Raw genomic sequence first — 144,179 nt, 5'->3', positions numbered from 1 at the left:
ACGCAGTGGTGGGATCCAAAATTTTTAGTAACAGGTTCCCATGGTGGTGGGATTCAAACAGTAAGGTAGCGCCAATGGGGCTGGGCGGGGCACGATGGGGATGTGGCCGAGAATTCCAGGGGTGGGGTATTAATAATTTCTCTGTTACTGTAAAAAACTCTTACTGTAAAAAAAAAAGTTCCTAATTTCCAACTGGTATCTTTCTGTCCATAATTTAAACTCATTATAGCAAGTCCTATCGTCTACTGCCAACAGAACAACTACTTCTCCTCTAATTGACTGCCTGTCAAATACTTAATACTTTCAAATACTTAATTTTGTTTCTAGAAATCAAAAGAAGAATACTTTCCTTAAACAAGGAATTTTACCATATTTCTAAAACATGTTTTTAAAACAGCCCAACAGGGAGAATTATCCCGTTTTCTACCTTCGCTAACCAGCCACATAGAAAACAACAGGACTTTATGATTTTTGGACCTAATGGAATTTCTAACGGAAAAGCAGACCCAATTAGTAACCCCCTCTCGGCACACACAAATAATTAGTAACCCACTCTCGGGAACTGGTGAGAACCTGCTGAATCCCACCTCTGAACTAACGGTTACAACATGTGTAAACGGTCTTTTTGTCTGTCCGCCCAAATGTTTGCCTTTCTCTTGTCAAGCATAGTGGTTATAGCCTCTTGCCAAATACAATATTGAAGACTGCTTTTTATTACTGAAAAAGTGAGGATCTTCCCAGACACAAGGAACCAACAAAGTCAACCTGTGTTGCATGCATGAGGAAGTCCAGTTTTATATGTCACATGCGTATGAGAGAGCCAGTGTGGTGAAATGGTTAGGAGCAGGTGGGCTCCAATCTGGCAAATGAGGTTTGTTTCCCTGTTCCTCCACATGAAGCCTGCTAGTTGACTTTGGGCTGGTCACAGTTCTCTCAGAACTCTCTCAGGGCCACCTATCTCCAAAAGTGTCCATTCTGGGAAGAGGAAGGAGTTTGTAAGCCGCTTTAAGACTCTTTGCGGTTGAGGAAAGTGAGGTATAAATCCAAACTCCTCCTCCTCCTCTTCTTCTTCGAAACTGTGCCAGGAAGTACCAGGGATTTTGCAGTGTGGTCATACTGTAATAGCCTTATTTTCTCAAGGTACAGATGCTCATTAGAACATCTGCACTGCCCTCTTTCTGGGCCAAACTACACTGCAGCCAGTTAGAAATGAGAGAGCTTCAGCTTTCGAAATGGTGGCTACATATTGAAAAAAAGATCTTTTCCTTGGCCTTCTCTTGGGAGGCCCTACAAATGCTCACCGCTCCGGAGATTTACCATCGCTTAAAGACTAGATTATTTGATCAAGAATATCAATTTCTCCTGAGTACAGCGCAAAGCTCTTGCTCTCCAATATTCTTTGGGATTATCCCTCAGAAATCTAGCCCTGCTATATACCTGGAACAACTTGTTAATTACAATTGCAGATGGGTCATGACTAGAGCAAGGTGTAACTCTTTTCCGTCAGTACATCTTCAAGGTTGCTTCTCTAGTATTCCACAAAATGAGCGTTGCTGTCGATTTTGTCCTGATACAACTGATACACTTTCTCACATTCTGCTTCATTGTTCAAAATACAACAACATCAGAACTGATTTGAGAACTGTATTACCAACAGGATTTATGCTCCTTTCTGATAAAATAAAAATGGCTAAGCTTCTAAATAACTCTAATGTTGAAATCTCTGAAGCTGTTGCTATATTTTTACTCTGTGTACTGCAAGTTGCGCAATAATGATCTTCTTATTGTATTTGAAATTCTTGACACACACCGGTTTTATGCCTAATAAAGTTTTTGGATTTGGATTTGGCCATAGCAGCTGCAGGGAATGGCTTCTCAAAAAACAGAACCCAAACGGGCTTGAAACATCACTGCAAGGGAGTAATGGCTCCTCCCATACCCTCCAGCCATTTTCCTGCGCCAAAAACAATGCTGGGGTAGGAGTTATTTCCCTGATTTTGCTACTTAGTATGGTGTATTCTGTGCACATGGAGAAGCAAAAATGGGGAACTAACTCATTTCCCGCTCTGTTTTGGTGCAGGACAATTTCTTGGGGGAAGGCAGAAGCCCTTCCTCCCTCTGTGGTAGCATTCCAAGACTTTTATTTTTTAAGATCCATTACCAACAGCTGCTGATATGGTTGCAAGCGACCTGGACCTACAATACCTGTACGAGCTGTTCGGCCCTCTGTGTATTCTTCACAGCTTCAGGCCCTGAATCCTAATACTGTAGCAATTTGTGTAATTTCTCTTGGCCTGCATCTTCTTTTTAACATGAGTTTTAAGAGGCCCAAGCACATAACAGAAATTTCCCCGGTTCTTTGGTTTCAAAGTTAACAACTGTCAGTGCCCTCCATATTCCTCATCCCCATCATCTGAAGGCTGAAATCAGCTTGAGTGTACATTAAAAAACACTGGGAATAGTACTTGTTTTAATTTAACCTACCTGTTTATCCTGTTTATGAGATCCTTAGTTGACAGAGCATCAGTGAGGTAGAAAATCTAGCCTAAGTGACTCTGTCTGTCCTGCAAAATGCCCAGATAGGAGATGCATAATGCCCATCCAGGTAGACGAGATGGCTCCTATTCATCTGTATTATAACATAAAACCATTTGATTAGTTGGCAAACGAAATTACCATTCCTTATCTGGATTTTCACATTCTGCAAAGGAGCTTTGAGACTTGACTTTAATCTTAAATAAAAACATGCTTGTGATTTCATAACCGTTAATGTTGGGCAGCCAAAATATTTTTTCCAGAGAAACATATGCTTCTTTTATGATTAATTTTTTAAACTACAAACTTCTATTTGAGAGAATAGTTAAAATCATGTAGCAAAAACAGGGAGACATCTTTATATACAAATATGCATTCATATGATAATGGTGCATATGGAAAAAAGGAAAGAAATACATATCTATAAAACACCCACAAAGTCTAAAGTCAGGATTAGCAATACAGTGAAACCTCAGTTTTTGTCGGTAATCCGTCTGAAAACAATTGGCAAAATCCGAAATTGATGAAAACCAAGGCAATGATTTCCATACATAAGAAATTAGCAGCGAGGTCATGTGGAATGGGCAATGAAAGTGGCGAAATCCGAGGAAATCCGAGGCAGCCAACGAAAACCAAGACATTTTCAAGCAAAAAATTGATGAAAACTGAAACCAACGATAACCAATGTCAATGAAAACTGAGGTTTCACTGTATTACATGGTCGATTTTTAGACATTCAGTTTCAGAGATGGCTATTTTAGAAGGTGTGCTTCATGGCATTATACCCTGCTGAGGTTTCACCTTCCCCGCTCAGGTTCAGCCCAGTGGTGGGAATTCAAATAATTGAACAACTGATTGTTTACAAGCACCATTTTAACAACCGGTTCTGCCGAAGTGGTGTGAACCTGCTGAATCCCACCACTGGTTCAGCCCCCAAAGTTTCCACGTATATTCCAGCCCAGAGCTGGCACTCCTATGTGACGTGTCTATATATAAGTTGCAGATGGCTTTAGTTTAAACAGATAATTTATTATGATGATTTGTCCATTATTTGCTTACTGCTTGGAAAACAGAAAACACAGAGCATCTCACAATTTGAGCAGCTTCATTGTGCTATGTTTCACACTTCAGCTGTGATACTGAATGAGAAACAAGGATTTAACTAACAGAGAGAGGGAGGGAGAGAGAGAGAAATATCCTGGGTACCTTGGAGTCCACTGGAGTTTTGCCAGCTGGAGTAATGAAGTTGAGGCAGCTCGCAGTGTTCCATCTATCCTCCAGAGACTTGTTCCTGATCAAATTTGTAGAGGGTTGCAGTTGCTGGGAAGCTAAGGGACAAAGGTTTCGGCTTGTGAAAAGCAACTTGTCTGGCTTTTCTGTGGTAAGAGTATCTGCAGCAGGTCGACATCTATAGCTGCTCTCCAAGCTCAGGAATAGGCAAAACAAGATGTGATGGGAGTTCCTGTGATTATTTTATGGGGTTTTTTATTGCACTTTCAGTTATACTGCTATGACTTTGACTATTGCATCATTAAACGTTACTATGTCTCTGTAGCAGCATGTCTTAGTTGCTAATAGATGAGTATGAGGGACCCTTCAGATGCTCAACAAAATCAATAGAATTTGTATGTCTGGTGTCCAGGATACTTGAGATAAGCTTTTATAACTATGAAATGTAAATACCACCGAATCTGGATTAATAGTGCTACACACGCTCTGTGGAATATATATGTATCTCTGAAACACTGCAGCTTCATCTGTCACTACTAATTAGAAGACATCTAACTAGTTTAAATCTAAACCTGTTTAATGAACAGAAATCTATTCAAATGTTATCACTTGAGAAAAGCACCCGAAGAATGTTTACCTTGTTGATGATTTGCTTAAAACTTCAGATTAATGTCCTAGCCTATCCCACTTTTTGTAGACGTTGATCTGCGTTAATACATAAATTTCACGTTTAGCGAAATGTGAGTCCTGAATTAGAGTTTATTTTCATCATCAAATGATCACTGGAAAAGACAACATCTATTGCTGGATTGCGACTGTTTGCTTGCTTAGTCTGCCTTTCTCACTAAGGCTCAAGATAGATTGCAGAATAAAAACAACATACTCATATAGCATAAAATAAGACATTGGCCTTTTCTGCATAAGTCAATGACAACAACTGCAAAAAGTTTTCAATCCCCCCCTGTTTGTTTACAACCGATATGATTCCTGGCCACCATTTTGTGCTTGTTCTAACTTTTTTTGTTGTTCTGTGGTGATCCAATGCTTTGGAATCTTTGAAGATATCACATCCCACACACCTCACACACCCAAATAAACCCTGAGAACCCCATCCCACCCCCCCCAAAAAAACAGGTGAGACAATGGAGCAAGCTCAGAAAACAGTGCCTAGGAGGAAATCCCAGGACTGCAGACAGGCATGGGAAATGTTTTAAAGAGATGACACACAGCAAGCCAAAACATTTTGAAAACATTTCAACAAAAGAATAGCTAGAAAATAGGATGCATTTAAAATGTTTTCAGGCTGGAAATAAAACATGTCAAGCTAAAAACACTGCGGAAGTCCTCGGAGGGCACATTTTATTTCCTGCCTCATAATGTGTTATTTTGGTTACGGATAAAAGGCCATTAAATGAACAATGCAGTCGGGCTAGGATTACAGGATTATAGATCCACGTGAAACTGCCAAAGGCAAGATATAAGCAAGCATATTCAAAGCCCAGTGCAGAATCTGGCTTTTGACAACGTACTGTAAACATTACTTTTCAACTATCCACGTGCCACAGTCTGAAATTTAGTGGCAGGAAGGTTGGGAAGCAAAATGGGTAGGCTTTCCAACACTTTCCCCTTCACTCTACAATCTGTCGACAGTCAAGGTGAGCAGGCATTGATGCCTGTGAACTTTTGTAATGAAAGATTGGGTTCTGCCTGGAGTGGAGCGGCTGCTGCCTTGGAGGGCCACCAGTTACCAGGAGCAAGCAGAGGGTTATACTGCAATGAATTAGCAGAGCAAATAATAGGGCAGAGATGCGCATGAGTTGTTTTGTAGAACTTTACCGGATAATAAATATATTTACACTAAATAGGAACAGCAAACTCTATCTATGCAATTGCTCAGTGTAGGTATTTTGTGCAGTCTATCTGAGCCTGCACATCTGCCTGTCCTCTTTTGCTGGAAGAAGCAGCGAGATCTTTCCAGAAGCTCATGTGATTCTAGGCACCTGACTCCAGTATTCTATCTACTTACTCAACAGTTAACTCTTACTTGACTAAGGCCCTTTCTGAACGGGCCCGCGTGAGAGGCAGGTTACATGAACTTGCCCTTGACCCAGGCCTTGCGAATGGGGCGCGCACCTTTGCACAAAGGTGCATGCCTGTTTTGGGTCCCTGCCTTCGCAGGGAGGCAGGACCACCGCCAGGGCCATATTATAGCCCGTTCCCCCTGCGTGGCTGCTCAGGTAGGAGGCAGGGACTGCGATTCTCTGGTTTGACCGTGGCCCCCGAATGCGGCTCATAGCTGCATATGTGAACCACGTTAAAATAAAAGAATCACTAAAAACGCAATTCTTAAAAAACCCGCCCTGCAGCCAACAGCGCAGGTGAGGGGTAGGTGAGACCCGCGTTAGGGGCGGGAACCATGTGAAGTTCCTGCCCAACATGGGTTTTATCCCGCCCTTCACCTGTGTTTATTGGCCCATGAGGAAAGAGCCTGAATGAAGCAGGCACTTGTAAAATCCTGAATGAAGCAGGCACTTGTAAAAACACAAGAGCCCAGCTTTTGTAGCATCGGTGCAGGAAGAGGCCCCAGCTGAGTCAGCATTCATTGTTGGTGTCACAGGCCAGGTCCGTCCATGCAGCAGAGGCCTGTGACATCACACGGGACAGACAGCATAGTTTTCTCATGGGCCATTTTTCTTTCCTACTCTGCTCAATGAAATTTCACTTCTTATTATATATTGCTTTGCGAGTTTCTGAGAAACAGACAGTTCAAATGGTGAGTGCAATGGGATGTTATTTACCAGGTAATGTTATTTATCGCCACACCATGATGAGCTTCAGTTGCCTGTTTCACATATTAAGCATCTATTACAGGGCCAAGTCATTTCTTTGCAAGCCTACCAGGGCAATCTTATGTGAAGATGAAGCCAAGCTAGCTAGCCTAAAATAATTTTTACGTTCCTTGTCAAGTCCTTCCAAAATGCAAAATGTTAGGAAAATTCTATCAGATCCTCCAAAACACATAACCTTTTAGAATTTTAACTGGCTCTTGGAAGATGCTAGGTGTCGCTTCCTATCCAATCTGAAATGCAAACTCAGAAAAGGTTTTCAAAATCAGGGAGGCCAATAGAAATATTGCCTCCAGCTGTAAGATCTAAACGTCCTTTTGTTTGCTATTCTTGTTTCCAAGTATAAAGTTTAAGTGTGGCAAGAGCTAAAGGACTATAAGGTTGCCAGTTCTGGGCTGGGAAAACAGCAATTTTTCTCCAGTGGAATGGATTTTGGTAGTCTGGAGATAAATTGTAATAGTGGAAGATCTCCAGGTGCCAACTGGAGGTTGGCAAACCTATTTTTGGTCCTTGGTTCTTAACTTGTGGCTTGCCAATGTGGCCTTGAATGAGCCTGCCCTTTAGATTTTGATGGGGGTTTTTTACTGTCATTGTAAGCTTTTTTAGATCCCATTGTTGGGGGGGGGGAGCAGTTTTTCAATGCTATTTCTATGCTGCCTCTTCAGAGTCCAGCGCAAGGCAACTTACAGTTATGACCGCAACATAATATTAAAAACAAGGCATTAAAAACAAGCCACAGGATATAAGCAGCTTAAAAACTGGCCCCTTCCGCACACGCAAAATAATGCGTTTTCAAACCACTTTCACAACTGTTTGCAAGTGGATTTTGCTATTCCGCAAAGCTTCAAAGAGCACTGAAAGCAGCTTGAAAGTGTATTATTCTGCATGTGCGGAATGAGCCCATCATAAAACAGAAAAGAACCACAATTAAACTGCTGATAAGATAAACTTGCAAATTAAAAGCCTGACTAAAAAGTTGTGTTTTGGTCTGGTACCTAAAAGAAAATAAAGCAGGCACCAGGTGAAGCTTAAGGCAAAGGATGGTCCAAAGGCGAGGTGCCACCACAGAAAATGCCTTGTCTTTACTCACCCGCCATCTTACTCCTGAAGGCAAAGACACATTTAAAGATCAGGGCTCATTTGGTGTGCCACTGTCCATCCCAGAGAGTGGCGCAATCCGGGCCCTGTCTTTTAAACCTGATTTACTAATAATTTTGTTTCTTCAGGGAACCATATGAAATGTAGTTTTATAAGGCCGATGTTGCAATATCCTCTCAGCACTCTGTCCAAACGGTAACTCCTAGGATCCTTTGAGGAAACCCAGGCTTATGAATCTAACATAAGTTTGTAACACCGATTTGCTCATTGTTTCATCACTAAATGTTGTTCTCCTCACAGAAAACCGAACCATGTTTTTCTTTTATTTAAAACCTCTCATTTATTTCCTGCCTGCCTGGGACTGAAAAGCAGCAGGTTGTCAAGTGCATGCCTCTAGGCTTTTTCCAACTGTGGGTCGAAACATAAGCAGGTCTGGCTGACAGAGCTAGCTAGATAGGTCTTATCTCTTGACTTAGGATCCTGTGGGTGCTAACACAGCCTAAGAGCCATCGTCATGGGATGGATGCTGTGGGAGGCGTATCACACAGCTGCACAGTTTACTCAGGAGCTGTGTTGCCACGGCAACTGGGATGGTTGAGAAGCAGTGCCGAAGCCTTATGGCCTGGGCCCCATTCACAATGGGCCGCAGAAAGGGGAGTAAGCCGCCTCTGCTTATAAAATGCTTTTGGAAGCACAACTGTTTTGGGCGCTTCCCTTGTGCCGGTGCAGCTCTGCCCTCCTGCAGTCTGGGAATTAAAAGCCCAATCTGGTCCAGTGTATAGACCCACAGAATGGGGGAAGGGCCCCTGGGGATAGATAAATAATGGACTCCAAACTCTCCTCAGGCCCCTTTCTATCTACTATTCAGTTTACTGAGAGGAGGTGTTGAAAGGGCTCTGTTCTTATTCAGATATCTGCTTTTGTCTTGTTGTTCTAATTTAGGGTGGGCCCAGTGAAACACTTCAACGCTCTTGCAGCCCTATGCTTTGCCTAGGATGAGCTCAGTTCACAGGCAAGAAGAAAAAAAAGTTTCTTTTGTGTTGAGAAAAACACCACCTCCTGAATTTTATCACATACCTGACAGCTCTGAAAACTTTTATGGACCATCTATCAGGCTGATTTACACAAACTCTGTTCCCTTTGCATAAATTAACACGTATCAGCTTCACCAGCCCCTGGCACAATTCTTTAAGAAGTACATCATCATCATAAATATAATACAAATATCAAGGAACAAATAGCATTAAAATTATATCAATTTAGTAAAATATTCAGCAGGACATCTTTTAACAGAAGTCATTAAGTCATAATAATAGGATTTGTTGTGACAATGTTCTAATTATCAAAGCATTTTAATCATTGTAGAAAATAATAGGAAAACCAAGTTGTACTGGTCTATTTATTATTCATATGATGCTAATATTGGCAAGGCAACTAGACTCTGAAACTCATTAGCAATTTGTATTCTAGCAGAAAATCCTTAAAAAATTAAATTAAACATTCCTCTGATCTCCAGTAGTTATTTTTGCAGTGATCTGCCCCGCAGTGAGCATATGTTCTTGATTGTGCCCATGCTTCCCACCTTCCCAAACAAACCCACTACAGATCAGAGAAGCCCTGTGGTTTTTGAAAATGGGAAAAATGTGAATCTCCCCCTTTGCAGGGAAAGCGAAGGGTATTAGCATGTATTTTGATTTCTTTGGGTTTCCTTGCTTCTCCTGGTTTTCCCTGCCCACACAACAGCAGTTCCTCCCTGTGTAGATACACCAAGGAAGTGGAGAGCAGGCAAAGGGATGAATCGGCCTTGTTGTGTTCATTTTGCAGCGGGAGAAACCATTGAAACAGAAAACCATGGGAAAAACCCACTGTGAAGCCCACGACCATGGGACTCTGCATACATAAATAGCCACTGACACCTTCCGCACAGTCTAGCTCTGGAAGCAAGCCAAGCTGTGGAGAAAAGTGTTTGAAACAGCAAAGTTTAGAAGAGGAGGTGATAGGTGTCTCTTCTACGTACTCTCATTTTTTATTCTAAAAAGTAGATCTCACTCACAATATATGTGAATGAGACAGGAACATGGATGAACAAATATGTCTAGTTACCAGCACATGTAGTTTGTTATTGAGGCAGTATAAGAAATCACTTCACATATATGCAGTGATTGGTTTTTGGTTATGAACAAGGGTTATGAACAAGATACTCCTCCATAACAGTAAGTTACTGGTATTTTCATAAAGAATTATTCAATGCTCTCTTTTACAGAGGTGAAACAACTCCAGCTGAATATATCAACAAATGAATGTTTCATTCCTAAGGTCTATGAAGAATGCAAACCCGCTGGTTGTTTTCCTGCTTTTATATATTAATGACAGCAGAAAAACCACGTGCCCTTTGAAGTAAATCCTTTCAAAGCAGCACACTCATAGAACTTCATAAATAAGGAGGAAGAGAAGGAGGAGAAAGGGGGCCTATAACATCAGTGATCATGCCCTGGCTCATGAAGTATGATACCTTTCATCTAGCCTATTCTTAAGCCTGCACGCATGATACCTTTGTGCATTGACCAGATATGCAAAAAGAGAGTAGGTATGAGCCCACTACTGGCCCCACCTCTTCTTTCACACGATTGCCAGCTCATGAGCAAGGCTTTTACACACAGAGGAAGAACCTGCACATACACTCATTGGGAAAGCTGTGTCTTTGATCATGGGGAAGGAGTGTATGTGCAGACACTTCCTCTGGGCATTTGCACCATGTAACAAATGTAACAAAACAAAACAAAACAAAACAGCAATTGCATGGAGGCAAACGGTGGCGGTCAGCAAGTGTGTGCCTGCTGCCCCTCCCTGGAAATTCGGTCAGTATATGGAGAAGTTGTATATAGAGGACTACAATGTAAACAAACAAGAAATCAGATAAAAATGGAAAAGGCTTCAATGCATATATTCTCATATTAAACCTGGTGTTTGATACAAAACTGTAGATACTGGATTTACTAAGAGCACTTCCATACAGTCATGAATATTTCAAGTCCATGTTGCACCACTGGTCCATTTTGTCAGTGTCCTTCATATTCCCCAGCAGGCCCCCAAGATCTATGCTTTTTCATACATGAAAGCATTTGGTTTGGACACGTATCATGTTGAAAGCCAGGGGTGTACTGCCCAAAGGGACATATGGGGTCAAATGTCCCTGGGCTGCAGCCATTTAGTCATGCAGGGGGCGGAAAATCATCCCCCAAATTCCTCCTCTTTCTCCCTGGGTCTATACACTGACATCAAGACCTGGTGCAAAAAAAGTTGTTTGATCATGGTGGGGGGACTATTCTTCCAACAACACATAGAAGAAGAAGAAGAAGAAGAAGAAGAAGAAGAAGAAGAAGAAGAAGAAGAAGAAGAAGAAGGAGGAGGAGGAGGAGGAGGAGGAGTTTGGATTTATATCCCCCCTTTCTCTCCTGCAGGAGACTCAAAGGGGCTGACAATCTCCTTGCCCTTCCCCCCTCACAACAAACACCCTGTGAGGTAGGTGGGGCTGAGAGAGCTCCGAGAAGCTGTGACTAGCCCAAGGTCACCCAGCTGGCGTGTGTGGGAGTGTACAGGCTAATCTGAATTCCCCAGATAAACCTCCACAGCTCAGGCGGCAGAGCTGGGAATCAAACCCGGTTCCTCCAGATTAGATACACGAGCTCTTAACCTCCTACACCACTGCTGCTCCCATAGAGTTGGTGTTGCAGTAGTGGGCCCACAGACACCCCCAGAGCCCTGGCAACTGTCCTGCCTTGCTGACGGCTGACGCCAGCCCTGGTTTGAGAAGCCCTGGTTTGAGAAACTGTACATGCTTTGTAAGCACAATGCTTAGCTGTTCTGTTTGATGCATGTAGCATGCTGTGTTCATGGTGCGTGGGCTGATCTCTTGAGAGAGATGGATATGTCTCGAGGGTCCCCCATTGCAAAACAGTACTTGTATATTGAACTTACAGTACTGTTACAGCAATAATCTATGTCTTGCCTCCAATTCCTTCTCTTCACTCCCAGGTAGATGGTGCTATGGTCATATTTATATCCTGTCAAAAACATATAACTTGCACATTTGCAATGAAACAGTCTTGTCAGTTTGTCAAATAAAACACAGGAAATTGAGGAAGAGACAAAATACATGGTAAACCTTGGCAGGCAATCAGTCTACAAATCCTTCCCAGCTAGGGTTGACAACTCTGGGTTGGGAAATTCCTGGAGACTGAGGGGTGGAGCTTGGGGAGGGTGGAGCTGGGGGAGGAGCTTCAGCAGGGGATAATGCCACAGGGCCCACCCTCCAACGCAGCTATTTCCCCCAAAGGAACTGATCTTCTGTGGTCTGAAGATGTGGACTAATTCCAGCAGATCTCCAGGAGGGTGGCAACACTATTCCTAACTACTAGGTAATCTACTGAAATCACAGAAGTGCAAAACTCAGTGCTTCTTGAGCATTGACTCCAGTTTATTGAAACAAGCATGTATGAAGGATGCCCACTTGAAGGTGAGGGAAGGCGGAATATGAGATTTGTTGGTAGAAGTTAGTGGTGCCACTGTGAATTTAATAAGTAATAAAAATATGTAATTTTTTACTAGTTTGGTGACAAAATGTGTGACTATCAGCTCAATGAAAGGATGCGTACTAGTTGTTGTGGGTTTTCCGGGCTGTGTGGCCGTGGTCTGGCAGATTCAGCCTGGAAAACCCACAATAACTAGTTGAATCCGGTTGTGAAAGCCTTTGACAATATGACGAATGGGTAGTTTCTGCTCTTAAAGACTGTCTGAAAACTGTAGCTGGTACAGAATGTGGTGGCCACAATGCTGCCTAGAGTGGGTGGTAGGGATCCAATCACTCCAGTCTTGTTCTATGTCAGGGATCTGCAACATGGACTACAGTTCCCATCAACCTCTGCCATCATGGCCAGTGCTGGCAGGGGCTGATGGGAACTGTAGTCCATGAACATCTGGAGAGCTGCAGGTTGCAGACCCCTGTTCTATGTACACCCCTGTTCTATGTACACTGTCTCCCAAACTGCTTACAAGCCCAACTGGAGGTGCTGGTACTGACCTTTTAAAGCCCTATATGGCTTGGGGCTAAAGACTGCCTGCTAAGCTTGCCAACTCTGGGTTAGGAAATACCTGGAAATTTGTGGGGTGGAAACTGGGGAGGGGAAGGACTTCAGTGGACTAAAAGCAGAGGTGGGATCCAACCAGTTCTCACCACCTCTAGAAGTGGTTACTAATTTTTTCTGAGTGCCGAGAAGGAGTTAATAAAGCAACCTCCCTGCCCAATAGGGACTGGAGGTGCGTGTTTGCGGTGCCGCCATTGTTTGAATCCCACCACCATCGGAACCTGTTATTAAAATTTTTGGATCCCACCACTGACTATAAGGTCATAGTCTACTCTCCAAAATAGCCATCTTCTCCAGTGCAACTGATCTCTGTAACCAGGAGACCATCTGTAATTCTGGGAGATCTCCAACAAACAGCTAGAGACTAGCCGCTGTACTGCCTGTTCCTTATCCATCCACTTCAGTCATCTGCAGAGACCTTGATTTGGGTGCCCCACCATCTGAGGTTAGACAGGTGATTACCCAAGAAAGGGCCTTCTTGGCACCAAAGTTGTGGGAATCTCTCCATCAATGTCTTCCCCCAGAGGGTGACGACTTTTTCGTTTTGTTTGGCATTCGCTAACTGTTATTAGGCTTCTTGCCTGATTGTGTTGTTGTGTGTTCATGTATACATTTTCTTGAATTATTTAAATTCTTTATATATATTCTAAAGGTCTCAAAGGGTGGAGGTGAGCAAATAGGGGTTGGAGTTAATTTTTATGATGTTTTGTCTTTTTATTGTTGCTGCTTTATTTATGATGTTTTTATTGGTAGGTTTTATTGATTAAATTTATTGTGAGCCACCTAGAGACCTCTGTATAAGGTGGAGTAAAATATTTATATAAATGAATGAATAAATAAATAAATAAATGTTGAAATGCTTTAATGTTATGATGTTCCCCATCCTGAGGATTTCTTTTGGTGGAAAGGCAATGCAAAAATGTTTTAAACAATTAAAAACAGTTCTGATGTGGAGGATGCAGTTAAGATGATATGACGGAGTAGAAGAACTGTGAAATCTGCAAGCAAAGTACTTTTTTTTCTTTAACAGCTGTGGGTCTGTCCACTGCAGGGATTTTAAAGGTTTCCTCATCTGATCCTTCAGACTCTTCATTTTGACGTGTATTCTACTCTCTCAGAAGTTCATTATTTGCCTTACCATTAAGGTCTGCCATAAAAGATTCTGCCACACACAAAAACGGGAAAGAAGGAATTTTTAAAACGTGATAGATCAGTTGTGGCATTTACAGAAAGTTTATTGCCTGAAGGCATCAAGGTAAGAACAAAAATATTTCCTTTCTGACAGTTAATCCTTTTGAAATGAATTAAAATAGTTGTTGTGAAGGAATACATTCAAGTCATTTTACCAGTTACGTCAAGAGCAGCTACTGTGCTGGGTACTTTGCCCTGCCAGTCATCCCAAGGCACTTTACAGTAACTGGAATGAAGAGATAATGTTTGCCCTGGAGAAGACACAACGAGCATGCTCCGTAGAACATCAGCAGTTGTCTTTTTGTGGAATATTTTATGGTGCCTTCCAGCGCTACTCCACAGCTTCTAATAACTTTATACCTATCCAGTTAGCCCAGATTATAATCCAAAAGAAGCTGTGGAGGCTCTCCTGAGAAGCTTTACATCCTTTTCTAATGTAAACAGCGTCGTCAGAGAGTCCAGCGGTCCCTCAGGAGTTCTACTGAGCTGTGATTGATGCGAAAAGGGATGGAACCGCTGTGATTCAGCATCACTCACAGCTCTCTTTTGGCTCCCAAGCTGACCCTGTTAGCACAGTCTGACTTGGATCATTTGTCTCAGAAGTACCGAGGGATTTTAAAACAGCTGTGGATTCAACCATTTCGAGAGGGAACATACTTCTTGTTTGTGATAAGAATAAACATACATTATAAGCTTCCAGAGTGCAGGGAGGGACTCTCTATTCCTGATTTGCTTCCCGTCTCTAACTTTCTCATTGTCCCATCCCCCTGCCACCGCCATTGCTTTCAACTTACACCCACCTTTTCCCCTACACATCTTTTTGTTCTTTCTGTTTATATTTCTCTATGCTGTATCGGCAGGTGGGTGAGAACAGGAGGCTCAGTGTCCAGGAATAATTTGTTGGGGGCTAGGTTCTAGCCTTTGATGCTTTCCGTATCTATTTTTTTTAATGAATCTTAAATGAATTTTAATGGTACATGTGCAGTTCTCTAACAATTACCAGCTCAGCAAACATAAGACCACACAAACAACCCAATTACATTTCCAGTAAGATAAAGTTAACCACTGGGAAACAGAAAAGGGTGATTGTTAAATGCCTTTGAGCTAATCTCTGCTCTGAATTTTTGAAGAAGAGGAGGAGGAGGAGGTGGAGGTGGAGGAGGAGGAGGAGGAAGAGGAGGAGGAGGAGGAGGAGGAGGAGAAGAAGAAGAAGAAAAAGAAGAAGAAGAAGAAGAAGAAGAAGAAGAAGAAGAAGAAGAAGAAGAAGAAGAAGAAGAAGAAGAAGAAGAAGAAGAAGAAGAAGAAGAAGAAGAAGAAGAAGAAGAAGAAGAAGAAGAAGAAGAAGAAGAAGAAGAAGAAGAAGAAATGAAACTAATACACATATTGTTTTGTCTCTTCCCCCTAGGAAGAGATGCTCAAATACCTACTGGTTCTGTTCAATGGTTGTAAAGGAGCCTTTTTTCATCTGTCAGTTTGTACATTTGTGAACAGTTAGAGCCTGTTTTATCAGGTTACTTTTTACAGTAGGGAACAATGCAGTTTGAAGCATTTAACACTCACGCATTCTGATGGGAGTACTACTTTCGCCACTCTGCCACAAAATTGTTGTCACTGCATGCTACTCAGCTGCCAATTGTGTAAATAAGCTGTGAGCATATCATTCAATCAGCCAGTCATTATAAAGAAATCTCTGTTTTTTAAAAAGTGTTTGGTGTTCAAGTCTTTGTTATTGCATTCATTTTGCCCAAGTACATATAGTTTCCCTGTGACATCATTTAATTATCTGACCTGACTATCAATGATCCTAGGTTGATCATCTCACCTACTGCACAGGTGTAAAGTCTGCCCACCTAAGGCAAGGGAACAAAAGTCCACCCTCACAGCTACCACACAGCTGCAAAGCTGCACAACAACTGCTCAAGGTACATGGTGGATAGGTAAAGTTATTGGAGGGTCTGGCTGGTGGGTGATCACAGCTGACAAACAGTGTGTTCCCCTATCAAACACAGTCACAGTGATGTTCACAGCATCCCAACCCATAGGCCAGGGGTAGGGAACCTGCGGCTCTCCAGATGTTCAGGAACTACAATTCCCATCAGCCCCTACCAGCATGGCCAATTGGCCATGCTGACAGAGGCTGATGGGAATTGTAGTTCCTGAACATCTGGAGAGCCGCAGGTTCCCTACCCCTGCCATAGGCCAATGCCATGGATTACTAACAAAATGGTGGATTCAATACATATGCATAAGTCTCCAAAGGGACCCTCCAAAGTAGAGTATGTGACTTGCCTCACTCACTTTTTTCACAGGACACAATGAAACCGAGTTTACATTAGTTTATTTGCAGGGAAAACTGATGCATTGACTATCAGAATTGTGGCAATTTATCAGGTATCTCTGTGTCAGGCTAGGAGCCGATATACTGGACCTTCATGGGTTTGAATGACTATGATTCTTAGGGTTTTGATATTCCTTGTACATCCTGCTCTACTGAAGGCAAAGTTACTGTTGAATTTTTACTCTCCTTTCTCATCTTCAGTCTCTTTATTTCCTCGGCAGTTTTGTTCCCTAGAGACATCTGTTACAAGGAGTGATAAGATGAGAAATAGAATAATTAATTATTGCTGCTTGTTCCATCTCAAACAACCTTGAGTGTTCTCATTTAAAATACTGGCATCAAAAGCCAAAACGATATCACAGACTTCCCAACTGCATCTGCACCACAGCTAATGTTTCTTTTTCCCATGAAGAAAACTGAGACTTTTGTTTACAGATGTTACCCAGCCAGTGCTAAATGAAGCCAATCTGGTTTCCATGATGTGATCATACTGTGCTAAATGGTTACAGCACTATGGTAGTTTCAACCCTGGAGAGAATCTATGGCCTAATGCAGTTATGGAGATACATGCAGTTATGGAGATACTGACCTGGGATTCAGTTTTCAAACATAGTGGCTAGGGTTTTTGTTTTTGTGTTCCTTTAAAAAAATGGCCTCGTACATTCGTGGTCTAAGGCTATGCAAGGGATGATCAGCGTGAGAGCCAGCATGGTGTAGTGGTTAAGAGCAGGTGGACTCTAATCTGTAGAAGCGGGTTTGATTCCCCACTCCAACACATGAGGACTCTTACCTGGGGAACCAGATTTGTTTCCCCACTCCTACATTCTAGCTGGGTGACCTTGGGGTAGTCACAGTTCTCTTTGGATTCTCTCAGCCCCACTTACCTCACAAGGTGTCTGTTGCTGGGAGAGGAAGGGAAAGGAGTTTGTAAGTCCCTTCGAGCCTCCTTACAGGAGAGAAAGGTGGGGTATAAATCCAAACTCTTCTTTGTCTTCATCAGTGGGCTTCTGACAAGAGGGAAAGAGCAGCTGCATTTTTCTTCCAAGCTGCAGCAGGGGATAGATATCTCAGAGCAAAAGAGAGTTTATGTGAGCTGTTTTCACAGTTCATTCACATAATGGATGTGGATGTCAAGACACCTTTGTTTGAAAACTGAATGCTCTGGAACAAAACAAAACAAAATTTTAGTGGAGGTGTCTGTTTTCAAGAAGGTACAAGTGAAGGTGGTAGGAACGTGGTGTGCCAGCACTTCACTTGCTCTGTCTCCTCTTGTTCCTCCAGGATAAAATATGACCATCCTCCTGTTGCCTGGCCATCCCACTCCCCAATGAGAAGACAGTTCCCTGGGTGTGTTTGGTGGTACATATTTTGTTTACTGCAAAATGTATTTTGAAAAAGAGGAGAACTTACCTGCTACTCAGAATGAATTTGAGAGTAGAAACCATGTTTGACGCAGTCTGAGCACATCAACATCATCAACATTTACGTAGACCTTCCTTTTAATGCTGAAGAGATCTCTGTAATCCTCACAACAGTGTGTGTAAAGTGCCACCAAGTTGCAGCCAGTAGGGTCTTCAAGGCAACAGACTTAACAGATGTGGTGTGCCGTTGCCTTCCTCTGCATAACAACCATTGTAATCCTTGGTGGTCTTGGCACACACACACACACACACACACACGGCGCACGCACACGCACACACACACACACACACACAATCACAGTCATGAATAGCCAGCAGCCAAAACCATCAGGCCATGGCCACACAGCCTGGAAAACCCACAACAACCAACTCATAAATCTTGTAACCAATTCCCATGGTCATGATAGATGCAATCAACTGTACAGGTTCAAAAAGCAGTCAGTGTATCAGCTGTAAATTGTTTAAACCATGCATCCGTCTAAGCAGGTGCAAAGAGGGGCAAATAACTTTGAGGGGCTGGGGACATGGAGGACAAACTCAAATGATGGCTGCAGTATATGGCAAGGTCATGCTGGAGCAAACCGCTATTCAGGTAGAAATACCTGCCCTTGCCTAAGTGGTCAATAGAATAGTGACCCTCTTCGTCTTCTACATGTGTGTGCAGAGAGGAAATCAGGTTACCTGGCATTATCCTGACTTGAAAGAAGGCAGTTTATTTTATTGGTAAGGTCTGCTACATGGTTCTACAGATCACCACATAAATATGAGAACTTTCCTTTTCTGTCTGGTTTGTATTTACAAGCTTTTAATCACAAAGTAGTTGTGCCACAGGATTTTCCTTTCCTTACCAAACACCTGGCAGGTCATTAAAGAAGGAGAAGGAGGAGAAGGAGAAGGAGGAGAAGAAGAAGGAGAAGAAGAAGAGGAGGAGTAGTAGTAGTAGTAGTTTGGATTTATATCCCCCCTTTCTGTCCTGTAGGAGACTCAAAGGAGCTTAAAATCTCCTTGCCCTTCCCCCCTCACAACAAACACCCTGTAAGGGGGGTGGGGCTAAGAGAGCTCTGAAAAGCTGTGACTAGCCCAAGGTCACCCAGCTGGCGTGTGTGGGAGTGACCAGGCTAATCTGAATTCCCCAGATAAGCCTCCACAGCTCAAGCAGCAGAGCGGAGAATTAAACCCGGTTCCTCCAGATTAGAATGCACCTCCAGATTAGAATGCTCTTAACCACTACGCCATGGAGAGTGTGGGCTCAGTTACTGAATAGCTGACTGGCTGGGCTTTACTTCTTACCTCTGCCTCATGCAGATTAAAATAGTATTCCACAATACATCTTATACATTCTTGAGATTGTGCATAAATAGAGAGAATCCCTCTTTCCTGCCCAATGTTTTAATTGCCATTTTTATGGGTTTTTAAAATGTGTTTTAGCTCTGGTTTTGTTTTAATGATTTAATTTTTGATGGATGTTAACATGTGATTTTATTATATATGTTTTAATTTTGGTAGCCACCTTAGTGGCCCTTATGAAGGCAGAAAAGTGAGGTATAAATTTTTATCAAATAAATAAAAATACATCTTGAGATCCTGGACAGCCACTTCTCATTACAGTAGACAATTCTGCGGCAGATGAACCCGTCTGACCCAGTGTAAGGCAGTTTCGTATGCTTCAGTGCCTCTTCCTTGCAAATATTCTAGCATCTAGCATCGCCTTTGTCAACAGAGCTTTTTGACCATCCTGTGAAATAGTTTCCTATTGTGCAGGTTTTTGTTTTATTTTATCAGAGATTTTTCTCCCTGATTTTCTGTAAAAATCTCACAACTGGTGCTCTGTGTTGTCTCCGCAAGCTTTATGGTTGAAAGGGGGTAGAGCAACATCACTTTGTTCCCTTTCCCCCCTTCTCTTTATTTCCCTGTGAATACTGATATAGTCAGCCTAGTATAGACTAAAGAGACTGGAGAATCTTGGGCATTTTGTCTATTCCACCTGCCTCTCCGGTGAATAATATTCCATTCTTGCCAGACTTCATGTCATGTCATAATTGATTGATCTATTGCCAGCTCCCATCCCCAGGATCTTGCAGGAGCTATAACAGTTCTCATTCATCATAGAGTAAAAATAATTGAAGCAATCCACCTGCTTCCTGTCGTATGTCATTGGTTACAAGTAACACTCCTGGATGTATATTGTGTTCCATTTTAACTGTTCATTAGAAGTCCCGCAGACAACATATTTCTCTAAATAGACAAGCCATTCTACATTTCATTTTACCTACAGCTTTTAAAGAAACCCTTTCGATTCATATCTGTTCCTTAAGTCATATCAGCTAATATAACTTAAGGCTGGGTCATGTATGTAAACAAAATGCTCATTTTATTTATTTATTTATTATATTTATATCCCGCCCTATTAGTTGCCTTTCTCCCTTACAGAGCTCAACGTGGCTAACAATATAGATAAAACACATAAAATACAAAATTAAGGTCCCTTCCGCACACGCAAAATAACGCGTTTTCAAACCACTTTCACAACTGTTTGCAAGTGGATTTTGCCATTCCGCACAGCTTCAAAGAGCACTGAAAACAGTTTGAAAGTGCACTATTCTGCATGTGCAGAATGAGCCTTAGAGTCACAGTTTAGGACTGCTAGTAACTTAGAAATCAAAAGTGATCCTAAATAGAACTATCTTCAACTGCCTCCTAAAGATCAAAAGTGAGTTACCCTTTCTAAATCTATGGGTTCAGAAGGGGGCAACTCTACTTGCGATTGCATTGAAGACATAGCACAAGTTTTAATAACAAATGTCACAAAACAGAATCCAGGTTTTTTTAATAGTTGAAAATGGAAACGGGGGGGGGGGGGGGGGGGGGGTGAACATCCCTAGTTTGTTTTTCAAATGCAGAACATAAATCCGGAATACCAAGTTTCATTTTTCCTGGCTTGCAGATCAAGGAAGATGGTCACCTTTTGGGCTTACCTCCCTGCTTTGAAAACAGGTGCAGTGACTGAGCTGCTGTTTGAACTTGAAAATGCAAAACTGTGTCCTGAACATGTGTACCAAATTCAACTGCAATACCCGAAAGTTCAGTGGAATTATTACATTACTTAGAAACATGCAAACTAAGACAAGCTGCCATGTCATATGTGTGCAGTAGCCATGCTGTCTATAAAGCACAGCTGCTGTGCAGTTTTGATGGCCCTTTAGAAGATCTCTGTGCAATCCTCAGTGACACATATGGATGCTGTATAGCAGCAGAGCTGGATGGATTCTGCCCAGTATCTGCAGCACAGCTGCGAAGGGTGGCTGTTTGAAGCCAGCTTATACATTGTTGTTATTGGCTCCACATCAAGAGCTTGCAAAGCAAAAATCCAGTCACTTAAGCACAGCCATATGCTTTTCTTGTCAGTGCACCATGATGTATAGCTTCAACGTGTCCTGTAACCTGTGCGTTTCTTTGTAGAGAAATATAATTAATTGTGAGCCACTGCTTCACACAGGGGCGGGGCGGGGGGGGAGAGGAAAGAAATGTTTAATTTGTTTATTCAAAACATTAACATTTTTAATTCCCCTTCTGCTTTTCAAGCAGCAAGGGCAACAAGGGTTAAGCAAAGCATCCCTGGTTCCTAGAACTTCAAAAGAAGGAAAACAAAGAGGGAAGGAACGACAAGAAAGAATCGCCCTCTCGCCCTTCTTGAAAGAACTAAGACGAGAAACAGAGAGCGTGTTATTTGAGCCAAAGATATCCACATCCAAGGTTCTGAGGATGTGAAATCTTTTACAGGGAGTTGGGATGGTGGGAAAGAACGAAAGATGTCTTCCAGCTTTCACAAGAACAAAAAAATGAAAATAAAATCTTTGAGAAAAGTATGGGAAGCAGCACCAGCGACAGAGACTGGGATTCTTCATTCCGCTTTGATGAACAGTTTTCACTACTGGTATGTTTCCCCATCCTTTGCTGTGAGGCAAGCTGAAGATGATTGTAACCATAAGGTTGCTGGCTTCTAGGTGGCACCTGGAAATTGCCTGGGATCACAAGTGACCTCCAGCAGATCAACACCCTTGGAGAACATGGCTGCTCTAGGAAGGTAGACTCTATGGCAGGATCCTGCTGAGGCCCCCCTCCAAACCATGCCTTTCCCAGGCTCCACCCACCGATTTCCAGGAATGACCCAATCCTGAATTGGCCACTTTACTATCAGTTATGAGAAAGGTGCAGCTTGCTGAATCTTTTTTGGGGCCACAGCAAGTGTATGGCCAAAGCTTTGAACACATTGTGGCCACAGTACTTTTCAGGCCACCCTGTGTAGTAGAACTGTGTAATATCAATATGTAGGAAAGCACGGAAGAAGATACTTATCCATTAATGATCAGCTTCGGTTGGCACATGTTACCAAGCTTTTGAAGTTGCCAGAGCTTTTTCCTCCTGGCACAAATGAGCAACGAAATGCAACTCTGAGCTCAGCTGGAAAGGAAGAAAATAAAGAGGGTTTCTGTTCTCAAACACCAAAGAGTGGTCCAATTAACACTGTCGCTTTTATTTTGTTTGTCTCTTAGTTTCTGCTGCCCAGATAACTGTAATCCTAAGCAGAGTCACAGCCTTCTAAGCCCACTGCCGTCAATTTTAACTCTGTTTAGGATTCCACTGCTGGTCTGAAAACATTAAGTGTATCTCCAAGAAAATAAGTTTTGAGTCCAGTACCACCTGAAAGATCAACAGGATTTCTAGGGTGTAAGATTTTGAGAGTCCAAGCTCCTATCTCACAAATCAAGGTCAGAGGCCGTTCACAGAGGACCCATCAGTTTAGTGCACACTTAAGATCATGAAGCACCAAATACAGAGAGGTATAGTAAAACCAAGCCCAAAAGCAAAGTCAAAACAGGAGCAACAGGAACACGAGCAGCAGCTTCCAGGTCAGAAGCTGGTATTGAGGGGTGCAGCAAAAGCAAGTCCGAAGTCCAAACCAAGGTCAAAGCAGGATTCAAGCAACAAGAACACAAGCAGTGGTTCCCAAGTCAAAACACAGTGTTGCTGCCACAACACAGCTTGGTTTCCAACCCCTTATATACTGAATACCCTACCCGCCAGGGTAAAACCCCATGCATTTGAGTCACTTCAGCCAGGCTCCTACAAAGACTTCTCATCAAGACCTATGCGGCCCAGAGCTGCTAGTCTGTAGCTGCATCTTCTCTCTTGTAAACTGGCACGCAGCTTCCTCAGTCATTGCTACCAGGACTCTGGAGACACAGGGAGAATAAGATGCTAGTGCCTCTCCAGAAATGGTGTGGGAAGGCTGGGGAGTTTTAGAGTTGTGGCTTCTCGATTGTAGGCTCTGTCTAGGCCCCTGGTCTTGGTCCTGCAGGCCCTACTGGAAGCTCAGGCTCGGGGTCTGCAGGCATTGGCTGGGACTCTGAGACCAAACCTGTGCACTCTCTCACATCTGAGCCCTCATCCAAGGAGTCCCCAGCCATGCTGGGCTGGGTCATAACGGTTCCCTTTGTCACATACATCGGGTCTGGAGACCAACTAATTGCTTCAGAATCAGAGTAGAATCATGTAAGTATCACAGGCTTTCTAGGTTTACCTCTTGCCACAGGTTTACTTCTAGGCCTAGATCAAAATCTGAGCTTGTGAGGCAGCCCTTGGGTGTTGGCTTGATTACGTTTGATCCACACAGGCAAAACAAGCCAATGTATTTGGGGAAGGAGCTACACAAACAATTCTATGAACTACTGGTTTGCGTGGGGGTGGGGGGGAGGTATAGGGATCCCCTGGAATTACAGCTCATCCCCAGACTACAGAGATCAGTGGTCCTGGAGATGATGGATGCTTTGGAGGGTGGACTGTATGGACTCTATGGAAGAGTGGAAGTCTATGGCCTTGTACCCCATTGAGGTCATCCTCTTCTGGCTACATTCCCAAATCTTTAGGACCTAGGTGTCAAACTCGCAGCCCTCCAGATGTTATGGACTACAGTTCCCATCATCCCCTGCCAGCATCATGCTGGCAGGGGATGATGGGAACTGTAGTCCATAACATCTGGAGGGCCGCGAGTTTGACACCTGTGCTCTAGGAGTTTCAAAACCTGGATCTAGCAATCCTAACCCCCATCCCCTACTGTAGACCCGGGGAGACTTGGCACCTGTGATGAGATGCGATGTCCGAAGATGGCTACAACCGTTTCTCAGTGTAAACATCTGCTACTTAGGGAGATCCAATAGATTCAAAAGGCACACCTGCAACCTGATGTGCTAATCAGATCACTCAATTGGAGGGCTTCCAGATGAGTAAGGACCACACAAGGGCAGAGGCCTGTATTAAAATTTTGTTCCAGTTCTTATGGAGAAGAGTGAAAGTTAACAAGCTTCAAGTGATGATCACCTAATTCTGGTGCACGCGTTACTTACTTCACCGCTCACAGTCCTCTGTCAGCTGAATGAGTGGAATGCCTTGGTACCAGTCCCAGTTCTGAAAAAGAGTTTTGCTCACTCAGCAGTTAACCACTGCTGAGGCAATGTTATCTCCTTTTGTTCAATCAGTTTCCAACCACAGATTAGTATCCAATAGGCCAAACAGCCCCGAAGACTCACTAAAAGACCTGTTCCTTCACTGCGAAGCCAAATCTCTGCTCTGCCAACATGTCCCAATGGAGAAAATTTGGGGAATATTCTGCAGAGATTTTTGTTCAGGTTCCCACTCGATGTTTAGCTACGCTGAGTTACCAGCTGTCATGTTCCCCCCGCCCCACCCCAGTAGGGTTCATATGAGGTATTTTGCATGTCACACGTGAACAAGTGTGGTCCTTCATTGTAGAGAAGAAACTTAGCAGAGAATGCCACAGCTTAGGAGCTGATGCATGCATCAAATACTTCCCCTGATTGTGCCTACTTGTTAAAATTCTTCTAAACATGCTCTTATTTTCTTTTCTAGGATACAGTCACTATGCAGTGGCTGGTTATGTCAAACTCATCTCTGAAGTCTCTTGCCCTGAAACCCCTCCAGAGATGCTTTAATTCAGCTGCAACTTGATGACACTTTAAATTCATACATATACATTTTTCATTAGTAAAATAAAGGCAAACAGTTACTCAAAACTCTTGATGCTCTCCAACCCAGCCACTTGAAAGTGCATTGCAGTGGGAAGAGCCACAACCGACATATGTCAACCTTGGACGAATTTCCAGGCAAGAGATGAACAGAGGTGCACTGTACAGTGCATTACTTTTTAAATAATTTATTGTTAGCCCCTGGGTTGGGAGACATGCTTTTAAGGACCCCGTGTCTTTCATCTTCTGGGCCCTTATGATGTCTGAGGCTTCAGGAGAGCCCAACACTTGATATTAAATAAAAAGGAATTAAGATCAGGCTACATGCAATGAAGATGTCAGTATGCTACAAGTTCCCATGGGGGATTGGATGGCTCTAGAAAATAGCTCTGTTCTCTGGTTGCCTGAGGAGTCTTCAAAATTTAGGCTACGATGAGCAATCAAAGCTTGAAGGAGAGAACCCAACCTTCTGGGAGAAGCCAAGATTCCAGCTCACAGTGCAAACTTGCTTGGAAATCTGATCAAGGGTATGGCCACAGTGGTCAGCCCATTTCCTGACCTTTTGTCAACAGGCACTTGTCAGACCTGTCACTCAAAAAATTCCATCATTCCATCAAGATCCATCTCTGCTTGCCTTTATCCTGTCTACTTTATCTTTTATCTACTAGTGTCTTGTACAAAGAGAAATTTGAATCTGACAACTGGCATTAGGATTCTAACTCCTCCCTCCAGAAAGAATAAGAATGTTAATATTTCTTCAAGAAGCACTTAAAGAAGAAAGAAATGCATATGGTTTGTGTATCCTCCAGAATCCTTGCTTACCAGGATGTAAAAGAAAAAGTGTGAAGCAGCTGCCCTTAGCCAAACATCAGTGTGAAATTTGGATTTACTCTTCTCTCATTCATGGATATATAACTTATCCCAGATTAGTTACGGTAATGATAGGCATGCCAGTCTCTATCCAGATGTGTCTCCTGAATAGTAGGAAAGTAGAAACTGTTGGATTTCTATCAAAAGATGTCCAGGTAACACATGTCCAGGTAACACTACGTTGTATTTTGTCGAACTGCTATTAGAAAACTCTGCTTAGCGTAGTGGCTAAGAGCAGTGGCTAAGAGCAGGTGCACTCTGATCTGGAAGAACCAGGTTTGATTCCCAGCTCTGCCGCTTGAGATGTGGAGGCTTCTCAGGGGAATTCAGATTAGCCTGTGCACTCCCACACACACCAGCTGGGTGACCTTGGGCTAGTCACAGCTTCTGGGAGCTCTCTCAGCCCCACCTACCTCACAGGGTGTTTGTTGTGAGGGGGGAAGAGCAAGGAGATTGGAAACCCCTTTGAGTCTCATACAGGAGAGAAAGGGGGGATATAAATCCAAACTCCTCCTCCTCCTCCTCTTCTTCTTCTCCTCCTCCTCCTGTCCTCCTCCTCCTCCTCCTCCTCCTCATGTGGCTTCAACCTTTAGTTACCTACATCAGGAAAGATGAATCCTGCCAGCACGTTGTGACAGACAGGAGGCTATCCTGCCACTGAAGGGAAAATCAGTCACTCAGATGAGTTCTGCCTCAGGGAGAAAGTGAGAGAGCTCAGGTCTGACTCAGGAAAAAGAGCAGATAAAATAAAGGGTAGCTCTTCCTGCAGGTGTGGCAGAGCGGTTAGTATTATCTCTCGGAGAGAAGAGACTGCTCAATTGTTAGACCTCTCTCTGGTGATGAACAGACCTTATCCAATATCTTGTTGACCTTGTATAATTTAGTCTAACTCTGGGGAAAGGGCAGGCTGGTGTGGGTGGAATCCTGTATGTGAGAGAAGTTCCAACCTGGTGACTAGCCAATAAAAGTCTGTTTGTGCCTGAAAAGATTGTAGATCAGTCTAACTACACTCTGAAGTCATGATCAGTTTAAATTTGTGTGCCTCAGTCAGGTTTTTACTTTGTCTACCTAGAGACCTGCACTTCTGGTTTGTTCCTTTAAAACAACCTATAGACAAATAAATCTCAGTTGTTTGTTGATACATTAATCCCATCTTCATGATCTCAATAATTTCCTTATGGATTGAAAAACTTACCTCACAACAGTGAACCCAAAGCTTACACCCTCACTACATGTGGAACACCTTGAAACCGAGGAGAAGGTTTATAGATAAAAACAACAACAACCACCACCTAGATCCCAAAAATCTTCGGATGTTATGTGCAGGGGGGGAAAAGCCACTCATCACAAACATCCTTCAATTTTCTGACAAGTGGAACTCAATTTATGATGCTTTCACAGCTGAGAGAAATACAATGTGGATTAGGTCTTGTTTTCCAAAAACCACTTTCCTGGGTTCAGGTATATTCACCCTTTCGCTCATAAGTGATCCACAGGGGTTTAGTACTACAAAAAGATGTCTATAACTTGATTTCCCCCCTCTCCCTAACATAAGAAAAAACACGGCACTTTTCTGATTGCAATTTAGCTGCAGGTAATGAATTAGCAGCATGTGGGAAGCCCACTTAGAGCCGATAGTAATTTGATTGTCGAGTCCTGGCACAAAGCATCTTCAAGAGTTGGTTTTATCTGGGCATAGTGCGCGTTTCCAAGTCCAGCTGCTTTCAATATCTCTCTTCCTTACAGATCGGCAAGGAAGAGCCATCTCATCTAATGATCGCACAGAGGGGAGGTTACGTAGACATTTAAGCTTATTAAATAATATTGTTCCCCTGATGCTAAACTGTACCGCACCAAAATATAAAGCTGGAGAAAAGAGAATGTCATCTTGTGCCAAAGGCCAAAGTTATGGAGTAATGAGTTATGCAGGTTGGCTAGCTTGCTTGAGCCACTCACTGCTTGTCTGTTGTGTAAAAAAAAACACGTCAGTTTTGCATGCTGCTTGTAGCATGCCTGGATCATGTTGGAGGCGTCTGAATCCCTCCCATTATATTTTTTTTCTAGCTCTGTTCAAGAAGCAGCAGTGGCGTAGTGGTTAAGCGCAGGTGCATTCTAATCTGGAGGAACTGGGTTTGATTCCCCGCACTGCTGCTTGAGCTGTGGAGGCTTATCTGGGAAATTCAGATCAGTCTGTGCACTCTGACACATGCCAGCTGGGTGACCTTGGGCTAGTCACAGTTCTTCAGAGCTCTCTCAGCCCCACCTACCTCACAGGGTGTTTGTTGTGAGGGGGGAAGGGCAAGGAGATTGTAAGCCCTGTTGAGTCTCCCTGCAGGAGAGAAAGGGGGGATATAAATCCAAACTCTTCTTCTTTTTCTTATATGATATATTTCCAAATACAGTAGCATGATAAGTAGTAATAGAGACAAGAGCAGAGAAAGAAGGGATGGAAGAAGGATGGCCTTTCATTATAATTATAATACTTAATTATAATGCATTAATTATAATACTTATTTTAAATAAGCAAACATTTATGTGCAAACCTTCCCAACAACTTTTATCAGCTGAAAGTCACTGCAGAATCCAAGGACAGCAAATAACCTTATACTTCAAAGACTTGAATTTTCCCATCCCTGGTTTGGCAGTATGAACAATAGAAGGGATTATTGCAATTTCAATAAGACAAGCAACCGGCGGGGGGGGGGGGGGTTTAAGGGGAAATCTTTTTTCATCATATGATAGCTGTCACCATTGCAGTGTGGCTAAGAAATCATAGCCAGTTGTCACAGATATAATTTAAAGCCAGTAAAAATCAATTGGAGAAAATAAAATGTAGGAGGAAAAGTGGAATCGAAGAAATGGGTAGAATTGTGAGGTAAGCTTCTCGGAAGAAAACTGGTCTGGGTTATTGGGCCATCAGTACACTTATAAAAGGAACCTACCTGAGTCACTAAAACCTTCCATGAGCATGCATTTCTGCGTAAGAAACATCCCTTTAAGCAGAGGTGGGATCCAACCAGTTCTCACCACTTCTCTAGAAGTGGTTAGTAATTTTTTCTGAGTGCCGAGAAGGGGTTACTAAAGCAACCTCCTTGCCCAATAGGGACTGGAGGTGCGTGTGTGCGGCAGCGCCACTGTTTGAATCCCACCACCACCGGAACCTGTTATTAAAATTTTTGGATCCCACCACTGCCTTTAAGTCATGACCATGCTTTCACTTATGTGCCATTCATACTGAAAGGCTGTTCATACTGGGCTATACAGCGGAACCTCAGTTTTCGGCAATAATCCGTCCGTGAAACCTCGGTGAAATCCGAAACCGACGAAAACCCAGGCGAACACTGGAAAGCAATGGAAATGCATGGGTCGCTGTTTGTTGTCACAAAGTTAGCTCATGTGCGCTGACAAAAACTGAAGCAAATGATGGAAACCGAGACAAAATTTTCAGGGAAAGGATCAGCGAAAACCGAAGACAATGAAAACCGAGGTTCCACTGTACTTAACGTTTCTATGGGCGCAAGAACTGTTACAGTTGTATTTTGAGGGGCATTTTTGGTTGCTGCAGGAATGGAAAGGGGGGGAAATCATACTCTGTAAACTGAAGTCCTTGCACCAGTGGAGACATCTAGTTAGTTGGGACCAAGTCACTATACAAGTCTCTAGCAGGGCAACTCCAAGCACAGTTACTTTCCTTTCATGAATTTGCATGTCATCCTCACTGAAGGCTATGCTAATCTTCTCTGTATCGTTCCAGTTTTAGTATATGTGTTAGGATTGCAATGTAAATACATCTCATGGTGATACGGGCTTTGTAATGGACACATGCATAAGGATGAGTTCTCCCAGTCGTGAAATGTTGAGTGACAGGAAGTTTGAAAAGAAAAAAAAACTTGTGAGAGTTCTGGAAGGGGTTACTGGAAATGTGGGGGAGGAGCTATTCCTGAATTTCCTGCATTGTGTAGCAGGTTAGACAAGATGACTCTAGAGAGGTCTCTTCCAATTCAGTATTTTTATGATTGTATATGTCTATAAGTGACAGTTGAGATAGAGACCATTAGAATCTGACCGTTGATAACTGATTGTGAAAGCTGACAGTTGAGGCTGGTAGCTGAAGTGAGAGGAACACACTTGTTTAGGATCAAGAAGGATCCTGTGAGGGAGGTGTGTGAAGTGATTTGAGTGAAACAACTCCTGAGGAGTAATCCCTGACCAGTTTTAAGGAAGAATACGAGGAAAAATTGTTTTGTTCCTATTCCACCAACAGTTGAAATATAGTTTCAAGAAACTAAATGATCTGATCCAGATTGGGGGGGGGGGGAAGGTCTGTGGAAGCAGTGGAGGACCACATAAATGTGTTTGCTCACTCCACTGGTATAGGGGGCTTCTATGCTGGCAAGAAAAGCAAAGGCAGAGAGGGAAAGACACCCAGAAGTAGCTGCTGCTTGGGAGCTAAGCTGGTGACGACCAAGCACACACCAGCACAGTGGGGGGCAGGCTGGGGTGTTACTGACTTTAGTCAGCTTCCACCTGCCTTCCAGCCTGGGAATGTCCCCCGTCCATGACTGCAGACTTTTGTAACTGGAAAGTGTGGTGTAAACTTGAGTAGCGTATCATGGGGCTACTTGGACGGCAGGAGGGTATTCCACTTTCCTTCCTTTCTGCTTAAGTTTTGGAGGCAATAGTTACAGCCTGTTGCCCACCACTGCAGACCACAGTCCCATCTTTTGAAATCCCTCATGGCTTCAGTGTAGAGGAGGGGCCTACCTCCAGCAAACATCCAACCTGCTTAGATTACACAGTTCATTTACAGGGTAGCTTTAGTTGAGCCAACCCTGTTGCAGTAGCAACTGGAGCTGTTCCAGGTGCTGCAGAAGTAGCTGCCCACCATGGTGACTCCTTGCTGCCTATTGTACTGTTGTGTCAAACCTCTTCTGCGGTTTGCCTCTGCTGCCTTGGTTCTGACAGCATTAAAAGACCCCAGGATTTAGTAGGTGGGGTTTTTCTGCTGTGCAATAGCCACACTCTGCTGTGGCTGTAGTAAAAGAGGGAAAAGAAGATTCTAGTGCAAGGATCTTTGCCCAGGAAGGAAGATAATGATGCTCTGAAAAAAAATGTTTTTGTGCTCTTATTCCTTTCTCGCTTGTTTAGACCTTCATTACATTGCACAGGCCTTCACGTAGGCAAGATGGCCACAGTTCCAATAAAATAGTCATTAAAGTATTTCCACGGTGAAAAGTGCAGCCACCCTGCAAAACATTCATGTTCAAGTTCCACTTCACCCAGGGGTTTCTATGCAGCTAGGAATCCATTGCAAGCTATGATGCCTCTCCTTTTATTTTAATGATCTTTCCCTCACCAACCACCACTATCACTTTTGAGACTCATGACTTGTCTCTTGCTGTTGTTATATTCTCTTTCCCACATTTAAGATGGCTGGGAGATCTACCAAAAACTCTGTCTATGTATGTAAATTAGAATGTAAGACACAAGAGGAACGTAATAAAATTAACTTAATGAAACTTAATGAAACTCAAAATGGTTTTAGTTCTCTCATTTGGAAATATGACAAACGTCAGGCTTGCTTTGAGGTTTCAGAAAATGAACTGGGCAGACTAACAAAACAACAACAGGAATGAGGAAACTTGGGATGTTAACCATCTCTTCTGACATGTCCCTCGATGAGTGTTGCACTCTGCAAATGAAAACCTGCTCCCACTCCTCTTCCCTTTGGCATTGGATTTGAAATTGTGTATTTGTTGCCATCAGATTTTAGATTCAGTTTTAAACACTGAGATATGTTGTGGTTTTCTTTAATGTACTGTGGAATGTCGGAAGCCAACCTGAGCCTGTGTTGGGAACAGCAGCATCTTAAACTATAAAACTAAAACTAAACTAATCTGAACCTCAGGATTCTATTCTTGGTTGGTTATCCTAAATAGGTTGGTGTCACTAGCAAATATAGCCACTTCACTGCTCACCCATATCTACATCTCTTATAAATGTTTTAAACAGGGCAGGCTTCAATGCAAATTTGCAGGGCAGAGCAGGCTTCAGTGCAAGGAAACTCACAAGCCCTATCCATTCTGGGTTCTGTAGCATAACCGGTTACTAATCCAGTAAAGGGTGTGCACCATTCCCCCCCCCCCCCCCAGCAGCATTTTTAAGGTTCAGATTTAATAGACCTGAATTTTTGTGAAAATATCAGAAAAAGCCAAATCATCTCAATATGGGGGTGTGGGGGATGGTTCAGTGTTTTTTTTCCAGACATTTGAAAATGTTGAGATCTATTATACCTAAACCTGAAAAATTCAAACTCCATGCGGGTCTTGGAGGTGGAAGGTGGCACAGAGTTGAAGACTGGGCTCAGCTGGGCGGAGTCTAGCATTCAGCTCTGTGTTGCCTGCCACCTCTGAGCCCACAGAGACTTGGGAGGCAGCAATGGTGCAGAGCTCTGCATTGCTTGTTGCCCCCAAGATCCACCCATCCAGCAGGTGAGGGCGGGAGGGGAGAAGGAGGGGGAAAGGGAGAGGGAATCTGCCAGGTTTTTTTTTTTTTTTAAATGGAAGTAAGGTCAAAGTGGCCCAAATAATGCCAAAAAATCATCATTATCCAGGATCTGCTTTTTGGCTCCCTTTTTCACAAAAAACCCTGAACATTTTTTTCAGGGTCCTTTCTAGGCTTTGCTTTGCTGAATGCACACTCCCATAATCCACCAGAAGACCTGTCCTCTTATCCTATGCTTCTAGTATGTGTATTCAGGAAGATTTTAGAAGGGCATTTATTGAAACCTTTTCAGATATTTATATTTGCAACATCTTACTCACATGCTTGTTAATGTTCTCAAAGATGCCTCAAAGTCTGGCGATGTTGGACGCCCTTTTGTATCATCATCATCATCATCATCATCATCATCATCATCATCATCATCATCATCATCATCATCATCATCATCATCATCATCATCATCATCATCATCATCATCATCATCATCATCACCACCACCACCACCACCACCACCATCAATAATAATAATAATAATAATAATAATAATAATAATAATAATAATAATAATAATAATAATAATAATAATAATAATAATAATAATAATAATAATAGTCTGTCAAATTCAGAAAGCAGCCCTGCTGGGATCCGCACGAATACTACGCCGATACATTACAACTTCCTAGGCCTCTGGGTGAGGCTCGAATTTTAATGAAGGCCAACAACCAGCTAAAGATCTGGCAGCTGTGAAATCTACAATAATAATAATAATAATAATAATAATAATGATGATGATGATGATGATGATGATGATGATGATGATGATGATGATGATGATGATGATAATAATAATAATAAATTTTGTATGCTGCCCTCCCCCGAAGGGCTCTGGTCATGCTGATTCTAGAGTCCATGCTGATCCTAGGCCTTGTTCTTCTATATTCTTTAAAAATCCGTATTGAATAATGTTTTCCATCAAATCACCAGATTAAGGATGAGTTAGCTGGTATAGATCACATGGACAACCCGTAAGGAAGCAACAGAGGAGATCTCCCTCATCTTCTCCTTCAAACTCCCACCTCCTAAGAGAAAGAGAGGGTACTGGTAAGATTTCAATTACTTTCACCCTTGGAACAGATATAAGGTTAGCAAGCTGTCTCCCATTTGTTATTTAAAAAAAGGAGAATGCTAAAAGAAATCACGTTCAATTCCACTATATTTCAAGGATGTTTTATTAATACAGACAGCATATGGCAATAATAGTGTTTCTAAAGCATCTCCATCCAAATACCTCAAAGTCTTTTGCATTATGAATTAATGATGCTGTTCTTCTCAGCCATCTTGGAGGCTGGCAAGAATCGTACTCTCTCCTTTCCTGATGGGAGAAATTGCGCGCACACACAGTGCTGTTATTATTTTTGCATTGCATTGCTTGGCCGTGGCGTGTGAAGATCACCTCCTCCTGACTCACCATTTCAAGAAAATGCCTGTATATTAAACATGATATCATTCCCATTTGGTTCATTACATCCACCGAGGCTGAAAAAGAGAGAACAGCTCAAGGAATGAAGTCATTTCCAGGCTCCTCGTTTGTCAACCAGCCCTACACAAGGAAAACGCACCAGTTCTTAGCAAAATGCTGCCTGATAATGAAGAAGTGTACCAAGGCAGTGCGCCGGAGAGATGAAAACAGTGGGAGACAGAATGCCTGGGCTGAGTCATTAGTAGTCTCTAATTATACCAACTTAATTTCATTTCACAGCCTAATGCCAAGGTGACTCAGAGTGTTCTGTAAATGTAAATGGTTTTCATTCCCTCTCTGTTAAATTCAGTCTACCGTCTATGATAGGAACTGAAATTTATCATCACTACTAGCAAGATGCCCATCCTCATGATGTGCAGGGAGTAAATGGAGGAACTGTCTCTGTGCTGCAGGAGTTCGTAAGAATGCCATGCCAGAAAACACGCTGCACTTCCCCACAGAGTCCTTGTCCTACAGAGACATACCACCTAATGTGAAGGTTTATTTATCTACAGCAGGGATCTGCAACCTGCGGCTCTCCAGGTGTTCATGGACTACAATTCCCATCAGCCCCTGCCAGCATGGCCAATTGATCATGCTGGCAGGGGCTGATGGGATTTGTAGTCCATGAACATCTGGAGAGCTGCAGGTTGCAGACCCCTGATCTACAGTATTCATATGCCCAGAGGTGGGATCCAGCAGGTTCTCACAGGTTCCCGAGAGTAGGTTACTCATTATTTGTGTGTGCCGAGAGGGGGTTACTAATTGGGGATTTTGCCACGTGATTTTTGCCTTAGTTACGCCCCTCCTCTCAGCAGTAGCGCTCAGAACTTGAAGCAGTCTAGCAGGAGGTGCACCGGCGTGCCAGCTCCGCGCCATGCATTCGCTTCCTCGGCCAATGACTAAAGTGCAGTGGCTTTCGGCTGCCCTTGCCACAGCCCTGCTCCAGGAATGCCCCATTTCCTCGAATGCCCGGCCATGTCGCCGGCTGTGTCTCACTTCAGCCCCATTGGCACTACGCCACAGTTTGAATCCCACCACCATGGGAACCTGTTACTAAAATTTTTGGATCCCACCACTGCATATGCCCACCTTTCTTCCAAGCAGTTTCAAAAGCCAAGGTGGGTAATAATAATATGAAAACAATTAGACAGAGCAATACAAAAAGAACATAAAAATAATCTAAAAACACCATGTACCTTAGGTACTCGCCTTTTCCCAGGATCAGGTTGCCCCCAAATTTCACAAAAAGCACTCTGTTTGAAGTCCTGAGTAAAACCAGAGGAGTAGAAAGTCTTCCAGAAGACCATTCCACAATCTGCAGCAGCAAACTAAGTTGGGGCTGTTTTGTGGCTGCAGTGATGGGGGCAGGTCCAAAAGGCAGGTTCGTTGTACCTGCAAGGCATCACACCAAAGAAGGACCACTGTTGTCTCCTGGGAGGCCCAGGAGCATCCAGGCACAGCCAATGGCTTGCTGCTTCATGGGCTTGTGAAGGGCATTGGCTGTTGTGGGTTTTCCAGGCTGAATGTGGCGTAGGAGGTTAAGAGCTCATGTATCTAATCTGGAGGAACCGGGTTTGATTCCCAGCTCTGCCGCCTGAGCTGTGGAGGCTTATCTGGGGAATTCAGGTTAGCCTGTACACTCCCACACACACCAGCTGGGTGACCTTGGGCTAGTCACAGCTTCTTGGAGCTCTCTCAGCCCCACCTACCTCACAGGGTGTTTGTTGTGAGGGGGGAAGGGCAAGGAGATTGTCAGCCCCTTTGAGTCTCCTTCAGGAGAGAAAGGGGGGATATAAATCTAAACTCTTCTTCTTCTTCTGAATGGCCCTATGGTCTGGTAGTTTTTGCTTCCAATTTTTCACACACATCTCTGGCTGGCATCTTTAGAGGCGTGCCATGGTAAGGTGTTTTTTTCTCCATGGCACATCTTACCATGACACGGCTCCGAAGATGCCAGCTATAGATGCTGGCAGAACATTATGAGCAAAAACTACCAGACCACGGCCACACAGACCGGAAAACCCACAACAGCCAGTTGATTTTGGCTGTGAAAGCCTTCAACCAAACACGGAGGAGGGCATTCCTATAAGACTATGAAATGACTAGCCTCAAGTCACCAAGTGAGCCTCCTGACCCCAAAGTGTTTTTGAACCTCGGCCTTCCACATTCAAACCCAACATTAGATTGAGATAACATGTAGTTGAGTTTCCTAATTGTACAGTGAATACCCATCCAACTCAGCTGAGATGCTATTCACAAAGAAAATAACTCATATCCAGGGTCATGGAAAACATCTGATGCAATGGTTATAAATCTACCACTGACGTATCAATATTGAAGGAGGTACATCTAAGCCATATCTCGCCCACAGTGAAAAAGACAAACTCAGGGTTGGGGATTGTTCAGAGAAGGAATGAAAATAAGCCAGCTAATATTGTAACACCCATGTATAGATCTATGGTGTGGCCCCACTGGGAGTATTGTGCACAGTTCTGGTTGCTGTATCTCAAAAAGAATATTACACAGCTGGGAAAAGTGTGCAAGAAGGCAAGCTTTAAAAAGGCAGGGACTTTATAGTTTAGAAATAGATGGCTAAGATGGAAGCATGATAGAAGTTTATAACATTGTGTTGGAATGGAGAAATTGAAGAGAGAACACTGTTTCTCCCCCTTCCATAATACTAGCATTCATGAGCATCCAATGAAGTTGTTCCAAATCCATTGTCCATCAACTTAATTTCACATCGATGAAATTTTCCCTCAGTGCATTAGGCCTTTCTTTCGGAGAAGAGGTGTGTTCCACCAGAGGGAGACTCCATGCAGTTGATGAGAATGATACCATTAGAAGAAGAAGAGTTTGGATTTATATCCCCCCTTTCTCTCCTGCAGGAGACTCAAAGGGGCTTACAATCTCCTTGCCCTTCCCCCCTCACAACAAACACCCTGTGAAGTGGGTGGGGCTGAGAGAGCTCCGAGAAGCTGTGACTAGCCCAAGGTCACCCAGCCCAACGTCACACAGGCTAATCTGAATTCCCCAGATAAACCTCCACAGTTCAGGCGGCAGAGCGGAGAATCAAACCTGGTTCCTCCAGATTAGATACACGAGCTCTTAACCTCCTATGCCACTGCTGCTCAACCATTCAACCATTAGTTGAACAAAACCTTTGAAACCGACCCATCATTCATTATAAGCTGCTTGAGTTTCTATGACAAAAGTAGGCACAAAATTTTAAATATTCCACACAAGGATGGGACAGGCAGGGCGGGGTGTGTGTGAATTGACTAATCACTGCAATGGCAGTATTACATCTTAAATGTGGGATTTTCAACAAAGCCACACCCTTGCAAATCTGGCTATGGCCCAGTTTATATAACCGGTCTGCAATAAGGTTGTCCATGTTTTGCAGCTCGGAGGAACTGCTATTTGCCTTTGACATCCTGGTATCACCCCGTTGTATGGAGATATTGTGGTGCTTAGTTTTAATCAGATTGATCAATTAGTTAAAAGCAAGACAGCTGAACTCAAGCAAAACCCCATAAATCAATTGATCCATAAAGTTGCTCCTGCATGTCAGATATTTTAGCTTTGCCTTCATCCATCATCAAGAGAGGATGTAAGTGACTTCGGGTACCCACTGGGGACAAGGAAAGAAAGAAAGAAAGAAAGAAAGAAAGAAAGAAAGAAAGAAAGAAAGAAAGAAAGAAAGAAAGAAAGAAAGAAAGAAAGAAAGAAAGAAAGAAAGAAAGAAAGAAAGAAAGAAAGAAAGAAAGAAAGAAAGAAAGAAAGAAAGAAAGAAAGAAAGAAAGAAAGAAAGAAAGAAAGAAAGAAAGGGAAAACCCAGTTCAAGACAACTTTCCTCTATTTGTGCAAAATAGCTTAACTGTCTCAGCCTGTTAATTTTGGAACTTATTAAAGATGACAGAAAAAGTATTTTAAAGGTATTTGAGGACTCCACTTTATCAACAGAGCAAAACAAATAATAATGCAAGTTAGAAGCTATTATTAATGTCTGAATGCATTATGAGATCCGACTGCACCAATTAACCCAGACTGTCTCCCAGTCAGTTACTGCAAATTGCTCCTTCAAATAATTACATATGCAACCTTCAGAGGACAGAGTCTGTGAAATTTTGTTTACCTACAGTGATACAATATTTTACAGCGTTAGCCTCTGAACATTTTAAAATCTCAAAACCAAGTGCTTTTCTACAGACTAAGAATGTGCAGATTCCAGTATTTTCTACAGTTAATTAAAATGAATTTTCTTTATGGTATGGTGGAGGTCGCAAATCTACCCTTGACATATAGATTTCCATTATTAGGAATAAGTAATGTATCTAACATGTCTATGTGATGCAGCACAGGAGACATGGGAACAGTCTTATTACTTCGATAAGACGGTCCCTGAAAGCCAGAGTAAAGCTGGATAAATATCATTTTGCCACGATAGGATTTTCTGCAGGAAAGAAGTGTTAAGTCATGCCCTCCAACATTTGACAAATGAAAATAGGTATACTTGCTTTATGATATATGAACAGAGGTTCATTATAGTGAGCAAGCTGAAAGAATGAACTAGTTCCATGAAGTCTGGTGGTCTGTTGCATCAAAGATGGCTTGAAATATTAACTTGAGAACATCTTTTCTCTACAGGCTTGGAAAAACTTCTTCTACATGTGGTTGGTGTTACTTCCATTGCTGTTGCCTTTATTGCCCTGCAACCAGAGGTGGGATCCAGCAGGTTCTCACAGGTTCCCGAGAGTAGGTTACTAATTATTTGTATGTGCCGAGAGGGGGTTACTCATTGGTGATTTTGCCACGTGATTTTTGCCTTAGTTACGCCCCTCCTCCGCTCCTCAGCAGTAGCGCGCAGAACTTGAAGCAGTCTAGCAGGAGGTGCACCGGAGTTTCCCGCCCAAGGACCGGCGCAGTGGCTGCGTCCTTGCCACAGCCCTGCCCAGCAATGCCCCGCCCCCGGAATGCCCAGCCATGCCCCCGTTGTGCCCCGCCCAGCTCCATTGGTGCTACGCCACTGTTTGAATCCCACCACCATGGGAACCTGTTACAAAAATTTTTGGATCCCACCACTGCGTGCAACATCTTCCCCAAAACATTTTAATAAATTTCTGCCATCGGTACAAAACCAGCTTAAAAGATAGAAGAAGCTGAGGAGCTTCAGGAGTTCACCCTTATAAGAAAGATGCTGTATTTGTCCAATGCTGTTTTGACAGGTTGCTAATTGAGGCTGAGAAAACCAGAGTTCAATAGGCCCGTTAAAACAGTGGTGGGATATTTGCAGAAGAGAGATTCTGTATATTAAGGAGTGGGACAGAAGTACCGTAGCAACAAATGTGACAGACCAATTATCTTATTAAACCACATCATGGTGTTAGCTGACAAATGTTGTTTTTAGACAGAGCTCTCTTTTTTTTGTTCACGGCAAGGGCTGCTAGAAAAACAGAACTGACGTCTGAAGAGGAAAAAATTAATAACAAATTCCTCGGGCCAAATTTCTAGCTTTTAAAGGTTCTATTTCTGTCTCTGAAATGGGAATATAGCACCTCTGCATGTTTTTTTAATCGCGGTGAGGAAAGTGTGGCACTGCTGGATTCGCGCTGGAATGATAAAAGGAGTGGAAACCAAGCGACTGCTCTATTCACGTGGAGTTTGGGTGTGGCTTGTGAACTGGGCAGCTGGACTGGAGCAACAAGAGTCCTGATCCAGGACAAGGGATACCGTTAGGTTCCTCAGTTTGACCAGGTGGAGCAGTATTTGGCCTTTGCCCAGGCAGCCACCCACACAGATTTTCCTTTTTAATGCCAGGAGTAGAGATTTGCCAGAACATGAATAATCCCAACAGGAGAGAATGCTCAGAGAATTACAGAAGGCACTTCATGCAACAGAACACAGTCTCAAATGTGCACAGAGACCTGTTGCATTAGTGTGTCCAAGCTTCGGGGGCTCCTCCAGATAGGTGCTATGGGACTATACCAGTTCCCATCATACACTGCCAGCATCAAGGGGATGATGGGGACTGTACTCAGTCCCCTCTGAAGGCCCCGAATGCTTAACAATCCAGCATTTTGGAGGACATATATATATGGGCAATGGGGCAGTTGTAATCTATAGTCCATCTCCCTCAGAATGTGTGATAACATCAACAGGATACATTCCTGGCCACAAATGCCACAGCACATTCCTTTCGACAGAAGCTCTAGCTACTATTAATCTTAGTTTATATTCTGCTCTCTCAGCGGACCCGCACTAGATTTGACCTGGCTGTACATTCATATTGGTAATAGGGGAATTAAATTTGGGATGAGGTAATTTTTGTGAACGTGGGAATTGTATTTTCCAGTGTAGCGGTTAAGAGCGATGGACTCTGACCTGGAGAACCGGGTTTGATTTCCCACTCCTCCGCATGAGTGGTGGACTCTTATCTGGTGAATTGGATTTGTTTCTTTGCTCCTCCACATGAAGCCCGCTGGGTGACATTGGGCTAGTCACAGTTCTCTCAGAACTCTCTCAGTTCCACCTACCTCGCAGGGTGTCTGTTCTGGGGAGAGGAAAGGAAGAAGTTTCTAAGCCTCTTTGAGACTCCTTAAAGGGGAAAAATGTGGGTTATACATCCGACTCTTCAGTTATTTCAAATGTAAGATAGACAGGCCAAGTCATCATGCAACTCTGGCACTGGGAAATTTTGAAGAAATACCAAAACAGCCATATTTCTTTCTATTATTTATTTATTTAGAAGAGTTGGTTCTGGTCTTTCTCTGTTGCTCATGATGATTTTCACCATCCAATACAATAAAACAATCAGTGAATGAAAGTGAAACCTACTAAAATAACAAAAAGATTACATTAAAACAAAACAGGTTACTTCTAAAACAGTGGTTCTGAACCTTCCTAATGCCTAATGTTCCTCATATTGTGGTGACCCCCAACACTAACATTTATCCATTTTACAGATGGCAAACACTGATGCAGAGAGTCTTAGGTGACCCCTGTGAAAGGGTTGTTCGACTCCCAAAGGGGTTGCAACCCACAGGTCGAGAACCACTGTTCTAAAATAACATGCGAGAACAACACCCTTCTAAATTAAATCTTCAATCTATATATTAAAAGCTCTGATCAGATGGCAAGCAGCAACCAATGGAACTGTCTGTGGGCAGGTGGGGTCAAATGTACAGAGGTGGGGATCCATATCATGTGGGGATCCAGATCATGAGGATATTTAAAAGACTGTATCGAAACCCTGAAATAAAACATACAACAGAATTGAGGAGAGTGGCTTGCTGTGAATGCCTCTCCTCCCTTGCTGCCATTAAAGAGGCATCATCTAGGTTGTATTGGGCTATTTTAAACCTTTGCCTGGGCACTTCACCAAATTCCAAGTCTGGCTATCTTTGGGAACACACTCTTGTCATGGGTTGTGGCTTTTTTTAGGCGTGGCCAAGATTTAGTAATTCAGAAGTGGATTCGGCAACACGGGTTTCCAAGCATTGAGTGACTGAAGCAAGAGCCATGCAGAGCACTGGCTAAAAACAGTGTCTGATGTCATGCCACAGAAACTGTAATTTCTTGGACATGTTTATAAAGAACAATGTGATAAAATTTTCAGAAATTTCCAGATTGGTGAGGGAAGAAGACGATTTAAAACAATAATGGATCCAATGATTTTATATTATGGACAGACTTTCTTTTCAATTAAAAGGTTTACCGATCGAGCAATATCAGCAAATATGGCAGCCTTGGACGGACTATGTTTCCAAAGTGTACAAAATACCCATCCAGCCAATAAGTAATTAATCATATTTTTCATTTTTCTGATCATATTGTTCCTGTTTTGTGGTTGATTGCATGGTTTTTATATATTCTTCTATCAGAGTAAGAGATAGAAAATATTAATGAAGACTATTTGTTGAAAAGGTCGAAGGAGGAAATAAGGGACAAAGTAAAATTATTATGTGTTTTAGTAAGGATTAAATAAGACATATTATTTCGATATGTAACTGATAGACTCAATTATAGAGGGGAAGTCAGAGAGAGGGAAGGGAAGGGGAGAAGGGGAATTAGAGGGTAGGGGGTTTTAATGATTACAAGAGTAGACAAATCTATATATTAGATATTAAAGTTTTTATGTACTATATGGAGTAGTGGACTTAACTGCTTTCATTTATGAACCATTATTTTTTTCCAAATCTGTAAAATGTGACATGTCTACTTTTGTCTTGTTTGAAATGCAATAAAAAATTTTTTAAAAAATAAAACAATAATGAGACCATGGATCAATGAATGAACCAAGCAGTACTTCAATTTGAAAAACCAGGTGGCTTAACCAAAAGAAGCTGGCATAAGATATCACATACTTCTCCATGACTCCACACTTACATTTAACCATCATTAATCTGGAACAGCTTATGTACTGAGGCGTAGCTGGGCCAGAGTGTGCCCGGTGCACACTCTGTGTTTTCTGCCCCCCCCCCCCCCCCCGTGAAACACCACCTGCCCCTACCTCATTTAGTGCAGGCTGGAGGGAAGCGACCTCAGTTCCCTTTGGGCTGAAAAGCAGCCTAGTGAGGGTGTTTTCCCATGAGACCCTGGGTTCACAAGGTTCACAAGTCTCCCTGGGAAGTGTAGTTCCCACTGACTCAGCCTGAAGGAATCAGGCTGCTTCTCCAGCCTGCAGGTGTGTGTGTGAAGGCAGGCCATGATTTTTCCGGGCTTCCCAAGCATCACCCCCCCCAAAGTGCAACGCCCAGTCTGCTTGCTTACACCCGATCCCCTGGTAGCTCTGCCTCTGCTTATGTAGCAATCTTTGTAAGGAGACCCAGAAACCATTACCCCTGCTTTAGGGTCAATGGACTGTAATGGCAAGCAATGGCAGGAGCATCACAGTTGCAAAGTTGTGCCACAATTTACACACATTTGAGGACATGTAAAGTTCCTAAGGGCATGCAAGTGTGTGAATGCAGCCAACTGTCTCCGTAAACAGGAAAGATTTTAGAAGACATTTTTTATATGTACATAAATATTTGCATAGTTTCTGACAAATATGTGAAAAGCACTGGATGCCACCACCCCATGTCCTACAAACATATGGAATGTATGGTCAATCATCCCCCCCAGTGTTTTGTGAAAGGTTCCAATATGGAAATAATGAACTGCTCTGGACCGTCCTAGATCAAGAACACCAAGTTCAATTGCCTGCTCAGCTCAGGATGGGCTAAGGAAAACAAGAGTGCACTTACCTGTTGTTAACTGAGTGGTCTTCTATGAAGGCACACCTGGGCCTGAGCATGCATAGTCACATGTGGGGCTTCACAGAGCCATGAAGATGAACATCACTGTTTCTCAGACTAATGGAGCACTCTGGCTTGTTGAGATGCCAGGCTACAATGAGCGAGCAACACAGCTGTACATGTCTGTCCTGGAGTTCCTTTACAGAAGAAAGGGCCATCGATTTAGAAACATTGCATTGAGTGTTTGTCAATTTGGCAATGCTCCCTGCAATGGGACTTTTCAGCAGAAGCTGGTATTTAGAAAGAACTTGCTGATTTTTTTCATTGAAGGAAATGCCAAATCAGAGCACACACACTTTTTTATTATATCTTTATTTCCTTTCAAACGCTCTGCAACCTGTTATCTTTCACTAGCAGCTGTTTAGAGAAACAACGCAAAATCAGGTCTTACCTGTCTTGCATCCATACTCTGCTGTTTGTCAGACTTATTTCCCCTGAAAGTGTTTTGCTACTTGCAGTTTAAAAAAACCCATAGTTCTAAAATGGCATTTAAGATATGTAACCTGCCCTTTCCGCTTGCGATGCTTCAAAGAACCCTTCGCATATTCAGCTGGCTTTCGCACTGGGCCTCGCATAAGTCTGTCACGGCAAACAGATGTCTAATCTTTCACTGGGATGTAATTTATGCACCTTTCACACCAAAAGCATTACAATGTTCAGTTCTAAGAAATTTCTCTCTGGTGATATTAAATGACGCAACAAGCTGAAGCAAAGAACTTCTTTGGACCCAGTCCTTGCCTTTATTTTGCCCTAGGGCAGGGGTAGGGAACCTGCGGCTCTCCAGATGTTCAGGAACTACAATTCCCATCAGCCCCTACCAGCATGGCCAATTGGGGCTGATGGGAATTGTAGTTCCTGAACATCTGGAGAGCCGCAGGTTCCCTACCCCTGCCCTAGGGGAAGCAGCTCGCAAGGATAATTTTTAGAAGAAAAAGGCCAGTAGGAAAAGGAGACTGAAGCCCACCCCCCATGCTGGGCTCCTACTTGGGGTTACGCTCCCACAGCTGTATTTGACAAAAGAGAAAGAGAAATTGAGAGACGGACTGGACGTGAGTGAACCTCATGCAAAGTCGGGCCTTCCTATCACACTGAATTGAATCAACCTTTCGGCCAACTTAATACTGTGGTTCTCGGTTTAGAAAGGGTTTACCCCTAAGTTTACTGTATTTTTCAGAAGCCACCCCATAGCTAATTGTACTTTTTTGCAGAGTCATCTACAAAGTAACTGTGCAACATAAATCACACAGGAGTCTCACACCAGGCAACAGTGAGTCGGTTTCAAATGTATTTTTCATGCTTTGTTTTTTTTACCCAGGCGGCATATTGCCTGGCGGGGAAATGGCCTTTTCACGCACATTGCAGAGGCAACACCAAACCTCCCCATTAAGAAGAAGAGTTTGAATTTATATCACATCTTTCTCTCCTGGGCTGACAACATATCTACAAGAGATTTGCCACCCCCTTTGCAGTCCTGACTCAGTCTGAGAACCAACGACAATGCAGTAGGTAAACCTTCCTTTGCTGTTTAAACAACAAGAAGAAAAGCAAGAAAGCTCGATCATTGGTTCATTTCTCTTTACCAGCTTAGTCAGACTGGTCTATGGAAGTCCTGAGCAGGTGCCAAGAAAAGGTAACGGAAAGCAAATAAACTGAAGTTCAACCTGGACAAGAGTGATGTGTTTTTGAAAAATTGTCCAGAAACTGCATTTGGTCCCAACTCTTATGGCTATGGTATGGGGGACTGGACACAGAGACCATACTACCTCTATGCTGGAAGTTCTACAATGTTTCTAGACACAGTTCAAAGCACCAGATCTTACATTTGAGCTTTAGGGCCAGGTATCTTGAAGGACCCCCTAATCCTGTACTGCCCATCTCTTCAGTTAAGATGTGCCACCCGTTATGTCCAGCTCTCTGTGCCCTGACTTCAGAGGTGAGGCAGGCAGCAACCAGAGGCAGGATATTTTCATTGGTGGTGCTGCATATTTTAGAATTCGGCACCTCCTTTGAGGGCTTACAACGCAGGGTCATGTAGTCCCCAGGCCAAAACATTCATTTTTTTTACCCAGGCTTTAAAGTAAGGGTCTTAAAAATCCTTTTTAGCACTTTTATAATCTGCTTCTGGACTGTTTTATGGATATTTTTAGGATGCTTAATGTTTGTTCTAAGTTTTGTTCATGACTTTTTAATATATTAATATACCACATCTTGTTTTATAGTGGTTTTGGTAAGCTGCTTTTAGTGGGACCTCTATAGAGGCAGTGTAACATTTATCAATGTTTTGTTTTATCATCATTTTGGCTGGCTTGTGCCAGCTTTCTACCCATTACGTTTTTCTTTGCCCAGGATTTTGAATGAAATGTTTCATCTTTTCTTTACCCAGGATTTTGAATGAAATGTTTCATCTTTTTATGCTGGTTCATTTCTACCCTGGGGACCAGGATGTGATTTTATTGAATCCATTTTTTCTTTTTGATCCATTTTGAGCAACTTGCGGAAAAAGACTGCTTATATATTTTCTAAATAAATAACAAAGGCTACCATCCTGAAGGCACTTACTCAAAGTACTGTGGAATTGTAAATAACTCTGGATTCCGGAGGCAAGATTAGCAACATTTAGTCCAGTTTAGTTTCTGTGAATTACAGCTCACTTCAACAGAAACATGAGGTGGACATTCATTTGCCAGATTTGGCTGCTCCCTTCGAGCATCTGATGTAGTGATCTCTGCTTTGTGAAAGTTTATGATGGAATGAATCTGAATAGTTTTCAAAGTGCCACAGAACTTCTGTTTTATGTTCCTACTGCAGGTTAACACATTTAATCAGCTGCAAATAACTATTTATTTGATAATAAAACTCTTATCAGTCCAGCCCCTCCCCTATTTTCCATAATTATCCAGGTATTGAGTCTTGGTAGAAACTGAATCGTCAGAGTTCCACTTCAGTGCATTTGATTTTACTTAAATAACACATGCAGGATAAGCACCATGGGTTTTATTCAGATTAATTATATATATTGATGTAGCAAAAAGGCACTATTTGCAGAAGTCACAATCGAACAGGTGCTAAAGCAAATGTATCTGGCTAAATACCATAAGAACATAAGAACTAGCCTGCTGGATCAGACCAGAGTCCATCTAGTCCAGCACTCTGCTACTCGAAGTGGCCCACCAGGTGCCTTTGGGAGCTCACGTGCAGGATGTGAAAGCAATGGCCTTCTGCTGCTGCTGCTGCTCCTGAGCACCTGGTCTGATAAGGCATTTGCAATCTGAGATCAAGGAGGATCAAGATTGGTAGCCATAGATCGACTTCTCCTCTATAAATCTGTCCAAGCCCTTTTTAAAGCTAAGTTTTAACATACAGCTATAAGCAAATTGTGGAATACATCTGAGACACACAGAACTTAATCTGCACTTTAAGTTTCACTTTGGATTCGTACAAAATGAACACACATATTCTATAGTTGCAAGATAGTCCAACGGCCATACACACAATCCAGATGAAGGGCATTTAAATCTCACAAAAATCAGTGGCCATTACATGTCATTACAAATTTTACTTCTACTGATTTCAATTTGTTTTAACATTTAGATTTACTTGAAGCTCCTAAGCATTAGTGAGCTAGTGTAGCATATTGCTTAGAGTGGCCAAATAGAAATATGGAAACTTTGTTCGTATCACTAATCAGTCATAAATCTTACTGGATGTCTTACAGCCAGAACCAGTCCCTGCCTTTTACCCTTTATCTGCAACAGACTGTGAAATCCCAGCAGGTGAAAGTACGAAGGTAAATGTAGGCAATATGTTGCAACCAACTTTACAGCGCTGAAGTTAAGAAATAAGAACATAAGAACATAAGAACTAGCCTGCTGGATCAGACCAGAGTCCATCTAGTCCAGCATTCTGCTACTCGCAGTGGCCCACCAGGTGCCTTTGGGAGCTCACATGCAGGATGTGAAAGCAATAGCCTTCTGCTGCTGCTGCTCCTGAGCACCTGGTCTGCTAAGACATTTGCAATCTGAGATCAAGGAGGATCAAGATTGGTAGCCATAGATTGACTTCTCCTCCATAAATCTGTCCAAGCCCTTTTTAAAGCTATCCAGGTTAGTGGCCATCACCACCTCCTGTGGCATATTCCAAACACCAATCACACGTTGCGTGAAGAAGCGTTTCCTTTTATTAGTCCTAATTCTTCCCCCCAGCATTTTCAATGAATGCCCCCTGGTTCTAAGGCTCACAAAAACTATAACCCTGTAGAATGGAAAGAAGGAAACATAAGAAGTGGTGACTCAGTTATATAGAATCTACTTTGCAAGCAGAATATTCCAGGTTCAAACCCAACCATCTGCAGCTCAAAGAATCATGTCATGGGTGATGTCAAAGACCTCAACCTGAGATACCGGAGACCCTTTTCCAGTAAGAGTAGACACCACTGACCTTAATAGACAAATGATCTCATTCGGTATAAGGTGACTTCATAAGTTCATGAATGTCTTATACCGCGGTGAGCTCCTTGTGGGAATAGTGGGATTAAAATGTAATATTGTTGTTCATAACTCTTCAAATTCTTATATTTACTTTGTATTTCCAAAGCAATTTCTTCATACAACTATGGCAAAATGTCCTTAAATTATGGGGCCATAATCTAATAAATGGAGACCCAATGGAAGAGACTCTAAGATGCTCAGTCAACATGGGAAATACAACAAAGTTTTAAAAGGTACACATTTACTTTTGTACTGAGGAAGCCTTAAGCCAGTGATTCTCAACTTTCCTAATGCCGCGACCCTTTAATAGTTTCTCATATTATGGTGACTCCCAACCCTAACGTTTATCCATTTTACAGATGGGAGAACTTACTGATGCAGAGAGTCTTAGGGTTAGGCTAATTACTGTGAAAATTCGTTGACCCCCCCAAAGGGGTCCCGACCCCCAGGTTAAGAACCACTGCCTTAAACTACTGATGTTATGATTGCAGTGTGTGTAAAGCCAGTTCATCGTTATTCTGTTTAAATACTAATCCCCAGTTTATCTCTAAATAAAAGTGCTTAGCTTTTCACTTCAGTTAAGTATCTTAGTTAAGTAGCCACTTATTCATATCACAAGGGGCGCACATATAATGTGTAATCATCAAAAGAAATTCTGTTATAAAGGAATAGCATGCTTTGTGTGTTTAATGGTAGGTAAAATGGTGTGAAATGAGATAGAATACAGTGGACATGACATTTATGTCAAAATGCTTTGAGTGGACAGATATAGTTGAACTATGCCACAAGGAAATATACTGGAACATTTTGCAGGTGTGATGGATAACCATTTTTAGGACGCTGTAGACCTCTTGTTTTTGTACACCAGAGAGATAATTCCCTTTCCAAAATCCAACAGCAACTGCATAATGACGCTAAAACAAGAAAGCAAATGAACAGAACTGCTTTTTTGTGGTATCTCAGCAAGATTTTATCTAGTTATTCTTATAAATCTAAATTCATCCTAGCAGATGTGTGGTTGCTACTTTAGCTGTTGACCTTGTAACACTCACTAAACCACTACATTAATCCACCGTCTGCATGCAACATATGCTTGGTTCTAACAGATTTGTCTCCCCACAAACCTGAACTGGGTAAGCCAGAGGCTATGCTTCAAGAGACTTGGAAGTACTGTAAAGATCTAGCTCCACTTGTAGAACATGCTCTTTTTATGCCCTACCGTGGCTTCTAGTCAAATCCGTTTTTGCAGGTTTTCCTACGGTCTCAAGTTATCTCAAGAAAACGTGAACAAGATGCCAGAAGCATGTTCAGTACTGCTGTTGTTGTTGTGAATGAATATACCTTTGGGGTGTATCTGTTCAAAGTATTTATTTGGTGATTGACAGTTGCTGCAGCAACATCTGCTGTGATCCAGTTTTCCATGAGACAAGAAGAGGCTGGTGATGGAAAGGGCTGTCATGTTGCAGCCAACTTACGTCAACCTCATAGGTGGTTACCCTTCGCTTGCCTCTGTGTGGCAATCCTGGACTCCCTTGGTAGCTTCCCAACCAAGGACAACCCTGCTTAGCTTCTGAGAGCTGACCATACTGGGCTAAGATGGCCAACCAAGTCAGGACTCCAGTTATGGAAAGAACCCTCCTGTGTCTCTACACAGCTTCAGTCTTTCTCCACAGAAGCAGTTCCCTTATATTATAACTCAATAATGACAGTAAATCAGGCTTGTTGACGCTTTTTATTGTGAGATGGGGAGTCTGGTAGAAAACTAGAAAATGACCAGGATGTAACAAGGAACTTAAAAAAAATTAAGTTTCAGATTTGTAACTCACATACATGAATACAGGAACAAATTGGCACAGAAATGTTAAACATTGTTCCCAACACTGTTTAGAAGATTATTCTAGCTTGGCTTACTAAGGAAATGAGTGTTTTATGGTTAGACTAGTCTCTTAATAAAACTGCAGAGCATCATGCTATTATTCAGACAGTGAATTTTAAAATTTAAGAGCTTTATATTAAAAACTGGGAAAAGGTAAAATGAACTGATTGCAATTGTAAAATTGATACATTCCCATTTTAATTCTTCTCTTCTACAGTCCAAGGCAAGTATAAATGTTAACGTAACACTGTTAAATCAAATCTCAATGCAAGAGAACCAATTGCATCTCTACTTTAAATCTTATCAACTTTCCAAATTTTCATACTAAAATATATTATTGTATTAATACAAACTACAGTATTATACACTACACTGTGTAATAAATAAAGAAATATAAAAATAAGACACATAAATATAAAAGTTTTCTAAAACTAAAAAGGTACATATGTCAGTAAGAAGGGTATTAATACTGCCAGGTTTGAAAACATACAGTACAAAATGTTGCACAGAGCTATAAACTAAAAGAAATAAAATAATACTGATAGGTTAAAATCAGCTAACATTGTCAATACATGGGGTCCAGAATAACTAACATTTGGAAACGTTTATGAGCCCAATAACTTATCATGTATGTGTCTGAAAATTATTGAAATCAAAAAAAGTAGACGAGAAATTTCCCTTCCTAATTACTGTAGAGAAATCCCCCCAAGTAATTAACAAATACTGAAGAATTACATTATGAAATGTACCAGTGCTTTTACTTATCCGATGGCTGAGTTTCCCGTTTCCCCGCCCCCCCATGATTTAGTTTACAGAAGTTTAATACAAATCAACAAATGCTAGTTATTGTAGGCCACACATTGGAGAAAGGCCGGTCAGAGCCTTTAAAATACTGAGAAATGGCACTTACAGCACAAAAGGTCTTGCATAAGGCCAAAGGAGATACAAAGCTTCATGTCAAATCCTTCATATTGTTTTTTTTTAAACTACATATTCCAGACACTATTACAAACACTGATTGTGACAACTTGGCTGTCCTTATCAGTATTAACACTGTTAGTCCCTGCAATCAGAACTCCACCACAAATCTTTTCAAACTACTTTTTTTTTTTCAACCACATGAGTAAGAAACTTCAGTTCTTCTATTAGCTGCTTCCTTAAGGCTAACCATACACTTTAAATGAGAACATGTTCTACTAACAACATCTAAATGTCATAAACTGCTACCTTCTCTAAGCTGAATTTACAAAGGTAGTCAAGCACTGTTTGGAACTGCATCATACCTTTCTGCTTGAGGGAATTCTGTAGTGCAGAAGTTCTCACATTTTAAAAAAAAATATAAGAAAAAATACTGAAGCGGAATTAGCAGAATTGTTTTCACTGATCATTTCTTTTAAAAAAAGAACATAAATCTCTCCCAATTGTACAGTTGAAAAAAAAACCCAACACAAATTAACCAACAAAAAGAATGAAAAAAAATTAATACTGATAAAAACGAACTGACGTCCAACATATACCAAATAAAACATGTTTCCTACAACATGTTAAACCTTTGCTTTCAGAGCCACCATATCTCTTCCAGTCTGTTTCATGTCAAACTTGTTCCTTAACTTTGAAAACTGTGTGAAAAATTACTACGTTTGAGGTTCAGGCACACCTGGATATATATATATTTATATTTTCTGTGTTTTTAGTTTCATTTTTCATACACAGTAGTGAACAGGAATCACAGTGCACAGGCTACTGTGGTTCCATGAAAAGCATGTAGAGCATAGAGCAACTTTTACTACCAGTTGAGATTTCTTTTTTCTTTTGTTATACAAAACCCCATATCAGTTTGTTAAGCTTTATTTGTCTCGTCATCTGACACCTGCTCTTCTTTCAATATAACTTCTTGTTTCATGCGGCTTTCTTTGCTTCCAACTTCTTCGCCTTTCCTGCTACTTTCAGTTTTGCCTTCCTCCTCCTCCTCCTCCTCTTCTTCCTCCTCCTCTTCCCGTAATTCTCCACCTTCTTTTTCTTCTTGCAGCTCCTCTGGCTCTTTATCTTCCTCTTCCTCCTCTTCTTTCTCACTGTCTTCCTCCTCCTCCCTTCCAATAATCTCTAACGTTAGAGTCGAGTGGTGAGGGAGAGGCCCGCCCTAAGTATGGTCATTGCCGAAATTGCTCCTCTTTGCCGCCCTCTTCCTGTTCCGTGCCATCCCGCTCTTCCGCTTCCCTTTTGCAATACGAGTAACGGTGGTTCATGTGCTGGGAGTAAGACCCCGAATGCGAAAAACGCTTGCCACATTTGTCACATTGGTAGGGCTTTTCTCCCGAGTGCAGCCGCATGTGTTCGATCAGATGATGTTTGTGTTTAAATGCCTTTTTGCAGATGCCGCACTCGTGAGGTCTTTTACCTGAAAAAGAAAACAGCGCAACTTCAGAACTTTAGCAGCCATGGAAAGCTGAATGTCTACAGCTGGGCTTAAACAGAGCATATCCGTGGATGGAATAATTTCCACCTGTGGCACATGGCTTCCGTTCCTCCCCACTCCTGCAGCAGCTCAAAATGCCCCTCTGAACCGCTGCTAGAATTTCAGAAGGCATTGTGGACTGCAGCGGGAAGAAGCGAGAACTATGCCCTGTGGGCGAATATTGCTCCCTCTGAGGAAATGCTTTATTGGATCCAAGCTCATGTTTGCACTAGTTGGACTGACATGGGTTCACTGAATTTACATGCAGAAGTCCTGAGGGGTTCACAAAGGAAGCCCTGCGGCACAATCCTGTCATTTCTTAACCTGTGTTGCTGCCTTGTTGTGTTTTTTTAAACAACAAGGGCAGATTGTTTCACCAGAGACTGAACAAACATAAACAGTCTAATATCCATTTAGACTGAACAGGTCACTATTATAGAAGAGAGCGCTTTGTAAGCAGTTTCTCTCTGTTGTTGCTTCTCACAGTGGTCAAAGTGAGAGCTAATGGGAGCTCTGCCTGCTAGATTTGCAGAACAAGGGATCCTCGCTGGTTTAGGCTTTGTAAAAGGTTCCGGCTAAGAGACCCATAGCAGCACTGAATCATATGACAACTCATACTTGCGTATTGGGAATGCCTGTTTGTGCTAATGATTGGGACATTTCTTTCTTTTTTTGGGCAATATTCTGTATATGAAAGGACCTATTCATGTACTTTTATGTATGTTGGGCTCAGAAAATTGACCCAGTACTGGAGACTGGACTACATGGTGAGATGATGCTCCACACCACATATGCACAATGTCTGCCACAGAAACAAAGACTAGGAGGAACAAATATTTCAAAGAGGAGGGAAAATTAAAGGCATCAACTGAGCACTGAAACTAAGTGTGAAAACATGAAACTATTGCCCAAGACCCAAAATGGCAGTGAGTGATTGATAATGTATGATTCTATTATTCCCTTCAGTGAAACCCCTAGATGTTGGCGAAACGGCAGGAGAAAATGCTACTGGAACACGGCCATACAGCCCAGAAACCTCACAACCCCCCGGTGATTCCAGTTGTGAAAGCCTTCGACAACACCTGTTCAGTTAAGCAATGACTCAGATGGACCAACTATTGTATGAATGGGGTGCTGTGTGGTTTCCGGGCTGTATGGCCGTGTTCTAGCAGCATTCTCTCCTGACGTTTCGCCTGCATCTGTGGCTGGCATCTTTAGAGGATCTGAAGATCCTCTGAAGATGCCAGTCACAGATGCAGGCGAAACGTCAGGAGAGAATGCTGCTAGAACATGGCCATACAGCCCGGAAACCACACAGCACCCCAGTGATTCCGGCCGTGAAAGCCTTCGAAAATACATTGTATGAATCCCAAGGAAAGATCACTTGTTGAAACTAATTCTAGAACAGGGGTCTGCAACCTGCGGCTCTCCAGATGTTCATGGACTACAAACCCCATCAGCCCCTGTCAACATGGCCAATTGGCTGCAGACCCCTGTTCTAGAACGAATAAATAAGGCTGATTAATCATAAATGCCGTGGCTAAATTAATCATGTGGGCAGCCAGGTTTGGTCTTCATGTACCTGTTCCGCTGAAGGACAAGAGATGGAATATTCATAACAGAAGGCGACAGGAGCTTCTCTGCCTTACTGTACTTGTTCTGGTATTTTAAATTCCCAGCTTCACTTTTTGTCTAAATGAGGAAGATACATGAAAAACAAATATGGCTGCTCTCTTCTAGTTCAGCCGTGACATTTATCATAGTTAAAATCAATGAATTAAACATACATATCTGTAACTCGATAAACATTTACGTCTTCCTGATGTGAAAATAACGTACGTGTGCTGCTTGACGGGCACTCACATCTGCATAATCTTGCGGCGAATGGTTCCTTTTGATGTGAATGGGGTATGCACATCCCCATCTGTGGCCAACAGTTGTGACAAATTTTTAGTTGCCTATAAATATAGGTCAGGGCCAAAGCAATACACTTCAGTTACTTATTTTGTTGCTCACATACCTGTGTGTTCGTATTTGTGTCTTAAGAGTGAGCTACTCTTCTGGAATATTTTATCACACAAATCACAAGCATACATTCCATTTTCTGTCTTTCTCATCTTCTTTTTCGGTGGTGTGGAATCAGAATCATTCTGATCTTCCACGTTTGATACCCCTTCTGAGCTAGTGTCTTGTCTTTCATCCTAAGAAATTAAAGAATGGTTAAAATGCAGCAAACACAACTGGGGAATTTGAACCGGTCACTGGCTAAGGCACCCACTATTTATGTAGCGATGTCTCGCTTTATGACCCTGCCATTCTAACTTTGCTAATAACTGGAACATCAGAAATATCTGCAACTCATAACAGCAACAGCAACTTAGGGCAGTGATGGTGAACCTAAGACATGTATGTCAAAGATGACATGCTACATATTGGGTGACACGATAGCATTCACTAACACCCAAAAATGATTCTCCCTGTTTAAATTTGAGCCATTTTTGTAATTATAATACATAGCACCAGACATTATTCAATTGTATTTTAAAAAATAATTGAATATGTAAAGAGCTGTTTCTCTTTTGTGTGGGTGTGTATGTATAACACAACAGCAAAGTCAAGTTAGATATTTTCCCAAATTTTAACATGCTGAGGCCAATAGGTTTGCCATTCCTGACTTAGGGGGTAAAACATGCCATTAAGTTAGACAAGAAAAGATATTCTAAAAGAAGAACCAGAAGAGATATTTCACAGGAAAACAAAGTATAGACTAAAAAGCTTTAACAAGACAGTTTGGGTCATGTAGCCATTAAGATCTTTTCATAGGTTTTTAGTAGTAAATGATTCATTATTTCACTACTTTGGCAAAAGAGAATATCAGAAAACAATAACTCAATTTTCCCAAGGCTCCGAAGTATTATAATTTTTGAGCATGTTTAAAAATGGCTTACCTTCTCTTTCATAGGCCTGCATGTATTTCTAACATATTTCTACTAAAGGCTAGTACATTTCACTAATAATATGATGAGCCATTGATAAACTTTTTTGTAGTAAAACCAGATTACTTAGATTCAGATCAGCAGTACAATAAGGTGATACAGAGAATATGAGAATACATTTGAGTGGGTGAAAGGAAATGAGTTATTTTCACATGAAGAGTCTGACCTTGAATCGATAATGAAATAAAGTCTAGGCACAATTGACACACTTCTACCCCCAGACATGGCAGGCAGAGGATCCACGTATGCGAAAGGGCCCTAGGTGTAGGATATCCGCCCACAGGCTACAGTGGGGTGGACGTGGCAATGCCACTCTCTTTTCCTGCCAGGTAGTTATCCTGCAGCTGGGATTGACAATTCTGCTCTGGTTATTCCTGTTTTAGTTGCCTGAATGATCCTTGATGGCAGCTGTCGCTTCCAGTGAGGCTCTGGCTATGCACTAGAGAGAAGCCTTTGCAGGCAGTTGTGTTGGCTAAGCCCTTTCTAGAAGGTCCCTTCATCAAGGGGTCGGAAACTAGGTCGCATTCCATCTGTTCTTTTGAGGATGCTCTTTTCGGTGCTGTTTTCCTCAAGCTTTACTCCCCATTTGCTCTTTGTTGATGAGGTCATCATGTCAGGCATCAAATGGTGACAGCATCGATGCCTACACGTGAAATCTCACAGGCCAGCTAAATGGATTAGATGGTCCTGCAGCCAGATGAGGGGAAAGACAGCAGAGGGCAAAGCAGGAGGAAGAAAATGGCACCCAGAAGGATTGACAGCAGGCAGGGGAGGGAAATGGCACCAAACCAACTGTTAATCAATGTGAACATTTGATAGATCAGTCTTGTTTTTGCTAATTTGTTCAGTTAGGGTTTATTACTTATAAGGGAAGTTTTGAAAGTAGAGCATATCTCACACAACCATAAACACCATCTCATACATGCCTGTCCTTTCCTTTAGTACTTTTGAGGAAAGCCCCCAAAGTGCAACAAAACCAGACAAGAAGAGTTTGGATTTATACCCCACCTTTCTCTAAGATGGCTTACAAGCTCCTTTCCCTTCCTCTCCCCACAACAGACACCTTGTGAGGTAGGTGGGGCTGAGAGAGTTCTGAGAGAGCTATGACTAGCCCAAGGTCACCCAGCAGGAATGGAGGAGTGCAGAAACACATGTGGTTCCCCAGAGAAGCCTCTGCCACTCAGGTGGAGTGGGGAATCAAACCCGGTTCTCCAGATTAGAATCCACTACACCACACTGGCTCTCATAGTTATGAAAGCTCCAAAGAACACAGGTAATGCACAGGAATCCATCAATCTAGACAAGTGAAACACTAGTCTCAACGTCTTGCTGTAATCTATGTATAGTCATGAGATTAGGTCACACAGAATATGGTAGCAGATTGAGTGACATGCCCACCCCTTGTTTATACTCAGTCTGAAGTATCTGTATATGAAAAAGAGGTTACAATACTTTTAATCATCCATGCACTGATGTTCAAAAGAATCTTATATTAGCAACAACGGAATACACCACATTTTCCCACTTCAGAGAAGTCTTAAATTTAACACCTGCCTCGTCACCTAACATCTTTGCATACGAATACATATTAGCCTTAGATACCTGACTTCCATTGGGCTGGACCTGCTGTTTTGGTGTTTCTGGAACAGTAGAGTTGACCACGGTGGAATAAGTATAAGCTACCTGTGGTATAAGAATGGTTTGCTTATTGGCAGCAAGAGCTCTTAAGCATGGAACACTGTTCTGGTCAGCAATGGCAACAATTGTAGGTAACTGGGCAGTAACTGTAGGTATAGCAATATTAATGGGATTGGCACTTGGTGGGATTACATTTACAACTGGTTCAGAGTCTGTAACACTGCTGTCCTTGTGTGGTTCTTTTTTTGCACAAGTCAAGTTCAAAGGTTCTTCTTGGACAGAATAAACACTGTTCTGGTAAACACTAGTTATGGTAGATCGTTCCAAGGACTCTCCATGTTGCTTTGGTAGTGAAAGATCAAGAGGTTCTATTTGTGGCTCTTCCTGGGCACCCTCATTAGGGTAGGCATAACCCTGTGAATTTCTAGACGAAGAGAGGTTAAGAGGTGATGGGGATGGTGGGTTACTCTGCGAATCGTTCTGAGCAGGTCCTGCTGACGCAGCCTGTGGTTTATCTGCGGTGGGGGGGCTCGGAGAATCCGGTATGACGTCCTGCTGTTCATTTGCAGCTGTAAGTCCCACGGGGTCTTCATTATCGACCAAATTTTTTAATTTGTCAGGCTCAGGGGAAGCTGGTTCAGATGAGGGCACAGAAATTTGACCAGCTTGCATTTTTTCAAACCACTTTTTAACAACATCCAATGGCAAATTTACTGAATCGGCGATTTTGGAGAGCTCTCCTGAGCTTGGCTGTGCATTTAATGCATAATAGGCTTTTAAGAGGGATAAAAGATTCTTTAAAGGAGGTTGACCGGGAGACAGGTTTGCCTCTGCAGCTTCTGATGAACCAGAGGATTCAGACTTTTCTGCTTCTGTGCCGCTGGGCTGAAGTGGCTGACTGACATTTTTCACATCATAGTGCTTTGATTCTTGAAGTGCATTAAGATCTCCTGGACAGTCATCACGAAGAAGGCAAGTGCTATCATTGGTCTCTCCTTCAAAGCTGTTTTCTTTCTCTGACTTCACTCTAAGATCTTCGGGTAACTTTTCAGTTTTGCAGCTATTTGCTGGCACAGAGTTTTCTTTTTTCAGGTTCTGGGGAACCACCTGAAGTTGGCTGGGTTGCTCCAGACTGTAGTTGATGATAATTTTGGTTGTCCCATCTTGATCAACCAAAGGAAGACTAATAGCTGAAATGAGGGAATGTCCAGCTTGTTGAATGGATGCAGTATTGATTGTTTCTTGTTCTTTGGATGTAAGACTGGCGTGACTGTTCTCCAATACCTGCCTTATAACATTGCCGTCCACTGCGACTTTGAGTACATTTTGAATGTCACTTAAATTGATACTTATTGGAGACACCAGACCGACGGTTGGCAAAACAACAGCTTGCACCACACCCTGAGGAGAACTGGTTGCCTGTAATTGGCTACCAGCACTAAAAACCCCATTTTGCAAAGGGGCTGAACAGTTGATTCCTGAAGCAACCACTATGGGCTTAAACTCAAAATCCACAGGTTCAGTTTTAATTTGGTTTACGGGGAGTTGTTCTTGTAAGGGCTTGTTTTCTATCTTTTGCCGTACTTGTGGTCTTGCTGGGCTACCCGGCGATGCAGAAAGGGACGGGGAAGAGCACTGAGATGTCTTGATCCCTGATCGTGCTCGGCCATTCACAGGCACCAAACCGATACATTTCTTACTGCTTATGTGGGAACTGTAGGAGCCAGAATGGGAGAAACGTTTCTTGCAGTTTGGGCACTCATATGGCTTCTCTCCTAGGTCAAGGAAAAGGTATAGCATTATAATGCAATCCATATAAATCAAAAATACCATCTATGGCCACTAAGTTTTTCAAGTGTGAAACGTTCGGATTCTGTGATATGCATTCCATTACATGCAAGAAGAAGAGTTGGGGTTTATACTCTGCTTTTCTCTAACTTTAAGGAGTCTCAAAGCAGCTTACAATCGCCTTCCCTTCCTCTCCCCACAATAAACACCTTGTGAGGTAGGTGCAGCTGAGAGTGTTCTGAGAGAACTGGAACTAGCCCAAGGTCACCCAGCAGGCTTCATGTGGAGGAGTGGGGAAATAAACCTGGTTCTCCAGATTAGAATCCACCACTCTTAACTACTGCACACACTGGGCTCCTGTTTTGGGAGGGCTTCAGGTAATGAGTTCCCAGACAGTGGTGTGATTCAGCCGCTTCGCATTGGTTTGGTAGAACCAGTAGCTATTTTTTTTGCCTAGTTCAGCAAACCTGATGTAATCCCACCACTGGTGGGGGGGAGGGGGGCACCACAGTGGCAGGCCGGCTCCTGGACTGGCCTGCCACCACAGCGCTTGCTTGAGCTCCATCCCGGCCCTTCAGCTGGAGAAGCCAGGTGTGGCCAGGCCGAGGGACAGTCTACGGCAGACTCCCCAGTTGCCTCTTGGCCAGGCCCCGTCAGGCTGCTCTGGCTGAAGGGATGGCCGAGAGATGGCCCGTGGCCCGGACCCGCCAGGCCAGGCCCACCGTGCTGCCCGAGACTGCGATTTTTAGAATCCCACCACTGTTTCCAGGGTTCCCCCTCTATCCTCTGCCCACCACCAGACCATCTGCTCATGCACCCCTTCCTGCCCGCTTGCTTGCCTTGTGTGTTCTTCCACTGTCTACTCACAAGCCTTTCCCCTGTTCGTGCTCAGTGCTGCCTGAAGCCCCTTTTCCAGTGCTACTGAGCAATGCTTGCAGCAGAGAGCATGAATAGCGGAGCACTAGTAAGGGAGTGTGCAGGGGGCATCAGAAACAGTGTGCCCTGCCAGAGGCTCCAGGCATCGGAGGCTGCCCTACCTCAGTGTATGCTGATGCAGGCCCTGCCATTATATCATCTGCCAGTGTGCCCTGCCATTATATCATCCTTGCATGCAATTCTACAATACAGGCCTCTGCAAAAAAACCAGTTTTTTTTTAAAAAAACAACCACAGGTCAAAGCAAGGGTACCAGTATAAAATGCCAAAATATGATAGAAATTTTTAAATTATAATGAAAAAAAGCAGTACTTTTCAGAAGCAACATTACATCGTTGATAAAAGAAATACTACACTTTCACCCCTCCAGTCGAGACAATATGACAACCAGGTCACTACAGAACTTCTTAGATTATGCATTAAAATGATCTATATGGAATTCCCTTGCTGCTTCTAATCATTGTCAGATAAAACATAATTTATAAATTAAGACATTTATTTATTTATTTATTTATTTTTGGGTTTTTTTATACCGCCCTACCCCCGAAGGGCTCTGGGCGGTGAACAACAGTTTAAAACATACAATCAAGTCGATTTAAAATAGATACAGCGTTTAAACATATAAAACATATAAAACAGCGTCAGCAACATGATTTATATGATTTACAGTACAGGATTATTGGCAGATACAGTTTTCAAACTACAAATAGTAGAAAAAAGTAAACAATATTCTGCACTAGCAAGTAAGAGGTGGAGTATTTACCACTGTGGATGCGTAAGTGTTCCTTTAAGTGATGTTTATATTTGAAAGCTTTTCCACATTCAGTGCACTTAAATTTTCTGTTACCACTTGATTGAGTCACATGTCTCTGTAAGAGGGAACATACAGACCATCAGAAAAAAGAAAACAGGCCTAATGAAGCACGAATAAACACATAAATCTCTTATTTGCAACAGAAGCTGGAAAATTCAAAGTCTTATAGAGTTAAAAGAAACATTAGATGATTGAAGAAACTGTTTGTGAACAATAAGCTAGTAACAAAAACAGGTGAACAGACAAGTTAGAAGCCACAAAAATCATTTTGCCCCCTATCAAAATCTCAGGTAAAGGTAGTATTGCCATTTTAGATGCCTAAGGAAGTCAGGAGAAGCATTCTATTATTTCTCTTTGTAAAAGACATCCAAAGGATCTGGGATAGAAGACACAGAAACATTGAAAGCCTATTTAAATTTTAATCATTTGACTTGATTTTTCCATTTACATGCTTCCAGCTCTTACTGTTGGCCTTGAATTCCTTTATGTAACGACATCACAGGACTGTTCTAGGGAAGATGGTCCAGCAACAAACATACTCAATCATAAGTTATTCTCCAAAAAAATACACAATCATATTTTTTAAAAAGTAGAGCCTGAAAATATGTAACTTGCAACTAATAATGAGCATTAATAAGATGTAATGAAGCCACAACTTGTATTAAAAATTGTCACCTCCTTTTTAAATGTCTGCAGCAGGATTTAACCTTTAGGATGTATACTTATTTCCAATAAAGTTTAATATAAATTACAGGATCTTGATCAAAAGGTTCCCTTTCATGAACAAAAGAACCTTCTTCTAGAGCAGGGGTGGCCAACCTATGGCGTTCCAGATGCTTATGGACTACAATTCCCATCAGCTTCTGCCAGCATGGCCAATTGGGAATTGTAGTCCATGAACATGCTCCATTAGTAGAACAGTACCTTTGGAACCAACTCAAGATATTTACAGGAAATGCTCTAAATAAAATAAAGTCATGCTTTTACCATCCTAAGGAATTATGTTTTGCTTCAACACTTTATTAAACACAGACCTAATTGGATTTAGCAAAGTTCATGGTTACGTAAGAGTTTAGATTCCAGAAATTCTTGCTCATCTTGAGAAACCTTCTGAAAAAGAAGTGCAGTCCATATGAGTCAATGAATTTAGTTTAGAGGCTTCCTAGTGTGCTTTTCCCGGTTCCATACATGGCTGGCCTGTGAATTATATGGATTTTTTTCAAGTGACAGAAATTGCAAGATGCCCGTCTCTTTTTTCATGCAGAAACATTCTGCACCTCTAGAAGTCTGTTCCCCTGAAATTATGACAGTGATGGAATACTACATAAGTAAGCCTGCCCAACTCTGATCTTATACTGAGTTTCAGAGTCAATCCAAGTGCCTCCAAAGCTCAGTGCAGTATCACAAACCAGTAGACCAGGGGTCCCCAAACTTTTAAAACAGGGGGCCAGTTCACTGTCCCTCAGACTGTTGGAGGGCCGGACTAAAAAAAACTATGAACAAATTCCTATGCACAAATGATTGTAAAATGTTTGATTTCACCTTTCAGCCTTTCTGTCATGGTCTATTTTTAGAACAGTGACCAAAGTATGTCAAGTACAGAGTGGGTTCCAAATATTGTTGGGGAGGCTGTGGAATACCTTCCCCTGTAAAAAAAAGCAGAACTTTCCCAATGAAGCATTCCATCTAAACCAGGATCAGGTATCTTCCTGGGTTCTTTCCTCCCTAGCAGCAAGCGAGTGAGGCGGAACAGAAAGCCTGAGAGCAACACATGGAGTAGCCGAGAGGGAAGGGCGGAGCAGGCGTTGCCACATGTAAGGTTTCCAACTCTGGGTCAGAAAATTCATGGAGATTTGGGGGTGCCATCATGTAACTGCAATCAACAGCCGTTGGGGCCGGTTCCTCCTCTCCCTCGAGCCCCCACTGCACATGAATGGAGCCATCGCCGCCATGCCTGGCGGGCCGGATAAATGCCTTCAGGGGGCCACATTTGGCCCCTGGGCCGTAGTTTGGGGACCCCTGCAGTAGACTATGTGCCTATGAAAATGATCTGGAAATTACAAATGACAAATTCTGATCCATGAAAACAGAGTTCTGTCTGGTCCTTTCCACACAGCAGAAATAAAATGCCATGCAGACTTTTTAAAAAAGATCCATTTTGGCTTTTTTAGTTCGTACGCAGCCCACCAAAAACAGCCAGCCAACACAGATCTTTTCTCCCGCTTGCTGCATGGAGCTCGTCAAATTTCACAGTTGCACCCCCCCCCCTTTTGTGTGCTGCTGCAGAGATTTGCTGTGCCTCTGGTGAAGGTTCCCCACAGACAGAAGCGTAGAGGGTCAAAATGGCGCCCAGGATAAAATGGTGCCCTCCTCCTCCCCCCCCCCCGCCCAATTACCTTAGTTTAAAAGCAGTCTGGTGGGAACTACACTTCCCAGGAGACCTTGCGAGCCCCGAATCCTGCAGGGAAGGGGGAGGGGTTGGGACAATTTTCTGCCTCCACCAGCACATGACCGGTGCACAACGCACCCCTCCCCCTTATAGCTACGCCTCTGCCCATGGAGGTTTTCTCCGCTTGCAGGTCATCTGCGCACAATTTCCATGTAAAAAGTATATGAATAAAGTTTGTTTTGCCAATGATCCCACACACTTGTTGTTTTTCCTTTTTTTTGTTTTCAGGGGGATGTTTGCGAAACTGCGATGACTCAGATATGCACATAATGCAGCTTCTCTAATCGTTATGTTGTAGCTTTGCAGACATCCCCCTGAAAACAAAAAAAGAGGAAAAACGACACGTGTGTGGGGTTGCTAACCAAAGCAAACTTTATTCATATACTTTTTACATGGAAATCGTGCAAGTGGAGGAAACCTCTGAGGGGAACCTTCAAAGAATCTCTGCTAAAGCACAAAATTGTGGGCACAATTGGTAAAAATCAAAGAAGTTTACTGTTCCCTTCTGGGAACCTCCACTGCAATCCTGCTCTTTTTGTAAAGAAGCCCCCCCCCCCCCCCCCCCCCCCCGAACCATTCCCTTATATTACAGTTTGGCCACCTTTATAAAAATGTCCACCTGAACAATTCTGCTGCAAAATGTTGGTTTGGGGTGGAGGCAGCCTCCAATTCAGCCAGTGTTTAATTGGAAGTTGCCCCTACCCCAAACCAGCCAGAGTCCCTGCACTTGAACATCCTGCTGAACTGGATCGTGATTCAAAGCTTTCTGAACACCTGTCAGCATTGCACTGAACTCTGCCTGTGAGAGAAGGAGGGGGCTGAGGAGCAAAGGGAGCATGTGAGCATGAGAACAAGCCACATTTGTGCCCACAAAGCTTCGGTTCCTCCTGGCATCGGAATCCAAGGCTATCAAAATGATTTCATGCGAGTGGAATATGGAAGCATGACCTGCACTGCTGCTCACATGGTATTACTTTCAGCCAGCGATTAAAGCCCAGGAATGTCCAGCACTTCCCCAGTGTGAGCATAAAAAATGCATTTGTTAAAAAAAAACAACCCTCCAAAGATAAAGTGACCTCATGTTTTGGAGATGCAATATTAGAATGTAAACAATCACTACTGTTGTTACAATTCAGTTACAAATCCTAAGAGCACTGAGAATGTACAGGAACAGACAACCAGAATGGCTTAAATGCTGCAATCTCGGAATCTCTAGTTTTGTCTGAGGATGGCAAACACCTGTGCATGAAGAGCCTCCGGGTATCAGAGAACTGTTTTACATCTCCAGATAGCTACACTGTTTGTTTACATTGCCTGTATGCGGAAGGCAACTTCTCATGGGATCTGCACGAGCACCTGCGGAATATGCCGGGGTTGCAACTGAGATCGTAGGTCTGCAGAACTCACATTGGGGGCCTGAGAATCAGAGGCTCTATATGGGTGAACATACATAAGAGAAGCTTCTCCCTGTCCACCCTCTCCATACCATGCATTATTTTATAGACCTTTATGAGGTCTCTCCTTCCCCACCTTTTCTCTAAGCTAAACAGCCTTAAGGGTTTTAACTGCTCCCCATAGGGGAGTGGCTCCAGCCCCCAATCATTTTGCCTGCTCTTTTCTGCACCTTTTCAAGCTCTGCTGTGCCCCCTTTTTAGGTGTGGTAACCAGAACTGTACATAGTGTTCTTTTTGTACTCTCATCATAGATTTGTATAAGGGCAGTATGATTTTAATGCCCATTCCTCCAGTTTGGAGAAATGAAGAAGAAGAGTTTGGATTTATAGCCCCCTTCCTCTCTTCTAAAGAGACTCCAAGGGGTTTACAAATGCCTTTCCCTTCCTCTCCCCACAACAGACACCTTGTGAGGTAGATGGGGCCAAGAGAGTTCTGAGTGAGCCCAAGGTCACCCAGCAAGCTTCATGTGTAGGAGCAGGGAAACAAATTCAGTTCACCAGATAAGAGTCTGCCACTCAGATGGAAGAGTGGGGAATCAAACCCGGTTGTGAAGTTTGCTTAGCAAACTTTTTGCTGTGGGGTTTTGTCAAAAGCCTTTTGGAAATCCAAATGCACCACGTCCACAGGCTCGTTCCCGTCCACATGCCTATTGAGAATTTGAAAAAAATTCTAAAAGGTTAATGAGACAGGACCGAGCTTTGCAGAAGCCATGCTGATTTTAGCTCAGCGGGGCTTGCCCTTCTATGTGATTGACAATTCTATCTGTAATAATGCTGCCCATCAGTTTATCTGGAACAGACGTTAAGCTAACTGACCTGTAATGTCCCCTGAAATCTTTTTTTAAAATAAATGAGTGTTACATTAGCGGCCATTCTCCAGTCCTCTTGGTACACAGGTTGATCTTAGGGACATGTTACATATCATCTTTAGAAGTTCAGCAATTTCCCTTTTGAGTTCTTGAAGGACTCTACTTTCCTCTTCTGCTGCTATTTCCATTTGCTCAAAACCAATGGCTTTCAACAAACCTTTGCACAAACTTATGTTTTAGAGGAAGAGGAAGCGTGGTTCATGGCAGAAACTGTCTGGCAAGAGCAGAATTGTTGTGAGGGCTGGTGTATCACAACGGTTAGAGTTAGAGTTTGGCCAGGTCCTGTGAATCCTGGGTGCAAATCCCTGTAGTGCCATGGAAACCACTGGGCGGCCTTGGGCTCATCACAGTCTCTTAGCCTATCATTGCAAGGTTGTTGTGAGGGTTAAGTGGAAGAGAGGAGAATACTGCGAAAAGCAACTTAGCAGAATTGCTCAATTGGTAGGAACTGGTCATAATAGCAAAAAAGTCTCAGTAAATTTACTATTCTTGGAATGCAACATCCTTTAAAAAGGGTTTCTTGGGATCTTTTGGTCAGACTAACTGAACTAGAAAAACATTCTGTAAAAAAATTCTAAAGGCAATGAAGACAGATCCAGAAGTAGCTTGGGAACAGTGACCACATTTATCAGATAAAACATAGCAAAAGAAATAACATTGCAAGTTTACTAAGCCATTGGTCTTCATGAAAATAAAACAATGTTCTAACCTATTTCAAATTTTTAAAAAAACAACCAAAAAACTAGCTACCAAACAAGAATTATGATTACTTGGAGCTATTTTCCAGTGAACCAACAGGAACAAATGACTCTTCCTTTGGGGTGCTGTGTGGTTTCCGGGCTGTATGGAAACCACACAGCACCCCAGTGATTTCGGCTGTGAAAGCCTTCGACATTGGCTCTTCCTTTATTTATCTTGTCCAGGATGTTACTGAAAATGTCCATATGGGCAAAAGTGTGTCACTGCCCTCCAAATAAAGCTGCAGGGAAAAAAATTCAACACACTTGCAACTGGAAAAAAATGATTTATTATTTTACTGGATTACTAATTGTATTTTTACCCCACCTTCAGCCAATATTGGTTTACAAAGAACTATTGGCTGTGAAGCCAATATAGTCCGGCATAGACAACTCATGGGCTCATTCCGCACATGCAGAATAATGCACTTTTAAACTGCTTTCAGTGCTCTTTGAAGCTGTGCGGAATGGCAAAATCCACTTGCAAACAGTTGTGAAAGTGGTTTGAAAACGCATTATTTTGAGTGTGCGGAAGGGGCCTTAGTCTCATGGTGGTTTCAGAAACCAGGGCTTTTTGCAGATATCCAACTAGTTACCACAGAGCCACAACTTTCATGGATCAGTGTCCCCTGTATCTTATATATATATACATACTAAATAGAAACGAGACAGGCCTCTTGTTATCCCTACCATTCTATGGCCTTTTGGCTTAACTACCATGGATCTGGTGAAGTCAATAAAAGTTGATGTCACAGTGAACTTGTTGATATATGTCACAGTGAACTTGATGTACCACAGGAGCAATATATAGGCTACCTCCATTGACTTGACTAAAAGCCTAGGAGTTATTCTGGATTCAGCATCACTGTGGGAGAAACAAGTGAATTCAGCACCTGAAAAGTCTTCTTCCATTTTCCTTTTATCTAGAGTGTCCCTTTTATCTTCCATATATTTGCACACTAAATAGAAACATGACAGGCCTATTGTTGTTCCTTTGGCTTCCATGTAATTTACAATACCCTGGATTTACAAAAACCATGTAATTTACAATACCATGGATTTGATGAGGTCAGCAAAAGCTGATATGTATTGTACCACAAGATCAGTGTATATGGTACTCCCACTGACTTGACTGAGGATCTAGAGGTTATACTAGATACAGCATAACTTCTGGAAAAACAAGGGAATTCAGTGACAAAAAAGTCTTCTGTCTTTCTTTTCTGGGGAATGTCTCCTTATCCTGGCCTGTTCAGTCTTGCCATATGGATCCATTCCATGGTAGCCGTGAGGCTAGACTTCTGTAGCAGACTGTACTTGGGTCTTCCCTTAAAGACAACTCAGAAGTTCTAGAATGCTGTAGCTCAATTAGCATGGGGAGGTAAGTGAAGTAGGTGTATTACACCAATTCTCTGTTGTGGCTTGTAGCTAGTACAATGGCCTGCCTCATAAAGTTAAGAATGCATTGTTCTCCAGTTTTGCAATCTTGTACTGCATTGCTTTTGAATGTGTTAAACTGTCATTTTTGTATTCCCTAATTTTGCAATCCAATTTAATTAAAGTATTATACAGTTTTATTCCATTTTTAAATTATGTAATTCACTTTGCATCTGATTAAGAAAGATAAAATATGAATTCAGTAAATAAATAAATACATTTGTGGTTGTTTTGCTACAATAAACTAATGGGGCTAATCCTCTGGAATTATTTCCATGATTTTTAATCCCCTATACTCATGCTGCCCCAACTTAAATAGCCAAGGCTAGCCTGATCTCATCAGATCTTGGAAGCTAAGAAGGGGCCAGTCCTGGTTACTGGATGGGAGACCTGGTTCCCTGGATGGGCAATCTCCCAGGAACACAAAGGCTGGGACACAGATTCAGGAAACAGCAAACCATCTCTGAAAATCTCTTGTCTTGAAAACACCAACATGGAATGGGGTCAACAATACATCAGCCATCACTTGACAGCAATAAATAAATAAAATACTTCTGCAATTATAGTAACAAACTATAATATAAATGTACTATCTATGGTGTCTACAGATTATATGCTGGTTTTGGAATTGAGAATATCTGGACTCCATTGAGGCATGGACTTTTTGGGTGCAGTCCATAGAACAGACACACTTCACTTATATGCTCATCTCACTGATTTCTTCTGTACTGCACCCTCCAAACAGAGTTGGCAAGTTTTTATGTTCTAGCCACAGTTGCCAGGATGTCAGACGTAAAAAACAAGAGATTAGAACATCATATGGTGAAAATTGGCAAGTTCATGATTAAAAAGTAGACGCCGTACTGTGTTTTATAAGGAATTAAAGACAAACCCGACACAAAGTTTGAGATATGTAGTCCCATGTCATTCTTGCACATTTTCCATTGCAGACCTAAACTATTACCCTTTATGAGTAGAAATATTAAAATACAACACAGCATACTTTTGTGTCAGCTGTAGATTGATGTCCAACCAATGCACATGATCTGTTTCACACTGTGTATCGCTTGCTCACTGGCTGCATGCCAGAGGACCTCTGAGGTGTGGTATCTGCTCAGCCACCTGAAATCACTGCATCAGTGATTCTTTATTTTAGAGGTAGAGGGTACTTTATAATCCTTCTTCACACTTAATATTATTGCACAGCTATGGTAGTGGAGGCCAGCTACTCTTTAATGATAGTCCTGCTGCTCTTTAATCCATGTACTTCTTTTCCAATTAAAATAGTCTAACAAAAGTTACAAAAAAAGCTATTTTCTCTTTCACATTCTTTGCGATAAGGATAGGAACAACTATTTTTACAAAGTTCACAATCGCTACCTACAATTCAATAGATTTTTGTATGAAATGAGGAACAGAATGTGAATAAGACCCTGGTTTAATTTGTATTAATGGACTCTGGCCAAACCAGCTAACCACAGCCAATACAAAAGGTCTTTGCGTAACCACAAATTGCTAATAAAGGTTATTGTATCAGTATGGCTGAGAAAAAACTATCTCACTGCCAAAGCATGGGAAAAGTTTAGCTTCCATTTTGTTGGTGCCTGTTAGTTGCTCTGCTGGCAAACTTGGGCTGCTTTCACACAGAGGATTTCCCCCCTTTTAGTTACCTAGCTCATCTATTTTCTTCTTTTAAATTTCCATGTAGCATTGTCCTGCATGCATACCCCCAACTGTAGCTGTTGGGCTTTTTTCTTTAAAAAAAAAGAGGGGGAAAAGAGGTTTCCTTTGCCATGCTGCTGTTGGTGCCATCTGTTTAAGAGGTCCACAAGAGAATGCCCCCTTTACTCCCCTCTCCACCGCATTGTCATATGAACTCCTTTTTTTTGTTTTTGAGTGCTGAATAACATCACAATTTTGTTGTGATGTGTCTTCCAATGATTGTCAGATGTATTTCGCCATTTTGGGGAGGGATAGCTATCATATTAATTCGGAAGCAATCTAAGTATACAGCTTGCATTATTGAGATAGGAGGACTGGCTGGGTCAGGGACTCTGGGCTTATTTCCATCAGTACAATCAAAGAAAATGCCTACACTCACCACTATGCTTGAACTAACTATCCAACCAGAAATGCAAAGAGGTTTTTCGAAACCAGAGGAGGAGAGATTTGTTTGCTGGAAGGGGAGGGCATTGGCCCTATCACCTTGCTCAACTTAGCAAGAAATTAATTCCTTCGGGGGTAGGGACAGAGAGGCCCCATCTTAGAATGCAACTATTCTTTGTCATAGCAGGAGAGAAGAATTTGGTTACCTAGAACTGTAGCCTGCAGCTGTAACCTATCAAAGAACTAATTCATTGGGGGAGGGGATGTATTGGCCCCATTGCTTTGTCCAACTTGGAGAGGAAATAATTCATTCATCGATCAGAAGCGGAGTGGGATTCCCCTAATCAGAAGGGGAGTGGGATTCCCACCCTGCCTTTCTTGTGGTTTTGATTCTGCCCAAACATAGGGTGGAATTAATTCATTGCAGGTAGGAATGGAGAGTGTGGCAGAAAAAGTCAAGTACTGCCTTATTCTTTAGCTGCACTCTTCAAACACAGAGGCCATTTATGCACTTGTGGTCTTTTTGCATTGAGTGTACATTTTCTTTAGGTTGGATTCTCTGTTTTTCCCTCTCCCAAACTCACCATGCCTCAGATCAGAGAATCTCAGTGGTTACTGAAAAATCTGAAAGAACGACTTTTCATCTTGATTTACAGGGAAAGTGAAGGTAGACAGCATGTGTTTGGCTTGCATCGGGTTCTCCTGCTCTTCCCTGCCTTCCCCTGCCCAAACAACAGCAATTCCTCCCACTCAATTCAGCAATTCAGAGTGATCAGAAAAGTTTTCTTTTTAATATTTTTATTTTAACACTGCCTCTCTATTGCTGGAGAAACAGTGAAATCTACATAAAATTTACTAGACCCAAGATGGCATGCGTGCGCGTGCGCATGCGCGCGCGCACACACACACACAATCTCTCTCTCTCTCTCTCTCTCTCTCTCTCACACACACACACACACACACACACACACAAAGGCAGGAGAGAACAACCTCTTTGAGGTTGAATGAAGAGAACGGGTAGGTAAAATTGCAGATCGGTTTGGCTGGGGACACTTTGCAGCAGTGGAATCCTGTTTAAACAAAAAAAAAGTGAAGCTGACAGTCACCAGGTAAGCACTGCATGCACAAAGGGCCAGAGGGTTTGTTTTTTAAAAAAAGAATTTCACTTTGAGCTATTCCCAAGCAGCAGGATGCATCTACCCCAAAATAAAAAGAGATTAAAAGGTGGGTGGAGAATCATAACAGTGGCCTGACCTGGGGCAGGTGGCAGTCCAGTGTGTCTGGTGAGAAAGGGAAAATAAGGCAAACAATGGTATGAAAATGGATTACTATCCTGCATCTGGAATCTCTGTTGCATGTGCAAATTTACAGACAACACCACCACTGAAGACCCACCCCCCCATGAAAGCAGCTATGGTCATCTGACAGCATGTCATAGAGAAGAAATATGAAATATTTTGTATCTTTGCTGAAAAGATTGCACCACTATTTTATTTTATTATTGATTAATTAAAATATGCCTCACCTTTTGATTTACAAAGTCTCTTAAGTAGACAGCAACAGTTACAAGTTGGCAAAACAATAAATATCTTGGTACAAAGACCTCATTAAAAGCAATTATTGCAGAAAGATATTTTAGACAATGATACTGTATGAAATTATGTTCAAAATGGATACACAAAAAAGCAACTAGTAAGTTTTGAACAGTTCAATAGATTTGCATGTTATCACTTACTTGATCTCTTCCTGATTTATGTGATGTCATATGGCGTTCCAGCTGCGTTCTATATGCAAACGTGTAACTGCATAATGAGCAACTAAAGTTATCTTCATTTTTTTCATGGCGATATTTAATGTGTTCTTTCAGAGAGGTAAAGCGTTTGTACCCTCTATCACAATAAGGACATGTAAGCAGCTGGGAAAATGCATCTGGTGTGCCTGAATAAGAATGAGAAAAGATTTTCTTCTTCATCTAATTATTAAAGCGCATGGTATAAGCAAGTACATCAATACAGCAAGGATATAAGTTGACTCTTGGGTGTGCAGTGAACTTGTGTAAGGGTTCCAGAGTTCTGAATTTGTTAGGATGCTCATATTGTCAGAAAATTTGAACCAGTCACGGGTACTGCTGGATACTGGCCTATAGTTAGAGGCCCAAATCTCCTCTGTGGAATGTAGTGCCTTTTATCAGCTTTGAAAAGTATGAACTGGTCGCAGAGATCCATGCTCCAATTGCATCCAGTTTAGATTAATGTAATGCACTTTCAGCAGGAAACTTCAATGCATTCAAAATGCAGCAGCCAGGCTACTCTCTGGAGCAGGATCCAGGTATCGTATCACCCCAGTGCTGAAAGATGTGCACCAGCTTCTTATTTCTTTTGCGCACAATTCAAAGTAACTGTTCTTATATTTTAAGCCCTAAATGGCTTGAGGCCAGGATACTTCAAGGACCACCTCTTCCTATAGTGTCCAGCCTGCCAGTTAAGATCTGTCTCACAAGCCCTGCTCTCTGTAACCCACACCTTCACAAGTAAGGAGGGTGGCAACTACAGACTGTGCTTTTTCAATTATGCCACCTCGCAGGTGGAATGCACTTACTGCCCTTTGAGGCTCACCTGGTACCCATCTTGTATTCTTTCAGGAACCAGGCAAAAACGTTGTTACCCACTGAGGGGTTGCTTTTTTAAAAATAATATTTTAACCCGGAGACTTATTTTAAGCTGCCTGTGATCTGTTTTTATGGTCTACATTTTTATGCTGGGCTGTTTTTTTAATTCTTCCTAATTCTCAATTTTAATTAAAACCATTAATGTTTGGTTTTAATAATTGGTTTTGTAAGCCACCTTAGACAGGTTCCTTAAGAGGCAGGATGAGTATTTCCTAAATAAATAAAATACTAAAATAAAACTGCAAAGGAAAGATTTTTCACCCTACATGATTCTGTACTATCAAGGGTAAATTAGAGATGATCAATATGCTAATGAATATGATGTTCAAGATTTCCTCCACAGTTTCCTCCCCCAGAGTTTAGCTAACTAGCAAGACTGTTAAGTTAGAAACTTATTTCTGCAGATGAACCGATTACATTTAAGAAAACGCTATGACAAAGAGTATGGACACGTTTAAAGTCACATCTAAGCAATAAACATATCCTTGAACCTGGCTGGGAAAGGTTTGGAAAGGTTGAATACCATAATTCTAAAACAGTTGGCTACACAACCTGACCATAGTTGCTCCGACATTAGAAAGGATGGAATGGAAGTCAGTCAAGGTTCAACTACTTTTGAAGATTTATTTGTGAGATATTCAAAATGTTACTTAAAATATGGGATTGTTCAGACGAAATAACTTTTTTCACTTTAATTCCTATGTATTACTCAGAGGTTTGAAGTAAAGTAAGCAGAAGGCAGATTTGTGCAGAATGAATAGCAAGTTTTAAGAATATACAAGTTTAGAAAACAAAGATCTTACACTTGAAAGCCAAGATGGCTCCGTGTTCAAATTTAATAATTTTTAAAGCAGAGGACAAAATCTGTTTTCGATCAATAGTGCTACAAATTAAAGATAACTGAAATAATAGTTACCATTTTCATCTTGACCGCTGGCCTCTGGTGTACCTTGTCTCTGGTCCTCCTCAGGTGCTTCAGGATAGATAACTGCTGTATCTTCTTGCCGCAGAAACTCTTCAACATTAGGGTCATGATTTTGTTCATTTTCTGCATCAGAATCACATTCATCTTCTTTTTCTGGAAGTAAAAGACAATTTGTAAATGGTTAACATTTTTGATTAAAAAATGTTTGATTTGCAAATGCATATCCAGGACGGCGTGCATTCCATGTGTCTTTGATACCTGTGTGAAATTTGCAACGAACTGGCTGTTGTGGGTTTTCTGGGCTGGGTGGCTGTAGTCTGTTTTTGCTCCGAACATTTTATACGCATCTATGGCTGGCATCTTCAGAGGCATGTCACGGTAAGATGTGGTTCTCTCCATGGCACAGATGCCAGCCATAGATGCAGGTAAAATGTTTGAAGCAAAAACCTACAATAGCCAGTTGATTCTGGCCATGAAAGCCTTTGACAATACACTGAAAGCAACAAATCTCAAATGAATTTGTCTTTTATTTTTAAGGGGAACAAAGCCAAGATTCTCATCTACAGAAAAGCTGGAAAACATGAGGCAGACTCAGAAGCCCCAAGAGTGCTCAAGCTGTTTGCAGAGATCCTTGTCAATTCTACGTGGCTGTTTTACTGGGTCCCAAATACACATACAGCCTGAATACATATCATTATTTTCTTCCTCCGTTATCTTATCTTTACTGTAGTTCTGCAGCCAGAATAAATGATGTAAAATACTAAAATATGTGTGTGAAGTTTCTCCAACCCAAATTAATTTCCTCCACAGAAAATATAGTGTTTGCTAGTATTCTATTGCTGACACAGTCACCCAGAGTAGTTTGAATTATGAACCAGGCAAAAATTTGGTAGGGAATAATTATCAGTATTCTGGATTATTCAAGTTTCTACTTTCAGTTCAGTAACTGGATTGAATGGTGAAGTGGGGGAGGATCCCAATATTATTCAGGTCCGTTATTATCTATGGGCAACTTTTCCAGGGGACTGGAGTGGCGATTTGTTGAACAAATGACAGCAAAATTTCAATGCAGCTGGTGCTGCCTGCTCACCTGCTCCTTAATTTTCAAGTGAATTGGACACTTGGACCTTTGAACAAGGTACATCCAGCCTCCTAATGGAAACAGGACCAAGAAACCTACCAAAACCAACATCAAACCAGAGAATCCCAGCAGACCCAAAGGCTGACATGGCAAGCCCAACACATTCAATGACAAAACAGAGAATTCCAGCCAAACCAACAGAAGGCAGGGAGGAGACACTATTTCCAGCCCAACACCACCAATATTCCTGGATATTAGCAGAATTATTCAGGACTGGGTCACTGGTATTGCTGAATATCAAGCCAGACCCCAAATACGTCTGAAAAATACTAATAAGGCATTTTCAAGTATATATTTGGATCAGATATGACCAAGTGCACTTCTGAATGTTTATAAATATTCCACATCAAACAGCTCAGCCCGTAGCTAGGGAAAGTTGCTGGTGACAGGGAGGTAATAAGTCTGTTTTTAGAACTGCTGATTAGCTGGCGTATCATCATCCTCAGGACAAACACATCCTAGTAAAGTTTCTTTGCTTCAAAAGTGCTGATGCTGCAACCAATCAAGAAGTAGCCAAAAAACTAACAGTCTGCAAATAAACCCTGCTGCCTCTCGAGACATAGATCAAGTTCCTTTTGTCTGCTCCCAAATATATGTGCAAGCAAAATATATGCAAGTAAACTTTCAGGATGGTCCTAATTTTACAGCTTCTACAACATTACCTGACCATCCAAAATGACTCTGAAGGTGTACATTAGAAGAAGAGTTGGATTTATATCCCCCCTTTCTCTTCTGTAAGGAGACTCAAAGGGGCTTACAAGCCCCCTTCCCCCCTCACAACAAACACCCAGTGAGGTAGGTGGGGCTGCAAGAAGGCCAAAGAACTGTGACTAGCCCAAGGTCACCCAGCTGGCATGTGTTGGAGTGCACAAGCAAATCTAGTTCCCCAGATAAGCCTCCACAGATCAAGTGGCAGGGCGGGGAATCAATCCCAATAAGTAAATATGTCGGTCATTATACAAGCTGGTATTAGATACACTGTTGAATATAAAATAAACTATTAAATTAGTCTAGCTAATATGGCTAACCTCAGTTTTATTCTATCGTAATACCCTGCTCTAAAATTTCAATAGGCCAAAAAGAAACAGTTCAATCATTACCTTGGACGAAAAAGTGGCTCAGAGGCTGAGGAGGCACGGCAGTCAGAGAAATGGAGTGCTGTGCAGGATTTATTAGCAACACCTCAAAACTGCTCTAACGGGAACCCAACCGTAGCATTTGCATAGCAAAGTCTCGAGTGCAGCACAGATACCAAAGCAGATCAAAAGGAAAAGATAAACAGGGAAAAGACTTAACAATTTCCTTCCTCAGCCATTGCTGTCCAAACTTCCTGACAATGCAAAGTATCACGAAAAACAAACTGAGGAATTTGATGACAAATACCTGCACATCCAGGTTCAACTGCTTGAGCTTCAGGCCCCAGGATTTCTTTTACTTCTTTACTAGCTAAATGGGATGACAGAGGAGAGAGGATTATTTTTTCATATATGCCAGCATCTCTCTCATTAACTCAAAGCAACACCTTTATCCGCTTGCTACTGAGGAAAATATTCCCTTAGAAAACAGCAACACTCTGCAAAAGCTCGTGACTATTAAAATGAGCCAAATTTCCCAGAAATTACATAAAGGGAGGAGGAAAACTACGTCTGGGGGCGATGGGGACTTGGTAACGTGTGAACTGGTCCCCAATAAGGTTTGGTTACAGTAAGGAAGGACTACAGACTATTGGTAAAGGCACACAGAACTGGCAGACACACGGAACCGGCTGTAAGATCAGCAGCCAGCCCCCGATAGTCCTTTACTGCATACAACAGTCCTTTACTGCATACAAGGGAAGGAATGATGAAGTCTCATTTGATGTCACATGTGTGCTCCGGAACCCATCCCTCTATTTGGAAGGCGAGTGCCAGTCACACATTAAACGTGAGACGGGTTGCGGGTCCCTCCTTTGTAATTTTGACACTGCGTGGTGGGCTCTGCTACAAAATGGCTGCTTGGGAGGTGCAGCCAGCCACAAAATGGTTGCCAGAGCTTACCTTCACTCATACAGTGAAGATCCTTGTGCAATGGTGGCAACTGCTGCCAAAGTGACATTTTTTCAGAAACAGCACAGCTGATCAAATCAGCAATGGCCAATCAGAAGCCTTGCTGGGCAAAAGCCCCACCTGGCCTTTTCCACTCTCCAAAAAACTTGGTAGCCACCAGAAAAGATGTTGATGGTTGCCATGGCACCCATGGACACCATATTGGGGACTCCTGGGTTAGTGTTTCCCCCAATGCAACTCATGTTTATTCCTTGAAGGTCTATCATTCAAATACTAGCCAGGGTTCGGACTGAGATTGTGTGACTGGCCTAAGGGTACCCAACAAGCTTTCATGGCCCAAGTGGAGATTTCAGCCTGGATTTCCCAGGTCCTAGTCCAACACCTAGCAATCGTATTGTAGAAGTCAGGTCTGTTTTCAGTGGCACATTGGGATTTTTTCAGAAGAAAATCTTCTAGCTAGCATCAACCTAAACTCTTGAGGGTCTCTCCATAGTCTTCCTTATAGTTCTTTATAATATCATCCTACTGACTGTATTAATTTGATCTATCTTAAGTCTCAGTGAAGGGGTTGGCCATTACCTGCCTCCACAACGCAGAACCAGGTATTATTAAAAAGTTATCACTCGAATAGGCTTGAGAGAGTCAGCATGGTGTAGTGGCCAGGAGTGGTGGATTCTAATCTGGAGGATCGGGTTCACTTCCCCACTCCTCTGTGTGATGCCTGCTGGGTCATTTTGGGCCTATCATAGAACTCTCTCAGTTCATGTGGAGGCAGGCAAGGGCAAACCATCTCTGAGCATCTCTTGCCCTGAAAACTCTATGGGGTCACTGTAGGTCAGCTGTGACTTGACAGCACCCCCTGCCCCAAACATTGGAGGTGGTGAAATTATCCTCTGCATGAATTCTGTCTTCACTGTTGAAAGATGATGCTGTCACCACGTTCATGGTTTTATTAACAAGCCATTATTTTCTAGTGTTTAAATGCGCCTTCTTCAGACAAACCCAAATCTGGAGAAGGCCACGTAAGCGATGTGACCATTCCTTGGTGAGAGATATAAGTAAATGAATTGCTTAGAAAGCAAATGTTTATAATATATATAATGCCCCCCACAAGTTCTTATGTTACATGAAGTTGTTATGTTACATGAAGTTGCCTTATACCAGGAGTGGTCAACCTATGGCACTCCAGATGTTCATGGACTACAATTCCCATCAGCCCCTGCCAGCATGGCCAATTGGCCATGATGGCAGGGGCTGGTAGGAGTTGTAGTCCATGAACATCTGGGGGGCCATAGGTTGGCCACTCCTGCCTTATACTATGTCAGACTATTAATCTATCAAGGATAGTATTGTCTACTTTGACTGGCAGCTGCTCAGGCAGCAACCTTTCACAAGCCCTACTTCCTTTCACAAGCCCTACAACTGGAGATGCCAGAGAGTGAATTTGAGAAGTTTGGTGTGCACCGCAGATGCTCTGCCGGTGAGCCACAGCCCCTCAACCTACTGTCTTGCAGGTACTTTCTAAAAACCAGATTGAAAAGTAGAAATCAGTGTCCAATAGAAAAGGCCACCCTTCAATCTAGGTGATATCTTGTTGAGCCTTAATGAGGTTGTCACACAGCTGTAAAACAGGCTGTGGATTTTTGTCTGGTCCCCGCTAATATTGTAAATTGAAGCAAGGTGCTTCAAACCTTCAAGTTACTGCAGCACCATTTTTCTAGCCTTTTAAGATGTGAAAAAATACATAACAAAGTGTTTTATGGAACCCAGACCGCACCACAACCTCCCCCGCCCCCACCTCGGGGGCTTAGAAGACACGACAGAGCAGCGGAGGCAAAAGTAAAGTCTCGTGCTCCAGGCAATACTTCACAAGAATATCAGAATTCTAGGAGGGCATTGCTTTTTTTAATGAATGTTGGAGCTGGCTATTAGATCATGCTGCAAGTCTCCCAGTTCAGCCAATAAGGGTGATAGAGTAGTTTAAACTGACAACATATGTCCTGGCTTGTCTCTTTGTATTATCATCACCAGAAACATTTGGCTTCATAATAAAGGGTTGGGAACGCTTCCTCTTGTTACAGCGAGAACACGAACGTAACTTAGAACTGCTTATCTCCTTCACTAGAGCAGGTGAGAGTATTAAGGCGAGGTGGCCGAAGGAATTTATGGGATTCAGTATTGATAGGATTGGATTTAATACTGCTGAAGCAAGTAGACCGAGAGCAGCTGAATCTTTTCTGTAGGCACACTATAAAACAGAGCTAAAGCATCTTACGGATAAGCTAACTTCCTCAGTAAAATTTTATACCAGGTAGTTTTAGGGGCTGGAGCATAGTTAGTCTTCATTATTCTTTTAGTGCTAACCAGCATCACATTCACTATGAAATAAAATAGCTCTTGACATCTAGGTAGAACCCAATTTCAGGTACATAGGGCACAAGTATGTTGCAGAATTGTAAGAGTTTAGATTCTCCAGGCACCGGTGTTTCCCCAGGGAAAACAGAAGGGTCTAGAAAAGCTCCTTTATAATGAATTCTTTTCAGGTTTTTTTTTTTAAAGGTAGCGCATTTCAATCTCTGAGTTACATCTACCAGATAAAAACAGATTGAATAGGTGGAGCAGAAAACAATGAGAGAGAATCAGGAAGCTACGCCAGCATAACGAATGCCAGTGTGCTGCCAGTATAGTTACCACTGGTATGAACAACACTTTTGCCAGCAGAATATTGTCATTGCATTGGACAGAACCAGGTAGCATTAAGGACATGATAGGGAACAGAGAGGGCTTTGTTAGAAACCTTCTATCGTAGCTGATTGGTCTCCGACATCCCACTCTCTGTGAGCAGAGAGCCACACTCACGAAGAGTCCATAAAGAGTAGCAGTCTATAAGTTAAGCATCTAGGTGAGATGCAGGTGAGTGTTAATCTTGATGTTTAATATAATATAGTTTACGTTAAAGGCTGTGCACTCTAGAAGGCAAAGGGTGGGAACAGAATCCTATAGAAACTCACATCTTATTAGCATAGCTGTAGTTTTTAAGGCAACACAGGAACACCTCAACAAAGCTGAATTTTAAGGGTTGTAAATCAACAGGGTTATCAGGGCAGAGTAGAACTCTGTGCCCTGCAGATGTGCCCACCACCCACCCACCTGTAACTAACATCCATTATTCAGGTAGGTGGATAAGTGATCCACCGTCAATCCTGCTTTAGCGGGTAGGCCCCATCAGGGTGACTGGCTAAAGCAGAAGGGAAGAGGGATAGGCAGAGCTATATGGGACTAGTTGTGAGCAGAGAGCCACAGTGACGACGAGTCCACAAAGAAAAGCAGCCTACCAAGTTGAACGTCTGTGCAAGTTTAGCAGCAGGGCAAGAAAGGCAGGGCACTAGGTTCTTATTCAACACAGGAGAAGCACGAGCATAGAGAGAAAGGCATTTATCCCTTTTCATCGCCAGGGTAAAAACACCAACAATATATAAGTAAAATAGTTATTAAGGTAGAAAGCCAGCAGGGGTCAGAGAGCCATCCAGTGTACTGCACGGAAGGTCATGTGTATGACTATTTGCCCACTGGACAGGAGTCTTGGGTGTCTGTTTGGGGCAAGGAGCTCCTGCCCCTGAAGGGGCGAGTTCATTTCCCCGAGATCAAGGTAGCTGAACTGGAGGAGCTGAGATAGGTAGAGAGGGTGGTGGGCAAGGATTCTGGGGATGCAACAGTCGCATCCCGGTCCCCAGATGATGGTTCCTTGCCAATCATGAACGATGGAGCCTTGGTGAAGGAGGCCATCTCTCTGAGGTAAGGCTATGCCAATGAAAGAACTGATGCAAACAAAAACAGGGCCCCGTACAAAGAAAGTTCGATTTCTTCATCTTTTAAATACAGCCTGTAAAGAGTAACATTAGTGTAACACAATATTTTAACAGGAATTAATAATTCACTTCCATACCTACTCATCTTCTTAGGTGGACACAGAGTTTATGACACATACCTTGATCTTCCCAGCAACTGTTTGCACTTCCTTCTCTTTCACTGCTTTCTGGTAATACTGTATGGTCTTTTGGCAAGTCATCATCTGGCACGCTGTCACCACAATCCGCTGCATCTGTTATGCTCTCCTCTTCAACAATGTGCAATCTGTCTTCATCATCGGAATCTGAGTTGGTTTCTACAACGTTGTTGTAATTGGTAACTGTACAGAAACAAAAAGAAAAGATCGGTGTAACAATGCTGTTCGGTAGCTGTCTATTTCTAACCCTACGAATGGTGCTGAAGTCTTGCCTACTGACCTAAAAGGCAACTCCTTAGCAAGAGGCACACGGCAGCTGGCAGTGGCTACTTGCTATATAAGACAGCCAAAATGGTAAAAGGTCTGGAATCCACACCTTATGAGGAGCTGGGTATGTTTAGTTTGGCGAAGAGAAGGTTAAGAGGTGACATGATAGCCATGTTTAGATATTTGAATGTTTAGTTAGTTTAGATAGTTTAGATGTCATGTTGGTGAGGGAGCAAGCTTGTTTTCTGCCGCTCCGGAGACTAGGACCAGGAGTAATGGGTTCAAATTGAAGAAAAAGAGATTCCACCAAAACATCAGGAAAAACTTCTTGACAGTAAGGGCTATTCGATAGTGGAATGCACTACCTCAGAGTGTGGTGGAGTCTCCTTCTTTGGAGGTTTTTAAAGAGAGGCTGGATGGCCATCTGACAGGAGTGCTTTGATTGTGTGTTCCTGCACTGCAGGGGGTTGGACTTGATGGCCCTTGGGGTCTCTCCCAACTCTATAATTCAATTCTATGAAAGATGTTTTGCCTATGAATCTCCTTTATTATTATTTCAGATAGTACCAGCCCTTGCTACATTTCTTAAATATGACCCTGGAACAGCTGCTGTGGTTTGCAATTGTACTGGAAGGAGCCTTTCTTGGTAAGTAGTGTATCTGCTAGAAGAGTTGGTCACTTCTCTTTGCAGCAGTGCTTCAGCAAGAATGTTACTTAGAACTGCAGGCTAGGAAGTGACCCCTAGGGGCTTTCCGCACTACAGAAGGGAGCTAAGGTCGACTCGGTTCCCTTCAGTGGGGGGCGATTCCAGGCTGTCCGGACAGCAACTTACTTGGCCCCCTGGAACCGAGCTAAGTGGGCGGGATCATCTTGGTGCCTGTTTCGCTCCTTGATCGTGATTGGAGCTTGCGTTACCATGGGAAACGGGAGCGTTCTTTTTTTTACAGTGTTTACAGTTTACAGTTACATGCCTGCCACGACTCTCCCGTTCTGCGCATGCCACAAAAACGGCTCCTGATTGGTTGAACGGATGAGGTGGCGTTTCGATGCGTCCGCACTTCGAAGCTTCGAAGCGGTATCGACCTTGTTCCGGCAGAAAGGTGCAGTTCATAACTGCGACAGGGATGTCGCAGTTCTGAGGGGGGGGGGGAACTGAGACAAAACAACGTTGAGCTCAGTTGCAGTGCGGATACACTGAGGTGAACCTAGATAGAAACCAGTACAACTCTGTCAGTGCGGAAAGCCCCCTAGTCAGCAATCCAGCCTGTCCCTTCAGCAAACTGAGCAAACTGAGAAGCCATGATCTTGCCACTTACTGAGGTTCCAACCTATCAGGGGAAGTAGTAGAGGCTCAAGCATTCATAACGATCTACTATTGAGAAAACACTGAAGTTTAATAGGCCCAGGACATCGATACACAAGTAATACCTGTGGGAAACAGGCATGCTGGTAGCACAGATGGGAACTAAAGACTGCCTCTAGTCAAGGCCTGATATTCAGGGTGTATTTTATTCTGCTGTTTTTTGTATGTTTGTTCTACTGGTCCATGACTGCAATGAATCGCTGACTGATTGAGGGTATTCAGCAGCCACTACAATTTCTTGTCTCAATATCATGCTGAGAACTTGATAGTACCTCCTGCCATAAACTTGCTTTATAATACACATGTAGAATTCATATGTGCAGAATTATCAGTCTGATTCTATGCTCCGTAGCTGGCAATGTGGCAGGAAAGCAGCAGTTATTAGTGACATGGATGGAATGTCTCTGTGTGGCAGGGGTCAGAGATCTATCCAGTGTACTGCACGGAAGGTCATGTGTATGACTATTTGCCCACTGGACAGGAGTCTTGGGTGTCTGTTTGGGGCAAGGAGCTCCTGACCCTGAAGGGGCAAGTTCATTTCCCTGAGATCAAGGTATCTGAACTGGAGGAGCTGAGATAGGTAGAGAGAGTGGTGGGCAAGGATTCTGGGAATGCAACAGTCGCATCCCAGTCCCCAGATGATGGTTCCTTGCCAATCATGTATGATGGAGCCTTGGTGAAGGAGGCCATCTCTCTGAGGTAAGGTTATGCCAATGAATGTGTGGCACAGAAACATTCCACAGTGTGGCTTCCTTCAAGGACTTTGGAAATTGACATATTTTCCCCCATCCCTATGCCAATAGCACATTTGCAATGACAAAGAAGGCTACAATAAGAACAAGCAATGAAGTTTTTGAAGCCAAATGGTACAGAACTAGAGGCCTCTTCATCTCACATCGACTGCAGCCTGTTCTAAAGTCTTCAAGGAATTGAGCTGCCTGTCGCATGTTAATAAAGTACCTTTTAAATTATTTGCAGCACATTTCTTTTCGCGTCTTTTGCCCCAGTACACATGGCATAAATAATAAGTATAGCATTCATTCTATTATTGCAATTTGATTTATGACAAAAGGGAGAGGTTTATGTTATAATGGTCTAACTGGTATAATGCCAGTTTTGATCCATCAAGTGAATACAGCTGTGGCTCTGTCACACAGTCACCTTTCTAAATATTTATCAAGGGTTTGTTAAAATAGCTAGAAAGTAAAACTGTGGGGGGTCTGGCATAATGGTTAGGTTGATGGATGGGTTATTGTTTGTCAAGCTGGAGGTGACGCTACATCAAACATTTTATAGGTTCTCTTTCGGTCCCTCTTTGCAATAGAACAGCAGCACTTTTGACGTGAGGGAAAATAACTTCTCCTTCAGCACATGATGCCAGAGCAGCCTATGAAGCCACTGTGCATATTTACTATTTAGACCTTTTATCAACCACCCTTCCCTCTATGTACTCCACCATATAAAGATGGGCAGTTCCATCCAAGAGCTGGGCGCCCAGCCATTTTTGGTGGCGTAAGTCAAGAGGCCTCATCTGCCGGCATCATGCAGTGAAAGGCTGGAGGGAAGCTAACTAACATTGGCTCCTCCCCCAGCCACACCTGCTATGCTGGTGGCAGCAGGGATGCTGGGGGCGCTGGTGTGGCATCCAACACTGTGTCCCAGTGCCAAGGAGAGCCGCCGTGGCTGCACACCAGCAGAATTGCCTCTCCGCCAGGGTAAAGAGTCCCAGGGAGGCAAATCTGCGGGTGCGGTTGTACATCACTACTGCAAGCGGATTCACTCCCCCCCCCCCAAGATGGGGTTCTAAGGCAAATACTTATCTAATGTTACAAAGGACAATCAGAACAAAGAAAGCAAAGAGACCAAATCAGATCTCATAGCAACAGATTAAAGCCCCGCAAGGGAGAATAGCAGTAGACACAACACAAAAACAGTATCAAAAAGGTGGAATACAAGATACAAAAAACCCCTCCTCCTAAAATGAGGCTGAAAATGGACCGAACTTACGCCCAGGCAACAACAGCAGAGTTCTGTCTGGTGCTGAAAACAACAACAGAGTAGCGCCACAGCAGACATTCCATACACAAAGAGACACCATCGAAAAGGCAGACATTCCATACACAAAGAGACACCACCGAAAAGGCCATGTTCATGGTTGGCACGAAGAATGTGCAAGCACACCAAACAAATCCTGAGAAGTATACCTTAACCTGATGGACACATCCATACGGGAGAAGGTGATTATTCTGGTCCTGTCATTTAGGGTGTTGGAATTAAGAAATGACATTTTGAATTATTTCCCCCAAAAAATTACAGCCAATACAGCTCTTTCAGAACTAGTATAATGTACTCTGTGTAATCTGAATCAATGAATAATATGGTACCTGCATTTTCTACTACATTAGAGCAATCTAACCTTGATGTGGTAAGAACATATTAACATAGTCAAATCTTCCTCCTCAAGGTAATGTTTCATGGTAAGGTAAAAGCAGTTTATGGATCTATAGCAACCCCCTCCCCCCGGCAATGACTTCAAAGCCTGACTGCTGTCCACTTTTCACAGTGCCATTTCAGATCTGACTCATCAAGAAAGCCGTCCAAAGTATACATTTTCTAACACACAGTTCTATACAAAACACGAAGTTCTAAGCCAGCTTTATGCAGGCCTAGTGAGAATTCGGTGTGATTGCTTGCTAGCAGTCCAATGAAGAAAGACAGGGAAAAAATATTTCATCCACAAAATGTATTGCAGCAGACATAATTGATGTGCTACAATAACCTATCAAAATGCCATGGCTTTCACCTCAGCATTAGGCTGCTGCTGGCCTTGCCCTTAGCAATATCAAGTTTAGTTTCTGAAAGTTGTCTTGATGAATTTTACTGCAAGGAAAACGCCATGAAACTATTTTTGTTCCTTGCATTTTGCCCATGGCCATATAAAGAGGACCTTCTGTAGATTCCATCAAGATACAAATGTCATTTTCATTGTCCATCTATAGCAGGGCCTTAGTAGGGTCTATATTCTGAGGGCTGAAAGTGAATAGGGTGCTGATGGGTAGCTTTTTTTGCTTCCCACTCAGTTGCTGCAAGCCAGACCACCCTGAGAAGTTTACCCAGGGAGCCTGGACTGGCTACTGTCAGCAAGCCCATTACTTTGCATGTTGGAAAATGTGAAGCTACATTGCAGTGATCATAATTGTGGATATGTATACCAATACACCCAGATCTGGATGGCCCAGGATTGGAAGCTAAGCATTTTATTTGGTTAGTACTCGGATGGGAGACCACCAAGGAACTCCAGGGTTGATATACAAAGGCAGGCAATGGCAAACCACTCTTGATTGTCTCTTGTTTTCAAAAGCCCACTGGAGGTCGCCATTCATCAGCTACAACTTGACAGCACTTTCCACTATCATGCCCATTTATTTCCCTGTATCTATAGGTTATCTGGATTTTGTGAGATTTCCTGGAGTCCATCAGAAACATCATGAGAGGATGCAAAACAAGCAACATTCCATATTCTCTGTGTCCCCATTTTCTGTTACCTGTCTCTATCAAATCACCCTATTTTTGCTCTTAGAGGAACCTTCATAAAATGTTTGTCAGTGTGGATTGCTAGAGCTGAGAATGCAACAGCTCCCTCCCCAAAGTCGGAAGAAATCTAATCACTGAACAGGGCGAGAATGCCTAATGTATTCTGAACCTATCCTTAGATGTACTCCCCCATTTCTGTCTGAGAAATTTAGGACCTGGATTCCAAACTCTAGCAGCTGAGGTCAATTTATTAATATTCTTTTGTTTGTATTTTCCCAATTCGAATGGTCTCAGAGACTGATCACTTTCTTCCTACTAGGTTCAAGGGAGGTAATAGAGCTAATTTCCATTCATCAAAAATGTTATCAGAACTATTACTGAGATGTCCCCATGGTACTGTGGCCCTGGACTTTTTTGTAGTGGCCTGAAAACATAGTTTTCAGGGGCCATTTCTATGATGACACCAGCTGCATTGACATAACCTCATATTTTTCCAGCAGCAAAAAGGTTTTCAGTTCCAGTGAAATTGTTATCTTACATGGTCTCTTCTCCCTTACATTCACCAACCAACAGAGCACCATAAGAACATAAGGAAGAGCCTGCTGGATCAGACCAGAGTCCATCAAGACCAGCACTGTGCTACTTGCAGTGGCCCACCAGATGCCTTTGGGAGCTCACATGCAGGATGTGAAAGCAATGGCCTTCTGCTGCTGAGCACCTGGTCTGCTAAGGCAATTGCAATCTCAGATCAAGGAGGATAAAGATTGGTAGCCACAGATTGACTTCTCCATAAATCTGCCCAAGGCCCTTTTAAAGCTATCCAGGTTAGTGGCCATCACCACCTCCTGTGGCAGCATATTCCAAACAGCAATCAGGTGTTGTGTGCAGAAATGTTTCCTTTTATTAGTCCTAATTCTTCCCCCCAGCCTTCTCAATGTATGCCCCTGGTTCTAGTATTGTGAGAAAGAGAGAAAAATTTCTCTCTGTAAACGTTTTCTACCCCATGCGTAATTTTATAGACATCCATCATATCTCCCCTCAGACGTCTCCTCTCCAAACTAAAGAGTCCCAAACGCTGCAGCCTCTCCTCATAAGGAAGGTGCTCCAATCTCTCGTTGCCCTTCTCTGCACTTTTTCTATCTCTTTGATATCCTTTTTGAGATTTGGCGACCAGAACTGAACACAGTACTCCATGCTCAGGGGATTGTGGTTAAATACCTAAAGCTATCAGTGAGGGCCTCCTATCACAGAAGGAACTTCTGTGGGTCTCAGAAACACCTCCAGAAGCACCTCTCCACTGCCTGAGTTCTCCAAAAGCAGGAAATTGGATCAAACAAGCAGCAGCAAGTAGAACTCTCCATATGCTTAAATACTTCCTTGCCCAGTTTTGAAGGTTTTCCACCACTCTGTCAATGCCAGTTACTGCTTCTAGATATCAGACAAATAACAAAACTTGGAAGGAAAAGACATACATATGTATGGAAGCAGGCATTATGTGCATAAATAAGGAGCAAATGCCACTGCCTAGTTCTAAATTTTCCCTATGAAAACCTGTTTCACCACAGGTGACAAGCACAGAAAACATATAAGAAAGCATTTCAGGGGTTGATGAAATAAGTACCATTCCTCCCTCCTTCTTTCTCTCTTAATTACACTGTGGTTATCATAGTTTGTATTTGGTCTTCTTCATATATAGCACATGGGTCACATTTCAGGAATCTGTAGTCAAAAACAGGATCTAGCGGAGTCATTGTGCATCTGATATTCTACCCACAACCACATCTATTCCTAACAGAAGGAATATTCACCAATGGAAAAGATGGTCACCAAAACCTCAAACCATCTGATAGCCCAATCAGTCAGAAACAGAAACAAGGATTGTTTAAAGGAGCACCACAGTGAAGAAGACTGCAGAGAAGGCTGCCTTAGCAAATCAGCGAAATCACATACTATTGGCACAGATTCAGCCTTCTCCCTCAAAGTACTGACCATTCCATTATTCTACATCAAATCAACAACATTTAGCAAAAAGGTGTGCATCACAGACTTTGTTCAAGTTTTGTGGAATCATTATACAAATGATAAACTATCAAAGAAGTGTATTTTGAACATCACAGTACCTTTTACACATATTGTTATTGGAAGGAAATGAAGAATTTTGTCATTTTTCAGAAATTTGACAGCACAAAACTTCATGATTACACAAATATATATCCCAGTGAAATGTGCTGGATCAACTGATCACTACTAAGTGAATCGATATAACAATACCGATTCTGAATTTACTTGCATACCAAAAATATAAGTGTTCTATAAATGTTTGGCCATCAATTATAGCTGCATTTCAGCTAATTTTGGTACATGATGTTCTGAGAATTTTTAAAGCTTCCATGGGCTACTCCCCACTTACCTCGTCTGAGTGCAACCCTGCAGCGACCCCTCGTAGAAAAGCCTCCGTGGCTTTTGACAACGGAGACATTTGTTCCCCACTCATTTTCCATTCAGGAAATAGCGCAGGGTTCCACATCAAAAGTCAAAGAGGCAATCGAGCGTTCTGATTGGCTGGCACGCGTGTGCATCATTTACACGTGGGAGTTGCAGCCAGCCGAACGCGGGGCTCCATTTTGATTGGCTGACCCGAAAAGTTCGTTTGGATAAGCTGAACGCATTGTTTTAAGACGTCTGCACATGCTGACGTCATTACCTGTTGCAAATTGCTTGGGCAGAAAAATGAAAGTAAATATCGGTTTCGGTTTACACCGCCAACAACCCTGTGCTCAGCAGAACTTTGCCAAGCTGCAAAACAGTGGAGCCCGAGCAAAAAAGAGCAAAAAAGAGCAATGTTGGCACGTCTTGTTGTGCACACGTCTCAATTTCCGTGCACTTTGTGACGGGAATACCTTCCCTAAACAAAATGGCGGTTCCTGTTTCCTGATTGGCCGGAAGCTGCGCGTCAGAGCGAATCAGCCGCGCGTAAACAGCCGAGGTTCTCCACCCCCCTGCGGCACCTGCAGGGTTTTTGAAAATGTTGCTCTTTTCAGAGGACCTAATTTGCCGCGCGACAAGGAGGTGGGAGAGCGGCAAATTAAGGGCAGCTGCGCAGTGGGCTCTGGTGACGTGGGGAACATCCATCCTCTTCGTGTCTTTTAAAGAGGTGACCCCGCGGCTTATGGTGAGTGGGGAGTGGCCCCATATGTGGCTTTATGGAATCATTTTATAGCAACAAAATGAGTACAAGTTTTATGGGAAATTTGATCTCAAGGGTGCATGTGGCCCAATGAATTTTTTAATTGGCTGCAGATATGTGTATTATCTCTAAACAAGTCAATCAAAACCCATTAATAGATGCAAATTCCCATTTATTGATTTGGTATGGAATGCCCCCATTCTGACCTTCCAGCAAAAGAAGAAGAAGAAGAAGAAGAAGAAGAAGAAGAAGAAGAAGAAGAAGAAGAAGAAGAAGAAGAAGAAGAAGAAGAAGAAGAAGAAGAAGAAGAAGAAGAAGAAGAAGAAGAAGAATTTTTTGGATTTATACCCCATCTTTCTCTTCTTTCCCTTCTCAACAAAAACAAAGGTCATATGCTGTCAAAAACTAAAGTTAACGCATTAAGAGTAGTAGCTGTCGGAAGAGTTTCATGTCGGAAATCTGATAATTTGTTCAACCCTCCAAGGAAATCAAATATATGCAAAGATGCATGTTTAATTCTTCACTGTTTAACTTGGGAAAGAACCATTTATTTTGTAATATTTCTCTACTGTGTCTTAGGGTTAATGGACTTTCAGGGAAATTGCATACATTTTAATCCATTCATGGGTTAACTTCAGCTTTCGACAGTATACGACCTACAACCAATCTCTTATCAGTATTATACAAGTAGCGTGCTTGTTTCAGCAGCACATATAGTAAAATTGGAACAATACAGAGAGAGTATTACATCAGTAGCACATATGTATAGGTTATTTAGCTTCTTACCGAAATACTCATGCAGTGGATTGCCTCATTTCATATGGCACAGAGGCTAAGGAACCTTTTAAGAGCCATCCGCAGAAGAGCACCTACAACGATAAAGTGCTCTTTAGCAATCTCCATGCGGCTGTTTGTTAGAATCAGCACTGAAATAAGGATGTTGTGAAGAGATTTGTTTTTGTTGAGAAGGAAAAAAAAACTTGCAGTCAATTTGTGTGTCAGGTAAAAAGCTATCAACACCTGGCTATGCATCATGCCGGTGGCACTGAACATATGGTCCTAAAAGAAGCAATCCAATGCAAGCAGCTTTTTGAAAACTGAATATGGGCTTTAATTTTTAAAGGAAGACCTGCACTATAAGAATATTATCAAATTTGTAAAAAAAAAAACAAAACCCAGCAGGGTCCAAGGTAAAACAATTTCCCCTCGCAACAAGGCTATATTTTCAAAGTTCCTTGAACCAACTGCCATTTTGAACTCACAGCCATGTTCTGAGGTAAATTTGAGAACAGTCATCAGGCCAAGGTTACCCAAGTAAATGTAATGGCTGTAAGTAGGGATTTACAACTGGATCTCTTCACTGAGACCAAGAAAGTATTTCTCATACCATACTGGCTCTCAGTACTGAACAGCCCACTTAAGCTATTTTCATTTACAAAAAGGTGGATATGTAGGGTACATTTATAATTTTTTTGCAGAAACTTTAGTTTTTGTTGGAAATCTCCACCTCCTAATTTTAGCTACTAAAAACACTGGGTTTTAGAACATTGCTCACTAAATTATGTCCAAGCTGGCGGCAAGACACACTGAGCTGCCAGGGGAAAGATTCTCTTAAGAATAAAATGATCAGTGTCCCTTCAAACTGAGAAAAACTGAGACATGAAGAGTTCAGATGACCCCATTCTAGTTTTAATTAGCAACACCTTAAAATTAGGTATGAATGAATGATAGATACATTCAAAGAATAATTTTGACAGCATTCATTTTGCATGTCATTTAGTAGATGTTCAATCTTATTCTGGTCATTTATCTTTTATGTCTGTAACACTAGACCATTGCAAGATGAACTGGAAGCTCATGTGGAATCACTGCAAGGGGAAAAGTATGGAATCCTCCCCTCCCCTCCCCCCCCCCCCGCCCCCTGTATCCCTTTCCAATTTGAAAAGCCTGATTTCTGCTCTTTTAATTTCTTTCACATGCTGTCACTATTCTACACTTCTGGAACATAATCCGCCTTCATGAAGTTACTGTTTGTGCTTCTCTCATTGAACAGACTCTTGTATTACAAATATTCAGGACAGTTCTGAAGACTTTAGAGTCGATATATACTTCCTCAAACTGCAAGTCATATTTCTGAGCCATTAACAGCCATCCACAGCCAGATAGTCTATTTGTTTAAGGAAAAACCCTGATAATGTTGAATAGTACTTGTATATGAGAGGAACTGGGAAGTATTTCTCATATTTAGGGCTCATTTATACGCTCAACCAAAGTCAAGTGGCATTTTTTTTTTAGCAGATTGTACTTCCTTAGGTGGAAGAACAAATTCAAATTGTTTATTCAAATTCTCACCCATCTAAAATTTTTCTATCCATACAAAATATCATATTATAACTACTACAGTGGAACCTCGGTTTTCATTGCCTTTGGTTTTCATCGGTTTCGGTTTTCATCGATTTTTTCAGTGAAATTTTTTTCTTGGTTTTCTTCGATTTGCAGCAAGGTGCAGGGGTTTGTGGAGAAAAATCACCTGAGCAAAGCTGTTGCAGGCTGTGTCTGCAACTTGTTTAATGTCTTGCCCCATTTCAGACAAATCTTAAAGAGGTGTCAGAAACAGACTTCTTTGGACAGCTTTCTGGTGCGACATTGGTCCACTGGCTCTGAAGCTGGTCCTAGTTTTATTGTTTTTTACTGTTTTCAGCATTAAACACTATGTTTATTCACCAAAAATGTGTTTTTGGTATGTTTTTTGAAGTGCCTAGAACGGATTAATTGGATTTACATTGCTTCCTATGGAGAAATTTGCCTCGGTTTTCATCTATTCTTTTTGGACGGATTACCAACGAAAACCGAAGTTCCACTGTATTTACAAAATGTATATCCCACTTTTCCATCTTCACAAGGGCCAAGGTGGCTAACAATTTAAAACATACATGATAAAATTAATTATAAAGCCATTAAAACCAACCCCTCCCAAACATAAAATCATTAAAACAATTATTAAAAGCGTTAAACTGGAGCAAAATACACACAAAACATAAAAACATTGGTTAGGAAGGAGGAATCATTAAGGGAATGCCAAATAAAGCAAGTAAGTCTTCACCTGCTGGTGGTACAGCAACAGAAGTAGACTCATCTACTGTCAAATCATTCATTTGTAGAACTTTTGTTGCAACTGACCCAACATGAACTATCGTCTGACTGGTATGGCAGGTAGATCCTTAATCTAAAAATGGTGATGATAATTCCTCTGGGCCTCTCAATGGCTTTTGACACCATACGTAGCTGAACCGTAACTGGAAATGGGACTCTTTGACAGCTGATTTTTTCCTCTTCTGATAATGCAGAATCAGAGAGAGGCATTAAGCATTATTATCTATGCAGTTTTTTTTATGTGAGGCACTTAGCCTATGAATAGCTGCCTCATAAATCTGGATGACCAGTTTACACATTATAGAGTGCACACAACGGATCTGGTGTTCCCCTACTATCAGTCACATGTGTGAATTGAGGACAACGTGCAGAAAATCTGAAAACTCAAACTGAGCTGTGATACAGGGAGAGGATCCCAGACTTAACCTGCAATGTGGAAATTGGTTGTTAGTGAATTAAAAAGAAAGAGTTTGGATTTATATCCCCCTTTCTCTCCTGTAAGGAGACTCAAGGGGTTTAGAAAATCCTTTCCCTTCCTCTCCCCACAAGAGACCCCTTGTGAGGTAGGTGGGGCTGAGGAAATTCCAAAGGTCACCCAGCAGGAACATGTAGGAGTGGGGAAACAAATCTGATTCACCAGATAAGACTCGGTTGTTCATATGGAGGAACAAGGAATCAAACCCTGTTCTCCAGATTAGAGTCCACCCGCTTTTAACCATTACACCATGCTGGCTCTTGCAGTCCGAACATGTATGGTACTGAACTCAGATATCTAAAGTGATACTTGGGATGTAGGTTGTTGTACTTTTGGATGCAGGTTTGCACCGTGTGTGTGTACGCGCACGCTGTGGATCCAGTTTGACTCACAGGGAAGCCACCAGTTTGGCCAAAATTTATATGAGCAGAAACTGTGTCTCTTCCTGGAACTCATATCATAATAAATTTCTCCTTTGTAAATCACAAAGACTAGCTATGGTCACTAAGACTAAATTCATGACTGGAATTGATGGGAAAAGACCACAACATGTTCAGCTGTGCACTTCTGAACAGAATCACAATGCCAAAAAAGGAAAGGTAAAGGCTATGAACTACAATCATGAGATTTTTAAAAATGATAAAAACTGAAAATAAAATAAAATAGTTTATTTTAAGCACTGGGCAAACAGGTGCTTTGGAAAGAATTAATTGATGAGGACCTATTAATTATATTTGAAAATAGATGAACTTTCCCATTTGGATGTAAGAAAGCTATGTCAACATTAGCATTTCAAAATAAATCTGTTTGATGTCAAGAGATTGGCTAGACATTTGAGTTTCTGATTAAATACACCTGAGAGTAAAAGCTTCAGGATTTACACAGAACTAACCAAATAGTTCTCAAGGACACAGTTATTCTAATTATGTATAATATAGCACCATTAGACATTAGACAAACTGACACTGAAATGCACATAACATCAAAGATATTAGTAACTTGTTAACTCAAAATTCAATTCTCCCTCCACTGAATACATAATCTGCTACACATGCATCCAAATGTAGATATCAGCTTGGGGTAAGAGTGAGCAGCATAAACGTTCTAACAGCAGTCTACCAAACAAGGAGCTGTCAATGCCCAATAACCTATTATTCACACTTCTTTAATCACTGCCATGGAGTCAATTATAAATAGTCTCATACATTTTTAAATAAGGCCAACCTGAAATGAAACAAAGAGCAAATATTCTAGAACACAAGCAGTTCAAATTCTTATACATGAGAATTTAGTGTTTTACATGAGTATTCATTTAAGCAGACAACAGAAAATCTTTTACTACTGAGTGCTTACGAATGACAGCCAAAGCATTTGCAGCCATGGCCTTTACCTCCTATTAAAGAGCAATCCAGATATTCCAACTAGTACACAATATTGATTAGATGCAAGATGACAAAAGCATCGCAGAACCCTGGGGCACAGAGATCACTTACACAAAACAAATGGCTAATGTGATGAGTGTCGGCTCCAGTTCTCAATTTTGAGTAAATAAAACTTCTCGGAATGTAAAGGGTTTGCACACAGGATAAATGCCAAATCATGACTGTTAAAATCTGAACTGGATGAAATCTAAATTGAGTTGTCAATAAGAATTAAATAGGAAAAAGGGTAAAATTCCAGACTTAAGAAATGGAACTACCAAACAAATTAACTCAAGAGGAAAAGAAAATAATAAATGTTCACTGTCAAAATGAGAGGCTTGAAAGAATGGTTGGAATTTAGTAGACTCTTTCTAGAAAATCTATTAATTTATTTTTATTTGTATTTACATTATTCATAGAGCTCCTTTCTCACTGAGACTCAAGTCAGATCATGTCATGCAATTCAATACAATCAGCTGGATGATACATCTGACAAACTATGTGAAAGGACTAGGGCCCCTTCTGCATGTGCAAAATAATGCACTTTCAATCCACTTTCACAATGGTTTGAAAGTGGATTTTGCTATTCCGCACAGGAAAATCCAGCTGCAAAGTACATTGAATTGAAAGTTCATTATTCTGCATGTACGGAAGGGGCTGAGGATTGCAGAGGTTTGAAATGAAGGGGTTATCTGAACAAAGGATAAGTATTAAACATGACATTTTAAACAATGCAGGCCAATGAATTCAGAAATATGGTTTTGGGGGGGGGAGAGGATAAACACAAAAAAGATTCTACGTGGGTAGCAGAATCAAGCACAACATACCCGAACAGGTAGAAGTGAAGAATTTTAGAAGCATTTCATTTTTAAAACCCACAATTAAAAAAAATCAGCAGTTAACAAGACAAGATTTCAGTAATTCTTGTTAATTTTGGAGGGTTTTTGGATCAGGAAAGAAACTAGAGATCTGAAAAAGAAAGGTGGGTGAGTGTCTGTACATTCCTCTTTGTGAGTTTTATCTTTGCATGAGAAGCTGCAACTTTGAATGCACAGAGGAACTCTTCTCTGGATGCAACTCTATTTCACCACCTGTTCTTCCACAAGGTGTCTATATGAAGAAAACAACTGCTCTGCTTAGTTGTGAATCTAGTCTAAAAGCTTATCTTCATTAATTAAAGGTAGTCTCCTGTGCAATCACTGGGTCATTACTCACCCATCGGGTGATGTCTCATCACAAGGCAGACTTTGTTTATGGGGTGTTTGCCTCCCCAGTCATCTGCACTTTACCCTCAGCAAGCTGGGAAGTCAATTTACTGACCTCAGAAGGATGGCAGCTGAGCCAACTTTGAACTGGCTACCTGAAACCAATTCGTTCCTTCAAGGCAGCGGTAAGACAGAGCGGTGTTTAATCGCTCAACCGTATAATTTTCCCTATCAACCCATGCTTCCGACCTGTTTGTCCTAGAAGTATAAAGATATGCATCCCCACTCTGAAGGAGGCAGTACATGCAACAGTTCTAGAGTAATCTGGATCAGGAACATGGCATGAGGATTTCCCCTCCCTTCCTATACTCCTAATTGATAGCAGAATTAAACACCAGACATCATTCATTGATCTCCTATGTAATAGCTAGTTTGGCTAGAGGTGCTTTGAATTCTAAGTCCTTGGAGTAATTATGAATGTAAGAAGCAAAACATGCAACTGACATACACTAGAAATAAAAGGAAGTGAAAAGGAGAAGAATGATTACTTAAGTCCTCCCCTCTGACACATTCTGCTATTTCCTTTGTTTCTCTCTTAATAAGCACATTATGCTTTTGGTTCCTACACAGTTCTTAGAATGAACAATAATCTGAACAGCTAGGATTGTGAACAGGTACTGAAACCTTGGGAGTCTGAAAGCTCAATCCTATATATTTCTCAGAACCAATGCTGAATTCCAACAGTACTGTTTTTCCCCCACTAAATGTGGATGGGATTGCAGCCGAAGACACTAATAGCACAGTCTTATTAGACTGGAGTGATGGCATTATCAGAGACATACATCTCATGGTCATATTTCTGTAAAGTGAAAACCCAGGAGCCACTATATGGAAAGACATATTGGACAAAAGCTGATTTTGGAGACAACCAGTTGAGACTTTTTTTTTCAAAAACACAAACATTTTTGGAACATTACCCAGAAGCTGTGCCTAGCAAATCAAATTTGCTAACCAGGAAACTGATGTAGCAAGCATTCAGTTTGAATTATGTGTTCCCCCCAAAAGATGACCTAGTTAGTCTAATCTTTTCAAGTTGAAAGAACAAGGCAGGACAGTATATATATATTTGTATGTTAATTCTTGAGTACATATGGTAGCTATAACTACCAGAACACGAACACGCAACCTGGAAAACCAACCACATATGGAAATCTTTGCCATTTTTAAAAGCTACTTCATGCTTCACATCATCTGTACTATTAGAGAGCAACTATGAGAACTTGTACAAGCAGAAACAGGCTAAACTAACCTAATGTTGCTCTTTTTTGTTTTTGTTTTTTGCTTTTAAGTGCTCAGCTTGACTATCCTATTCTAATTTTTGTTCTTAACTATCAAGTCTTCAAGCCCACTACCGTAGCCCCAAAGGCAACCTGAGGCACAATGTCAGATTTCAGGCAAGGGAAAAAGGGATGTACACATTTGAAAGGGAGGTGAAAGATTCTGGACAAGCATACAGAAAAATTTAGCATAACTGGCCCTCAGATTGTAAGAAGAACAAGCAAAGACTGACGCATGACGGCACATCAAAGTTCTTGAACATAAACTCTAAAAACGCAGCATGAGAACTTCAGAGACTTACTTGAGCACCATATGCTGACTGGCCCTTTGCTGTTAACAGAAAAGTTCCTCCTGGTGGGCTGCTGCCCTGGAGGACCACTGATAGAGCACTAAGAGACAGACGCAGCAATTATGGTTGTAGGATTATTCTACCCCATCACTTTTGGCACAATCCAGGTCCGAGCAGCCCCTGTGGTTCTACCAGCACTGCAGGGGCTGCCTTAGATGCTCCAAGGCTATTTTATCATCCCAGCCAGCCCCCACTGTGTGCTGTTCACTGAACTAGTTCACACATACTGGTTGGAATCCTATTACTTTTCAATTACATCTTCTTACTATAAAAGGTAGGAGTAAGAGTGAGAGCCATCATCTCTAGTCAGTTTGCATGCTTACAGCACGTACCTGCCAAATTTCAGTTCAAGTGAAAGATTGTTTAAGGCATTCCTACCAATACATGTATAGGTTGTTAAAGTGAAGTATAGGTGCCAATCTAATCAGTATTACTAAAACAATGGGATAGTACCAGAAACTACTGTGAACTTAAAAAAAAAAATTAAGATCAGTGACCAAGCTCTATAATGTTTTCAGCACATGAAATCCCATTTTGGGGAAAAAAATGTTTTGTTCCCACACAAGTGAAACGTGCACACTCAATGCACATGTCCCTGACAAAACATGCTTCACAGAAGGGGAAATATCCAAAACTCCCTCAAAACAAAAACCCCAACCAAAAACAACCGCTGTTCCTTTCCATCACTCTCAAGTTTTCCATCAAGACTTTTCTAAGGTAAGGGTCATTATATTATGTTTATATTCAGACTTGCTTGAGGATAAAGTCTCTGTCCTCCTTATGAAAATCCTTCCCTTTAGCCTCTCTGACCACAAATATGACAGAGCGTTTAAAGAGTGCCAATGCTAACTAAAGGAGCCCCATAGTGTAGAGTGGTAAGCTGCAGTACTGCAGTCAAAGCTCTGCTTGCAACCTGAGTTCAATCCCAAGTCGGTTTCAGGTAGCCGGCTCAAAGATGACTCAGCTTGCCATCCTTTTGAGGTCGGTAATGTGAGTACCCAGCTTGCTGGAGGTGAAGTATAAATGACTGGGGAAGGCAATGGCAAACCACCTTGTAAACATAGTCTGCCTAGTAAATGTTGTGATATGATGTCACTGCATGAGTCAGCAATTACCAGGTGGTTGCACAGGGGACTGATTACCTTTACTTTTAATGGAAACAAAACCATATAAAGTGTAGCGGAAGAGAGCTTTTTTTAACCACTCTTTTTTCATTCCTAAGAATTTCCTGCCCAGTGTGGGAATTAGATGCTGCCATTGCTGCCAAGTTAGAGGTTTCTTTAACACACTTAGGTTTACCACACGGGGAAGGGATGTTCAAATGGTGCACAGTATAAGCCTATGCAAAATGGAAGGACACTGCCTTCTTGTTTCCCCTTGTTTGAAAAAAAATTGTGAATACAAGGGAGTACAGGCATTCCATAATGGTTAGGATTAACTTAAACACATACTTATGACCTTAATGTGCAGGTCATTTAAATTTCTCCATAGCAAGCCATTTAATGAAACTCATGTGATTTCCTTTCAGTGCCAAATGTAGCCAAAAGTGTTTAATAGGAAGAGAACAAAGTTATTAAATAGTGTTTTAAAAAAGTTAAACAGAGTGGACTTATTTACTTATTGATGTCCTCCAAATTATTTAATTGCAAAATGCTTTGTACAAGAAATTCCCTTTCCTTTCTCAAAAAAGGAAGAAGAAGAAGAAGAAGAAGAGTTTGGATTTATATCCCCCCTTTCTCTCCTATAGAAGACTCAAAGGGGCTTACAATCTCCTTGCCCTTCCCCCCTCACAACAAACACCCTGTGAGGTGGGTGGGGCTGTGAGAGCTCTGAAGAAGCTGTGACTAGCCCAAGGTCACCCAGCTGGCATGTGTGGGAGTGCATAGGCTACTCTGAATTCCCCAGATAAGCCTCCACAACTCAAGTGGCAGAGCTGGGAATCAAACCTGGTTCCTCCAGATAAGAGTGCACCTGCTCTTAGCCACTACGCCACTGCTGCTCCAAGGAACTCCTCATCCACAGCCGTGTCCAGTGGTGGGATTCAGCCTATAAAATGGTGTTTGTAAACAACCACTTGTTAAATTATTTGAATCCCATCACTGGCCATGTCCACACATTACCATGTCCACACACTGTGCTATAGTAATAATTTGCAAGTGGATTTCTGTAAGCATATAGAACAGTTTAGTTGTAAATACAGTAGTTCACCTGTGATGGACAGTGTTATACTTAAATTTGTCACACAAGACAACCTAGAATAGATCAATGAATAAACAGAGCTACTTTGTTTACCATCTTTTGAAGTCTGCCTTTGTTTATTAGTGATAACAGCCATGCTATCTTCTGCCCCCCCCCCCCCAATGCATTCTATTATTGGGCCAAATTAAACACTGAGCTTCTACATCATGTGTCTCCTAGTTTCTCTTTCTCCTCCTCTGTAGCATCTAGCACACTGTGGCCTTCACCTGTTCAAGACCTGGGACCCATGAGTTACAAACTCATGACAGGAAACCACATGACTTCACTGTAATGTGACATCAATGGTGGAGCTGTGAACAGCAGATCAAGGGAGCCAAGATCAGGCAACACCAGCTAAGTGCCAGAAGGTGAACTATAGCGAGTCAAGGGGCAGAGCCATGGAAGAATCCGCTCTTCTGTGATGAGGTCTGCCTTGCTGTCTTGCTGCTGGTCTCAGAAATGCAAATACAGACAAGAAACATGGCATCATTGCTCTCTAAGAGTATATGCTAGCAAAAAGTGGCAAAATGGTGACTCTATATGGGTTCCATGACCCACCTGTGAGTTCCAACTCACGGGTTGAAGATCAGGGAAGTCAGGAACCACCAACACAATGACATCATATTAAATGTTATATTAAGAGGTGTGGAGAAATTGCCTTTGTCGCTTTAATTCTATTCTGTTTGAGCTGGGAGTCACACCCCAGCTGAAAGTATTTTTTTTTCTAGTTAGGACTTTAACGACCTTCCTTAAGCATTACACCTGGTGGTAACAATGTCTTTACACTATGCTGACTTGGTAAATTGGTGTGAGAGTTTGATTGGTTCGTTTATGCTAACTCAGCAATAATTTTGTATAATTGCTTTCAATGCTCTCACTCTAGATCTACCTTTCTTTTCATTCTGTTTCTATTGCCTGTTACTCTGTACCGCCTGAGCATATCTGTGTTTCCTGCCTGTTATCTTGGTTGTTTTGAAGTTTAAACTCTGCCGGCTAGTTTGGATTGTAATACTTTCGTTTTTGCTCTTTGCTTGTTTTGCTCTATAGGCCATGGTACCCAAAATATTTTATTTAAAGTTTCAGCCTCTGAGTTTTTGTTGAGCATTTCAAAATCCCGACCCACGCTATGAGAAGTGGCAGTCAGCCTCTTTCTCTACAGGGGGCAAGGAGGAAAACACAGAAAGAGAAGTAGACCAATAAGAGAAAGAAAGAAGTCAGATTCAGAGTTACTCCCTAAAGACTTAAATTCCACCTGAATGAAGCCCAAGGGTCAAACAGCAGAACTGGAGGGTAAACCCAAAGATCAGGAAAGCAGGAGAAAGACAGACATTAGTAGTACTGAGTCTGAGTTTGAGAGAAAGATGACACAGTCAGAAACCAAGGGCTCAGACCTGAATGAGGCAGGACAAGAGTGCACCCACAAAAAGGCAGCAGCTGCTGATTTATTGCTACCCAATCCAATGTAATGCCATTTAACAATTAGACCCATGACATGTGACTTATTCCACTGAATACTGGAAGCAAGTCTCTTAACTGCAGACTCCTTGTATATAACTTTACAAACACTTCAGAAATATAATGTATGGTACTTTCATATATTTTTGTATACATTCAGCTACTATCCGCTTACAAGATTTTCACAGAGGAAAGTATAGTACATTTGGAAACACAGATACATAAAAGAAATAATTGACAGGAAACATTCCTCACAGCAGGCAATAATACAAGAACAGAAGCAATTTCATGGAAGATTAAAACCAAAGTGATTTAATGTGCCATATTCCATCAGTTGCTTAAGCTTGTTATTTGGGCATATTAGAAACAATGCCAGAGGAGGTACCTGGATTTGGTGCAGACCTGAAGTACAGATTGCAGTGCTTTGATTGTGTATTCCTGCATGGCAGGGGGTTGGACATGATGGCCCTTGTGGTCTCTTCCAACTCTATGATTCTATAACGTGGTCCACTTTGAATATCTGTCTAATGAAACATGGATTTGCATTGCTTACGCCACATTTGTACTAGGCTGTTTGCTCTTGCCTAGTTTATTCTAATATGCCCAGTGTGCATCCAAATGAGTTTTATCTCATGTTTATACAAAACCACAGTATTATTGTCGGAACACTCTGGATTTGAAATGGCATCTGAATTTGCAATTGTATCCACTTTCTCAAAAGGCAAACCATAACAATTATTTTGTGTAAACCTACCTGGGATATGTAATTTACCTCCAGGTAAGCTGACCCTTCTTCGAGTTCAATATATCCAATCGATAGAAACAAAGAGCTTTCAGACATTGTCATGTTTCTTTAGCAGAAAAAAAACTGCCTCTCTAAAACCAAATATAGCACAATTATGGGCCATACAAAGACAGGTTTACGAAGATTCCTTGATGTTGCACATTAAAAACATAGGAATCTAATGGCAGTATATACTAGCAAGTTGTTAGAGTAAAATGAAGGCAGATTTTGTGTAAGCTGGTTAGGCTAAACCAGGGGTAGGGAACCTGCGGCTCTCCAGATGTTCAGGAACTACAATTCCCATCAGCCTCTGTCAGCATGGCCAATTGGCCATGCTGGTAGGGGCTGATGGGAATTGTAGTTCCTGAACATCTGGAGAGCCGCAGGTTCCCTACCCCTGGGCTAAACCATAATTTCCAGAAACCACACTCGTATAAACTTTTTAGAAGGGATCCTGAGTCAATGGTATCCAATGGCTGGTAAATAAAATGATTATTGGGAGAGAAATATCACCCATTATTTATTTATTTTAAAATGTATATCCCGCCCTTCCCTGAGGGACTCAGGGTGGCAACAACATTTCAACATCACAATAAAATCATAATAAACATGTTAAAACAGTTTTCAGTCATTACCAAACCTAAAACCAGATGGCGACTAACAAATTTAAAGTGTTCCCTCCTCCCCAGGAGGCCAGAAAAAGATGTCAACGATGTTGTTCTGGCTGGCCATCAGGAAAAGCCCGGTGGAATAGGTCCATTTTGCAGGCCCCGCGGAACCTACTCAGGTCTCGCAGGGCCCTGATCTCAGTTGCAGCATATTCCACCAGGTCGGGGCCAGGACCAAAAAGGACACTTTCCTTTACTATGTGAAATTTCATCTGCTCTACAGCAAGTCTACAGGTTGGTTATTTATCACAAGAATCTCTAATGTGTATAAAGCTGGAATGCCCCATTAGTATGTGCATTGTGACAGCAGAAATTCTTCACTGTTGTGGGTCTTTTCATTCTGCGACAGGCAGACGCTGAAGAATCCAGTTTATTTCACAAAACCAAATCCAGCTTTTCGGAAAGAATTGGACATGGGTACTGTAATAGATGTTACATTAATCCTGTTAATTACAGGATGTTGCTTCCAGACCAAAAGTAAGATTACTTTTTGGCCTCTGGATGCCTGCAAGTTACTAGTCTTGCTTATACCAGTCACTACATTATGTTCATGGGCCTCTTTAGATGTTTCAGGTTATGGTTTGGAAAAGGTTATACATATAGCCTTGCAGAATAAATGAAGCATCCCATTAGTAGGGAAATATTAGCAAGAGCACCAGTTATGCAACTTGCTTTGACAAGTACCACAGCGAGCAGGAAATTGATTACTAAATTCTTGTATTGGTTCAGGAATGAAGGTAACAGGACAGCAGTGGTGTTAGCTTCAGGTGAGTCAAAAGCAGACTTCCCTACAGCAGGCTGGGTAATCTATTTCTAAATACTTGTGGAGTAGACAGTCAGATGGCCATTTGGATTTTAGCTTTTGTCTAGGTTACCTGCACAAATGTTCCACTGGACATCAGACAGAGTTTTAACAGACTGGAGGAATTGTTGCCAGGATTTCTCACTGCCACCCTACTCATATCTTAGCTCAGGTTGCTAACTTCATTTAAACTTGCAAATGCAAGACAGAATGCCCAGCCAGACTCTTTACATGCTCAATTACCCAAGACTCACCCAGTGGAATCGTGGAATCCTGCTTGACACTGCTGCATCCACGATAGCAAATGCAAATGTCAATGAGACGGCCCACTATCTATGTTCCTTTCTGGAAACTGTTCTGCATTTCTGAATAGGTTCTTTGAAAGTCATTTTTAACTTTATACTCAGCCAGTTCACTTTTACCCAATGCTATAGTTTTTTTAAAAAAAATACTCCTACGGAATTAACTAAACCACATGACAACTACCTATTAAAACGACTCACCTATAAATTGTTGTGTCCATTCACTACTAAAGAAAATTAAATATTGATAATTTTTTTAAAAAATCCCAGTGGGACATACAGATTTCCTTCCCCAAACACACATTGCCTGGAGTTGGAAAGAAGTCTAAGTAGATGGAAATACGTACAGCAAATAAAAGGTAAAGGATGTATTCATTAGGGACTGGAAGGCATAAATGGCAAGGGCCCATCTGTTATGTAGCAGACTGGTGCTGATGGTTGTGTTGAGGTTCGGAGTCCTCAGAGGGGATCACAAATCTATGCAGGTCTCAGCCCTTAGAGTGGTACCCTGGGATCCGAGTCAAGAAGGAAGTCTCACCAAGCAACCATAATTTAGGGCTAATCTGGACAAGATGGTGGGTAAAAAGAACTGGACAGGGACCGTGATGCAGGAAGTGTAATCTCCCTTCTCCCCAAGCTAGTTTTCCCAATCATTCTGCCCCGAGTGGCTATTTGTGACCTCCCTGAATAAGGACAGTTACTGCGTCTGTGCTATTATCATCATTCCACATGACGCTGCTCACATAAGCAGCTATTTTTGCAAGTAAGCCAGATAGTGTCTGACCCTGCTCCAAGGCCATGCGGCGTTCCTGCATGCGGGTACTAAAATCATCAAATCTAATGGCCTTAAATCAAAGGGCCCAGGGCAGACCTTGTGGGCGCCCCCCCTTTCAAGTTGGTAGGCAGAACTGTGATAGATTCAAAGAATATCCAGGTGTAGCAGATGGGGGTGGGAGGAAGAACTGCAAGATGCCCTATCTTATGTCTAAACTGTGGATCATGGCTGAGGGAGAGCTGAGCAGGCCAAATTATTTAACTACAGTTCTACTTTTCAGTCAGGTAAGCTCACTTAGCTTGAATTTCATTAAGCAGTTTCAAGAATGTTCACAATTCATCTGTTCACATGTCTACAAAAAAGACATCAAATAAAGGAATCCAAATTCCAAAAATAATTCAGCTATAAAATAGATGTACACGATAATCAACTGGTCCCCTAAGACCAATTAGGAAAGTGTTTTCTTTGTGCCATGTACTACAGTGTTCAAACACTTCAGGGGTGGTACAAATAGAATCTGGACAATAATAGAATTTGGAATAGAAACACTCTTGAACTGCCAAGGGTAAAAGAGATGTTGCGTCAGTTTAGTTAACAGAAATTCAAATAATCCAACACATGACCCACATGCTGTCATCACATCTCAATACAAATTTTGCCTGTTAAGAGTTCAGCAGACTGCAATATTTTTCCTAGATCAAGGTTTGTTAGCTTCCCAACTGTTTGCACCTGCTGATGCAACATTTATATCAGAGTTCTATTAAAATCAAGTTTAAAGAAAGTTTTTTTAAGTTCTCCAAGATTTTTTATGGGAAATTTTGCCCTTTTGAGAGTTCATTGGGATGATGAAGAAGAGTTTGGGTTTATATCCCACCTTTCTCTCCTGTAAGGAGACTCAAGATGGCTTACAAGCTCCTTTCCCTTCCTCTCCCCACAACAGACACCTTGTAGGTGGGACTGAGAGAGTTCTGAAGAACTGCGACCAGCCCAAGGACTGCCTGCTGCACATAAGCCTAGGAATGAGTTAAGATCATCTTCAACAGCTTGGTTTCACATGTTTCTTTTCTTCAGAAGTGAGATCGCCTCACTTCTAGTCCAGCCCCCACTAATGTTCACCTGCAAGTCTATTTTATTTTAAATGCCAGATTTTTTCCCTTTCCTTCAAGCTTAATTTGATGCTAATTGGTCTGATTTTCCCTCCATTTGGTACCAACACAGAAAATTTTAGAAACTTTTTTCCTGTTGACAATTTTTTCTATTACTGCTGTAACTATCTGCCTTACCTGCTATATGGAGAATGTTGTGAAGTATTTTAAATATACAAAAGTGCTCCTAATAATCGTAATGCATCCTTATCACCTACAAATTGTGTGACTTCCCATAGAGTGAACTTGGGAGTTGGTAGACAGACCAAACTTTTCAGTTTCAGAGCAAGGTAATTCAAAAACTTACCTAACGCTGCAATTTAGAAGTGTTGTGCTACTGTAGCAAGAGGGGAGATTTTTGAAATACTGTATTTCCCCTGATTTATCATGGGCCCTCAAATGTTACCTCAGTGGTCACTAGTAGTGACTGAAAGTTAAAGTACTTCAACAAAAATATTTTGGGGGAGGAAGGAGAAAGAACTGGCCTAAACAATGTATAAAACCCAGGGAAGGGAGGAATTATTAGGAATACATGCCATGAAGCATCTCCCTAACCCCAATCTCCCCCCCCCCCGCCCCAGAAACTTGTGACCCTTTAAAAGTCGAAGATGCGCAGAATCCATTGCAAAACAAGGAAGCATCTTCTTCAAATCACCTTCACCTCAGAACTTGTTCAGCTGCAAGGGGAACAGAGCGCCAATAGCTTAACGTATCCAGGGGGATGAAAATATTGTTATGTGTCACTCACTTCCCCAAACAGCAAGACAGTTTAGAGGCAGTGCTTTGGAGTTACCTTTGGAGAAGAAAACTCTGGAGACTTTGAACATTTTGTAGTAGTAGCTTTATTTAAAATATTTTTAAAAGTGAAGAAGAAGCAGGGGCATATTTATAGAGCAGCAGAGCCACTATTCGGCTTTAGATGCCAGAAGAGAGTGAGGAAGCTTAAGTGCCCAAAAAGTCATTTCGGGTATCTCAAAAATTCGGTCTGCCCTCTTCTGAAATACACACACTCTTGCTTACCCTCTTGACAGAAGGGTGTCATCTCCTGCATGCTCAGATGCTTGGCCAGAGCCATCAAGGTCCACATAAGTTCTACCAACTGTTAAAACATTACTATTCATTTTGTCATAAGAGGCTGACAGATCCACAGTGATCAGGGGCCAAACCCACCACGCTACTACCCCTCCTCCAGGATTAATCTCCTAAACATCCCTAGAAAAGAAAAATAAACAGTTTAACAACAAATCAAAAAATATACTAAAGGGTTAATTATATAACACCAAAACACTACCTTTCACCATACATATATTTCATTTTGACTCAATATTTCTATTCACAATTGTAATTCAGTCCTTAATGAAAACAAAGTGAGCACAGCATGTTCACTTTGATTCCCTTAGGTCTTCAAGTTTCCTCTGTAGAATTAGGATCCTTTGAAAGGTTTAGAGCCAGTTGTGGCTCTGCCAACAAAGACTGATAGCCCTCAACATTAAACAGGCATCTGCTCCTGGACATATCTCCATAGGCCTGCATCCTCCTCATATGGAAAGTCGTCTCCACTGGGCTCCTCTGAACCTCAGACTCTGCCATAGTGAAGGGGTGGGGGAGGAGAAAGGAACACAAGGAAGGAGATAAGTGCAGCAGAAAAAGGTCCACAGAAGTCAGCAGACTCCTGCATGGGAGATAGGAAGTGATGAAACAAGACCTGCCCCCCTGAGCAACTGGTGGGAATCTCTAATCCTGAGGAATTTTCACTGTACAGACAGGCACAGATTTCATTGTGGGCCCTGACTCTCTTAATAATCAAAATGCTGCTCTGAGCTCCTTGGAAAAGGGCAGGATATAAATGAGTCAAACTGGTTATGATTTACATTTTTTTTACATTTTTTACAATGATTTACAAATGTCAAAGCTCCCAGTCATTTGAAAGATAAGTCCACAAAAAAGTCCACTTTTTTGTACACAGGTTATGCAAAAATCCATCTGAAGCTTCCACTATGAAAACTCAATCAAGAAAAAAATATCAGAGCCCTCCAGTGGCCAAAATATCAACATATTCACAACTGCACAGTTTATCAGAATAATGGCAGGAAAACAGCTCAGATTGTCTATCTAAAGCATATTTACAAAAACAATTTACATGGTGAACCAATTAATCCTGATCTAGAATGAATCTTGAAAAGCTGTTCTCATGTTTTGATAGGCAAGAATGTATGTGTGTTTAATAGAATGGCTTGGTAAATAAAAGCGATGAAACTTTTGGGAGTTTAATACAATCCTTTCAGGATCATACAACTGAAACATTTCACATCCAAAAGTTTCATCTTGAAACACTGTAGAGTTAATTTCATTCTGCTATGAAGATTTTACTGCTCATTGTGAAACTGACAGTATGCTAATTTTACGCTAAGTCCTAAGAACTGCAAGCGTGTACATCATTAGGGGTAATTTTACCTTTAGCCAGACTAATTACATTATGATGCTGACTCAAAACTGGAACGCAAAGATCTTGATTTTTCTTCCTCAATTCTACATGCTTCTTGGACAGTACTGGCCCCTGGCAGTCTTAACATTTATTTTAAGTGAGATTCCTTTATGCAAGTAGAAGTCAGAAGAGGACAATCCCAGAGTACTGCGGAATGATTTAATTAGCAGCTAGAACCATTACTTCCACAACTAACCAAACAAAAAGAATTCTAAAAGAATTCTGATTTCCTGAAATGCTTTACAGAGAAGCAAAACCTGTGCCAGATGCTGAATATGTTTCAGACTAATAAAAGGATTTAACAAATGCTCACCCTACAATAAGAGGAGGGTTGGTAGTCTAATATCTATTGAAGGTTGTCCCAAGTTACCACTTATTCTATGAGTTTACGGCACCAGCTTTTGTTGGAGATACAATAAAACTTACACAAACACATAGATTATTGGAAACATTATCTAAATATAGAATAGCTCCAGCGTACTAGATCTATATCCCAGGAACTCCCAAGCAACATCTACTGCTACACTCAAGTGCACAGTGTTTACATGATAGATTTTCATCACAGCATACCTTTGATAGTAGGTTTGAGAATTGTTCCTTTTGGAGATAAAAACAAACAGCATAAGATGAAAAGTGGGCAACACTGCCATTTGAAAACACTGATCTTGAAGAATTTGGGCCTGAAGTTTCCTCCCAAACAACCACTTCTGAGGAGAATGTCTAGTTTAATCCATTACTACAATAGTTTACTATTGGAATTGAGTGTCATGTCCACAGAAGATAGATTTAAGATTGGATATTTTATACAGTACTTGTTTATAAATCTTTCACTTAATCATCTGTGGTGAGGAAGAATCATACCAGGACAACACACTGTAATATTGGTTTTTAATTTTATATTGTTGTGATATTTATTGTATTGTAAGCCAACCTGAGCTTTGGAGGGGTGGTATAGAAATCAAATGAATGACAGAGGTACTACAAAGGTTTAAGGTGCAAACAACTGTCAGGCAAGTGTGGGCTTTAAAAATGTTCATATTTTCTGCTATGACATCGCTCCTTTCCAAAAGTAGATGACTGTCAATAGTGTCAAATGCAAGCTTATTTCTAGCAAAGTCCAGAAAATGTACAGGCTGTCTCCAGTAAAGCATAATTACAAGTTAATTAGTATTTAAAAGGTCTCACAAGTCAGAGTTCACACATATAGCAATCAAAGCGCTCACTCGAGCTCTATTCAACGGGAAACGAAGCAGAAAGTCTCCTAGACCTCTAGCAAAGATAAACTGCAAATTCTGTTCAAGTTTTCAAGTCATCTACTGACCTTTGTAAAAGATACTGTCCAATTTAGGCCTTCAAATTAGCATTCAGGTATAATTTGCCATCAACCTTGGATTAGAAATATTAATATATTCAGCCACTTAAACACTTTTTATAAAGAAATGCAATGAAGGTCTAGGTGTGTAGAACCACTAATTTAACATGTCCTTCTCATTGTTCATAAATAGCAACTATTTAATTATTTAAGATGACAGGTGTTTTAAGAGCCATTATAAATTTATCTTAAACCACTAAACTACTGCTTTTTCAGAACCTTCTGGCCACACAGGTGTAACCTTCATTACTCCTCTAGCCCAGGAGCACTTCTGCTTGGTTTTGTCCTTATTTTAAGATAATGCACGTGGTATAAGCAGTTTCAGGTACAGAAAGTTCCAGCATCTCTTTCAGATCACATTCTCTTGAACATATTAGTTACCTACTTTACTCTTGCTATAGTTGCACAGGCCAGTGTAAACAATACTTGAAATATTTATATCCCAGTTTGTTTAAACTCAATGTTAATAACACAACAATATGCAGCAACACTGCCAAAAAATTATACTCTGTTTCACCTAAAGATGTAAGTTCAGTCAGCTGAGGTGCAGCGGTTGAGAAAATTGTATGTTTCCGCATTAGAATATAGCCTCCTACGAGTATGAGATTTATCATTCATTTTTATGCACTGCCTTTGTCAAAACCATTATTTTGTGCATTACTGAACATGATACTTTGATACAAGAGCATTTATGTCAAAATGTATTATTACTTTCAAAGGGATGGGAAAGGTGCCCTCCACACCTTCTCTGGATCTTTCTTTTTCTCCCACAGCAATTAGTGGGGGGGGGGGGGGGGGTGGAGTTGACAGAGTAGGATTCAGGGAGGATGTCAAAAAACAGAAGAACGTTAATCTTAAGATAAAGGAAATATAAGAAAAGTAGACTGAATAAATGTAATTAAAGGTTAAGAACAAACTGAAAGGCTGCAGAGAGCTCTTTTGAAACTGCTCCCCCTATGTGAGGCAGGCATCGAATCTGAAACTACAAACGCCCAACAGGGGGACAACTAATGGAAGTTTTAGTCCTGCCTCCCACAGTAGCCAGTGGGAATAGCTTATGCTTGAACAGCAAGAAACATGTTGACTTAATGGAGGCAGGTGTCCCCCTTAGGGCTTTCATAGCGCAATCCTATGCAGCAGTGGTGGGATTCAAATAATTTAACAACTGGTTCTGGTGGTGGGATTCAAATAATTTAACAACTGGTTCCGGTTGTGGGATTCAAATAATTTAACAATTGATTGTTTACAAGCACCATTTTAACAACCGGTTCTGCTGAAGTGATGCGAACCTGCTGAATCCCACCACTGCTATGCAGTTACTCTAGTCCAAACCTATGGATTTCAGATAGCTCTGGATGGAGCAATTGTATAGTATTGGTCTGCTAATCAACTAGCTAAAATGTTGCAACCATAGAATAAATTGAAATTAAATCGAAATTAAGATATAGGAAAAGAAACATGTGGAGGAAGAGGAGGAGGAGGAGAAGAAGAAGAAGAAGAAGAAGAAGAAGAAGAAGAAGAAGAAGAAGAAGAAGAAGAAGAAGAGGAAGAGGAGGAGGAGTTTGGATTTATCCCCCCCCCTTTCTCTCCTGTAGGAGACTCAAAGCAGCTTACAATCTCCTTGCCCTTCCCTCCTCACAACAAACACCCTGTGAAGTGGGTGGGGCGGAGAGAGCTCGGAAAAGCTGTGACTAGCCTAAGGTCATCCAGCTGGTGTGTGTGGGAGTGCACAGGCTAATCTGAATTCCCCAGATAAGCCTCCACAGCTCAGATGGCAGAGTGGGGAATCAAACCCGGTTCCTCCAGATTAGAATACACCTGCTCTTAATATACTATTCCACTGAAGCTACTGGAAAAAAATGAACACCAATTAAACATTTTACTTTACAGAAGACTGACTGATTGTCATCTGTAAAATGATTTCCAGGCTCAGTGCTGCAAAAAAGGATGCACTTAATCTACCAATCTTCTGTTCCTATCTGCTTTGTATTGAGTCTTACCATGCCTGTTCAATTCCATTAACTTTTTTGTTGCACTCTGCATGCACATGCACTGTGTGTCAAGTGCTGTTATATACAACTCTGTAAAAATGACAAGAGATGTCAGAATAACTCTTAGAATGTTATTTTCATGCAAAATATGAGAGAGAAGAAAGAAAGAAAAAAACAGCATCAAGAAACAGCAGCCACACTCATTATGTAAACCAGAATACAATAACTAGCAAGACTAGATATGTCTCTTGTTTTCTATTTTTTACTGCCAATCCAACAGCCTGCTGTAAAGCATGTATTAAACTATACCATAAAACACTATCAGTGCCAACCGACATCCTTCTAATTCAATTGAAGTCAAATGAGCAGAGAAGAGTGTAACTCTGTGTAGGATGGCCCCATAAAATACTTTGTTCACAGCTAACTGTCAAATCTACTTCTGCTTATCAGTGGCCACTAAAAGCAAGAGAAATACATTTCACTGCCTCAAGCTTGGGTTCACTAAGACTTTCATAAAAAAAGATATTTCCAGAGTTTGGCATTTTAAATTACTGGTTTTTTTTCTAATTATTGTGAACCCTAACACAGTTTCTCATACTTTTATTAAAGCTATGGCAAAAGCATAGTCAGCTGTTATCCCCACTACAAAAAACCTAAACGATGACAGTAGCCAAACCTCCCTATTTTCTCATAATTCCATTGAAAGCTCCATTTAAATGAATATTGGGACCAGTTGAAAGCACCAAATTCACTTATAGTCACCAAACCAGAGCCAAGGATTTAATGCAAAACATTTTATGCCACAATGGAATATTCTGATGTGAAATGAACATAATCAGAAATGTCAAGTGTCACAATGACATTTCTAGGTGCCACAGTGCCTTGGTTTTATTCGGGCCTGGATTACTGTGATACCCCTAGATCAGGGGTCTGCAACCTGCGGCTCTCCAGATGTTCATGGACTACAATTCCCATCAGCCCCTGCCAGCCTGCCCTAGATGCTGATTATACATAGCATAGGCGTGTGCGTGCACACACACACACACACACAAACACTTTGTTAGCAGAAATTCTGACAAAAACATCAGGAAAATGCATAATTAAAAAATACTTTTAAGTAATAGTAAATATAGCTGGCCATTACTTTCTAAAATTGATTTCAGCATCTTTTGCAGGAGAATGGCACTCTCCATTCCTTCCCCTCCACAGCACTGTCAATATATCTAGACTTGTCCATTGATTTTGAAATATTATACACCTGAAATATATAACGGACAAAATGAAAAGTAATGGACATTTCATCACAGTGTACTCATCGAGAACATTACCAATGCACTGCTATCCAAGCTATATTCTTTTCCACATAAAGATGATAGTAGATTGTACAATCCTCCACCCCAGAACAAAGCATGCAGGTACCATCTGGGTCCTAGTGCCTACCTAGCCCTGCACTCTCCATCCGTCTGAAAGTAAAACTACATTTTGGTATAAATGCTCTTGCAATATGTTCCATAATGAACAAAATAATGGTTTTGACAAAAGCAGTGTATAAAAATGAATGATAATTCTCATATTTGTCCAGAACTATATTCTGATGCGGAAGCATACAACTTTTACAACCGCTGCACCTCAAATGACCAAACTGTCATCTTTAAGTGAAACAGAGTACAGACAAGTATTTTGGATCACATTAACTATCAAGCACCTCCAGTAGGTAAATGATAGTCGAATAGTGTTCAATGGAAGATGATTATGAAAATTAAGTAAAAAATGTTTAAGTCACAGATAGCTTTATAATGACATGGAGAGATTGGTACATTGTCACCACTAACTACTATCGCAGCCTACATACCAGCAAACACAAGCAATGAAAAAAGCTAACTGCTTTACAAGTGCCAAACAAAAAACTCAGGATGCTTAACAAATAACTTGAAAAAGAAATAATATGAATTTTCTCATCGTAAATTAAAAAAAAAAACATTTTTTGCCAGAATTGGGATTAACAATTGTTATGACAATTTAGATGGCCTGCTCAAATATTATCGAATACTCTGTGAAGTCAAGAATGCCACTGTGTATTTGATGGCTTATATTTAGTTGTGGTAGCATCTGATAGCAAAGGATTTTTTGCTTCTCAATGTGCCAGGGCTTACTGAAAGCCTGGACGTTCAAAAATGACCAGCTGAAAGCTGGTTGGAACTGTTTTGGAAAAAATGACCTTCAAAGACTAGTTCAAAGGTTCCTCATAAGTATTTGTTTTCTTCATCGAAAAATGGAGCTATACAGACATACAGTAGGAACTCATAATACCCACGAGTCCAAAAAACAGCTACACCAGGCAGAGTAGTACTGGACTAACCTGTGCAAAGAAATGAAAATCTCTGTTTACAGTGGGATTTAAGCTTCAATCTCACTGTATATAAACTACCTCACTTACTACTCAGCAGCATTCAGTTACTATGACAAACCACTGATTATTATATTATGAATGAGCCTGGGTGACAGACTCATGCACCCCCTTTTATGGACAACTAATGAAAATCTCTCACTTTATTATGGAAGCACAGGCTCATCATTGTACTGAAGCCATAAATTATGGTTTCTATATCTTCCTACAAATCAAGATTCCAAATCCTGGTTTAATCTTGAATTGTAGAGAACAGAACAAACCATAGTTTGCGGCTTGGAACAATGACTAATTATGGTTTCTCATTTGAATCTTCCATTAGTTGGTTGCAGAAGGAAGGGAAGTATGAGAAAAAAAGCATCACCTAGGTCCAGAGTATCTAAATTATGCCACTAGCAACATTACCACTGTCAGCTTAATTTGGAGAGAAACATGAGCTGTGCTCTGGCAGATGGTGCTGAATATGAATGGACTTAATATGAATATATGTAATACATATATATCTATAGTACCAGAAACAAATTGAAGTGAGATAAGAAGCAAGGCAACTGGAAAGATATCCCAGGAGAGAAATTTAAATTTGAAGAGCCTGTTGCTGCACCATGTGTTTTGGAGCAAAGAAGCAATCAATCTTGTATGGGAGAGTACAACAATTGATGTCGAATTTTCACCCTTAGAATGACAGGAAAAGCAGTTACCGAAGTTTGATGTTGGCAAAAAAAACCCCAAACACCTTGATGATACAATGCAGCGTCAGTGAGGTTGGGGTCAAGAGACACCATATTACATTAGTTTTTTAAAAGTCACATGTTGCAGCTAGAGAAACAGTTCACAATAAATGCTCTTTATCTATGGGTAAGTGAAAGAAGCCAGGGCTAGTGCACATGCCCCACCAGGGCACTGTATGATGCAACCCAGTTTTCCAATGAATAGGAAAAAACAGTGTTTTCTATAGCAAGTTTAAAATAACTGCACAAACAGATCTGAAAAAAGCTGTTATTTAAGAGTCAGCCCTGAGCATAGCTATTGTATGGTATTTCCTAGATAACATTACCTAAAGAAAAGCTTCAGATCATTCCCCTTAGTGTTATACAGTTTTAAAAGGAACCACTGCCTACCAAGGTATAAGCAATCACTGTTTCTTACACATACATATGCTCTAATGTATTTGACAGATTTTTGCATGGAAGAGTATCCCTTGTACACAGCACCCTAAATAGTGTTTCTGTTTCAGAACAAGGAAAGTTATGAAAAAGGCCTAATTATAAAGGTAGCAAGGCTCTTTGCCATTGTTCTCCCAATTCCTTGCTGAACACTTAAATTCCGGAACAGAACAAAACAACAGTAGTACTGGTATAAAATCTGTGTGATTTCCCCCAAGATTTGAACATACAAGCTATACTCTCTACAACATCTATTGCTCAATGGAACCATCGCAAGTGCTTATTTCAGATATTTCCCCAATTGATGCTACTGGCCTTTTCCAGATGCACAGTTAATCACAGATTATCCCAGTGGTCAAACCTTCTGTCTTGGAAACATTTTCAATGGAATCATTCTGCACACCTCCTCCCCCACCCCCTGTTTTGACTCCCCACTCTTTTCAACTGCATTTATTCCAATACTGCCGAAAATGTACTATTCCTGATGGTGGTGGGATGTCATCCAAGATGCAGAAGAACGCTCACCATTTTTTGCGCAGGCACTCTAATGTTGCTGCACAGTTACATTTTGAAGTATCAATTCAAAAATATTTCAGCCTCCTTTCAACTTTTGAAAACTACTAAACCAAAACGGAAGCCAAAACAACTCCTGCAGGAGTGGCCATTACCTGAAGGAACAGAAACATGTAGCTCCACCTTCAGAACAACATTTTCCTACGTAATTTGATCTGCAGTAATGCACAAGTAATGCACAAGTATTCCTGCAGCAGTCCCCAACTATGTGCAGCTATTACTCCTAGTACTCTTTTCAATTGCTACGTCTCATTGCTACATATCACTGATGCAAGATCACTCTCTGCCTTAATGTTACATTGCACGTTCTATGTGAAATTGACAAAACTGATCCAATTGCCCCTGCTTCTTTGTATCTCTGCCTCAATACTACATTGCTAGTTCAGTATGAAAAGAGAAAAAAATCCTTTTCAAAACAAAGGAAGAAGGGGAAGAGAAAATGGCTGAAGGTGAGGTTGGGCAACTGCACGGGCTCAGATAAGGGCCAAGTGGTCGGTGAGGTGGAGAAATAAAGACTGTTTCAAGATAAATGAATGCTGAAGGAAAGCTGGCTAGGAAACTGATTGAAAATACATCACGGTTAAAGTGCTGGGAAAATACTGGAGGAAAACTGGAAAATGTTTCCAGAACCAAACAGAGGAAAAAACCATGCAGAATTCAAAGGGAAAAAAGCAACATTTGGTGGCAAGATATGTTGTAAACGACTCGTGCAGAAAAGCCCACTGTTATGCAATGAGTGCGCACTGATCAAAATAGCCACCAAGCAGATAGAACTAGCAGACTGCTCAGTGAACCGTGCACACAAACATACACGTTTCGCAGAACACTTTAAAGAAGTGCAATACTAGTAGTCTTCCTACATTTGGCTGGTGTTTTCAAGCTGCTAAAAGACAGCTGCCCCTTCTCTTATAAACTAACCCAATACTGCAAGATAAATGTGAGGTTTCTACAAACTGACCCCATGCTTCATTCTTTCACTTCTGGCATATTGAATGAAAAGATTTAAACATACATCTGTCTTGACAAGCATTCAGGCTCACATAGAATGTGGTGAAAGTGAAATCATATTCAGCAGGATACTTGCAAGCTCCTGTGTCAAAGATTATTAGTTTTTCAACTGCCAACTAAAGTTTGATACGGGACTGTCAGACCTCTATACGCTACAATTGTGATTTGGCTAATAATAGTTCACATCACCTTCTAGGTCAAACATTTAGACGTCTTTACTCAAGCATCAGTAAAAGACAACTATCTTTTAAAATCAAGTTCTATAGAAATAATTTTAGAGATTAAAATTAAAAGTCTGGATGGAACTATTCCAGGCTTCATAAAGGAATGACAAACTGATTCAAAGTCCGTAAGATTCTAATTTATATAACAAGCAGCATACAAACAAGTCTTTTTAAAGATAATATATTAGCCATGATGATCATCGTGCTGCCGATAAGTCTCCAGACATAAAAGGAAGAAAGGAAAGCCTGCTGAGGGAAACAAGTGTATTATTTTCTGCTGGAAAACAAGAACTCACAGCTACTGCACCAGGCATAGATTATAGCTGTAACAGTAGCAAACAGTAAGAATTTTCTCCTTATTTTAAAATATTATATTATGTGCCTTCTATAAGATCTGTACCACTTACGAACATTATTTAAAGTACACACAAAAAAAAAACCTAGCAACAAAAAACAGCACAGCCCCCACCATAGCTCAGGTTAGGGTCAGTTTGATCTAAATCAAATTGACTGAAATCACTAGTCATGATTTTCTAAACAAAGGTTCATTCTTGCTGGTATAATTTACAACCAGGTGAAGTTTTTACTTTTAGAATAATGCCTGCCTTATCCATAGGTAGAGAAACTTCATTAAAATATTCCCAAACTTGGGCCCTTTCCGCACAACAGAAAGGGCGCCTCTCCACCGGCAGAAATTATGCCAGTGGAGGAGAGGGGGCCGTTTGAATGGGAGCGTGCGAGAGGTCCCCGCAGAGGCCAGCACAGAAGAGCGGAGCCGCCTCTTCTGTGTCCCCTCCCCACTCACCTCGTCCTCCAGTGTTGGTCTGGAGGGCTGCAGGGACCCGCCCATGCTGCCCTCTGACCTCCAGGGGTCAGAGGGCAGCGTGGGTGGGTCTCAGCAGTCCTGCAGACCGACGCTGGAGGACGAGGTGAGTGGGGGGATGGGAAAGCGGTGCCTTTGGCGCGGTGGGGTTTGCCAATGGGAAGGCGGCGTTTTCCAAAAACCTCCCTCGGGAAGGGAGGTGGAAAACGGCGCCTTCACGTTGCTCGGGGCCGAACAGGACGGTGCTGCTGCGTTGCAGCAGCACCGCCTTTGCAAACAGCTCCCCAGGGACTGGTGTTTTTCTGTCCCTGGGCAGCTGTTTTTGGCCCCGTGCAGAAAGGGCCTTGGTCTCTATTGTGCCTGTTGTCATTATAGATTTTCTCTTCCAGAGAAAGAATATATGATACCCACAGGCTATACACAAAGATTCCAAGACTTATGCAATATTCTGCTCAAAAGATTTCACTTTTATTTTCACTGCTTGCCCATCCCTCCTCAAACTTAGCTCCTTGTGCAGATCTATTCTACTCTAAACTATCATCTATTCTATTCTTGAAATTTAGCACTTAAGAGGTGATTCAGTGTACATAGATTTGAAAAAGGAACAATGGGGTTAAGGTATTTTTTGCAACACTGTATGTTTATTTTATAATATTTTTTACTGTAAAGAAGCCTGTAGTCTCTGCAGACACAAATTTTTCACTTTTGAGAACTGAAAAACCAAGCAGGTATGATAACATCTTCTGAAAAACCTGCCCAAATCTTACAGAAACCTCTGGAAAAGCATGACATTGTGAATGGATTAATGGAATTCATTTATCAAAAAATTTAAATATTGCATGAATATATAGTCTCATGCTACATAATTAAAATTAATCCTTATTTCATGATGAATAACCTTTAGACTATAATGTATTTTAAATAGAGAACTATCTAAACTATCTTCAAATAGATTTTTTCTTCAAAAGGCCTTTTATTTTTAAAAAAAATCCAATTAAAATGTTTAAAAATCCAATTTTTAATTTTAAAAAATCATTTATTTTTATCTAGTCTGGCTCTGCAAAATAAACTACTTTAATCTACTGATTAAAGCTGCCAAAAAAAAGAGTATACCTTATTAAAGAGAGTTCCTGAACCTCCTATAAAACATTGGGGATGAGGGTAGAGCAACTGAAAAGGTCTAGACCCTTGAACATGACATGTGAACTTGTCAAAACAACAAGTAACCTCTCCTAGGCTGTAAGATGGCACATGGGTTCAAGCCAGGAGAAGTATGTAGGCCTCAGGTCATGACAGGTTCGCAAGTGAATCTAGATTGGGGGTGGTGGTGGAATGGGCTGTGGGAGTAGCACAGGCCTGCACTGCCGTTGTAAGGGGCAGCTATGTTGCAGCAGAGAGAGCAAACATGCCAGTGGGCAGGCAGCACAGAGCTCTGCGGCACCCCAACCCAGAAGGGCCTGCTGCCCCTGGGGGGTGGGCCAGGGTGTTCCCTGGGGCGGAGCCAACTTTAGTCAGCCTCCACCAAGCTTTCAGCCCAGAAATGCCCCCAGCATAGCCCTCCAACTCACGCCACAAAAACATGTGGTGTAATTCATTTTTTCCAATGGAGTCTTTCCAGGAGACACTGGGGTTTTTTTTCAGCGCTGCTTGCCAAGCCATCTAGAGCTCCATTGGAGGCAGTGTGGCATTGCCTCTCCCTCACTGATCCTAGCAGCCGCGAAACATCCCCACCCCACATGAGGATTGGGATGCCTGAATTAGACTTTGAACTGAGTCCAGAAGCAAGAAGTCACCCAATCAAGTCATTTCAAATACCAGTATTTTAGGTAAATGGTACCCCCACACCACTGAAAAGATAGGTTACTGCGATCTGCACTAAATGAAGCTGCCCCATCTAGAAAGCACTGCAGTAATCCTATCTCAAGGTTACAGAAGCGTGGATCAACACGGCCAGGTCAGCTGAGTCAATAAGGGAGGATGAGGACAACTTTCCAGATGAGTACAGATGGTAAAAAACATTCCTGGCAATAATTCCAACCTAATGATCTAATGAACACTCTCAATGTCTTCATCTAATTGGACAAAGGTAACTAAATGTTACCTAAGAAAGGCAGCCAATTATCTCAATAACATCCATTTTCTCAAGAAGAAACACCTCTCTCTTGACTGAATTCTTTCATCCTTCATCCGAATACTTGTTTAAGAAGAATAGCTGGAAACGTAATATAATATATATGCACATGTAAAGGGGGGGGGGGGGGGAGAGAAGGGAGGTTGGTGTCATTTCCACACAGATCACAACCAACTCTAAAGTTTCAAATGATCTCATTTAATGGCCCAGTGCTGATATTCGGGAGAACTGGGGACAATGCCAAACCCTGAGGCATCCCACAGTTAAAGTACCAAGATGATGATTCAGCTTCATTAGTCTCTATCTGCTGGACAGAAAGCACTGAAGCCAGAGGGCTACACAGGAAAGGCCAAAACCATGGTCTAAGTGTCCATGGTCTCCAAACTTTTCAGTACGAGGGACACATTTTATATTTTACAAAAATATTCGTGAGCCCAAAAAAGGGCAAGAGGAACAAACAAACAAACAAACAAATAGTGGCTTGTTCTAGAAGTACTCTGTTTTCACATCTAACTCCTTGTTTCCCTACTTCTGGTAAAAGGAAAACAGAATGAGGAAAGGAACCCCTCCTGGAATGTGATCAACCCAGAATCGTGTGTGAGTGAGTGAGTGTGCGTGAGTGAGTGTGTGAGAGAGAGAGGGTGGGCAGGGGTGCAATCTGGAAAGTGACTAGGACTTTTGCCTATCCACATTCCCTCTTACTCATCCAAGCTTGGTATTAAGTCTCCGGTACTGTACTCATAGCAACAAAGCACCAGCTCCTTTGCAGCCAAACTCTGTCCGGCCATGTCAGCCTATGCTTCTTCCAGGCACGAGGCCACAGTTCTTGCTGAACAGGATGTTTCTCCAGCTGGTTACCCACCATGAGAATGCAGGAAGAATCCACACCAAAGCACTCCACAATGCACCTAAATATGGATGTGTTTAGCTTCTCAGCTACCATCATCTTGTACTAAAATGCTGTTTCAATTGCGGCAGTTTGACCCGTTCTCAGTGTGTGTTGCCCAAAAGTCTCAGGGGCCCAGGTCAGTGGCCACAAGCAGGCACTGCTGATTGTGCAGCTGGGTGCAGGCCTAAGAAAACTTAGCAAAAGTGAACTAGTTGTCCTAGCTGGCAAGGACGGGCACTGGGACCCACTCCTGCTGCTCCTCTTCCTCACCAACCAGGACAAGGGAGAGAGGCAGCTCTAGCTTCATCCCCAAGGAGATGCTGTCACAGTAAGAGTGTGGAGCCAAGCATGGAGCTGGACCTGCTCACATCAGATATTGCGGATGCCCAGGTAGGAGAAGCAGTGATCCAGCTTGGTCACAGAGTAGGGGCTGTTGTTGGAAACGAAGAGGGTGGCTTTCCCACTGCAGGTAAAGTGCTCCAGCAGCTTTACCACGCCAGATGCTGCGTGCTCTCCAGTCCATAGGACCCCACTGCAATCAAAGAGCACCCTGCGCCTCCCTCAGTACCTCACACAGGCTCTGCCAGCTGCATAAAATCTTCTAGCAGGCTGAATATGACCCACAGGCCATAGTTTGGAAACCCCTGATCTAAGTGATTCAGCTGAATGTAAGTGCCCTGCTGGATCAGACCAGTGGTTCATCTAGTCCAGCATCCTGTCCATCTAGTCCAGGCCACCAGTTCCTCTGGAGGGCCAACAATGTTATAGCAGCTGAAGCCTTCCCCTGATTTTTCTTCGTGACAATGGGATTCACAGGGTGACTACCTCTAGACATGAAGTTTCCCTTTAGTCACCATGGTCTATCCTCCCTGATTCTGCTTAATCTCCTTTTACAGCTGTCTATGCCTGTGGCCACCACTACTACCCTCTGGCAATGAATTCCACGTTTTAATCACTGCCTAAAGAAGTATTTCCAGAACAGAATGATTAAACTTTTCAAAGGTTGCTGACAAATCCATCAGAATAGCCCAGAGCTTCCCCATCCATTTGGAAGCATAGATAATCCAACAACATCATGAAGTCTGTCTGTCCTGCAACCAGGCCTAAAGCCAGAATAAAATAGGTCAAGGAAAGATGAATCATTCAGGTATGCCTGAATTTATTCTGTTACCACATGAACCATCACCCTGCCCCAAAAGGGAAGTTTAGACTGTTGGAAGTAACAATGTTTATCGTGCAAAGGAACTGAGAAGAAAACCCAGCAGGGGTCAGGTAAGTGGTCAGACAGATAGGGATGTAAGGTTAGAGACCCTTCCATTCTTTTGTGTCACCTCTCGTCTGTCTTTAGATTGATACTTAGGCCTAATTTTCTCCTTCTTCTTGGAAGTTGCGCTGTTCTCTCTCTCTTTTTAGCTAGAAGGTAAGTTGTCTGTCAACTTCTCTATCTGAAATATAGTTCCCTAATAAACATTTACCTTTATTTTTTAATCTGTGTGGTTGCTGCCTCTCTAAGCACATAGGACCCTGCTAATATAGAGATGGGCTTATTATTTGCCAGGTCATAAAGTTGACTTTCCCCAAATTTATTACTGTCTCTTTTCAAGGCTTCTGGAAAAACACAGCCACAGACTGGATAATAATCCTGGCAGAATATCCTGATTAGATTCAGCTAGCCAGGATTCAACATCCATGTGGTAGCCTTCACAACACCAAAGCACCCCTTTCAGGGTAAGGGAGAAGAGCCCAAAGTGATCCAGGAAGGTGCTTCTGACACCTCTACTAATGAAACTGTTAGCCACATTGAAGTCAGATCAGATAACAGGAATTTTATCAGGAAAGAATATTGCAAGTGGGCTGATTATTGAGGATCTGTTAGTAGATCTATCCAGGGACCTGTAGGGAGACTCAAGGTGGCTTACAAGCTCCTTTCCCTTCCTCTCCCCACAACAGACACCTTGTGAGGTAGGGAGGGGCTGAGAGAGTTCCGAAAAACTGTGACTTCTGAAGAACTGTGCGGAACTCCTACATTCCTGCTGGGTGACTTTGGGCAAGTCACAGTTCTTTGGAATTCTCTCAGCCCCACCTACCTCACAAGGTGTCTGTTGTGGGGAGAAAAAGGGAAAGGAGTTTGTAAGCCACCTTGAGGCTCCTTAGAGGAGAGAAAGGTGGGGTATAAATCCAAATGCCTCTCCTTCCTTCCTTCCTTCCTTCCTTCCTTCCTTCCTTCCTTCCTTCTCTCTTCTTCTTAATCCCACACACCTCTTGACAAGAGGTCAAGAATAGTTACTAGGGGATGTGCAATATTTTCTGGTTAGTTTATTTTTTGAAGTGCTATATGCATCAGTATGTTAATAGCCTTATAGCTGCCAGTCTATTGAAAAACTATTTACTTTAATAAAAATAAGAGATTTTTTGAGACTGCTTTTTGCAACTAATTCACAAACAAACAAGAACTCATGATCCAGGATATCTGTGAATAGGACTGGATGTTAATTGGATTATAACACTACAGGAAAGAGGGTTTCACACCTGCCCTCTATACTGCGTCTCTAATCCAGCAACCCCACCTGTAACTTGCTTGCAGGCAGGTTGAAAACTCGTACCTGCATTGTGACTGAATGTCTCCCTTCTGCAGTATTTGGGGGGTAGTTTATATTAGGAAAAACAGCATAAATTTGTGATTAATGTCTCCCCAGAACCTCTTCTTTAATCCCATGTTTTTTCTTCCTAAGCATCTTTTGTTTTTTCTTCCTAAGTACCTTAGGCGTCTAGGTATATTTTATTTAACTCAGGAGAGTGTGTCTGTGGTCATTTCCCAATTCTCCAGGCTATGACTTTAAAAATTTCAGCAGAGTCCAAGAAAGTATAAGGAACAATTAAACTTTTTTGATTCTTTAACAAATAATTTATTTTTATCCACTCTGCACAGAATCTTGCTACTTTGCATGCCATTTCATTTGTCTATCATCATAAAGCAGCAATACATAAGAAAGGTTTGTTCAGGCTGGGTACTTTTGAAGAGATAAGCAACACCTTTAGAGGAGCCCTGTCAGCTGGGTTAAAACATACAGAAAGCCCAGAATGCAGTGGACACCTGCCTTACCTCCAGAGGCCTCCAATGAAGATTTTAAGTAGATAGGTAGGCTACTGCAGGTCCTTCTGAAAACCTGGTCCCAGGCTGAAAACCTGGCACACCATTGTAGGTCAAAACTAAGACATAGAATTGCACACAGAAAGAAACTGGAAGCCAGAAAATATTTGAGCATAGATAAAATATACTGATTGCAGAATGTCCCTGTTAATCTCCGAGAGGTCATATTCCATATTAACTGAAGGTACTGATGACTTAAAAGGCATCTCCAATGTTTTGCAGTAATCAAAGTTTCATGTTAGTCATGGAGGGGCACATACAGCAAGGCAGATGGAGCTGAGTACTTGTTCAAGGCAAAGAAGTTGGTTAAAAACACTTTGAGCTAGCAATGTCACCTGGGCATTGGTGAACAATGGAGGGTCCAACAAAATCCCCAAACTACAAACTGGAGTATCCGATGACAGCACAACTGTATGCAATACAAGTTAAGATGCTGCCTTCGTCATCAGGGAGGTATTCTTTCCATTCTGTTCAGGTTCAAGTTTTTAACAGTTTAAAGAATCCAAGGTGTTCTTCTCCACCCTCAAAGGACAGAGGCCACATTTCTTTCTTCTCACATACAAGATTCTCCAGATAAGTCCAAAGAAATGACAAGAGCATACATTGTACAACATTTCAACTTGACTACCAGGACTGATGCCACTTCACCTCTCCCAAGTCTATCAGGAGCCAGCTACTCTGCAACTAAACAGGAGAGAGATTGCAAGGACCCTTCATTGGCCTGATGAGGCCAATTATACTTTACCATGCTTATCCTAGTCATCTAAGGGTCTTTTTTTTTTTAAAAAAGCAAGATATAATTTTTTTTTAAATTACAAAAATGTCATAAGGTATTTTCAACAAAAATATAACCACAATTGCACTTTCCCAGAAGAAGGCTCTTCCTTCACAAAAGCAAAGGAGCACAGTCTGCAAATTTTACTATACTGCAGAGTCCGGAACACAAGGGTAAAAAACATATTAACTTTAGCCGTAATGAAAAATTGTTTTGTGTAGATAGAAGTTTTGGTAACTGGTTGCAGCCTTCCTTAGTTACCATCTTTTGTTACACGCTCAAACATCAAGCAGATGTTCTGCAGACTGCATGCTAGCTCCAAAAAGGAAGATCAGAAACAGTCTTTCGATGAACACTCAGTGATGACGAATATTCCAAGTTCCCTATTTCCTGTTGTAATTCTTTTCTGAAGAACTGATGAGTTCACCCAGCACTCTCTGCAAGAACAAAACCATCCCTTTTCAAGATCATTAGTGCAAATACAAACTTCATTGGATATGCACCTTATGAGCATTTGGAGACACAACAAGGATAGGAAGGAACAGTACAAAGGGGGGTGGGGTGGGGGAGGATGATATCAAGGTTATCTGTCCAGTCTATCCATTTTGTTTCCAGATTCATCTATTTCTTTCTTCCCACCCCAAAGAAGCATTAGTAAAAGAGTCTGGATTTATATCCTACCTTACTCTTCTGTAAGAAGACTCAAGGTGGCCTACAAGCTCCTTTCCCTTCCTTTCCCCACAACAGACACCTTGTGAGGTAGATGGGGTTGAGAGAGTTCCAAAGAACTGAGAGTCGCCCAAGATCACCCAGTAGGAATGTGAGAGTGCAGAAACACATCTGGTTCACCAGATAAGCCTCTGCCACTCAGAAGGAGAGGGAAATCAAACCCAGTTCTCCAGATTAGAATCCACCTGTTCTTAACCACTATACCATGCTAGTGTAGAAAAGCAGTCAGGACTCTCAAAGAATGCACTCTCCAGCAATTTGAAACGCCAACTATGGTAATCAATGGCAGTCACACTGGTGCATTCTGAGTTTATTTCTTGACAGTTTTACAATTCTTTCCCCAGTCACATGAAACTGCTATTTACAATGGTTCAAAAGTACATTGCTACTTTAAAAAAAAGTTTTTCAGGGGCCACTGCTTAGAAGTTATACACTATCAGAATTTTAAGGAAGTCACTCTGCATCTGAATCAAAAGAATAGCCGGGGAAAGCAATGGCAAACTACCCCACAAAAACGGCTTGCCTATGAAGTCACTGCTTGCAGTGGTACCCCAGGGTCGGACACGACTGAAGCGGGAACTTTACCTTTACTTTATCTGAATCAAACTGCCATTTTTCACTTTTCAACATCAGTTATAGCCGTGGTGGCGAACCTTTGGCACTCCAGATGTTATGGACTACAATTCCCATCAGCCCCGTCAGCATGACCAATTGGCCATGCTGGCAGGGGCTGATGGGAATTGTAGTCCATAACATCTGGAGTGCCAAAAGTTCGCCACCACTGAGTTATAGCACACATTGGTAACAAGATAATAAGAGAAAAACCCAAGTCATCCATCCACATATTTCTAGTCTTTCATGCAATTCAGTTCACTAACCAGAACGTATTACTACCATTTTTACACAGTTAGGATTGTGTGAGTCCAATAGGTATTTTCTCCAGCATCAATAATAAATGTAAACACCCAAAGGAAGTGTCCTTAATACAAGAAAGGAATTTGAAGATATAGTTTCAACATTCAAGTGTCTCTGTAAAGTCTCCAGCACATTTTTTGCCTTTTAAAAAACCATCAGGGGCTGCTAAATATTAGAAATCCCAATTGTGTGATCCTTAGAAGTTTATTTAAAATGTATACCGTCTTCCAAAAAACATACAATCATCAAAATCACAATATAAAATATTCAAGTACACGACAAACTGTCAAACGCCCATGTATTTACCCCGCCTTTCTCTTCAGAAGGGAATCAAAGTAGTTTACATTGTTCTTCTCTCCTCCATTTTATCCTCACAGCCTTGCAAACAAGTTGGGCTCCCAGAGTGACTGCCCAATGTCCTCCCAGCAAGCTTCCAAGGTAAAGTAGGATTTGAACCTGGATCTCTTCCAGATCACTATTTTTAAAAAAACCCTGGCATTCCATTTGCTGCCTTCTAAACCTCTGGGAAGCCCAAATGCCAGCAATCGTTAAGTAAGCTTGACACACAAGAAGGGACATACAGTCTCAGATGGAAAAAGGTTTCATATGGAACTACTACCTTGAATATTAAACCAGGGAGCCAATGAACTCATTTCAGAATCAACTGAGAATACCCAGTATCAGCTAACAGGCAGGTAACTGTGCCAACTGAAACTTCCAAATGGTCAACTATCTACACAGGAAGTCAACAATATTATCTATGAAGTTCTGCAATGTGTGTGAGAGGCAGCAGAGATAAGCATCTTCGTCATTTGCTGTAAGCGAACAAGCTGCATGACACAGCTTCATTTTCTTTATTAGGCATCTTCCAACCAGACTGCTATGAAAGAAATGCTGTGCCTTAATAGAATGCATAGAATTGAACAGGCACACTATTTGTTTTCTGGTCCAGAGAGGAAGAAAATGTGCTTAAGATCTTTATATGTCAGTAGGCACAGAACTGTCTTATTAACGTGAGTTAGATGGCTCTCTTTATTAGGCAACTAAACCCCACAACAGTGGCACCTAAGCATTGACTTGTTTGGATTCCCACTGTCCCCTTATTTGCAAATAGGTGTTAAAATGTAGTAGCTTATCAGGCATCTTGTAATGTTTTATTGACTGCCATCAGAATGACTTTGCCAATGCCTTCAGGTAAAAACCATTTTATTCTTATTAAAATGGATACTGCAAGACTGATTTTTTTTGTCTGTATAGCAGATCTCAAGTGACAGAGAAGAGTCTGCACTTGTGGATCACTCTGAGACCACCTCTTATATTTGAGTCCTGCTCTTTCATCAAAGATACTCATTTAGGTATGTGTTTTGAGGTTGTTAAATAAATCAGATTCAGATGTAGAAATAGGAAGCCTGAAGTTATTAATCAAAGGTTATTAAAAATAGGGAACAGTGTTACTTTATAATCCAGAATTAAAATTTAAGGTACCATGTCTATGGAATCTGTTGACCAGAATGTTAAGAAAACTTCAATTATGCTCAAAAGTACTATCCTCAAGTTTCTCAAACTGCAAATTTAAATGTAAGTGTGGAAAAACCATGATCTCTACTGAAAAAGAGGCACAAGGAAAAACCATGATAAAAATATGTGCCACGCATCACTAACACCTACCACCTAGCAGTTTGTTTTTGTGACAGATTTATGCCAAGAAGCTCTACAATTCATAGTCTACAAAACACAACAATTACCTTAATGTAAAAGTTCAGTTATTTATTACTACTCTGGAGAACAAATACACCAATAAGTTATTTCTCAAGGAGAAACCAAATGAAGAGCAAGATATTCTGATTGGACCTCATGATATCTTCAAAGTTATTTAAAAGTGACAGTGGATCAGAGCCATAGTATTTTGTATGATGGAGGCTTGATACCCCTCCTATTTACAAACAGCATGTCATGGATGCATGTGAAATAGCAGGATGGAAGCTCTCTCTTCGTCCTAAGTATCCAGATTCAAGCTGGTTCTTCCCCAAAAGCATCAGCCATTAAGAGTTCTGAACTCAGATCAATCCCATTTTGTCTCATTGCACACAGACATCTTTGACTTGTGCATCCTCTAAAGAGATAATTACCTGGAGGCGTTACTTGCAGGTGATACATTTGAAACTTCAAAGAATAACGTTCCAAGCATTCACTATATAAATAATACTAATCTGGAATCATTGATGCACTCCAAAGGCAATGGAAGTCCCAAGTTCTACCCACCCTACAGCCTTTCCATTTCCCGATCTCAACAGCATCCTCTTAAGCTCATTTTTGAAGGGGTTAGAATGACAATTAAATTGTATGTCAGCATAACCTGAAGAAAACTGGTGTATCTGGAGATATACACTCTGTCTGGCCCCATCATGTCATGCACTCGTGGAATATACACAGAGGGACCTCTCAGATGGAAACCCCACAGAAAAGTAACTTTGCACGAATAGCCAAGGGAGAAAATGTAACACACACAGCTAAGGATAGGAGGAAGAACTCCTGCTATAGCCTGTGGACACTACTAGCACTTACCCTGCTCCCTCTGTATCTACTCTGTGCAATGCTACAGTAACCTCACTCTCTCAACAGTCACTATCAGTAGGTGGAACAGCATGTGTAAGACACAGGTTTACTGATATGCTGCCGGTGTATCGCCGCATTGTAAGTGTGCTCGTATAACCCCAATCACAAATAAGAAACACAAGCAACACAGCCATAACTTGTGGTGATTCAGTGCTCCTGCTGGCCAAACACCAATGGTCTTTATGGTGGTATTTACTGCACTGCCAGATCAGGGCTCCATGAAGCAGTCTCAGCAGAGAGTGTAGACACAGCTGCAGTGCATGACTGGTGGGGGATGGGTGCTGGAAAATGGAGCTCAAGCATTGCTGGATGAATGGAAGGGGGTGATAGTAATGAATGCTGCCCCAGGGCAGCAGGGAAATGGTGAATGCAAGATTAGTGTTTGGGGCAGCAAGTCAACAACTTTCAGAAAAAGTGACCAACCCCAGTGGTTGGGTCTGATAATAGAGAACATCAGCTGGGATGAGTGATATCTATAGCTCCATATGACATTCAGGTTGTAGATCTAGGCACACAAGCAATACCTCCCCACTGTACTAAGCTTTTCTTTACAGTCTGCCATTCTCTGGCTATACAGCCAACATCACAACTGCTGAAAGATGCCTGATGCTTTATGCAGTTGTGTATTCCCTAGTTGCTTCCCTGGGGTGTTTCTCCCTATTTTGACAGACGACTGGCACCCTTCATCACCGCTCAACCCGTCTAGACCTGAAACCTACAGACAAAAAAGTATTGAACATTATATCAAAGCTGCCTCTGCTGTTCAGATTGACCATGTTTCCTTCCCAGGATGACTTCCTGGCAAAAGGGAACACAGTTGCAGAGAGGGATTCAAACCCACATGTGCATAACTGCATAGTGCCCATTAGTTTCAGAGCTCTTTCCAACCATACCATGGTCCTGCTTACAATGAAAAATGGGATGTCCCTTCCCTTATTGTGTTCTCATGTGGTCAGTAGTGGGCTGATGTCAGGGAAGCATGGCCACATTAGCAGAACCAGGCCTACTTCCATCTCCAGATATCACAGTGGCGATTCGACATTAAGACTGATGAGTTGTAGAGTTGCTGCTATGATCTCTGCACCTATATTTTGCAGTTTTCTCTCCTCTGCCAAGTAATCACAGGATATCAGTTAGCAGTGCTGGCAAGGTTCTGGGGTTTTAGGATTTGGCTGTGAATCACATACCATAAAAACGATGTGCATAAAAATCCAATCTGGCTTTTTATAATTAAGTAATTTAACGCTGCTGCACCTAGGTGGCAGGGTGTGCCCACAAAACCACCAGGTAAACAGAAAACTAAGGGAAACAATACTTGCAAGGATCACACAATGGCTTGATGGAGGTGAAAGACCTAGACTATAGTCTCAAAGACAAGAATAACTGTACTGATGATGTAACATTTCCTGACAGTCAAAGCCTGCCCCCCCGCCCCCGATTCTCTTTGCCATTCAGCTGTAATTGGAAAAAATACAGACATGCTTATACATGTAACTTTTCTAGAACTGCTAAAACTTATAAAAATAAGTTGAAACTTCAGAAAAAAATTAAATATGTAATATTTAATGTCCTTAAAATGGTATTACAGAGTACAGCATTCATCTCCATTTTTATTCAGAAGAAATCATGGTGTACAATAAGACACTATCATGTATGCAGAACTTCAGCCATTAGTACATTCAAAGTTAGACATATGAAGGTAGACATTCTTTGATTTATAAAAATATTAATGAGATATATGCCCATGGTTAGACAGAAATATAAGCAACTGAACCTTAAGAAACTTAAAATATCTTAGCTTCTGCAGCAAAAAAGCAGACATTTAAATCAGAAACGTAACTAGTAAACAAAAGTAAATGCTTTTATTACTTTGGCTTAAAACCTGCAATAGGAGAGAGAATGTGAAAATACTCACATTTAGAAAAACCCACAAAAACAATTTTAGCAGCAATAAGTTTGGATATTCAGCTAAAGTTAACACCGAACTAATATAATAGCAAAATAAAAAGTAAAACTGCAATTCTATGCAAGGCCCAAATCCACACAAAAAATTGCTTGAAGCATGTTACCCCTTATAATGGAGGAAATCTACATAGCTAATAATCTTCTGCACAGATGTGTGACAGAGGTCAAAAGAACTTGCCCAAGTCTAGACAGTGAATATGTGGCATGAATCACTGAAGATGTACAATTTCACCTAACACAGAATGGTACTGAACTAGGGAAATATCTGTTTGATCCCAGGAAAATCTGAGGAAGGAAAGTTGTAGTCTGCCCCTAAAATGAGGTTAAGAAGGAAAAGATGGGGATGAAAAGAAATAATACATTGTCCCACAAGCAACATACATCTGATTCTACTTTGAAGAGGGTTGTGTGTATGGGGGAGTGAGACAAGGCAGGAGTGAGAAAGGAAGATAAAAATGCAGTTTCCTTATCAGGAAAGCATAAGCAAAATTTGCTTGGATACACTGGCAACCCTGCACTTCCATCACCGCTGCTTCTGATTGGCCCAGATTTATGATCATACCAGCGCTTGTCTACAAATGCACATTCATAAAATTAATGTGCACTGAAGAAGTACAAGAACCTGAAATGACAGTTTTACTGCTAGCACTGTAGCACCCTCAAAACTCCCCTAGAAAACACTAAAACCATTTTAGGTCCTGAGGCAATATAGTGGCTAGACTAAAACTTGGGCTAAAATCTCACCTCAAAAGTTAATACATTATGCTGCCTCTTCTTTCAGTTACATCATTTGCAAGGGGGGAATAATACTGGCCAACCTTAGAGGACTGATGTAGAGATTAATGAGCACATAAGTGAAATGCTTTGAACAATCCATAAGTGGTATGCAGTATTATGACTTTGGTACTTGGCAGGTGTATATTCAAGCATACTTGTTATTATGACTACTCAAAATTAAGTTGCAGAACATAATGCCCTGCATTAGATGAACAAAAATGGAAAGAGCAGATACCATTACTTGCAAATTTTAGGAATGTAATAGAAAGTAGAGAGGCCTAGTTATCATCGGTGGACAGAAAGATCCCTTCAAACAAAGAAATTAGCAAGTTTATTAACTTTAGTCTGGATGCTGTTTTGCTATATTGCCTAAATGACATCTGTGGGAGAAAAAAGAAATTCTGTTCAGGCTTTAGGCAAAAATCCTATCCCAAACTGTCATTTCAAGATGTCACATTTAATATACCTAATTAAAGGATTAACTCACTTAGAGAGGTAAAAGTTACCTTTGCTTTAGGTGTGGGATGGATTAGATCAAATTATGGCTGAAACTTCACAGATCTACCTAGACTTCTCCATTATTACATGATCATGAACTATGTTATAATATTTAAATATTTTGTTCTTGGAACTATTGTCAGCTATTGTGATTTCCTAGGCACACTGATACTTCAAAGCAATGGCATTTGAAAAAAATAAGCTTGGAACTATTGTCAGCTATTGTGATTTCCTAGGCACAATGATACTTCAAAGCAGTGGCATTTGAGAAAAATAAGCTTTGCAGGATGGACTTAGTCTCACAAACAGGAAGTGCTAGCCATTGCTGCAGGTTCCTCTATGACAATACATAAAAATGTGTATTACCATCTTGTAGTAGGACATTACCTGCAGAGATTTTTGAAAATGGTACATATTTTCAAACATGGGTATACAAGCATACCAAGGAAGTATACCTTTGTACTATGGGAGGGGGGAGGAGAGAGAGAAGAAAGGAGAGGGAAGGCAGCAGCAGTAACAGTTTACAAAAATTACTTATGTTTCATGAAGTGCTTAATATTCAGCAGTCTTCAATTCTACGCTTTTGTATAGTTCATACTATTTTATTCGAGCAGTAGCCATACTTAACATAATTCAGTGAACCACGCTTCTGTGAATCAGTTTCTCATAATCTGTCCTCCTTAATGCTGAAGACAGAAAAATTATTGTAGAGGATTAGTGGATACGCAGCTTATCTTTGAAAGGCAAGAGAACAGCAGCACCTTTATGGTGGAGATTTGCTACAGAAAGCATTCCAATTGCCTATTTGTGGCCAAGGTTTAAGGGTTAACTTTCCCTAGCAAATCTGATCAGTAAACATTTGCAAGTCAAACAGGAACCTACTGCTGAGAAATCTCTATCATCCAGGATCTATTATCTAGCCTAGCCAGCAATGGTTATTCTTAATTTGTTTATAGAAGACTGTATTTTCAGCAGAATCACTTAGTAGCTAATCAAAGGCTTTACACCAAAACCTGAGAACAGGTGTGATGATCTGTACCAAAAAACGATGACAAATGAGAAGCTACCTTCAATGGCATTGCGTTCCATACACCTTTTGTTTTCTGCGAGTCATTCATGCTGCAGACAAAACGGTTTGTGCTAAACAGCCTCAAATATGTTTTTCCTAATATTAAGCACAAAGGAAAAACACTGACAGCGAGCATGGTAAATAAATCCCTCCCTTGAGAATGAAAGCAGCAGACAGGAGAGGGCTGACATGCATGCTGGAGAAACCTCACACACCATTTTTTCTTCTACCTGCACAAGTTGCCATTTGCTGCAGCCGTCAGAATCCTTTTTCCCCCGCTGGTTTCAAGAACTAGGTATTCGGGCACTGTCTCAAGGCATCTGTTGATATGCTTTAGAAGTATGATATTCCAATTAAGAGAATCTTTAAGAGAAAATCCATTTTCTTTCCTGTTCAGGTAAACATGTTTACAGCTCCTTCCCAGAGACTGGGTGGTTCAGACTCACATGTCATACACATGTCGTCAGCAACAAGAAAAGCCCCCTTTCTCTATCATTAACATTTTAAATAAGGTAAAGGAGAGAACAGCACGTTCTTAACTTACCTTTAATAAAGCTTCAAGACCACACAGACATACAAATGTGGTCTAAAACAGGAAATTAACATTGCAATATCCCACATATATCCTGCTAAAAATAAATCCACCTTTACAGAGCGAGAACTAGCACAGGCACACTAGATCAACTTTGTTAGTCAGCTAAAAGGGCCAGTGTTTATATGCAAAATTCACATTGTGACGCCCTCCTGGGAAGCTGTAATTCCCATTCAGAGATGTTAAAACTCACGCCAAACGTCACGATTTCAAACCCACCACAAAACCCCTTCCTATCCATATCCGTACACAGGCAGGAAACGCCACATGAAAACTAAAAAAAAAAAAACACTACCAAGGAAGGTTACAAACCTCCCGTTTCACATCCTACAAAGTCACCGCGAGGCGAAGATTCCCCCGTTATTTTCCAGAAGGTTAAAAAATAATAATAATCCAACAACACCAAAAGTTTTGAGCATTTATTCCCACCCCAGGTTTCAACACAGTTTCCCAACACATTTTAATGTAATCAGTATGGACCAAGAAAGGGAGAAAAAGAAGAAAGACTCGTTAAATCTGAAAAGTAAGCTTCATTCCTTATATAGGCTGTAGCAGCTGCTCAGAGCCCGCAATGAAAGAGAAATGGGGGGGGGGGGGGGAGGCAAAACAGTTACCACCCATTATTATGATGGTTATACAAACAGGTACCTCGAAATCGAAGAGGCCCAAAGAGAGAGAAAGAGAAACTTGTCCCATTCCGGATCCCTCCCCAGCCCAGACAAGAAAGAAACCTTCCTCTTACCCCCATCGTGTTGATAGAGGGGGGGGGGGGGACAATATTGTGCGTGTATGTTTTAAAACGCTTCTAACACTTCTGCCAAGATCTGGGGGTTGGCGGGGGTGGGAGGAGAAACAATATGTTCAATGGCCACAGAGATAAATCAACATGCACCGCAGGCGCTAAAGGAGGCGGGGGCGAAAGTGGCGAGTGGTTTGGAAAGAGGGGGGGGGCAGAGAAAAGCAGTGGAGGAGTGGGGGGGAGGAGGCAGGGAAGGCGGGGGTCCCTTTCGAGGCGATCTCGGGGGGTGCGCATGTGGTGCGTTTCCCTTGTTAAAATAAAATCAATACACACTGCAGCAAGCAACAGTGTGGCTTCTTCCCCACCCCTTGCTTTCTCCTCCCCCCCCCCCGGCTCCCCAAACACGCCACACTACTCCCGAGGAGCCCTATCCCAGACCCTCTACGTTTGGTGCGTGTTTGGCAACCAGGTGGCTGAGCAGTTGCACGCAGTTGCCCTCAACTCAGTCTCTTCCCCTGCCTCCTCCCCCCCAAGCCCCCGCCACCCCAACCAGGGAAACACGCAACATTGCAGCACCACGACACGAAAGCTAACAACCCGGGTCCATCCCCAGGGACCCCCCCCCCCAAGAAGTTTGGGGAGCAGGGCGGGAGGGGCGCCGCCGCCCCCAAACACGCCCAAAGAGCCCCGTCTCCGCGCAGGTAATAAGTTTGCAAGTCGCGCGGAGGCGAAGGGAGCGGCCTCGAGGTCGCCTCCTCGGGAGCCCTTGTCGGTCCCTCCCCCCGTGAGGGGAAGCGGAGCGGGGGGAGAAGGACGACATCCCCCCCCCCACCCACCCCGGCCCGGTCCTCTGAGGGGGGGAGGAGAAGCGCCGGGGCTGCGTCTAACGGTCCCCGGGAAGTAGCGAGGCGGCTGAGCGAGGAGGCACCGCTAGGCGGAGAAGGAGGCTGGGAGGCGGAGGGAGCGAGCGAGGCAGGCGGGCGGGCGGGCGCCAGGTAGCGGACCTAACGGTGCGGACGGAGCCGGGCGCCCAGCGAGGAGCACCCGGGAAATTACTTTCCACTTCTGCCGCCTCTTCGCCCCCCTCCCCACGGCTCGGCTCCCCCCACCCCCGCCTCAGCGCTCGGCCCGACCCCCGGCCCGGCCCCCGAGGCGGCCGCGCGGGCCGCGCTGACTGACCGTTATTGCGCCTGGGGTTCGCCTGCTTCCTGCGCTTACACCTGGGGCCATCCGCCATGATCCTCGCGCTGGTGTCTCCGCGCTCCAGTCACCTCCTCCCCCCTCCCTTCCTTCCCCCCTCCCCCTCGCCGCTCTCCCCCCACCCCCGCCCGGACCTGGTTTACGACACTGGGTGGTTTGGGCTGGCTCCGCTTTTTTTTTTTTCCTCTCCCGCTTTTTTACATCACCTTCCCACACCTAGTGCTCGGCCGCCGGAACCTCGTTGCCAGGGAGACGGCCGCTTTACGGCAGCGGCGTTTGAACCGGCGGGAGGGAAAAGTTTCCTCGGCCCCTCAGGTAGAAGAAGGAGCCGGCGCGGGGGGGTCAGTCAGGAAGGGGGCGGGGAGGAAGAGGAGGAGGATGAAGGAGAGGGCGAGCGGGGGACATGGAGGGCAAGGGAGGGGGTTTCCCTTGACGGGGCCCCGAGGCGACCCATTCCCCGCAGGCGCGCCGAGCAGCGGCCGATATTAGCTGTCATGTCTTAGCCAGGAGATTCCGTTAGCTGCGACTTCCTTAACTCTTCCTCGCCCCGAAAAGTTGGAGGAGTGTCTTTAGCAAAGAAAAAAGACGATCTCTGCGGCTGTATCGAGGCTTCCACGTTTATTTTAAGGAGCACAACTACACATAATAATTCGTTACAATTGTTTTGTTCTGTTCTTGGAAGGAAGTTGAATTTTTTTTCTTTTATAAATCATGTTTGGTTTAGTCTAAAGTGCGCTTTTTGTCTTCTTTCAAAATCCCACCTGCTTTATTTACGTGTAAAGATTGACATGGTTACGTGGCTAGGGATGCACTGAAGCATCAACATTTATTTTAAGGAGCGCCAGTACAAATAATAATTAGTTGCAATTGGGTTTTTTTAAAGGAAGTTTTTTTTCTCTCTAAAAATCACATTTGTTTTCGTTTAAAGTTCATTTTTGTCATCTTTTAAGGTTCCATTGGACACCTGTTTTATTTGCCTGTAAAGATAGGCATCATTATGAGTCCAGGAAGGCACTGAAATGTAGTATTAACAGTGCTCTGTGAATGAAGAAGAGTTTTTGATGTGATCTAGCAGGATTTTTTCTGCATCCCTCTTTCTCCCCAAAGGCCAGCTTCTAGGAAATTCATGAACAGAACAGGAAGCCCATAGCCCTCCAGGAGCTGGGGTTTAGTGGCCTGTAAACCTGGAGGTTCCAGTTGTCTGTTAACAGCTAGAAGAAATTGATGCACTGTTGGGAGGCATACATTAACACGAGATGCTGGTTTATTTATACTCTGGGTAATGTGGGATTGCCAGTTGACTAATGGACTACATTGCATACATCTGTGATGAAATATTCTAAAAATCCTCTTGGTCTATTTTTGATTTTTTGATCAGGATGACTGATAACAAGTGGAGCGACAACTCCTTTGCAGGAATTAGGAGCAGAAAACCCTTCCATTTAGAAACAGGCATGATTTGCCTTGCAGAGGGGAACCCTGCCTGTCATTTTAAGCCTTAAGGGGAGGAGCCAGAGCCAGCAACTCTGATATACGTTCATACATACATACGAGTCTGTATATATGTGTGTGGGGGTATAATAATGATGTATTAAAACTGTTTATTATGGAAATGGAATTTAAAATCTAGACTTGTGGAAATTAATGTTATTTATTTATTTAATATTTGTCTGTATAGTTTGTATCATTAGTATGTTTAGTGTCACTAATTTAATACTTTAAATTCTTGACAATATTTGACCTGTCAGTTGACCAGTTATTCTTGATCAGTCAAATGCCCAGGCCAAGCCTAACCACTTCTTCACACAATATAGTGATACCAGTCAGACTCCATTAGGAATTCAGTGGGCTCATGTACAAAGTTGAACCAGCCTATGTTGAACCAAGCCTATTTTGTTGAACCATGGTCAAGAAATACTATTTTCCACTTTAATCCTCCAGTAGTCAAACTCACTCACTCTGTTGAATGCCCTTAGAATGTTGGGATCTTGCAGTCTGAGGCTATTGATAACCCTCAGAGGCAACCTCTAATAAAAAACTATTCTACAATGGCTTTTAGTAATGGCCAGGAAGTACCGAAGAAACTATAATTTTAAGATCCTTTCTCTCATGTCCAATGACCACAGCAATACCTTTGATGATTTGGGAATTCAAAGTCTTCCAATAAAAATAATAATGGCCTTGGTAAGAGACATGGTAAATGGAATGTAGCTAAGTAAATCCTTTATGTACAATAGCCCCTGTACACTAGATAAAGGTACCGGCTATCACTTTCACCCCTGCTATGGTTTTCAAAAGGATGTTGGACTAAATTTATTTATTTGATTCATTCATTTCATTTATACCTCACCGTTCTCCCCAGTGGGGACTCAAAGCATTATGTCCATCGATAATGTCTTCTCCATTATATCCTCACAGCAACCATGTGAAGTAGGTTATGCTAAGAACGTGTGGCTGGCCTGAGCTGGGCAGAGCTGAGCTTTGAACTTGGATCTCTGAGATCCTAGTGGAACATTCTAACGACCTCTATACCAAATGGAAATTGGGTGTGATCCTGCAAGGCAATCCTTGTATCCTTACACAGAAGCTAAGAGAAGACCAAAGCTCAGTTTCTCAAATGGATATTGAGGAAGAATTCTGTGGTTTAGAAAGCTGTGTGTCAGAGTGTCATTCCTCCTTCAGATCTGTAATGCAGCTTCACCGTCTTGTCTAATTACTACCTCCACCCCCTCCATAGATTAGTGACAGGGATTTACTTGTCATGCTCTTAAAAGTCTAGGTGTTGGGTGATTTGCATATCCAATGCAGACTATTACCTTACAGGACTTTTTAAAGTATCTTGAAGGAGGCCAACTCAATACATTAGCAAAACTGTAAGTATTTATTGGTCTTATTACTTTCTTATTAGAAAGGATGGATGCAGGAGAAGTTATGCCACCAAAAAAGGAACATTTTAGCTATTACAAGCTTGGCTTCAGACTATTACAGACAAAATCTTTTAGGGCTTATTCTCAAGTACTGCTTTTACAAGCATGGCATTAGTGTAAGATTTAATGAACTGGATTTTTTTAATTGGATTCAACTGGATTTTTTTGTAACTATTTATCTTTGTGCACTGAGACTTCATTTCCATGTTCACTGCAAACCAGTGTCCCCAGTTTAATAGAATCATTGGACTGAAGGGTGGGGGACAAAAGGTTAACAGCCCCATCCAAAGAGGGGGGATCTGCTTTTGGGAGCGGCGTGCCACCTGCCAGCAGACCCCTGATGGAGGGGTGATCCTGCCAGTGTGCAGTCGCTATTGCCACCCCCTTCTATATATCGGACACCAGTTTCTTGAAAAGTGTGTGCAAGAATGCATCACGTTGCCCCAGTTCTGCATTTTGCACACCCTTATTAAAATATTACAGTAAGGTAAATATGTAAGGTGTCTGTAAGGTAGATATGCACCTTGGAGCTTTTACAAATACTTCAGGAATGGAATGTATAATAGCAGCTTCAGAAATACAGAGATTAAGACATGTACACTACATGTATGTTTGAACCGTTACCGTAAGTGATCATTGCCCTCTGCCTCACCAGGGCCTAGGTTTGGGATGCCATTACCCGGGTTGTCAAACTCCTCAATGTTAAAAATAGGCTCGTGGCAGAAAAATAGTATTTGCTTGCATATTAAAGCTCTGGATGTGTTTGCACTGAGTGTTTTATCCATCCGCAAGTACTTAATCCCATCTACAAATGCATAATTTTAAAGGTTCCATTTCCTACTCAGAATTAGGTACTCTGATAAACATATTTTCTGAACCCTGTAGAATTCTCAAATAACTTTGCTTTATAAACATGGGATAACGTTGACTCTTTTTGTTTTTGCTACAGAGCTGTCAGAGACCTGCAGTGCCATCCTAACCCTAGTTTAATGCTTCTAAGCCCACTCACTTCAGTGGACTTGGAACAGTGTAACTCTGCTTAGGAGTGCTAATGTCTGATAAGAACTTGCTATTTATAATACACAAGTTGGAGGCCTTCAAGGAAATGCATAAACAACTGGGAAATCTTTCCCTTCAGGTAGCTAAGAGCTATTAGGGATGCAGACAGATCAATTTCCCCTCTCTCCCCACTTATTTTTCTCCCTTTAACTTGTATTCAACTGTCTTCACCATTCCAAGCCTTCTAAACAGCAGTGAGTACATACAATTCTTCAAAGGCCATTTTTTGAGCTTTTAGAGGTATGAAGACCGGGGGGGGGGGGAATCTCCCCCACCCCCGAGGACTTTCCCCCACCATTTTTTTCCAATGGAAAAACTCAAATTTATCGGAAGCACTGCGGAAACTTTTATGAAATGTTTTCTGTTTTGGAAGAGATAATTTTTTTTTAAGATGAGCTTTTCCTAATTCAAAAACAATTTTATGCGAGATTATCTATGGCATTAAACGATGATCATTCTTATGTATACGGTAGAACATATAATATAATTTCAGGGATATCTTTATTGCTTAAGAGTGATTAGCTTTGCCCACATTTAATCAACTATAATGTATATGATGACAATACGCTATTAAAGAGTTCAGTGTCTTCTGTGTTATAAAGTTTAACTTGCTATGCAAATATGCATACCTTTTCAGATCTCTATACCATACTTTGGATCTCTGTCCATACTTTGGATCTCAGATCTCTATACCATACTTTGGATCAAATACCATACTTCCTTTGGTTTACTAAAGAAATTGTTTTCTAATTGCAGCTTTTATTTTCTCCTGCCTCTCAGGTGGCTACAATAAGATGTATGTGTTAAGATAGTCCAATTCTGGAGGGAGGGTTAAAGGAATCCCATGAGTGATGCAAGCCCATACTGGCATGTTTGCCCATCCTGCCAGCATAAGGGGCACCTACACCAGCGGAGAGAGCAAAGACACTGCTGGGCAGGGGCTGCACAGCTCTGTGGTGCCCCAACCTGGAAGATCCTGCAGCTCCAAAGCTATGCCAACATAGGAGAGCACACCAACATAGCAGGAAGCAGGCCAGGGGTGTTCACAGATGTGGAGCCAATTTTATTTGGCTTCTACCACCATCCCAGCTAGGGCATGCCCCCCTCCCTGGCTGCAGACTGGTGCCACTGGAAAGCATGATGTAAGCCTGTTTGGTTTATAAGGCTATTTGGACAGCAGGAAGGTTTTTGAATTTCCCTCCTTTCTGAGCTGCCTGGAACTTCTTGCTGCTGCAGAGATCTCCCATCCCCAGGTCTGGATTGGGCTGTAAGGCGCTCATAGTGCCTGCTGATCAGAAAGGAACAAATTTGCTTAGGACTGCACTATTATAGTTTTAAATACCGTAAATAGTCCAAGTAATGCAATTTTACATGCTCGCTAAATTGTAGATGATGCATACTGGTCCCTGAAAAAGGAAAAAAATGTGTGATATATATTTCAATCCCTCCCCTCAATTTCTAATCTTTTCTCTAGTTCTCTAATCTTTTCAGACGAATATTTTTCTGCACTCCAATGTAGCCCCACCCCACCCGCCGTAAACCTCTGTCTTATTTTTTGGGAGTCTGCATTTCACTGCCCTGCTGACATAGATCTGACCATTAAGTTTAGTTCATTAATTAAAATGTTTCTATCCTGCCTTTGCTCACGGCTCAAAATGGCTTACAAGTAATAATCACAAATTGAAAACAAGAAATGAGAACCCCAGGTAAGTTAGCTATTAGAGGAAGTGATATTGGGATGTTTGTACTCATAAAGGCATGGTGTGAGTCTGTCACCAAGGAAAGCTCAACCTTCTAAAGTTAGAGGAAATAATACACTAGCATTCTACAGTTTTTGAAGTCTACGCTCCTAGCCCTATTTACTACTTACCGAAGACAGGGAACAAGCTGGCATGATTACAGGTTACACTGTAGATTACATAGTTTACCAGAATAGCAGAAGAATAGTGGATTGGGTGAGAACTCAACAACCTGTACTTTCATTGAGATAATCTCAGTGCTATTTGAGAAGAATAACATTTGTCAATGTCTGGATAACTATAGCAGAGCAACTGGAGGGGGGAGGCAGGTGGGGATGGCGCAGCTGAGCCACCTCTTCAGCAGTTTGCTGTGTCACGGCCAGCTCTGGGACAGCAGAGCAAAAAACCAGCCCACAAACCTGCAAGAGTGATATAGCAGGGCCAGTGTAGAGGAGGTGGGGCAGGGACTGGGCGGTTGCTATCCATCGGGGGAGCAGAGAAATGGTGAAGGAGAGAGCTGGCAAAGCAAGGCCAGGAGTGGAGAAAGGTGGGAGAACGCAGGTAATCTCCCAGCCACCATTCAACCCCCACCTCCTGGAAGGGATGAGAAGGCCAGGAGACAGTCCATAACCCAGCAGCTGGAAACAATATCCCAGATGGGTACACCAGCCCCCATGACATCTAACCTCTCCAGGGAGGGATCTTCCCCATCGCATGATGATTAGTTGACCTGGAAAGGAGTTGCATTGACATGGGAAGAATGTTTCTGGAGAGAGGGTCTGTCAAGCCCTCATAGGCAGCCCCCCTCCTCACCCGTGCCGTTGACAGGCTTCAACCACTCTAAGAAGATGTGAGTACGCCCATGGCAGGGCAATACGGAGCATTCCCACCTTTCCCCGTTCCTGGGCTGGCTTTGCATTCACACTTGAAGGGATTCCCTGACAAGGGAAAGGGTTAGAAGTGCTTTCAGAGTTTTGAACTCCTGCTTCCAGGTCATCATTACATCTGGATAGGTTGCTGGGTGCCAATCGAATACACCAATTACAAACCTTGCAAAGACACCAGCCACCCGGGATGTTCCTGGGAATAGCAAATCTGATCAGATGGCAATTCCATTGACCCTGCAGACCCTGGGCCCCATCTCCTGAAAGTGAGTCCTCCAAGTTTGGATAACCCTATGCCCAAACATAGGCATGGGAGGTCCAAGTATGCCCTAAGCCCTCGGCCTGGTGCCCTTCTCACGCAGGCTGGCCAGACCAAGCTCCTCCTGGGCAACTCCCCCAGACAGGGTGATTTGACGAACATGGACATGAGAATGGGCTTCATCTGCTGCCATTCCTTGGCAGTCTATCAGCATATGCTAATTTCATGAGGGGCTGTTGGGAGAGGGAGGATCCCTGCTGGCAGAGGCTAGCCCTTGATGGTCATTCCATCCAGCAACCCCTGGCTCTGGGGTGCAGCTGCTGGCGGGGTGGTGACACCTCTCAGGTGGGTGGGTGGGGTGTTGTAGGCTCACCCACAAGTTCATCCCAACATGAAGGTGGGCCACCACCCACTTCCTTATCTTGCCCTGCTGTCCCAAAGTTGGTGCAGCCAGCTTGTTTGCCTTCTGGCAGCCCCGTGAGAGCTGCAGTCACCGAGATTGTTCTGGCTCCCCCCCTGGCTTCCTGCCACCTCACCACCTGCCATGGGTAGGCTGGGATCTTTCATGCCTTACTACAGATCCTGTTCCTATCAGAAAGGGACTGTCCAGTTGCTGGTATGTGTATATGTAATTCCCGTGGTGCTTACTCCTGACTAATGCAGAGTGGATGCTGTGTTCACCCTCGAACGGCCTGCTAGGCTCAGCCATACAGGAGGTATGGACTTTGCTCTTCTGGGAGGGCTGTTGTGCATTGGGTGAATTCCACAGTGCAAAATGCCAGCCCATAGTGCTAGGAGCGAGCCCAGGATGCAAAGTTTCAGACTGATGGTGGAAAGTGCTATCTGTGAGTGTTTGCCCCTCCATCATGGGTGTTCCATGTTCATACTAAGTCCACACTCTAGTAGTATCAGACAGCATCCCAGGTTGTGTGCCTTACCTACCAAGAGGTGCGTATTTCCAGAAAGATGCTTATGAAGGGGGAGAGGCCCTGTTGTTGGCTCCAGCTCAGGGAAATGGGCTGGTTTCCACCATGACTGACCAGGTGTTTGGTTGGCTTCCAGAGCCAACTGTGGCTGTCGAACCTGAGCTGCGTCGATGGGAGGCGGGGAGCTTTTTTGGAGTCTAATAATGCAGCTCCATGGGCTGTACCAGGGTTCCTGATCCTCTACCAATGAGGGGCAGAAGCACGATGCCCCAGCCCTCAGATACACTCTTCAGGTGGTGTATGTCCTGTTAGCCCCATGGGGCTTTCCGGTGACAGGGAGGCTTTCTTGCATTTCAAGCCTCCCCACACAGCTGGGAACCCTCCATGGGACCGGCGGGCCAGCAGCACTGCGGCCGTCCAGCCCAATGGATTGGGCTGATAGTTACAGTACCTCATCTGTCAATTTCATTGTCCCCTTGTGCCTATTCTTTTTTTTAACTTAAAGCCTTTTGCTTTCTTTGAATTGTGTATTCTATATTTAACGTGTGCTGGTTTATACTGGTCTAAACCTTAATAAAGAGCTGAAAGTAACCCCCCAGTGTGCTAATTAAAAGTATCACAAATAATTTTTTTAAAGTCCAACTAGTCAAAGCACAGAGAGGGGAAAACAATGTTTCTTGCCTTTCATTTAATCTGGAATACCACCCACCTTGCTTCTTTTTATTCACAGCCATTAGTACAATGATATTCTTACTTTATCCAGAGGCTTGCATTGCCTGTCAGTTGGGGGTGGGGGGTGGGATCCACATTTTTATTAACTTAGTCAAATTGTAAATACAGATTTTAAATAGAGCAACTAATCTGGGTCAAATGATGCTGTGTTCCCATGGAGAAATTGATATGATCCTGTGTGGAAAATTATCAAATATATATGAAGAATATAAATAATGTAGTTCTGTATAAAGTAATCTTTAATATTAACAGTGAAGTTAATGAGGTAAATGTGAGGTGATTTTACTTTTATGAGGAAGTAGAGCTACCAAGTATGTAGGTCTCTGAGCAGCCTACTGAGCTGTGGAAATCGATAGCTTGTTGACAAGCCACTGGTTTTCTGTGTGAGGTGAATGTGTCTCATATTTTTATATGGCACAGAAGAATTCAGAATGCCACTTCTGATTGGTCAGGAGTATTACTGGTAAGGTGGAGGATGATTTAACAGCTCTCATTAGCCAATGAGGTTAGCACTGAAGACATCGCATACGTATTTTAATTGGTTAAAGTGTCCAATAGGGAGAAATAAAAGACCAGCCTGAACTTTGTCAGAGTACTTGATGTTTCAATAGTTGCTGGTGAAGGTAGAAAGATGCTGCAGATGATAACAACCGAAGAAGTTGTGTGTGATCTGGCAGGGGAATTCAGAAGAAGAGCTTGGACAAAGAGAAGACTGAAATGGTCCACTGAAGAAGAGATGTGCCTTTTAGGTGCAGCATCATATCACCTTCAGGGAGCGGTCCTGAACAGGGGGAAATCACTAGCTTTGTATGTGTTCTAGTATTTTAAAGATATAGAATGACGTTTTCGAAGCAAGGTGTGGAAGGCTCAGCCAATGTTTGCTTGGTTAGCAAAATGTTTGAATCCAAGCATCTTTTCGGCTGGTAAAACACGGTAGAGAGTGTTCTCTTTGACCAACAAAAAGGCTCTGTGGGGATCACGGGACTGTGTGGGCAGAAGCACTGGGAGCTAGCACTAGCATAGGGATAGCCATTTCCTTTAGGTACAAGAAAAGGATCGAAAGAAGGATCCTATGCAACAGAAGTCCAATTAAAATATTTATATTGGCCTTCAAAATATTAAATTCTTTAATGAACACTTTTATATTTTGATTCATGGTCTCAGTGTCTGTCTATACCTAGTATAAACCAAACTAACAGGTTATAAATAATTTACCTGTAAGAATAAATGGTGGCAA

The 144,179-nt window shown here is 42.0% G+C and overlaps 1 protein-coding gene, 1 long non-coding RNA gene and 1 other non-coding gene across 3 annotated transcripts; 1 reads left to right on the top strand and 2 right to left on the bottom strand.

Moving 5' to 3' along the window:
* Positions 1-29,394: 29,394 nt before the first annotated feature.
* LOC125441388 lies at positions 29,395-29,505 on the bottom strand. Its single transcript, XR_007245844.1, has one exon. It is a non-coding gene; the product is annotated as a U6 spliceosomal RNA (small nuclear RNA).
* A 19,741-nt stretch (positions 29,506-49,246) lies between these two features.
* Positions 49,247-134,533, bottom strand: ZEB1 (zinc finger E-box binding homeobox 1). The gene is made up of 9 exons (XM_048511908.1): positions 134,396-134,533; positions 79,846-80,046; positions 75,196-75,258; positions 72,663-72,824; positions 70,814-71,016; positions 59,980-60,085; positions 56,458-58,268; positions 53,880-54,060; positions 49,247-51,802 (listed from the first exon to the last, which is right to left on the bottom strand). Exons 1-9 carry the CDS (start codon positions 134,451-134,453, stop codon positions 51,555-51,557), a joined length of 3,033 nt encoding a protein of 1,010 aa, XP_048367865.1. The 5' UTR covers positions 134,454-134,533; the 3' UTR covers positions 49,247-51,554.
* Positions 134,409-138,660, top strand: LOC125441363. The gene is made up of 3 exons (XR_007245833.1): positions 134,409-134,731; positions 137,240-137,289; positions 138,293-138,660. It is a non-coding gene; the product is annotated as an uncharacterized LOC125441363 (long non-coding RNA).
* Positions 138,661-144,179: the final 5,519 nt, after the last annotated feature.

The sequence above is a fragment of the Sphaerodactylus townsendi genome, linkage group LG11 (assembly GCF_021028975.2).
Source record: "Sphaerodactylus townsendi isolate TG3544 linkage group LG11, MPM_Stown_v2.3, whole genome shotgun sequence".
NCBI classification, from domain to species: Eukaryota; Metazoa; Chordata; class Lepidosauria; order Squamata; family Sphaerodactylidae; genus Sphaerodactylus; species Sphaerodactylus townsendi.
Note: the sequence above shows the minus strand (reverse complement) of the source record. Positions and strands in the feature narration are given on the sequence as shown.

What these genes read in the sequence shown, in the direction of transcription:
- ZEB1 (XM_048511908.1), bottom strand. Translation starts at nt 134,453, where the DNA reads ATGGCGGATGGCCCCAGGTGTAAGCGCAGGAAGCAGGCGAACCCCAGG. An exon ending in AGTTGAACCTGGATGTGCAG is followed by an intron (nt 72,825 to 75,195) that starts GTATTTGTCATC and finishes TTTTACTTCCAG; the next exon opens with AAAAAGAAGATGAATGTGAT. An exon ending in CAGCGGTCAAGATGAAAATG is followed by an intron (nt 71,017 to 72,662) that starts GTAACTATTATT and finishes ATTCTTATTCAG; the next exon opens with GCACACCAGATGCATTTTCC.